Source organism: Panicum hallii, chromosome 1, assembly GCF_002211085.1.
Source record: "Panicum hallii strain FIL2 chromosome 1, PHallii_v3.1, whole genome shotgun sequence".
Classification (NCBI taxonomy): Eukaryota; Viridiplantae; Streptophyta; class Magnoliopsida; order Poales; family Poaceae; genus Panicum; species Panicum hallii.
In genome coordinates, this window is record NC_038042.1 from 7,790,819 (window position 1) to 7,894,915 (window position 104,097).

Sequence of the window (104,097 nt, forward strand, 5' to 3'; positions counted from 1 at the left end):
TCAAAATACACACCGCTACAAATAGAAAAATATTAATAAAAATATCAAAATACTTCTTCGTAAATTACCCACAACTTCCATTAGAAAAGAGTAACTCCAAATACTCTTATCTGGATATTCGTGTCTGATGTTAGATTCAAAATCCGGATACATAAAGTCAGATATCCATACACTTAAGGTCAGATATCTGATATGAATATAGGATACTCATGATTACTTCATCACATATAATCCAGATAATTGGTCTCTAGATAAGATGTGGATAGCTGGGTTTTTCCACCCAAATTCTATTTTTTTACAAAATTAACCAAAAAGTTAAGATACGATGTATCACTACAATAAATTTTTATTCTATAAGTACTAATACAAAAAAATTGCAAAAGAGCCTCTAGCTAGTGGTTAGAGCACCCGAGTAGCATCTACCAGGTTTAGATTCAACTCCCTATGCGAGTGAATTAAAGGAGTTTGGAATAAAAAAATATAAAGAAATAGGTTGGGGCTTCCCCTATTGACTTTGGTCAAAAACAATACAAAAAGAATCAAAGTTAAATTTAACTTCACTGAAGTATTCTAAATTTTCTAGTAAATTAAAGAAGCAATGGTAAATTGTAACTTCAAAAAAAATACTCTAATAATGCCTAAATAAATGTAAACATTTAGGTTAAAATTTATTTAGAAGACTTTTTTTCTAAAACCAAAATAAATATAAAATTAAAATATAAAAATTTATCATATCTTAAATATACTAAATAAATCCTAAAATTTAAAAATAATTTAAACTTCACTAAAACTATTCAAAAAGGTAAATCTAGAAACAAAATTTTTGAATATTAAGTTTACTAAAATATTCTAATAATTCCAATTAAATCTAACATATTAGATATAACATTTAGTTTCACTTAAGTATATAGAAGTTTCTAAATTTAAAAATAAAATATGCTTGATTAGTCTAACTTTTCTTTTTAAAATTGAGAAGGATTTGGAAAACTTTGATTTTATTTTTTTATGACTTTGACTTAATATATAATGCAAAGTGTGACGCAATGGATAAATTCTATGTGTTTGTTGCTTTTGCCTAAAATATATCCATGTAGTTAGCTGCATATTCAATTAGTGTCTGTTGATAAAAAAATATCATTTTATCAAACATATTTGGCACTATACGTGCCCGAATCCAAACCCGAGAAAAAACAATTATATGTGTAGTATCCATTTATATGTTCATATCCAATTTCGTCTCTAGTATTGTTACTTGCAATAGTGAAAGTGCATTTAGGCCCTTGTGGGTTTTGATGATTGAATGACATAAACAATTAAAGGACTAATGAGCTTGTTGAGTTTTGGATAGACTTTTATTGTAAATGATAAAGGAAAAGCTCATGCCGTATGAAGTATAAATAAAGTAAAGTTATGACAAGCAAAGATTTGAGTAAGCAATAGAAACAAAGTTGCAATGCAATTGTATGATCTTATTGGTGGTTTGCTTGCCTAATCAACAAAAAGTGAAAATTGCATGAAGATTGATCAAGCTTATGGCTTTGGGAGCAATGTTGATCAAGGTATTAAGAAGAAGTTCATATGGAGAGTTGTTTGGTCACAATATTAATATGGAGAAAGATAGTGAAATGCAGAAATGATAAAGCGATAGAATATATATGTGCATATTGTTGTGAAGAGATTATTGATCAAGAGCAATGGTGAACCCAATGGATTTGGAATGATATTTCGCTTGGTCACATGGATTGTATTCTTAATCAAGAAAGAAAAATGTTGACAAAGTACAATCAAGAGAGAAGTTTATTTGGTCATAATATTGGTATGGAAGCATATAGTCAAAAGCATAGATCATAGATCTTTGGCAGCTGACTCCAACACGAAAAACACACTCTTAGAGACCATTTGAGCTCTTCACGTTCCCTCTTTGTGAGTTTCCTTGAGATATCTTGTGAGTTGGGTTGAGAGGGAAAAGATTGGGTGATTGAAATCAAGAGTGAGCCATTTCCATCCTTGAGCACTTGTGGACTTCATCAAGCAATCCGTGAAGCATTTGTTACTCTTGGAGGTGAAGCCTCCTAGATAGCTAGGCGTTGCCTGGTGAGCTCCCAAGCTTGTAGTGAGCCGCGGGAAGTTTGTGATGGCATTGATCTCGCCTCCGCAAGGGAAGAGATCAAGATAGTGAAACGAGGAGGGGTTGAAATAGGCCGAGCTCAAGGGACCGAGTTGACGTAGGTGCTCAACAAAGACGTAGGTGCTTCCTTGGAAGTAGCCGAACTTCGGTAAACAAATCGACGCATGTCCACTCTCGGTTTGCTTGTTCTTGTGTTCTTCATGTTCATATACTTATTCTAGTTGACTTTTAGGGTTCATAGCCCGATCTTCTTGTTGAGTGTGGTTTGAGTTTAGGTGATGTCGGTGTTTTACCGCCACACCCACCGAGAGATACCTCTGAGGTGGTGAGTTTGTAGGTAGGGTGTCGCCGAGATCAGGAACTCGAAGGTGCAAAGGAACGCAAGGTTTTGGACAGGTTCGGGCAGCTGAGAGCGCAATACCCTACATCGTGTGTGGTTTGTATTGCCTTTGATGATAATTGTTCCCGAGGGGGTCCCTGTCCGCCCTTATATAGTCTGGGGGGACAGGTTTACATGGAAGTCCTAGTCGTGTACAAGCCTAAGAGTCCTACCCGAGTACTTCTCGAGTAGTTTCCTACCGTGTCCGACTAGTCTAACTACTGTACGAGTAATCCTACTACATTATGAGTAGTTACAACAGATGTAGGCGTAGGCTATATCCCATCCCGTATCTTAGGAGAAGTGTGCCATGTGGACAGTCTCGTGTGCCCGGATCTGACAAGCCCTCGAGCTCTTCGTAGCCGAGTGCTGCAGGTGTCCGAGTACTTCTGAAGCCATCTTCGAGTTCTCCCGAACTTCGTCTTGAAGGTGTCCTCTGAGTACTTCCTTAGCTGCGTCGAGGCTGTGAGGTACTCATGCCCCGAGTAGTTGTCCAGTCTTCTTTATATGGGGTGCGATTAAATTCGTACTCCATATGGAGTAGCCCCCGAGTCTTAGGTTGACTCGTAGAATTAGGCCGAGGGTCAATTTAATCTTGAGTATTTTATTTTTATCTTTCAGCAGATTTGAAAAATAAGTCATTAATGACACGTGTCCTGCAGCCCCCGAGCCTTGAATCCAAATCCCCAAGTTTTAGAATAAAGGATCCAAAGAATCGTGGCATGCAATATATGACAGCAAGAATTTGATGGTGACCATGGGCAAATTGGTGTAGTAAATTTGAAAATCTCTTTTTCAAGATGAGTCCCCTGGAAAAATGGTTAAACAAATAACATCCCAAAGAATACCCAATATTACCTCTCAAATCAACTTATGTGCCCTGAGCCAATGACTAAATAACTCCTCTGGGTAATAAATTGAACAAACCCCTTATTTTGGAATAAAATCCCTAAAATAATGGTTGACAAACATCTACCCAAAATAAATCTTAAGAAGCCTATTGGATCGGGTATTGTCGAGTAATTGTATAGCATCTAGCATGTAAGCATGAGAGCTGTCCCTTGAGTCACAATGAGTGCCTTATCGCATCAAACCCCCGAGCCAGGAGCCAGATGATAAGCAGTAAGTAGTCATAACAGAACGGTGGCGCTAAACCCTGAGTCCAGGCATTGAGCAAGTAGCCGTTGGTGGTTGAACAGTTGATAAAGGCATCTAGTCGGAGTCGATCCTGACTAGGATTGTAGTTAAGACAAGTAGTTGAAGTAGTCGAACATGTGCAGAGCTAGTCATAAACTGGTAAATTTCTTGTCATGGGAGCGAGGCCCCTTCAATAACATAGTGTACAAGTTAAAAACAAGTAATATGTTACTGAAAATAAGGGAGTGAGGGCCCTTCAGCAAACTTGCGCGTAATTCCAGTCATAAACCGGTAAAACAGGGTTGTACTGGAAGTATGAGCACAAAGGCCCTTCAGAAACCCAAAAGACTAGTCGAAAACTAGTAATTAGGTACTCGAAGTATGGGAGCGAGGCCCCTTCAGTAAACTTGCACGTAGTACCAGTCATAAATCGGTAAAAATAAAGTTGCACTGGTAGTATCAATCTCCAGGCACCAGTAGAAGATGTCCCTAGTTGATTAAGGACGAAACCGGCGTAGATGTTCAATATTCCAAGAATTTAGTACCTCCTGGCCATCCAGGTAATGTAAGCGATAAGATCCAGGGCCTGTCACCTTGTGCACAATGAAAGGTCCTTCCTATCGTGAGTTAAGCTTGTGTAGACCGGTATCATTCTGGATTCGTCAAAGAACCATATCTCCAATATTGAAAGAGCGTTGTTGAATGTTCCTATCGTGGTAACGACGAACTCCTTGTAAGTAGCAAGCCAACTACAACAATGCATTGCATCGGATTTCCTCTGCTGAGTCAAGCTCGAGATGTCTTGCAGTGTTAGCCTCACCTTCTTCAAACATCTCCAGTCGTGGAGACTTCCACATCACGTCAATTGGTAATATGGCTTCAGACCCGTGTACGAGAAAAAAAGGTGACTGGCATGTGGCTTTGCTTGGTTGTGTGCGAAGCCCCCAGACTACTGATGAGATCTTATTGATCCACTTGCCGCTCTTTTTGCTGTTCTCGTTATAAAGTCTTTTGTTTAGTCCATCAGGGATCAAGCTGGCCATTGGCCCGTGGATGAGCCACCGATACATATTTGACCTCAATGGAGCTGCGTTCACAGAAATCCCAGAACTGATGCAAGTAGAAATTGGATCCCAAATCTATGATGATGGCGTTGGGGAAGCCAAAGCGGTGTAAGATTTCGCACATGAAAATAATTACTCGATCTGCAGTAAGCGTTGCGATTGGCTTGTACTCTATCCACTTGATAAACTTGTCGATGGCCACCAACACATGTGTGAAACCTCCTGGTATAGTTGTTAAGGGCCCTATCATGTCTAGGCCCTAGCATGCAAATGACCGTGAAGGTGGTATAGTGATGAAGTTATGAGCCGGAACATGGGGCTGTTTGCCAAAGAATTGGCAGTTGGTGCACCGGCGAACGAGTGCTTCAGCATCTGCCAAAACAATCGGCCAGTATAACCAGATCGAAACGCCTTGCCGACTAGTGTGCGAGAAGCAGCGTGGTTTCCGCACACGCCTTCGTGAATCTCTTGGAGTATCTCTTTGCCCTCCTCCATGCTGACACACTTCATGAGTATGCCTGATGCCGATCCACGCTTGTACAGATTGCCCCCGACTAGAACGTACCCTTTGCTACTCCGTAGGATGCGAGTAGCTTCAGCACTTTTTGGGTTGACACCGGAGGGTAGTTTGTGCTCTTGGATGTAGTCGATGAAGGCCACCCTCCAGTCGACCTCGATCATCAAGACCTCTCAGTCGGTTCCTTGGGACCCTGATCGATGGAACTTGAGTCTGGTGTCCTGATGGAAGGGTGATGCAGCTCGTGAATGAAAACTCCCAGTGGGACGTTAGCTCAATCAGAACCCAGTTTGGAGAGCACATCTGCGCCCACATTGTTGTTGCGAACCACATGGTGAATTTCCAGCCCTGAGAACTTTTTCTCGAGCTTGCATATTTCCATAACGTAGGCGTTCATGGTGTCCTTGTTGATGTCCCACTCCTTGTTGACTTTTTGAACCACCAGTAAGGAATTACTGTATACGAGTAGTCGCTTGATGCGTAGAAAGATTGCCAGGCATAGCCCATGCAGTAATGCCTCTTACTCGGCCTCATTGTTAAAGACCTCGAATGGTATTTGCAATACGTACTTGAGCTATTCTTCTCTCGGATTGATGAAAAGTACTCCCACACCACCGCCACTGAGCTGGAGTGAGCCGTCAAATACAAGACCCAATGCTCTAACTGGTTGGTTGGGGCTTCCACTTGGTTTTCTCGCCACTCCGCCATGAAATTGACTAGTGCCTGCGATTTGATGGCTGTCTTGGGCTTGAAGTCGAGTATGAGGGCTCCCAGCTCCACTGCCCACTTGGAGATGTGCCCGGTAGCGTCCCGATTGTGGAGGATATCTGCCAATGGGAAGTCGGAGATCACCAGGTTATTGTATGCATCAAAGTAGTGGCGAAGCTTCCTGAAAGTGATGAGGATACCGTAAAGTACTTTATGAATCGTTGGGTAACGAACCTTAGATTCAGAGAGGAATTCGCTAATGAAGTAAACTGGTCGTTGCACCCCAAAGGCTGGCCTTCCTCCTGGCGTTCCACTACGATTGTCATGCTGACGATGTGAGTAGTCGTAGCGATGTAGAGTACCAGGTTCTCGCCTAGTTGGGAGCTGTCAGGATGGGTGGCGACTGCAGATGATGCTTGAGATCTTACAGTGCCTGGTTTTCCTCCTCAGTCCACTTGAACTTGTCGTGGAGCTTGAGCAATTTGAAGAAGGGAATCCCCTTTCTCCGAGTCGGGAGATGAATCGGTTCAAAGCTACCATGCAGCCGGTGAGCTTCTTGACATCCTTGATCGTCTTTGGAGGATCCATGGCTATGATGACATTGATCTTCTCCGAATTTTCTTCGATCGCACAGTGACTTACAATGAAACCGAATAGTTTTCCTTGAGGAACGCCAAAGACATACTTTGTCGGGTTAAGCTTCCATCAAAACCGTCGCAAGCTGTTGAAAGTCTCCTCGAGATCAGCGATGAACTCGTCATGGGATCTGGTCTTGATGACCACGTCATCCACGTAAGCTTCAACGTTGCGGTTTAGCTGGTCCGCAAGGCATAGTTGGATAGCCTGTTGGTAAGTGACTCTTGCGTTCTTCAATCTGAATGATATCATGGTGTATGCGTAGGCTCCAAAGGGGGTGATGAATGCTGTTTTAATCTGATCTTCCTCTTTGAGAGCTATCTGATGGTAGCCTGAGTAGCAGTCAAGGAAGGAGAGTAAGACACAGCCAACCATGGAGTTGATGACTTGGTCCATGCGTGGGAGAGCGAAGGGGTCCTTTGGGCAGTGTTTATTAAGATCAGTATAATCTACACACACCCTCCATTCATTGTTATTCTTTTTCAATACAAGTACAAGGTTAGCTAGCCACTTGGGGTGGTACACTTCTTTAATAAAACCAACCGCGAGTAGTTTTGCTAGCTCTTTCTTGATGGCGTCCCTCTTGTCGGGGGCGAAGCATCGTAGTCGTTGCTTCTTCGGAGTGGCTTTAGGGCCGATTTTTAGGCGCTCAATCAACTCCTTGGGCACCCCTGGCATATCCGCTGGTTTCCATGCAAATATATTCCGGTTAGCCCTAAGGAAGCTGATGAGCGCGCTTTCCTATTTGTCGCCTAAGCTGCCCCCGATCAAAGCAGCCTTGGACGATTTGCCTTCTTGCAGCTGGATGGTCTTGATGCCGACGTCGCCAGGGTTGGGTTTAACCCGCGACTGGCTGGGCCGCTGGTTGGAGATCTCCATCTTTGTGTTGGTCGGCTTCAGCGCAGCCGCAAGTACTTCTGCAGACGGCTCTGGCATGAGTGAAGTCATGGCATACTCGATCGCCTCCTAGTCACAGTCGTACGACTTTTTAGGTCGCCACGGAGTGTAAGTACGCCTATCTTGTCTGGCGTATTGAGTAGTAGGTGGACGTAGTGGGGCACGGCCATGAATTTGGCTAATGCTGGTTTGCCAAGGATGGCATGGTACGACGAGTTAAAATCCGGCACCTCAAACTTGATGTACTCGGTGCGGTAGTTGTCTTTCATTCCAAAGGTGACTGGCAGGGCCACTGACCCGAGTGGTGTAGCCGCGTTACCCGGGACAATGCTGTAGAAAGGAGTTTTGTTGGGAGTGAGCATCTTGGAGATGTACAATCCCATCTTCTTCAGAGTACTCGCGAAGAGCAGGTTGAGGCCGCTGCCGCCGTCGATGAGTACTCTAGTGAGCTGTGAGCCCGCCACGATAGGGTCTAGGACGAGCGAAAATTTTCCCAGCTTGGAGAAGCTGGTCCATTGATCGTCCCTGGAAAAGGATATCAGGACCTCGCTGTACCTTAGAGGCTTTGTCGTGGCTGGCTCCACGGAGAGTATTTCGCGCAGGGTTAGCTTCTGCGCGCTTGGAGGGGAATCCGCCGTCTCCGCCAAAGATGATGTCGATGACGTTCTTCGGATCCTGAAAGTCTTGAGCCCCTGACTTTTCACCTCCTTCGTTATCCTCCTTGTCTTTTCACTTTCCAGCTTGAGGGAGGGGTTGTGCATTGATTGATTTGCGAATGGTGACGCACTTGAAGAGCGTGTGCCGCGACTTCGAGTGTATGGGGCATTGTTTATGAATGATTTGCTCGTATTCCAAGTGGTTGTTCCCCGACTTCTTGCCACATGGATTACGCTCGACAGCCGCAACTTCATGATCTGGCTTGTGTTTTCGGGTATTCCCCAAGTGGTTCCGCTGGCTTTTGTCGAAGTGGCCGTTTCCATTGCCTTGCTTGGCCTGGTTGCGCTTGGGGAAGCGGTCATTCTCCTTGTCCTCCTAGTCAGCCCACCGTGCCATCATATCCCGCAGCTCCATGGCAGTAGTCGGGCGGTTGCGCCCGAAGTTGTGGTACATTTTCTTTGAGAAGAGGCCATTTTGGAAGCAACGAATGACATCCTCATCGGTGATGTTGGCGATGGCGGCGCGCGTCTCGAAGAAACACCGTGTGTAGGATCTTAGGGTTTCGTTTATCTCTTGCTTCACCTGGGACAGGTCGTGGCGAGTGCCCGCCCTAATCATGGATCCCTGAAAGTTGTCGATGAAGGCCCGGTTGAGGTCTTCCCACGAGTCGATGGAGTTTGTCTTGAGTCTTTCAAGCCATGTGAGGGGCACGGACTCCAGAGCCACTGGGAAGTAGCGAGCTTTTGTAGAGTTGGATCCCCATGAAACTTCAATGGTGACGGAGTAGCAATGAATCCACTGGCGTGGGTCCTGCTTACGGTCATACTTGAGGATTCCGGCTGGTTTGAAGTCCTTTGGGTAGGACTTGTCGGTGATGCTGGTGGTGAAGGCGAGGAAGTGATCGCTGTCGTCGTCGTCATGGTGCCTACCGGTACGGTCCCTCCTCCTCGCTTTAATAACAAGCCGCGCGTTGCGGCCTTTGTTGATTTTCTGCCTGAGGTCGACCGTGGGAGTGTCGTGGAGGTTGGCCTCGACTGGATCTTGGCCATGGTGCCTTGCCCCACGCTGGTTGAGAGTGGGTCGTTGTAAGTCTTGTTCATTGTTGCCACGCACGGATGGGTGGCCCTCGTTGTGCTGGCAGTTGTCGTTCCTCTGGCTCCCGGGCCTTCCTCCAGAGGTGCAACTGACCAGCGCGGTATCACCATGTTGCTCAGACCTCGAGGGCTGATTTTGAGTGGAAGGCACTAGGTGTTGCCCATCGAGTTGCACAAGCGCGCGCTGGGTCAAGTACTGCAATCTTTGTATCTGAGGATTGGTTGGGAATTGTTGAGCTAGGAGTGCTACTTCTGCGATGCGCCAATCAGCGTATGGTACTCACAATCCGCGACTGCTGCAAAAGCATTGTTAAGATCCCTTGGCACGCGGGTGCGATTTTGCGCATTGCGTCTGCGCTGAGCGCGTTTGGCGTTCTTTACCCGCCGGATCCTACGGTGCTCGTCATCTTCATCTTGGGGATCGTCAGCTGTGCGCTCTTCGGCTGAGACGTCCGCGAGTTGTTCGTTGTCGTACTGGGGGTCCAGCTCGTCGTCGTCCGCGTTGCGAAGGGAGACCATGCAGACTTGACGATCCATCGAGTGGTTAGTCGTATGGCTGTGGTCGATTAGCTCTGTGCTACTTTCTCCTTCTTCCACGATTGGAGAAAGAGGTCTACCCTCCTGGAAAGGTAGTTCCTACATGAAGGCCACAAGGCGAGACTCGTAATCGAGTAGTTCGGAGGGCTCAAAGCCCTTCTAGTACACGAAATGTCCTTGCGCCGTTGAAGTGATGGTTAAACCCAGAAGGCTACCCGAAAATGATTTGGAGTAGCCATCGAGTTGCGATTGGTTTTCAAGGGTGGGGGCCGCCCCGACAAGCGGTGAACCCCTCATCTCCGAGTCCTTCACCTGACAAGCTTTGAAGGTGTAGTACTACACGGGGAGTACTCTTCGTCGGGGTCCGAGTGGAAGTCAAAAATGGGGGCCACCCGGCAAGCGGTGGCTCCCACGTCCTTGATCTTGAGCAGTGGATTCAAATCCTCCTCCAAGTTGGAGAGGGATTTAGATCGTGAGGTCTTTTCAGATTGGTTTGAATCCGACCTGAATAGATCTGGTGCAACACGAGTGGAAGTCGCTTGGATAACGGATATCTTTTCGATCTGCTGGGCTAGATCGGGAAGCAGCATATCATCGAGGTTGTCGATGAAGTAATCGAGATCGCTGCTTGGAGTCGATGAAAAGGTCTCCGGCTCCTTGGAGTTGGCTAGGTGGCTGTTGAATCCACCCAAACCGTTGGCGATGCAGATCCAGGAGCCGAAGATGAAGGTTGTGCCCTCATCGAGCACAGCGCTACTGAAGTTGAAGGATGCCATTGAATTCTCTGGTGGATACTCGATGAACACCCCTGAGGTGGTGAGTTTGTAGGTAGGGTGTCGCCAAGATCAGAAACTCAAAGGTGAAAAGGAACGCAAGGTTTTGGACAGGTTCAGGCCGCTGAGAGCGTAATACCCTACGTCCTGTGTGGTTTGCATTGCCTTTGATGATAATTGTCCCCGAGGGTGTCCCTTTCCACCCTTATATAGTCTGGGGGGACAGGTTTACATGGAAGTCCTAGTCGGGTACAAGCTCAGGAGTCCTACCCGAGTACTTCTCGAGTAGTTTCCTACCGTGTCCGACTAGTCTAACTATTGTACGAGTAATCCTACTGCATTACGAGTAGTTACAACAGATGTAGGGCGTGAGCCATATCCCATCCCGTATCCTAGGAGAAGTGTGCCACGTGGACAGTCCCGTGTGCCCGGGTCTGATAGGTGATCCACGTATCTACAAGTATACATCTCTACAAGGCTGTGGTAACTCGTAGATTCAAATTTCGTTGGTTACTTTTCGCGTTTAATTCAAATCATTGTCCCAAGTCCGGCCGAGCTTGTATAAACCGGCTGAGCTGGTATAAAGACAAGCTGAGCCGGGATTGGACCAACTGAGCCGGTCCTGTGTGTTTATCCGCTGCTTGTTTTGGATTAAATTTCAGGATCGCCTATTCACCCCTTCCCCTCTAGGCGACATGTAGGGACCTTTCAAATAGACGATCTCCATGTGGGACAACTACGAAATTTGTTTAGAAAGAAATATATACAAGTAATTGATTCACTATAATGGAACTAGCTAGGCTACTTGTCTTACGGTATTCTTTGGATCTACTCTTGCAAGGTTCACATATAATATTGAAGCAAAATTGTTATAAGTTATACTAGAATGTGATGTGAAATGACATGTTTGTCTAGGTAGCACTACTTTTTTTTCTCAGCAGTCTTTGTATTCTTTGCATATTTTATTATATCCTCTACCTATTTATTAGAACTAGAGAGACACCAAAGCAATTGGGGGTAAGTGTGACACCTGGTCCAATTTGGATGTGGTCCAGTAGTGGCCCATAAGTGCTGCGTACACATATTTAGTACCACCTTGCTAGTTGAGCAAGGGTGGAGCTAACTTATAAGCCTTTATCCTCCTACCATAGCACCTTCAGATTGATCCTTTTACATGAAGCGAGGGTGAAAGTGTAAGCAGGGTGCTATGTGTATTCGGGCTCACCCCTCGGAATGGCTGGGCTGTGCAGCTTTGGAAGATGGGGTGTGACAAATGGTATCAGAGCCAACCCTCGCGGTTGCGGGTATGGATAAGTGTGCGGGCATATGGCGCATAGCGTGTGTGGTCTTGGGTGGGACACACGGCATGGCATATGGTGCCGGCATTGGACGTGCGGTCATGCGCTAAGAGGGGGGACGTTCCTGGATACGGGTCAGTGTGGATTCAGATGGGACGCACGACATGGCATATGGTGCCGGCACTGGACGTATGGCTATAGAGTTGGACCGACGAGGACGTCGGGTCCTTTGAGGGGGTGTATGTGATACCCGGACCAATTTGGATGTGACCCAGTAGTGTCCCATAAGTGCTACATGCATATGTTTAGTACCACCTTGCTAGTTGAGCAAGGGTGGAGCCAAGTTATAAGTCTTTATCCTTAAGCCATAGCACCATCGGGTTGACCCTTTTACATGAAGCGAAAACGAAAGTGTAAGCGGGGTGTTATGTGTATGTGGGCTCGCCCCTCGGCTGAGCTGTGCGGCTTTGGAGAATAGGGTGTGACAGTAAGTCTTTGGCTTAGTGCACAATCTTCTTCTAGGTCAAACTTATTTATAGTTTTCTCCAAATCATCAGGAAGTTCTTTAGAATCTAAACATTTGAACACAACATTTTTTTCGAGAGATGCATATGACATGTTTTTTCAAGGTTTGACTTCATTGTCATTTTGTTTGGGAATGGGGGCCCATATCATGGCTATCCCATGTGTAAGACACAACACAAGGGCCTTGTCGTTTTTGTTCCTAAAAAATAGCCCCTTCCCCCATCTATATAAAGGAGATAAACTTCTCTAATTTTTGCTATATCTGTTGCTCCCTCTCTTTTGTGCTCTTGTGTCTGTATTTAGGGCCTGATCCCCAACACACTTCTTTATTTTTGGAATTAAATTTGTACTTTTGCGTACTTTATATATCTATTTAGTATACATGCTGATTTATAAAAATGTCATTCGTATTAAGAGTTGGAGAGCATACCTGACAATAGACTTATAAGACAGGTAAAATAAGTTTAGAACAAATATGTAATGCAAAATAGTGTAATTTCATAAAAAAGATAAATATAGAGTAACAGACTCATATATTCTACAAGAAGATGCTACGGACAAATTCTTAGAGTTAAAGATAGTTGCTGCTTCATGTTAAAATTTTATTGGCATAACCGTGATTTCTAACAAGAAAATTAAAATTCTTTTCAAAATCTGAATAAGGCTCTTTGTATATGAAAGTTTCTGGATATAGGTGATTGATAAAATTATCATAACTTAAAGCTTACATCTAACTAATTTTTATGGAGACTTATGATGCACTTATCACATTCTTCAATTGCTTTGAAAAATAAGCTTTCCATGAACTTTCTTAAAGACACTATTCATGTTTTAGACATTGTTAGTCATAAAGAGCAAAATGTTACATTGAAGGTTATATAGTTTAAATGTTTATATTTCTACCCATTTGGTTGAGTTTAATTCAAAAATGTTAGTTAAGCTGTAAGCACCCCTCCAGAATAAGTATCCATGGCCCCCTCATTTATGAGGTTTTGTTGTGTCATGATATTTAAGGTGTAAATAGGAGTCCTCTTATTTTAAGATTTGTTCTATTAAAATAAGGCTACACCAACCCTTTAAAGAGGTGAACTCTTCCAATGTGAAAATTTCATATGGGTTGTTTTATAGATTATTTTCCGTGATTTTTTCCACTTTTGTCTATTGGATTGTTTCCTTTCTCTCTTTACAATCTTTTCTAACATGTTCCCCTTTTGGCCGATTGTTCCCTTGCTCTGTCTACAAGCTTTTCAGACATGTTCCTAGGACCACACACTCACACATTAAATGTAGAGAGAGAGAGAGAGCGCCACATTGAATCATTTTTTTAGTAAATGGAGAGTTCACCAGCCTTTGTGACCGCACACACGCTGAACACAAATATTGAAGAGAACACAAATGAAATGAATATCCAAGAGCAAAGTTTATTACTGCGTATCCATCTATTCTTGATAAAGATATCAAGAGCAACAACCTCTAACGTCTTACTTATCAATCGGATAGTTTTCCTTGTGTCATAGCTGCAACAGGAACCAAAAACCACAACTAATATGCTCCCCTGCATAAAATATTTGAGATATTTTAAGACATATATGCGGATTTTAGGAACTGAGTGTCGGTGTTTCGCACACTGGCTAGTATAAATACGCCGCGATTCTCCGTATTTGATGGCTAATAATCAAAACATGGAGATTTATACTCGTTCAGGCGAATGCCCTACGTCCAGTGGGGAATGTCGTTCTTGTTTCCTGTGTTCGAGTGCTGGATGCTTACAACAGGATGTTTGCAAGCGTGCGAGTACGTGGTATGTGCATGAGAGAGTCAAAAGAAAGTCTAGCTCCCCACTTATAAGGTTGGGGGCTGGGCTACAATGAAAGAAAGGGGTACCTCACCCACTAGGGTTGACTCCCTGTGGGTGTGCTCGGGAGGGTTACACGTGTCCTAGTGTTGATTCCGGAAATGGCCGGCAGCTAAACCTACTTGAAGTGTATATCGCGGGTCGTGATCGGATGTGGCCTAGCACATAATGGTTCAGGCAATCGTGCCCTACATCCAGCCGGGGTCAGTCGGTTGTATTGCTTGAGCCCAAGTGCTCGTGAGAGTTTGGGGAGTTACAAGCTTGCAAGTGGATGATGTGGTTTGATCAAGATCTGTCGAGGTCTTATGTTTTCTCGTGATGATGATTTTTCCTAGGCGGATGACCCTTCTTTTTATAGTCCAAGAGGGTCTCCGTTACAGGGGAACTAAAGGTAGAAAGAGTGAGGTAGAAAGAGAGGGTGTTCTTTGCTTCGCCGGTCGGAGTCGCCAGCTCCGCCAGTCAGGACCACCAACTCTGTCAGTCGGAGCCTTCTGATGACCACTATCCAAGTTCTGCGTCATAGGGTGGCCGTCTTATCTTGTCCCTATGTGTCATGCTCTGTCCCTGGCACTATGCCCCGTCACTCCGTTGTGACGGAGGCGTGTCAGCCACATCGTGATGATGTCGCATCCCGTCCCTTCATGAGGACGGGCAGGTGAAACACTATCCTCCTACAGCGGCAATAAGAGGGATTGTAACCCTCGTGGAGGGAATGGTTGGCCTGTACGGCAAGTTGACTTTGGCGCGTCCGTCCTTATCCTCAGCACCTGGCCTCGAGGACGGCCAGTGTGCGAGGCCCGGCCAGCCTCCGACCTTGTCGGTCGGGGAAAGTGACACGTGCAAGGCGGAGTTCGGTCGGCATATTAGGTCGGAACCATAGCACGGACCTAGGCCTTGGTCGTCCCCTCGATCAGGGATGCGGGAAGAGGCTCCAGCCGACCGGTCCCGACTGGTCAGGACCGTGGGTCTGAACGGCCTGGAGAAAGTCACAGCTCAGGAGGGCGCCCGTTTGATCCACACGTCATCTTAGGCCATCTAGAGTTCTGGCAGGAAGTGGGCCCGTTGGGAACCCTAGGTTCCTGGACTCGTCACCTAGCTAGGTTCGCGTAGGGGCGTTGGATTCCATCGCAGTGTGACGTCAGGTACTGCACAATAGGCCAGCCATATTGTTCGACGTGGCTTCGGTCCTATCCACTAACTCTGTCGCAAGACATGGCGTGGGCGTGGTCCTTGTACGTGGAGTTTTTATCAGCGGGGGCATGCTTGGCGGCCATCACGATGGTGTCTACAGTCCGACCACTGAGTGGGTGGTCGGATCATCCTTCCCCTTGGTAGCAGGCGCGCCTCGCTACCCTAGGCTTGACGGTGGAGCGCAACACGGTACGACCCGTCCCATCGATCCGACGGGGCACGGGCGGACGGTGTAGGCGTCGGTTCAAAGGAGGCTACGATGTCCCAACTAACCAGGGGCATGAGTGCTAGATCCTCGGTCCGTAGCCCACACCCCTATCCCTGATTTGTCAGATCGGGCGTGTGGGCTGTTGTGCACATCACATCGCACTTGACGTATTTAGGGTCCGTCTGGTTGGACCGTGAGTTATGAGAAAAGCTGTTATGAGTTATGAGTTGTGGAAAAGCTGCTATGAGCTGTGAGAAAGCTGAAAGACGTTTAGTTGGTTGTAGATTTGGTATGAAATGTTTGTAATGCCCTGAAGGTGTGAAAGACCTTTTATATGCAAATTGATTGTAAAACTCTGTGATATTCACTATGAATCATGTAAATGATCATATTCGAAAAGAAAATCTAATTATTTTTAAACGTGTGGCATCATCTCCCTAAAATCACATCCGCTGCTCGGCAGCTCACGCTTTCCACGCTCAAAAAATCAAGCGGAGGAACCGGAGCAAGTATATTCCCTAATCTCTATTCACTACCACGTGCTTGCTACTCTGATTCGCGCCTTTCACCACGACCACGTGAGCGGGCTTGGCTGGTAGCTCGCGGCCGGGGAGCTGCAGCTGCTGCGGCGCCATGCCGTGCTGCTGCGGCCACCACTGCGGAGGGGCGCGGGGCAGCCGGAGAGGAGGCGGGACCTGGCCGGAAAGGAGGTGGGGCGCGGGGCTCGCGGAGAGGAGACCGAGCAAGGGCGGGAGTTGCCGTGCGGTGCAGCTGGCAGATGGGCGCGGGGTGCGCTCGCCGGCGGAGAGGAGACCGAGGGAATAGAAGGGGATCGATTGAAAAAAAAATCCGAAGGGTAGATAATATAATCAGTGGTAGGAGGATAATTCCGTGGAAAAACTACTCTCCACAGCTAAAAAACAGAGGGAGAGTTGCTGTGAAAATTGAACTATAAAAAACTTTTTTCTAATAGAACCTACGGGAAAATTATCCTTTAGTTTGGCTTTTGAGTTTTTTTAAAAAAGCAAATACACCCTGCTCCTCAGATGTGTTCTTGTCTTCGACCTCCCGAGGACAGGACGTTAGGTCAGCCTTCGGCGGAAGTGGCACGCGCTCCCCTACGACCCCAGCGAGGGAGTCGGGAGATCGCCTAGTGCCCCTGCCCGGGAGCGGGTCGGGGCGTCGGACTGCGTCATGCCCAAAGGGTCCTGGTTGCCGCCGTCGCGCGCTGTCGGGCTAGCTTTGCTGGCCGCTCGGCCTGGGAAGAACCTTCCTTGGGGCACCCGTGGTACGCATATCCGCCGTCACCGAGGCACATGCAGTTGGTCATAACATTTTCTTAACACATTGAAGTAATTCAAAGCACTTTTCCTATGTTATATAGTAACGGTCAAAACTTTCACGTTCCATTTAGGTAGTATTTGATAACGCGGAGAGAGGGAACACAGCAATACAACTGACAAGAAGGAAAGGAATTTACTTAAAGGAAAAAAATGCCAACCTATCCTGTGGCAAGGGAGGGAGATGCTATCTTTTTCTCAAAGGAAAAGAAAAGCGAAACGCAGCTCTGGCCCTGATTGCTATGCTCTACAGTCTACTCCAACGTTAATGCGAGAGTGGAATTGGTTAGCTGTCCCTCTCTGCCCTGATTATAAGCAATACTGTAGGTATGGACGTTACGAGTCGTGTGACACGACAATTTATTTTCTATGGACATTATTATTCGTTTCATTAATTGGACTTGGTGCGCAGCTAAAATGGACTGGAGACTCATAAGCAAATAGGTATGGCCACACCTACTGACCTACAACAGATGTTTTTTTCTTTCTATTGGAACGTCGTTGTTCGTTTAGCTACACTTGGTGCCATTGCAAAAACAGATGCACTATGCAGACCACTAGACATGCATGCGGCACAGTCAAATCGTTGGCCACCTGACTCACGACAAAGTAAGGGCTGGGACATAGAGCCTGATGATTGATGAATTAGTCTCTTGTAAGAACCGTTCAATTTGAAACCGTTTTAAGCAAATCGCCGATCATTATCTTTAAGATGAGAGCTACCATGTGTTCGCTTAAGAGCGTGCCACATACTAAGCCACATTTAAAGACTTCAACAACCGACACGTCATTTACTTAAAACGATATCAAATCCGGTAGTTCGGTACGTGCTTGCCACATGCTAGGAAGAAACACATGTACCATCATACAATTTGCACGTTACCATAAGATCCATGGAGTGCATAGTTTACATAACACAAGGTTCAACATTAAGGTTTACAAGTTCATGATAAGGATAGATCAAATCTGAAATTAAAGATTCAAACTCCTTATTACAAGCCTTGTACGCACGAATAACATTAGAAGACGCACGAATAACATTAGAAGAGATATAAATTTATATTTGATGTTTCCATTATGCTCTCACACAAGTCTAGCTATGCAGTAGATAAAACAACTAGAGCGTGGTAAGACAACGATATCTTTGCTCAAGGACGACATTGTGATCCAACAACTCACTTCTCTCCCGCACCGAAAACGGCGGGATAGAAATGACCAAACACAAGCTCCGGCTCACCTGCAACTTAAAAGGTTATAGCAACGTGAGTACAAAGGTATTTACAGGACTTACACGATTATATAAACAAGGATCGTGCAAAGAACGCTCAACAAAGGTGAGACTTTAAGGTTAAGTAATTATTGCACAAGCATGAGCATTCTAATGCAACAACTAGTTCTATAGTCAAAATTAAGTAATCTTGCCCAACCTAATATAAATTTTAGTTGATTAATGAAGGAACAAGTGTTTGATCAAAAGATAGATAACATGAAGCCATAACCATCATACACGAAACCCACCCTTGAGTTGACTTGGACAATAAGCATGCAGATCGTTCCAAAATCCAAACAGGACGTGTCGCGTTGTGCACTGTCCTATTTGTTTCACGGGACTCAGTAGCAGTTCAAACACAAGTCCCGATAGTTAGGCAGAGTATGGCCAATCCTTGACCTTTTGGAAGGTACGAGACTTTTGCACTCCGTTTATATATAGTACGAAACTTGTAGACCTGCTCATATGCCTTTGCTAATACGGTGTCTTAGGTGGTGTCGAGGGACTTGGAGACGTCCATAATAATGCAGCAAATTGACCAAGTGAGTTAGATGTGCTTCGTCTGCATGGGCAACATGTTTACCACAAACAAATACTGCATTCTTTACGCAATGCTAACTCTAGATCGCAGGGAAAAAAAATCTGGTCAACCTCACTGCAGTTTAATCTTTTGGATTTGCGGGCTTTTAACCAAAATGAAATTATGGTTGACCATCAGTCATCTCGTTTGGACTGTTTGGCCGGTGTGATTTCTAAAATATCAACTGGAGCGGAAAAACTAAAGGAACCGGACATGTAAAAAGTTGTTCGAGAATAAATATAATATGTTCTAATACAAATGGGAGGCACTGGTCAATATCAGTTATAGTCTTAACTCGACGGATGCAAGCTAGACGCTAGTACATGTAGGAGAGACAGACCCTTTAGCTCATACTGTTCTTTGAGATGACCATTCGGTTGTTTCCTGCTCACAAACTTTCAAATGGCGTAAAACATTAAGGTGGATTCTGGCTGCAAAACTATCTGCTTTCATGCAAATCACTTCGAAACCAAAACCTGAGTTTACATTCTCGGATCCCAATAAGCAAGAATCCGACGGTGGCATTTGGGGGTGCATGTGTCGCCGTGTGCAGGAAATCCACTCTGATGTATGTATTGTTTAGAGAAAAATTAAAGTTTTTACAAGATCATCGAGCCTATATATATCTAAAGCTTTGTTTATTTTAGCTAGAGATATTGTGAAAAGCATCTTGTGTGATACGGGACCGCGGAGAGATGGATTGTGGAAAGCTTAGGGTCCAAAAGCTTATGTGTCTGTCTAGCAACATCGATTCTTGCTTATAGCCTCTCTTTCTCTGTTTCTCTCACTCCCATATATGGGCACAATAGCATCTTGGCCTCTTGGGTAAATATGTGTGTTACAGTCTAGCAAAAGCTAGTGCAGAGTGGATTATAAAATTAATGTAGACAAGAAGGATTGGGGAATCCGAGCTCAAAAGCTGATTTAGCTAGGAACTATAAAAGCCGACATGCAGAATCTCTAGTTAAAACAAACAGAGCCTAGACTAATAGCGCACGACTAATCACATCCTAACACAACACTAGAGCCACAAGAAGCGAAGCCAATTCACTCTTCCACCGCCATCAAATCCAAAAATTCACCCACTTTTCAATAATCACTCCAACGGCCGACTCCAAAAGATCACCTTTCAGGCTCAAATCCACTCTAGCTAGGTGCCACTGCCTCATTCCCCCCCAAACCTACATGAGTTGGATCGGATATAAAATTGAAAATCAAAGCGTGGAATCGGATTCCAGTACACATTTCCCATACCTGCAGCATTAACTACCCTCACCGACTTGTGCGGACAGCCTTCTCCCTGCAGCACAAACCTTTTGCCATCCGCCATGACGATCGCCAAGAAAACCCATCCTATCTCCATAGCCTCGAATGTTCTATGCCACTGCCATAGTGCTATGTGCTAAGTGCTATGTGCCAAGGTTATATATATATATATATATACACACGTACATATACTTATATTCTCCATAATGTTCCCATGCTAAACGAGTGTGTATTATATATAATTATGAGAAGCATGTCTCTTGTTAAGTGTTTAACTTCGATGGCAACGATTTTCTAGCTGCGAGAAACGGAAAACTCTAAATCCGCACCGTTAGACTAGAATACTGATCGAGAGTGGAGCTGAGCTAGCGGTCATGGCCATGGAGCAGCCACTGCCCACGCTCCTGGAGCTCATCGTAGTGGTCACCCTGCTTGTTCTTGCCATGAGCCACTTGGTCTCGTCACGGCGATCTCCTTCTCCTTCTCCTCCTCGTCTTCCCCCGAGCCCGCCGGGGCTCCCGGTGATCGGGCACCTCCACCTGCTGCGGCCGCCGGTGCACCGCACCTTCCACGAGCTCGCGGCACGGCTCGGGCCCCTCGTGCACATCCGCCTCGGCTCCACGCACTGCGTCGTGGCCAGCTCGGCCGACGTCGCCAGGGAGCTCATCCACGGCCACGACGCCACCATCTCCGGGCGGCCGATCACGGCGCTGGCCCGGCTCTTCTCCTACGGCTCCGCCGGCTTCGCCTTCACGCCCTACGGCCCGCAGTGGCGGTTCCTGCGGCGGCTGTGCGTGTCCGAGGTGCTCGGCCCGCGCACCGTCGAGCAGCTGCGCCCCGTCCGCCGCGCCAGCCTGGCGCCGCTGCTCCGGGCCGTGCTGGCGGCGGCGGCGCGGGGCGAGGCGGTGAACCTCACCCGCGAGCTCATCCGGTTCTCCATCGCGTCCATCATCCGGATGGTGGCCAGCGACGTGCCGGGGAGCGTCGCCGACGAGGCGCAGGACCTCGTGAAGGCGGTGACGGGGCTGCTCGGCGCCTTCAACGTGGAGGACTACGTCCCCTTGTGCCGCGGCTGGGACCTCCAGGGCCTCCGCAGGGAGGCCGCCGGTGTCCACCGGCGGTTCGACGCCTTGCTGGAGAAGATGATCAGGCACAAGGAGGAGGCCAGGGACCATGGCCGCCCCGGCAATGCTGAGCACCAGCAGGAGGACAAGAAGCAGGCCCCGGCGACACGCCAGCGCAACATGGACCTGCTGGACATCCTGCTGGAGAAGGCGGGGGACGAGGCGGCGGAGGTGATGCTCACCAGGGAGAACATGAAAGCCTTCATCACTGTAAGCTTGCCATCTTACCTTCACCGATCGTGTTCATCAGCATGTTTCTTTCGGTAACAAACGGCGCGGCGCAGGACGTGGTCACCGCTGGGTCCGACTCCTCGGCGGCCACGGTGGAGTGGATGCTGGCAGAGCTGATGAATCACCCGGAGGCCATGCGCAAGGTGCGGGAGGAGATTGACGCAGTGGTCGGCGGGGACAGGATCGTCGGCGAGGCCGACCTGCCGAGGTTGCCCTACCTGCAGGCGGCGTTCAAGGAGACGCTGCGGCTGCACCCGGGGGCGCCGATCGCGCACCGGGTGTCGACGGCCGAGATGGCCGTCCGCAGGTGCACGGTGCCGCCGCGGACGGCGGTGTTCATCAACGTGTGGGCCATCGGCCGCGACCCGGTGTTCTGGGAGGACCCGCTGGCGTTCAGGCCGGAGCGCTTCATGCCCGGCGGCGCCGCGGCGGCGCTGGAGCCCCGCGGCCAGCACTTCCAGTTTATGCCGTTCGGCGGCGGCCGCAGGGGCTGCCCCGGCGTGGGGCTCGCGCAGCAGTCCGTGCCGGCGGCCCTCGCGGCGCTCGTGCAGTGCTTCGACTGGGCCGTTGCTGATGGCGAGACAGGATTTGTAGACATGGATGAGTCCGACGTCGGGCTGGTGTGCGCTCGCAAGCACCCGCTTCTGCTCCGCCCCACCGCTCGCCTGAACCCGTTCCCGGCAGTCGCGTAGCTTGTGCTGCCTCCGTGCCGGCCAGCTTGCCAAGTTGCCTTGTTACACAGAGCCATCGTATGAGTATTTATTGCCACGCAATATAAAAACACCAAAAAAAAGCAGCATTCGCTTATGAAAAGCAAATGGAGAGAAAGCTTTAATGTGACTTCGGTATTTGAGGTCTAAAATATCAGAAATTTGGTGACTCAAAATATTTTGCTAAGATTTATTACACTTCAGTAGTAGATAGCTTGTGTTAGAAAATATGCCCGTGCATTAGATATTTTTAATGGCAATGACTTCTTTATAGCATATCGTATTATTATAGATTTGAGCGGCCAGCTGCATCCACCCAACCACGTCTCCCTCATTCCCCTCCCCCTTCCTCGGTAGATCTACTGCCGCCGCCCCATGGGCCAGTGCCCCTCCGCGCCCGCGCTGCCGCAAGCCCCCGCCCCCGCCGCCGTCCCCCTCGCCACGACGCCGCCGCAGCTCCTCGCCTCCATCGCCGAGGCCGCTGGTGGGGAGGACCACATCGCCGACCTCCCCGAGGAGCTCCTCGCCCTCGTCTTCGGCCTCCTCGGCTCCGGCGATTGCAAGCGCTGCTTCCTCGTCTGCTGCCGCTGGCCCGCCATCGAGGCCGCCTCCCGCCTCCACCTCGCGCTCGACGCCCGGACGCTGCTCCCTTGACAACGAAGGGCTACCCGTCTCCTCGCGCGCCCCCGCTGTCTCCAAGCTCGCGCTCAAGTGCGACCTCCGCGCCGAGAGCGTCAGCAACCCGGCCCTCGCGCTCGTCGCTTACCACCTCGGCCCGGGTCTATGCCGCCTTAAACTCCGCTCCCTGCACGCGGTAACCGACGACGGGGTCGCCGCGCTCGCCGCCGCCGCCGCCAACCTTCGCAAGCTCGCTGTCGGCTCCTGCTACTTCGGGTCCAAAGGAATCGAGGTTGTGTCTGGTTATTTAGGCAATTTATAGGTAGGAATTAGGCAACAATATTATTATAGATATGCAATAATATGGTTCCCAATAAGCATTTTTCCCATATGTAACAACAAAAATATCAGTACTAGGTAAGCATTTTAGGCAATAGGAATTAGGCAATAATATTATTATAGACGGGCAATAATATGGTTCCAATAAGCATTTTTTTTCCCCAATTCATTGTTTGTGTCTGGTTTTGCTGGTGAGTTGTACAAATAGGCATGAACAGGAAAACCGGGGTGGAATTTTCTCATGATACTAGCCTCTTTGATATACTGACTATCTTTGATGTGCTGACTAGAGTGACTTTCCAAATACAGAAAATTCCAAATACGGAAAATAACTTTTCTATTCCATTGTCTTTCCTAATCAGGGGCGGCCGTACGGCCTGCCTAAATTACGGCCGGCCGTACGTTAGCCGGATCCATTTCCAGTCTCTATCTTTGTTTCTACTTCTATATCTATTCCTAATTCTAAAGCGTGGAACGAATCCTTGGTACGTTTCGTCCGTGGTTCCTCCGTTGCGGAAGCAAAGAAAACTCGCGAAATCGTCTTCGTATCGGCGTCCTCTTATCCCATAGTTTAGGTACTCGAACTTTTCACGACCCCGGCTATGAATCACATTCTGGTATCCGTTGTTCGGGGACAGTTCCGCACCGTTCCGTTGTCTGCCCAAGTGCACGTGGGGAACAAAAATTTCTATATTATGGAATCGAACGGCTCGCTGTACTGCAGGTGAAGGCGGCGAGGGCACGCAAGGCGCAGGATGCAAGCTGTGCACGAGGAGGAAGGAGGCTGACTGGCCGAGTGCCTGAGTCCCTAGCTAGCAAGTAAAGGCGGATCGGGGGAGGTGCAGTGGCGCTGTCCTGGAGCGGAAGGTGGCCGAGAACGCAAGCTGTACACGAGGCAGAAGAAGGCTCAGTCCCTAGCGGCCGTGGGCAGCGGGAAGCGGGGCGCGGCGCGGCGCGGCGATTACCGCGCCCTCGGGGTGTACCACCAGCAGATGGCAGCGCTCGTCAACTGCGGGTCTGCGACGAGGTGTGCAAGGCGCTATTAGCAGTTCAGATCTTCAGGACAAGGCCGGCACGGTGCCGTCGCCGTGGATGGGCGGGCGGCCACCAAGCTAGGGCGACACCAAGTCATAATCTGATGATGGACGCTGTCGTGTTTCCCTTGCTGATTGTGGTATTTTAACTAGCCATAAGCGCAAGTAAGAAACTAGAGAATATGCGTAGAGCAATCAGTTTAATGGGCAAAGTTTAATTTGTTGCCGTAGAATCCCAATCCGCCGCCGTGAGGACCATGCATGTGGTGCATGTTCTTGTAGCACAGCAACACTTGATGCAAGCTCAAAATTCATTAATTAATTAATTAATCCGTTACTGATATGGGATGCTGGATATTTTTCCTTATAATTTCTATTTTGTCCCTAGGTCATAAGATGCTTCCAGTATTCATCATGCAGTGCTTGGCGATTTAACATTTTCCACATTAAAACTTTGTTTAAGTAAAATTTTATTTATTAAGTACCTCGCAGGCAATAACAGGTTATCTGAAAATTACTTATCAACTTTGCCAATCACCAATTAAGAATGCTAGGCGAAGCGGTTGAGTGCCGCACCCCAGATGGCCACCCCAACTTATGATGCCACCGTTCACCACCACATGGACGTGGACGGCCTTCAGAGTTCAGTCTACATATGCCAATAGATGGTTAGGGAGGTGAAGAAAATTAAAGACTGGGAAGCAAAGTGACTGAATTGAAAGCAACTAGATAACAATTTAGGAGCAGATAATAACACGTAGCAACGCACGAGCATTTATGTTATATTTCTAAAGAGTAGATTATTGGAAAAAAAATTACGTGCGGGACGGCCGCACAATGCCTTCGTGCGGACGTAGTCCCGATGCTCGACGCGTGGACCTGGAGACCATCGGACGCACAACGCCTCCACGCGCTTTCTGATCGGTCCAGGCTCGGCTCAAACCAATTATCGGCGCGGCTCCGCACGGGCTCGTCTTCGGCACGGGAAAAAAAGGAAATCCTTCCCCAACGGTGGCGGATGCGGTGGCGGCAGCCTCCTTCCCAACGGCTGCGGCGGTGGCCTCCTTCCGAATGGCGCCGGCCTCGTTCCCTAACGGCGACGGCTTCTTTCCCCAACTGCGACGGCGCGCGGCGACCTCCTTCCCCATCGGCGGCGGCGGCGGTGGTGGCGGCCTCCTTCCCCAACAGCGGGGGCGGTGGTGGCGATGGCCTCCTTCCGAATGGCGCCGGCCTCGTTCCCCAACGGCGACGGCCTCTTTCCCCAACTGCAATGGCGCGCGGCGACTTCCTTCCCCAACGGCGGCTGCGACCTCCTTCCCCAACGGCGATGGCAGCGACGCATCTCCTTGTACATCGGATCCTTCCGCAACAACAGCTTTGTATGGGAGCAGTATGACTGAAGATGCGTCGCTATATGGGAGTATTTGTTTAGTAGATTGCAGTAGCAATGTAATAGCATATAATAGACTATGTGAGTTACCGTTGATTTTGATAATTGATTGTTTGCATGATAGAAAAAGAAAAGAAACAACACTTGATTGAAAGAAATGGGAAACAGCTTCAATGTTTATGTCTATATAAGGGAAGCAAGGAGTAGCAATGAAGCATAATTTCAGTTGTCAAAATGAACAGGCTGCAATGTTTCATTCTCATTTCAGCTCTTCCGTTACAAAATGATGTAACATCAAAACATCTAATCCAGGCTTCCACCGCAACAAAGCAGTTTTTGTCAAAATGAACAGGCTGCAATGTTTCATTCTCCTTTCAGCTCTTCCGTTACATCAAAACATCTAATCCAGGCTTCCACCTTACAATCAAACCCTGACAGAATTCTCTAGTGTACAATACAGCATCACTGAGTAATTGAACCGGACTGCAAACCATTTACCATCATATGTTTTTATTATTTGGCACTCCATCAAATCGCAATTTCCTAACAGCTGACAGAGCATCTTTATCAACTCCTAGTAAGAGACTTGTATATCCTCCTTGCACAGCACCTACCTCCATAACAGAAGAACTCATGTACATATCTAAGGTTGGCATTGTGGCATGAGCTTCCCCTCCTTGAACTGATGGCATTGCCATGGTTGCAAATTTGCTACTACCATCAATTGTACTGGTATTAACATCTTCTCCTGAAATCAGTAGTAAAAATTAAAATAAATAATATAGAAAATACAGGAGCACATTATGCTTAAGTGGCTAAAATTGGTAATTATCAAAACCTTTGTTGCTCACACTTTTCTTTTTCTTTCCTTTTCTCTTTTCTAGGGATATGGTTCCACGTTTATTCTTTGGGCCTTTTACCACATTAGGAACTCTAAATGTTATTTTTTTCTGATAATGTATCAGTTGGACAAACAGTTGAAACCTCATTGGCTTTTTCTTGCACCTTGCTTATCCCATCATCTTCTTCCAAGTCCAACTTATCAATGGCTTTCTCTAGAGCATCAAGAAGCTCTTTTGACACTGAACACTTCGGTGCAATAGATGTTGCCTTCCATGATATACGTGCAGCTTGGGTTGTCAAATTTTCCTTCTCGACTCCTTTTTTCCTACAAGAAATTCTCTTTTTGCATATTTTGTCCATCTCTTCAGTATATATTGTGGTCGCAAAACAAAAACATCATTTATGTTGAAGACTTTGAGGGCATGCTTGCATAATATGCCTACACATTCATACTTTCTGCAAGAACATGAGATGGTCAAATCTGTAATGTTAAATACAACTGTTGCTCCATGATCAGATTGCATATGCATAACCTTATATGTCAGTTTTGAGCCCTCAGGTTTTAACAATTGTGTAGTTAACACAAATTGCTCTTTAAATTCTGCCTCAAACTCCGAATACATTCTACTTGTATATGATTCAGCTGCAGTCTTTAGCATAGGTAAATATGGACTGTATGTAATTTGGCTCTTTCGACGTGACTGAAAATCTGCATCCACCTCATTTGCACGAAGACTAGCACATACCTTATCACACTCTACAAGGAGCTTTGAAACACCAAGTTTCCGGCGAAATCTTTTCTTGAAGACGTTATTCATTCCTTCACTCCTTTGAGTAGATGTCATATCAGCTGTAAATGAGTCACGATAGACAATAGCCCATTTCTTCCTCAAACCATATAGGCTTGACATCCATTGATTCTCCTCAAGGTTGTAGTCCTGCAACAACTCATGCCATTTCTTATTGAAGTAAAACTCTGATCTGTCTTCGTGGACACAACTCTTAAAAGCAGGTAGAAACTTCTGAGGATGCTTCTGAATTACATGCCCGAGATGTTTAGCAGCATTAAGATAAATATGCCATAAACAAAGACGATGACTTATCTTTGGAAGTACATAAGCAATTGCACCTGCCATGGCTGCGTCCTGATCGGTGAAAATTGTACTTGGATGCTTGCCTAACATTGCTGTTAAAAAGGTCTTGAAGAGCCAACAAAACGATGGAATAGTTTCGTGAAATAACAATGCCGCTCCAAAAATTATTGTTTGCTTGTGATGGTTCGTGCCAAGTATTGGAGCAAAAGGCATTTCAAATTTATTAGTCAGAAATGTGGTGTCAAATGACACAACATCACCAAAGCAGGAATAATCCATAATAGACTGACCATCTGCCCAAAAAAAATTTGCTATACGACCACTTTTCTCACCAATATCAACTGCATAAAAAAATGTAGGATCCTCAAGCTGCTTATTCTTCAAATAGGTGCATAGTGTTTGAGCATCATTAGATTCTAAGTACTTCTTGCGCTCACGACTAATCTTATTATTACAATCCAACTTTGAATATGGCACATGTTCAGCCCCTCCATAAAACTGCTTCATGAACTCATACACCTAGGCAGATTTCATCCCAGCTTCCCGTATCTGGCCAATTAGCTTCCGATCGGCTTCTTTGATACATCGTTGGGATCTTAGATTTTTTACCTTATTTGGACTAGCAAGATAAGATAATGGTTGTGCTCAAATACAACTTTTTGCACCACCCAAATTCCTTCTTTACTGACCTTAAACTGAACATGAGCACCACATCCAATCCTTGTCGTACCATTTGATGACTCATTTCTTCCGTATCCTTCGTTACTACAAACAATATACTTTTGATATACAGTACCATCCGGTCAGTGCTTTGTCGAGCTTCTTCTAATGCTAAACCCATTCTTTCCTGCATACGTGTTCTACATCTCATAAGCATCGTCCTCCGACTCAAAAGCCAGTCCAACTTCAGGAACTATCAAAAATTGCCCAATTTTATCCGGTACCTGTTGTAAACAGTTTAAGAAAATACAATCACATTCTAGCATTATCAAACAACACGGACAAAATCGACAATCAAACAACCTTTACCTGTGTTGCCCGAACCTCATCTACATGTTCTGCGTCAACTGCTACCATGCTGACATCAACATCCGCATGTCCAGCGGCCTCACGTTCTCCAGCGGCATCACGAACTCTAGCGGCATCACGTTCTCCAGCGCCATCACGATCTCCAGCAGCATCACGTTCTCCAACGTCATCACGAACTCCAGCGACATAACGATCTCCAGCGGCATGAACTTCCATGAGGGTTGCTAGCTAGGGCTGATCAGATGGAACGATCAGATCGATGGACTCAGCGGCGGCGCATAGCCGGTGCAGGCACCAGATCCGTAAGAGAAACGCGGAGCCGTGACGAGCCGTGCGGGAGAGGAAGGCCGAGCTTGGCTCCGATCAGAAAGCGCGTGGAGGCGTTGTGCGTCAAGATGCTCTCCAGGTCCACGCGTCGAGCATCGGGGCTGCGTCCGCACGAAGGCGTTGTGCGGTGGTCCCGCACGTAATTTTTTTTCAGATTATTTCCTTTCGCTTTTGCCCATCGTGGTGGGCTGCACGGTTCAAATCTAAATAGGAAACTGTATCATTTGCGAGGAGAAAATTTTGCTTGTCCCTGGAGAAATCGAAATGGGACAATAGAGTTCATGTACTACAGGTCGAGGATAAATCAAATGGTAACAGAGTCTAGGGCCTTGTTTGGCACAGCTGAAACTTGTTCAGAAGCCAGCTGGTGGCTAGCTGGCCAGAGAAGCAGCTGGTTAAAGAAGCAGCTGGTCACAGGCCCTATTTGGCACAGTTAAAACTTGTTCATAAATTATTAACAATTAATATATCATACAATTAATCATAAATTACTCTTAAATAAGATAATGATAACTTAATTATAAATTAGATAACATAATAGAGTATCATTACACAAATAAATTAGGCCGGCGCGGGGGGCAGAGGCAGAGGCCGATGCGGGGGGGGGGAGGCAGAGGCGCGGGGGGCCGGCAAGCCGGCGCGGGGGCAGAGGCCGAGGCGCGGGGGGCCGGAGGCCAGCGCGGGGGCGGAGGCCGCCGGCGCTGGGCGGCGCCCCGGGGGCCGGCGCGGGGGCCAGCGCGGGGGCGTCGCGGGGGCCGGCGGGGGGCGGCGCTGGGCGGCGCCGCGGGGGCCGGCGCGGGGGCATCGCGCGGGGGCCGGCGCGGGGGGCGGCGCAGGGGTCACGGGCAGGGAGGATTGGATCGGGGAAGAGACGGGTGGAGAGGATAAGCTGCGCTAAGCTGGTCCGGTCCGGCTGCTGCGTTCAGCTCGTTTTCTTGCGCTATCCAGAAGCGCTGCTGTGGGAAGCTGGCCAAGAAGCGGAGCGTTTGGCCAGCCCGCAACTTAAACTTGCTCAGAAGCTGGCCCATAAGCTGTGCCAAATAGGCCGTAGGACTCCAAGTACAACCTGTAAGGCGTAAGGAAAAAAGAAAATAGGAACGAAAAGGAGAAACTGGACAAATAAAATGAACCGCGAATCTCAATGCAGAGGAAGATGTATAATAGCCCAATGTCGCAAGGGGATAGAAACACGTCCAGAATGATGTCAGCGGGATGGCGAAGGGCACCGAGATGGGCGCAATAGTGCCGATGATGAATGTATAGATGAAGGCCCTGGAGGAGATGATGGCTGCAAGCGCCCCGGGGCAGGCATATGTCGACGGTTTATATATTTAACGAGGACGGGCTACCAAGTACTTGTAAGCTGAAAGTGCAGCATATATCATATAATTTTTCCCCTAGCATGTGATATATTTAGTAGTCTATTATAAAACAAACACCGTTTCTGCTCCGGCGTCCGCCCTGTGCACCTCCTTAGCAACCCTCTCAGCTAGTCGCTCCACGGCCATCAGCCTCCTCCGCTTGTTGTTCACGTTGATGCTCTCCTCCTGGCCTGCTACTATAAAATCAAAAGTTGTTTAAGGGATTTTTTTTCAATCGTTTCTTACTTCATCCATAGAATTGATGGATGGACGAAGTGGTGAATTGGCAGTATTCCGCCACGGTGAACTATATGATGTCAACTTAAGCCTAGAGATGGGCTAAATGAGATATTATTTGGAGTTTCAGATATATATGTTTGCAACAATCTAAGGTATTATGTTCTGCTCTTGCGTGTTCTGTGCCTTTTTTAAGGGGTTATTAAGTATGTAGTATATGATCTTACCGTGTCATTCTAACATATAACGAATCCTTTCAATTAAGTGTTATTTATTAAGTTGGTGAGTGGATTAATATATAATATATCAACTTTTATCGGCAACGTCCGTACGGCTACATTTCCTAGTATATTATAACACAGAGACCGTTTCTGTTGCAAAGATTGTTTTTGGAAATATGCGTGTACTATTTTATGCATAACAAACGGTGCTTTCTTTAACCTAATTTTAGTGGCCCATAATTGAATTAATTCTGTAGTTCTTGGGCCAATGTGATACGCTGATTTATGGATTAGTACATGTCATCGAGGAACATTGAATATGTTATTGACTAATGTTTAATTTAACTTCACATGAGATTTGGTTTGAATTATTATATACATAGATAGATGGAGAAACAGTAAATTGAATGATGGCCCTTTTTTTCTAATGTTTACAGATTTTTTTAATGAGTTTGTAAAATTATTGAACTTTCATTAGCTTATGTCTTTTTTTCTATAGGAATTTTATCCCTTAGCTTTAAAAAAGATTAGCAGGGAATATATCCTCAACGTTTTGTAAACAGCAGATTGGCCTGCGTTTTTAAACCTCGGTGACGCCGTCCGATCGTTGCCCCTGCCGCTCGATGCCCGCCACGCGCACAGCCAGAGACCGTCATCCACTAGATCAAAAAAATAAAAATAAACCGTCCTCCTCACCTCCCCATCCCCATTGGCGCCTCCTCGAGCTGCTCCGGCCGCCGCCCCGCCCCGAGCTGCTCACCTGTGCTCCCGGTTCGACCGCCCCCGATTCCCCATACCTTTTCCTTACATCCCTCGGATAACCCTAGTAGTCAGTTGAACGGCGCGGGACGCGGCGGGCGGCGGCTGCGAGACGGCGACGGCGAGGAGCTGCCCGGCGGGGCTGTGTTCGAGGCAAGCCACGCGCGGGACGCCGCGGCGGCGTTGGTGGCGAGCACGTGCGAGGCTTCGCCCTCCTACCCCCTGGTGGAGCAGGCGAAAGGGATTGATTGCTCTCTCATTGCCGTCGCGGCAGCCATGGCGGCGGCCGTCCCCTCCGGCTACGCGCCTCCGCTCCCTACTACCATCTTGAACCTTACCGCCGGCACCCACTTCGGCCCGTTCACTCTGCGCCTCCGCCTCCGCCCACATCGCGCCGCCGCTGTTACCGCCGCCGCCGCCACCCTCCGCGAGGTCTGCGCCGGCCGCGTCCCGGACCACGTCCTACAGAGGTGAACCCCACAACCGCGCAGCCATTCCTTTATCGTGCCATTAATTTGGTCCTTTCCTCTTCTCGTGGAGGCAGCAACGGGAATTTCTTCGTTTTCAGGGCTGAGGAGGTTGGCTATGTCGTGCCCACCGAGGTGCAGGAGCAATCCCTGCCGCTTCTGCTGTCTGGCCAGGATTGCATTCTCCATGCGCAGGTGGTCCTCTCCTCGATCTCCTTACGCTTCTTGCCCAAGTGTTTCCGATACCAAGAGTTCATGTTCTGAGATATTGCTTGTTATCTCATTTCACGATTACAAGCTATAATTGTAGACAGGCTCCGGGAAGACGCTGGCGTATCTCTTGTCTGTCTTCTCTGCCATCGACTTCGGCAGGTCCTCCGTGCAAGCACTGGTTGTCGTCCCCACAAGGGAGCTTGGCATACAGGTGATTGCAGAGTGCTGCTCCTTGCCATGGAATTTGCTTGTCCACTTCATTCTATCTGACGGTTGCTTCCATAATTGCACTGCTCCAGGTCACCAAGGTTGCTAGAATACTCGCAGCCAAGGGTTGCACCGTCATGGCTTTGCTTGATGGTGGTATGCTCAAGAGGCAAAAGAGCTGGGTCAAGGTAATACTCTCCACATTTTGGTGGGTTTATGTCTATGCCGATGCTTGATTAGTTAGGACCATTTGTTTTGGATAAAAAGGGATATTCAATGGTTAGGTCCAAATGTATCTTTGATATTTGATGTATGCTTATGTGGTTCTAGTGTTGGTAGTAATAACATAACATGAAAATGAACTCTCTAGTACTGGCATGTAAAGGGTAGTGTTATTTAAGTTTTCCTTTTCTCTGTTGTCATGTACTGATTTGTTAATGCTGGCTATATTGGTAAATTTCCAGGCAGAGCCCCCAGCAATAATTGTAGCTACGGTGCCAAGCTTGTGTCAAATGGTTGAGAGGCGCGCTTTCACCCTTCAATCTGTTAGAGTGTTAGTTATCGATGAGGTGAGTTCATCACTCCATTTTTTTCAGTCTTGAACTAAATTACATACAGAGTTTGCTCAATTTGCTGATTAAGTGTCAGCATATTTGCCAAGGGGCTAACCTTGTTGTCTTTATAGGTTGATTTCATTTTTGGGTCTTCAAAGCAAGTAAGCTCCCTTCGCAAAATATTAACCTCTTATTCAGCAGCCTCCAGTCGCCAAACCATATTAGCGAGCGCATCGATCCCTCAGCACAATCGCTTTCTGCATGATTGCGTACAGCATAAGTGGACCAAGGTTGTATTAACTTCTACTGAACAGAATTTCTGGAAGTTTTTTGTACTTCAAAGTAGGCTAATGTTTATTTTCGCATATTCTATCTTGTTATGGTGCAGAGTGATGTGGTTCATGTTCATGTCAACCCTGTACAGCCCATGCCTGCGCACCTATGTCACAAATATGTGGTGAGCATGTCAAATTCTCTGTACAGTGATTAGTAATTGTGCCTCCAATTCCTCTTTTAGCTCATGCAAGAAACCTTTCAATTTTCTCCCCCGTACCCCAAACGTAGGCACTTACCTTAGGCATGTCCACCCACAGGCTCTCTGTTGTAAAAATACAGTAACATTCTTATCAACAACTACTTCTGGGGGTGCATGGCACTTTCCCGTAGGCACCTACCCACAGCCATGACACATTTCTTCTAATTTTCAACTAATCCCATATTTCCATGGATAGAGAAGCAGCCTCTCTGTCCCTGGGTTTTTTTTCTTCGTTCCCACAATTTAGTGCCCACTGGCCATCTAGGCCCGCAACCAACATCCCTGCTCCTTAGATTTCTTTTCGATCTGCCTAAATCGTGGTGACTATGACAATGCAATCAATACGCAGATCTGCACTAAGAAGGAAAGGTTGCATGTCTTACTATCCTTGCTTGAGAGCGATGCACCAAAGTCCGCAATCATATTTGTTGCTGAACAGGTACGGGTGTACATGAAGTTCTTTGGGTACCATGCCATGTTGTTTATAAAATTTCTCTAGTATATACATCCATAATTTCAGTTTCCACAATTGTTGTGCTCGAACCAATGCCTGATTCATAGACGTTTAGATCCCTTAAAAACTAAATATATGTACCAATACAGTTTAGTTTATTTTTTTAACATAAAACCTTTGGTATACTTTAACGGTCTGGTCTGTTCAGTAACAAAGAAGTATCTGTTTGTCACCCGGTCCTGAGCAATTATGTTGATGATGAATGAAGTATCTTATTAGCCTGAGAGATGTAGAACATGCCTACTACTTTACATTCTGTTTGTAACTGCTGAACTTATTTTTTCTTAGTCTGAGAGATCAAAAAAGGCAGGAAATCCTCCTTCAACCGCCGTCGTTGTTGAGTTCCTGAGAAGTTCATACAAGGGAAGCCTAGATGTGCTTCTCCTGGAAGAAGATATGAATTTCAATGCTCGAGCCGCCTCATTCTCTGTAAGCGTCCTCTGAGTTCATTGTCTGAAGTGCCCAGCATCATCATTCTCCATAGTGACTGAGATTTGTGTCCTCTGCAGGAAGTGAAGGGAAGAGGTTTCATTCTGGTTTCAACGGACATAGCAAGCAGAGGGTTTGACCTTCCTCAAACCAGCCACATATACAACTTTGACCTTCCCAGGACGGTGACAGACTATCTGCACCGTGCTGGAAGAACAGGGAGAGAGCCATTCTCCAGGCTGGAATGCAGCGTGACAACCCTGATAACAGAGGACGAGCACTTCGTGCTACAGAGATTTCAGAATGAGCTCAAATTCCACTGTGTAGAGCTGCCCCTGGAGTCCATGTTCACGTTCAACTCGTGATAGTTTGCCATAGCAAAGTTGGTCTTATTTGTCGTTAACATCTCTTGCAGCTTAGTTCACTTGATTTTAAAATATAAATTATTAAACGACAGCTCGATTATATTAGACCTGAAGCATTCATGCCAAATTATCAACAGAAAGCATGATTATATTGGACTTGAAACATCCGTGCCAAATTATCAACAAAAACAAGCGAAACCATATTTATATGCAGTAAGGATAACAAGTTGGCAGCCATGGTACTCTAGTCTAGTGCCACGGCGATTGTTTAGATTCACAGAAACAACTTTCAGAAAGGGCAAATTCACATGAACTAGGAAAGTTTGGGTGGCACCAGGATGCTGAGCTAAACTGGACGATGCCAGCAGTTGTATGAATTCAGCTAAACTGGATGGTGATCAATCGACATGCCTACTGTCAATTTATGGTTGATGAGGCTGCAGCAACTTAGAATCGCAGGCCACGATCTTCACCTTGCTCAGTGTTTCTGAAATCTCCTCGCTCTTGAAGGTTGCATCTGTTAGAATGAAGGTCCAGACATTGTCGCAGAACCTGTAGGTGTGCAGATGGCCCTGTACAGCAACATGGAAAGCCATTACAGATCTATCCTCATAAGGTTCCAAATGCCAAAATGAAAAGAAATATCAAACCGGGGAAGCTGCCAGTCTGAAACCGCTGATGAATAACAGTACAAGACAATTTGGAAAGTCGTTTTAATGGATTTTGTAACATCTAAGCCCCAGCTTACAGATTGTAGAGTATTAGAAAAATCAAACACCAGCAGGAAGCAAGTACACTGGACTCATATGGCAAGCATGTGCAGAGGCATCCAGCCCCTACCTGAAATAGTGAAATAGTAAGGCCAGAGGTGTCTTTGCACGGTAATATTTTGAAGTTGAGGGAATAATATAAACTTATAAAGAGCTCGGTATGTGAACCTATTGGTATGTACATCGCCTTCAACAAAGAAGGATATCACCTAGATCATACAAAAAGGCCCTTTTGCCTCGAAAAATTGTTTCATGGTTTAAAACAGGGAAGCGAATATCAGTTTTCATGTCAATGACAACTATGTCTACAATTGCAAGAAAAATGCGTTCTACAAAATTTGCAATGGCAGGGGGGCATGGCTAAGAGGTTGCTATTTTAACAAACTGGACGAGAAACCTTCAATATGGCAGGTAGCTACCTAGAATTTTCTATGTACACAGCATTACTAAAACTAAAAAAACACTGAAATTCCGCGTGGGGAATTGGAAAGTTTAGTTTTGCAGTTATTTACAGCCCCAGTTTTATACAGAAGATTCAACCAAATGCCAAATTTGGAATTAATCAAGTTGAGGTTTGTTTCCGACAAGGAAAAAGATGAACAGTAAAAGAATGTGAAGCTGACAGTGCATATGATGCTACAAAATTAAACACCAAGGCACATGCTTCCATGTTTTGCCAGCATACTAAACTGTAATCTGCATATGGAGAGTGAACAGTTTTTGAGACCCATTATTTTCCTTTATCAGCTCTGAATGGATGAATCTAACAAATTTGCAGTGCAGAACATGATTACTTGCAAAAATAAAGCACTAGTGAAGACACAATGTAGTAGAAAGATAATTAGTTAAACAGATACTTTCACAGTTGTCTACCTGATCTTTCCAAGTGTTTATCATAAGTACGAGACATCAAAAGTCTGACATTTTACCTCATACATTCTGCTAGTTTGTAAAAACATAGAAGAAGAAAAGCAGTTGTTTGTTTGGCAAGAACATTCTTATTTGAAGCAGCTAACTATCAGATTTGTATGATTACAGCTATATTGGCAGGTAACCAATAGGAATCTCAACATACCCTTCAAAACTCTAGATCTATGGTTTCTTTAGCAGTAACAACACCATACATAGCATTCAAAGGGGGAAGGCTGCATCGTTGTATCAATCAATAGGAAGGGCATATTGTATCTACTACCTTGATGTTAACCTTGCTCTTGACCTGACTCTCCAGCGCGTCAGTCATGGACTAAAGACATAGAAGAGAAGGATCAAGACAACTGAGCACCAACTGACAAAACGACCTAGTAATTTCAAGGTTTCTGATTGCCAAACCTTGTCAAACTGCACAAGGACTTGAATGGCGAGCTCGGGGCTGACGGCCCCGCTGGATACGAGCTCGTCAAGCGTCTCGGTGAGGCAGGTGCCGATGGTGGACCTCCGGTACAGCTCGAAGGTGGCCATCCCCTGCAACGCCTCAACAGCGTCAGAACACGCCGCGGAGAATTGTATATATTGTTTCAGATTCAGGCTATCAGATTGATGAATGGTCGTGATGGTCTGATTAGGATGATTATGGGTGGCACATCCGGGAAGAGACATATCAGCTCCTGATCGAACTCTAGCACGCATTTCACGGCACAGGTCAAACAAATAACCGAAATCCCTGCAGGAACCGCGTGACGCCAGAAGCAAACCCTAACTAAAACTCGATGGCGCTCACTGGCGGCGCGCGGATCGGAGGCTGGAGCCGGGTCGGGCCGTCGCGCCCAGAGAAGGCCGCATAGAAACTCTGGAATAGAACCGTGAGAGGCTCTTACCAGGGAGGATCGGGACGGGGACGGATCGGACGAAAAGGAAGTGCCCCCTTGGGATCTGCTGGAACAGCGGCGTCGACGAGGAGCGTGGAACCTCGGGGAGGGATCGCGCCGGCGAGAGGAGGGGACGGGGGAGAGGGAGCACAGGAGGAGGAATTCGAAATCTGGGTTCTTATATACGGAGAGACGGAGAAGGGCAGAGGGGAATTTAGGATGCTTATATAGGCTTCCGAGTCGCGTCGGGGACTCGGTTCAGGGAGAAGAATCACGGTATGTTTGTGTTTAGGGTTGGTGGAACTCGCCGTGTATCATCATCCATATTCGCTGAAGATAATAATATTTTAAAATAAAATTAAATATTTTAGAATAAAATAAAAGGTGGGAGATAGCAATGTTCCAAAATATTTTTATCTTATTTTTAGAATATTTTATTTTAAAATATTATTATCTCCAGCGGGTATATATGCGATGATACAACGGCTGGTCGCACTTACGATGAATAGAGATTCCCGAAGAATCCCCTCTATGGTTCTCCTCCATCCTGCCGCGGTGGTGGAGCCAATTCGTGGTTTTACCTCTCCGTCCTCTCTACTGCTCTGCGGCTATCATCTAACGAGGAGGACAGCAGACATCTTCTTAACATTTTTCTTAGAAGCATCTGAACTTTTTTGTAATATTGTGCATAGGTCTTTACCTTGCTACGAATGAAACAAATTTTGTCTCTGATTGTCAGTTCTCATCATATAAATTTTTTATAAAGATATGTAATGATAAAGGTATACATTTTCCTTAAATAAAAGTGCAAAACATTAACAATTGAAAAGGAGTGAAACAAATTCCTCTATGAACATCAATAATCACTGTACAAAATATTTGTAATGATATGTAGCCATGGAGGTATATATTTTTTCTTAAACAGAAGTACAAATTATATTAACACACAAAGGATCTTCATACCCGACAATTCAGGTGCTAGGGTGGCTAGCACCCAATTGTTCGCGGTCGGATCGAAGAAATGGATCGAAGGAATGCAGAGAAAATTTTCGTTAATGGTGCTACGACACGCTCAACCCAATGGCGCCTCCCTAGATCCGCCAATGGCGCTACGACACGCTCAACCCAGACGCCCCCGGCGGCATTATCTTTTCTTGTAATTCATTAAACAGGGTGAAGGTTCCACCTGTGATTCACTGATCATCATGGTCCTGTTAGTTAATATGAATCAATTGTGGCATGCATTGCAAGACCATAGGGCAGGTTACAACATACAAGATCAACTTTAGTTTGTTTCATATAATTTCTTTTGCTAGTGTCTATCCTCCTCTGTTGCAGTCTCGGTCTTTCACTGTTTATTTGCCATCTACATTAATATGACACTTGGGTAATATAGTGTGGGTATCATTTTCGCTCCGCATTCTGTGATTTATTGTCTAGCTCCATGTGCTACTTGATAGCTAATGTGTTCTTGTTAGGAGCTAATTAGGGAATTCACGGTAGAATAGGTGTTGGACACAGGAACTAGCATAGTACTGACCTGACATGTAATAAGAAAGGGGTTTCTATAGTAAGTTTCTCACATTTGTTCAGGTGGGGTTAATACCCCTCCTTGCCCACCCTCGTTATTATATAATCAGTGGTGTTGGTTATGTAGGTTTTAGTAATGCTTTTAGGTTGATGATCAGCTCCAAATGCGAAGTGCTTCAGTTGAATTACTGTCATCCTAGTAGGAAGCCGTGCTGCCAATTGAACTCATGCCAATAAGCCACATGTTCTTGGAATCGTCCGTGATGTGCTGATTTGTGGATTATTGCTATAAAGATGAGTTTGGCATATATGGATAGCGAAAAATGTAATCTGAAAGATGATATCATTGTCTTTCTAATGTTTACGAATCTTGTAAGGAGTTTTAACGATCACAGAATTTTCTTTTTTTTTCGTTTTCTAACTTTTTCATTAGGAATTTCACTCCTTTTAGCTTCCAAAAACATCAGCAGGGAATATATCTCTTTGCTTTTTCATATCTTGGCCCAAAAACATCAGTGGGCCTGGAATCTTGGACTAAACCCCCAGCCCACCCACGTTTAAAGGGGCCGTAATTGGGCCTGGACATCCTCTTAATTATTCCCAAATATAAACACGAAGATAAGATAATTTCACTGACACGTGCAGACACGTGCAATCTGCTTTTACATGTAGGCCAAAAAATATAATTGCAGTAAGCAGAGTTTACTCTCGAACCTTCTTTTATTCTTTTATTATCTTTTTTTAAAACGAACCAGACAAGAGAGCTACCGATTATATTAAAACGAAGAGACAACGTCTAGATTGAGCACAACAGCAAACAACAACAACAAACACTGGCCGGCTGGATTGGGATATCAATACGGCCGCACTACTCCACTCAATTCGACTCAACAACAACCGGTTGGATTAAGACATCAACACGGATACAAACTCAACACGACTCCCCACCAAACCACCACAAACCGGGATAAAGCCGACAAGTAGCCCTCCGCAAGCACCGTCGACCTCGACAATGTCCTACGCCAACCAGCCGCTACCATGCAGGATTGGCCGCCGCAGTCCGCTGCCAACCAAGTAGCCACCACAACTCCACCATACCACCGTCGTCTTAAGGTCACGCACCCACGATTGTTGATCTCTTAGACCCCGACCAAGCATTGGCAGAAGTCAGAAGAGAAGCCCACCGCACCACACCGAACGCCACCGCCATGCCGTGCCCCTCGCTGAAGTACCGCTGCAACATCATGCATACTAAACAAACAAATCGTTGCGCCAGATCCTGGATCTCTAAGACAACTCAAACGTGTGGGGGCCTCGCCACATCCACCGCCGCAGACCACTCCTCGGACTCACTACCTTGAAGCGCATGGGTGCCTCGCCACTCCCGCCGCTGGACTCGCCAAGGATCCGCGTTTGCTTCACCATCGGTGGTGTCATAGTGCCACCGAGCCAATAACTTCACCTTCATCTTGCCACCGCTGGAATCACAGCTACACCATAAGTACGGACTCAAAGCCTCCATAGACACGGCCCACCACCTCTGCCCAGGTCGGATTGGGACATCGAACCTAGCCACAACTTCCTCTATCCGGTCTAATTGGATCGTTGACCCGAGCCTCTCCACTCTCTGCCTGTCGGATTGGGCCCTCAACGCGAGCCGCACCAGAGCCACGGCAACACAACTTGCCACGCACGGACAACCACCATCACTACCACCACCACTACCATCGAGCCACCACCTCTCTTGGCTGCCATCCCCCACCATCGGCAACACCAACACCGCCACAAGCCCAGCCGGGTATCGAGAATCAACGCCTCCAAGGAGGGAGCGCCGCCAATGGTGCCATCATTGCTCGTCCAAGACTGGACAAGGCTTTCACCTAGAGACCCCGTGCATCATGCATGGAGGCTCCACAATGACGCCTCCAGCAGGGAAAAATGACGCCCGTGGGCACCGCCGCCATCACCACCGACAAGAGTGCAGGCTAAAGGCTTTCGGCCAGAGCGTTCCACCAATCCTGTTGCACGCGCACGACCCATAGTGTCGTCAGGCGCCACTTGCGGCAGCTCCTCTCTCCCCGCCTCCTCACGAAGCCTACGTTGGAAGGATGGCCTGTCTCAGCCCGCGGCACCACCTTGATGCCACGAGCGTGCCGTGCGTTGACATGCAACACAGACCACCCCGGCCCCACCACCACGGCGCCGCCGCAACACTGTGCAGATCCGCGTCGCTAATGGGGAGAAGAGGAGGTGGAGCGCCGAGGTGGTGTAAGCCACCACTCCGGCCACATCGCAACCGCTCCCACCACTAGCTGTCGTGCCACCGACCCTCCTCATGTCCGCACGCAGCCAGCAGGCTGTCACCACCAAGCCGCACTCCGCAGCTGCCCGCCCGCTGTCACCCCCGGCCACGCCACGGGCATACCCATTGCGAGTGCCGATAAGGCCCCTATGAGGGCAGCACCTCCTGTAATGCACGCACTGCCACAACAAGCCGACCGAGGAAGATGAGCCGCATGCCAAGCCCGGAAGAGTTCCGCGCACACGCATGTCTCCATGCGTGGCCCACCTCCAATGCGTGCACTGCCATAGCAAGCCGAGGAAGATGAGCTGCCGCATGCCAAGCCCGGAAGAGCTCAGCACACACGCTTGTCTCCATGAGTGGCTGCTGCCGCTGCCTCCATGGCCCTGGAATCGCCATCGGCTCAATGTCATTGGTGCCGCATCATGGCACTGCTTCTGGCGCAGATCCGGTCCTGGAGGGAATAGATCAGGCCGAGAGGCCGGATGATCAAGCCCCTGGGAGCTGGAATCGACCGCCGGGCAACCGAGGTCGCTGCCACCACCGACGGGGAAAGAGGACCTCGCCTGCACCTGCGCGAGGAGGAAGAGGGCCTCGCCGCCGCCTTCCTGGCAGCCAGACGGACTTCTGCTGGCCTGCTCAAGCGACGGCAAGGGAGGGAGGCGGAGGGAGAGTGCGGCGGCGCTTGGGACTCGTGGTCCGCCTGAGTTGACCCGAGGAGGAGCGGCGCATTATCCCATGTGTCGGAAGAAAAAATGAAGACATTATTTAAACTTTAGAAATAGACTCAATACTTAAACTTTGGATACGACAGACAAGGGTATCATATGAGAGGGGCAAAATGTGTTTAAATTTTCCTCCCATCCATAACCACAATTTTTATTTTTTTAAGACATCGACAAACCACGTTGGGGGGGTGCTACAAATGCTCATGGTAAGCGCGCCGTGTCACACCGACACAAACAGTACTGTAGCCAAAATAACCGTTCCAATATCTGCATACAAAGGCGATAGTGTGTCGGTACGTGCGGGCCTGAGTCAAACATTGCATACAGAAAAAGGAAAAACACCCACGTGGGTGGGATCTGATGTGTGATATCTAGCAAAATTCCTTTGGGTTGGATTCAACAGGAATTCTATGAAATTTTGATGTACATAATCCTCTGTTCCAAACGTTTCATTCATAAATATACTAGTATGAAAAATTACATCTACAATAATTTCTGGCCAAGAGACTTCACCAAGGGGCCATTTAGATTCTCTTATTTTTGAGGAATTAAATCTACTCAATAAACTAGGCTCAATAAACTAGGTTATTTGATTTAGAATTTGACATCCCACCACTTTCCAACCATTTTTCAAAGTTTAGATATAAAACTATCATAAATTTATAGGATGAGAGATGGAAATTAATTCTATACACCACCAAGCTATGTTTCTATTCCATGCTCTTTCGCTCACTTCTCTATATCATATAAGTATCTCCCTCGTATGACCAAATGTACAAATATATTCCATATATAATTATATTATATCTAAATTATAATTATTAGAATATAATTCAATTTTAGGATTCGAAACGGGAGACTTCCTCCTCGGTACTGCAGGCATACCTATCAGCGTGCGCGTCCCATTCAGAACATGGTATTTATTTTGGCGCACTCCCTCTTGTGTCCCCTCTGCCGGTGCCGCGTGAGACACCGGCCCATCTATCAAGGGGCATGGCAGCTTGGCAGGGATCATTGCAGCCGATGCATCTGGGACCCAAAGTTTTAAAGCCGCTATAATTGAAACGCACCATCCTCCTGTGGCCTACCGCCGCGCCAAAGCCAGAACATACAGCCTACATAGGCTAGCAGCATCTCATTTGCGCATTGTTGCCTCAGGAGCGAACAATGACCGGTACCCCTTACGGTGATTGGTAATTTCGAGATTACGCGAGTAAGTTTTTTCTATACCAATCCTTAATACAAAGCTGTACAAATCTCACGGCATCTTCCACAAAGAGAAAGAGAAACGTTTGCACGACATGATGTAAGCGCATCCGAGCCGAAGGATCGAAACGAAGATCAGACACTCCACAACCCATTCAAATGGGTCCTACGAAAGGAGGAGGCAAACCAAAAGGGCACAGGCAAGCCTCATCATGGCAAAGGTCTAGTAGTAGTTTAAACCCATCTGGAGGCGTGCTTAATGATGGTAACCCGTGGCGGCAAATAATCTAATCCCCTCCGGCGATCATCATTGCCGCCCCCTCGTGCCTGCCGGAGCGCCGGTCCCCAGCAAGTAGAACTGTTCGGTGCCCTTGGTACGGAGCAAAGCGCCGCGGAGTCCAGAGGAGACGGATCCGCCACTCGCAGCAGACGCCACCGGATATTCAAATACAATGCGAGTAAACATATATGCCAATAAGAAATAGTTTTCCCATGCAGTTACCAACTTTTTTTTTTCGGATTTTGTTTACTCCACTAGTAGTAGGATAGAATGCATCCGTTTCTTCAGACAAAGGCACCAGAAGAACTGAAGAAATGGCAACTTGTTACTGTTAGTTTACTTTACTGCATGCTCAGGTGCAGCAGCAGGTGCCTGGATGCCGACACAAAATTTTGTCTGGACCTGACGCCGAAACTTGTTGACAGCACATACACACATTCAGGAAAACTCAAGGTATCAGAAGCAAATCGAGGCAAACTCCTGGAAATTTGAGGTGTAACAAAGGCACATCCGGAAATTATGATTCGTGCGCCGGTTTGTTCATCCGGACAAACGAGCTTCGCGGAGAAATCGAAACTTGTTTCGAGGATTAGCAATACAACTCCTCTTCCTCATCGTTTTCCTCAGTCGACCGTGATCGTGCACGCCGTAGGTAGCGCGTCAGACAGCAGTTCGTCGATTGCATTGAAAGAAATCCCCGTGGCATGAAAGCAGACTTTTTTCTGAAATGTAAAGCCAGATTCAGTTCATTTGACCTGATCAGGCAGCAAAGGTTGCACACAATGAAATCCTGGTTAAACCATGTCGTAGCGCATATCGAACCATCTTTCATTTTGCTCACAAGTTCATATGGGAACACCTTACTCTAGTTCAGATGTTCAATGGCTCATAAGCTAGTATACAGCCATAAAATGGGAACAGCTTTTAACCTTTTTTTTCCCCTTTTTTGCCACAACTGAAGATTGCCTCAGTAGAAGCATGCCTTTTGTCGAAAGCAAACTGTATTTCCTTATAAAACGGCAAGAGGTATGTTGCAAAAATATTGAGTAAAATGCACCGCCGGCCCTTAAACTTGGCTCGGGGTGCCAACCCGGTCCCCAAACATTCAAAATGCATATTTAGGTCCGCAAACTTGCTAATCGTATCACGTGAAGTCCAAATTATTATTTTTAAGTTATAAAGTGAAAGTGACGGTCCAGGGATCCAGGATCCCTAGCGGGCTCACTTCTCGTTAACCAGTCCAAGGTTGCGTCTGGAATAAATAACCGTCTGCATGAGGCGACAACTTCATGTAGGCCGTCTCGGCCCACAATTCCGACAGGCATCTCGGTCGGCATGATCAAGGCCCATGTCCCCGACTGTGGGAATGATCGGAGGCTGAATCCGTACCAAGGCTCCACCTTGCACGTGCCCACCTCCCCGACCGGGCTCCGCCTTACATGTGCCCACCTCCCAGACCCTTAGGCTGGTCGGGAGGCCTGGCCCAGCGTACCAGCGGGCCTTAGAAGTAGATGCGAAAGATAAGGATGAGCCTTAGAGTCAACTTGTCGTACACGGCCAACCATTCCCTCCATGGGGTCACAGTCCTATCTGCTGTGGTAGCAGCCGCCACTATTCTACCTACCCATCCTCGCGAAGGGACGGGGCGTAACGTCATCTTGATACGGCCGGCATGCCCCGTCACGACGGAGTGATCGGGTTGGTGCCAGGGACGGGGCGTGACAGCCGTACCGTACCTATCGACGTCCTCACGACCTCCGACCGGCGGAGCATGACGCACAGGGACGAGACAAGACACTCGCCCCACGACGCAGGACTTAGATGGTGGTCACCGGAAGACTCCGACTGACGGGATGGGCAGACCCGACTGACGAAGCTGATGATCCAGACTGGTGGGATCGGGAGTTCTCTCTTTCTATCCTTACACCCTTAGTTCCCCTGTAAAGAAGATTCCCCTGGACTATAAAAGGGAGAGCCCTCCGTGTGAGACACAGGGACCATAGACTCTCAAATCTCACAACTTCTACTCGAAAGTTTGTAACTCCCAAACTCTCACGAGCAACTAGAATCAAGCAATACATCCGAGTGACCCCCGACTGAACGTAGGGTATGATTGCGTGAACCAGTATATATAAATCTTGAGTCACTGTATTATAGACCACATCCGATAACGACATGCGATACACATTTCGAGTAGGTTTAGCTGCCGGTCATCTCCGGAACCGACAGAAAGTGTCAACTTATGGAGCTTGAATATGGGTCCAAATTTTCTGCTCAACTCTTATGTTTTCAAAAAAAAAATTAAAATTTCGTTTCAAAACTTTATGCCAAATATTTTCTTTGCCAATATTTCCTCCAAAATTTATCTTTTTTCTATCTTTTACAAACTTTTTATACAAATCTTTTGTATTTGAATATATTTGTACAAGTAAATACACCTCCAATACTTTTTTAAAGAAAAAGTTAAAAATGGCATAGAAAATACTACAACTAGAAATATTTGCACCTGTAGGGGCAGGTGAGGGCAGTGAAACAGAGCACACATTTTTCATACCCCTCTGAGCAAACTTTTCAGTTGTCGTAAGTTCATCAGAGCTGTCAGTGTGTCGCCAACAGAATTGATCAGGTTTCTTCTGAAAAGACAAGATTGGCATGAACCATAATCTAAATGCTCAAATGAGTTGAAGAAATTGTAACTACACAACAGCTTCATCTGCAATTCTGTATTGGTATATATCCTCACACAGAGCAATTGCAGCTGGCCATTTACCAAACAATAGAATTGCAACTTGGTGTTGCAAAATTAAATGCACGGAAGATGCAAGTTCATGAGATCAAGAAATGAACACGTACACCAGTAGAAGGTCTTCGGTTCAGTGAGCACCACACAACCAAACAAAAGGACCATTATTGTAGAACTTCCATGACCATTATATAGTTAGAATGGAAACCACAACATATGCACACTGAGTTACTGAGAGATTAACAGCATTTATCTCTTCCCTTATGACAACTACCATAATTACTATACCTACCTTCGCATTCAAGGAAGTTCCTTTTCTTGAAAGAAAAGCGGAAAATAAGATAAGAAGAAAAGCGAAAGAGAAAAGGGAAAGGAGGGTAGGTTCCAGCTGGGACACATTTCTCATGTATACTGATTCACCCAGGGAGCTTCAACCATGGTGAATTGGTGAATGGTGATGCTGATCGATGATCGCCTTCAGTAACTTCACTTGATTCAGTTTGAATAGAGCAGCAAGATGAAGAGACGGGCCTGCCGCCTGCATCTCTTCCCCCTCACATCACCGAGCAGCTGTTGGGGTTCTCATCACTGAAGATGTTGTATTGCTCGGCGTGCGAGTGCGGCGGCATTGGGTAGGCCATGGGATAATGCATCGGTGGGCGGCCGCCGTAGCCGTGGTTGTGGTGGTGACCATGGCCGTGCGGCTCGTGCCCATGGCCATTCATCATCATCTGCCGCTGCTGCATCAACATGTACTGCTGCTGAGCCATGGGGTTCCCGGCCGCCGCCGCGGCCTGCAGCATCTCTGCACCGGACGGCATGCCACCGCCACCGGCGCCCGCACCTCCCTGGTAGAACCCCGGCGCTGGCATGCCCTGTACGGCACCGCCACTGCCACCCTGCTGCATGATACCCATGTGTGGGTGGCCCATCGGCACGCTCATGGGACCGCCGCCCATCTGGCCCGTGCCGGGGAAGCCGGCGCCACCCATCATGTTAGGCCTCATCATGGCCTGTTGAGGCAGCATGCCGCCCATCGGGCCACCGACACCGACGGCGCCGCTGCCGCCCTTCTTCCCCTGGCCTGCCTGACCACCGCCCCCGTTTTTACCACCGCCGTGGTTGGCCTGGGCGTTTCCCTTTATCTGCACCGGGATCTCGTTCCCGCCGCCACCCTTCTTACCGCCGCCGCCGTTACCGCCCTTCCTGTCGCCCCCGCCGGCGCCCGGCGGCATAGCCATGGGCTTCATCATCATCTTGGGGTCGTCGTAGAAGTCGTCGTCGAGGCCGTCGTCGTCATAGTCCTCGTCGTCGTAGTAGTCGTCGAAGTCATCGTCGAACTCGCTGCCGTCGTCGTCGAAGTTGTCCTTGGGGAGGGCGAACTTAACGGTCTTGGGGTCCTTGAGCGGCGCCGCCCCGGCGAACGCCGGCATCTTGCCGCCCAAAAGCTCCGGCGGAAGCTTCAGGCCCTTCATCTGCATCTGCATCTGCAGCTGCTGGAGCTGCTGCGGCGTCGGCTGTGGCAGCACCATCTTCGCATCCTTTCCCCCGCCGCCGCCGCCACCCTTGTTGTGGCTACCGCCACCACCCCCTCCACCCTTCTGGCCCTTGCCGCCGCCGGCGTCCTTGGAATGGCCCTTGACCCCGCCACCGCCATGGTGGCCGTTCTGAGGCACGCCGCCGGCCTTGGCGCCCCAGAGCTGGGCGGGCTTGCCGGCCTTGCTGAGCTTCCGGATGATGGTGTCCGGATCCAGCAAGCCGGACACCGTCACCTTCCCCTGCTCCGCGTCGACGCTGCTCTGGTACACGCCTACGACAGAGCAATTTTTGGTCACATTCCTGTCAGAAAACGCGGAGCGAAACGTTGACACAGAAAATACCCATTATGAACAGGAAAAACGCAATAAATCGGTTTCCTTTTCCCTCACCGTCGATCTTGTGGAGGGTCTTCTTGACCTTCCTCTCGCACCCATCGCAGTGGATGTTCACTCGCAGCACCAGAGTCTGCGAACTCAGGAACAAAAACCGTCACCGGAACCGCAGAACGAAACCCCGGCAGGGCTGCAAACACAAGCAAAGCTGCCCTGGAGAGGAAATGGCAGCAAGAACAAGAAGAATGGTCGGTTGAGTTGAGTCGGGACGAAGCGAGCTCACGCACCTGCACCTTGAGGACATCCTCCTTGCTCATCCTGGAAGCACCGCGCGCCTCTCGGACGCTACGCCGGAAGGCACGTGGAGGCGCTCGCTCTCTCTGATCTGGTGTGCCCGGAGTGCTAGCTCAAGACCAGGGCCGGGAGGACGACGAACAAGGAGGGAGCAGCCGTGGAGCACAACCACTCACGGAGGAAACAGCGGGGAGGGTGGTGGAGGAGAGGTAAAAATCCCACGCGCTCGCGCAGCCTGCAGGCCTGCACCAGTAAAAAGGCCGTACAGCGCTGCCTCCCTCCGTTCGAGCCGCGTGCATCGGAGTGCGCTCTCTCTCTCTCTCTCTCTACTCCACTCTTTTCCCAGGACAAGGCTGCCTCTGCCTGACCCTGACCGCGAGACTATTTATAATCCATGGACAGGCGCAGCATCAACTATGCAGCAGCCTGCCACGGCGTCCGGGCATGGCATGTGACCCGCCGGCCGGGGAGTCGCCAGCGCCCGTGCGTCCCCGGCCCCGGGCCGGGCGCGCCCGCACCGCGTCACCACTTTTTCCTTCCGAGTTCCGGCCGGGGAGGCCTGTTCCGCGCAGACCTGTGACGCGAGACTAGAGGCCCGCCCGGGCGCACGGCCCTGGACGCAGACGTTCCCGGGCCCTGGTCGGTGTCGGTCATGGCCCGCTCCCCGCCACCCTCCCGTCCCCGCTACTTTGACAAGACGCTTGAGCACAGCAGAGCGGGGCCGCGGCAGGCGCACAGTGTTGCGAAGCAGTAGCTAGCGCCGGCGCTCGGAGATGCGCAGGAACAGCAGCGTGCGTCGGGCGCGAACCACTCCAGAACACGGGCTGATGCAGAGAAGGTGCATGCGCTACGGAAAGCCCCCGTTTTACCGGCTGTGTGGGCAGCACTGCAGCAGTCTCGTACTATCGTTGGCCGCCACGAGCCCACCTCGCGTCCTCGACACAATTTAGTACACACGAGGAAAGTCTAGAAAAAATAGTACACGGGAGGAAACAAGTATGTATCTAACTGCGGCTAGCAGAGCAGTAGTAGTGAGCTCTAGTACTCCTCCGTGCACAAAAATGCAAGTCTCGCGCTTTCTAACGAGTTAAATAATTTAAAATTTGATCAAATTTATACAAAATATTATTAATATTTATGTTATAAAATATGTATCACTAGATTTTGAGCACTCAGAAAATAAGAAGTCAAACAAGTACGTATCGTATCATTAGTCAGTACTAGCCTATCACGGGCTGCACGAACTAATTTAAATTAATATAAAAATAAATCTTATAGCTAACAATTATAATTATCTATCTCACACTCTTTTTCATCTATTAAATATTTTAACACATACTCTAAAATACATATTTATCATTATCTAGTTGCAATAGATTTTATTTTGCATCACACCTCCATATATATTTAATATATATTTAATTGAATCATTTGTCTGTGAATTTGTATTCTTATCTCTTCCATCATTCATGGTGACACGTATCGTAGAAAGTATTTCTATATAAATAATAACATAAATAATATATTAATAATAATAGAAATAATAATTTAAAATTTTATATTGGTGCATTTTAATATTTTATTATAATTATATAATTTAGATTCAGATTTAGAGGTTAGTATAATTTTTAATAATGATACAATTGGATAATTTATATGCAAATTTAGGGATTATTTGTATTATTTTTATAATAGCATAGGTGGATAATTTATACGAAGATTAGGGGGATATTTTTTATAATAACAGAGGTGGGTAATTTAGATACATGTTTAGGGGTTACTTTAGTCTATTTTTATAATGGTAGAGGTAGATAATTAATTAGAAAATATAACAGATTTAATGACTATTATGATTAGGGTTGTCAGATTGATGGTGGGATGTTTCTAATTTTATTGAGAACTTTTAGAATTTTTTTATATATTTTTTTAGAGTGTGTATCATACTTGACTTCTGAGGTTTTAAAAGAAATCTCTAGTGTCTCTCCAACCGACCAGCTTTTGAGCACGTATGACCGTATTCCATTCCATCCATCCTTGCAATTTTGGAAACGGATCCTACTACTGTTTGCTCTGTCATCCTGCCAGGCCTCTTTAACGGGCCGTACGCAGGACCCTGTTGCGTTTTGATCCGTCATGTCAAAAAGCGCCCTGCAATCTGCCACTTCTGCAGAGCATGAGGTAGGGGTAGCACCGTAGCATGTCGTCCATGCCTTTGAAAAAGATTTTGAAAGAACATGCCTTTGAAAAAGTGGAGGGAACGGAGCAGACAAGCCGAGAGAGCCGCTACTGCAAAGCTATGGGCCGGGGGCCGATGGCCGGCAGGCACAGGCCGAAGAATACGGAGGAGGATGACGGGCGGGTTGGCGACCGGCGACTTCCGCTCGATCGCGGCGGCCGGGCTGGCGGCCCTTTTTTGACGTCTGGACCCTCCTCAACCTCGATCTTCGCTCGGTTGGCCATTCCGCCTACATCCTTGTCATCCAAAGTGCCGCATGCTCAACTGCTGCCTCTGCTGCTGCCTTGTCGTCCTAGCTCCGAATAAAGAAGCACAAATGTTGTTTGGATTCTATAAACCCGTGCTCCTCTACAGATTAATTAGAACTAATATAAAAATAAAATTTGTAGCTAATAATTATAATTATCTATCTCAAACCCTCTTTCATCCATTAAATATTATAACATATACTCTAAAATATATATTTATTATTATCTAATTGCAATAGATTTTATTTTATGTCACACCACCATGTATGTTTGATATATAGTTAATTGAACCATTTGTTTGTGAATTAGTATTTTTATCTCTTCCATCATACATGAATATATGGTGACACATATCATAGGTAATATGTTTAAATAAATAATAATATAAAAAATATATTAATAATGATAGGAATAGTAATTTAGAATTTATACTAGTGCACTTTAATATTTTACTATAATTATATAATTTAGATTCAGATTAAGAGGTTATTCTAATTTTTAATAATAACATAATTGATAATTTATAAGCAAATTTAGAGAGTTATTTGCATTATTTTTATAATGGTATAGGGGTAATTTACACGAAGATTAGGGGGTTACTTTTTTATAATGGTGGAGGTGGGTAATTTAGATACATGTTTAGGGGTAATTTATTAGGAAAGATAATAGATTTAATAACTATTATGATTAGAGTTGTCAGATTGATGGCCGAATGTTTCTGATTTTTGTGAGAATTTCTAGAATTTCTCTATTTTTGTAAGTGTCCACCTAAGATTCTATGTGGCTTCACGTGGAGACTTCAAAAAACCTTAATTAGTAATAGTATGATTAAATATAGAGTAATTACAAAATCAATTGCATAAATGAAGACTAATTTATGAGACGACTCCATTAAACCTAATTAGTCAATGATTTGATCATGTTGTGTTACATTAAATATGTGCTAATGATGAATTAATTAGGCTTAACATATTCGTCTCGTGAATTAGCTTCCATTTATGCAATTAGTTTTGTAGTTAGTCTATATTTAATACTCCTAATTGGTATCTAAACATCCGATATGACGGGACTAAAATTTAGTCATCCGAATCCAAACAAACCCATAGTAGACATGCGACAACAATTTCTTTAGCCGCCCCTGAATGGAATGTCTCGCGGTCACGCACTTGTAAACGTCGCTGCAGTCATGCCCTAACCTGAGCTGTAACGCCGGTCTCAGTGGGGAGTGCCATCGTATAGTTATCAAGATTGTAAACTTGATAACTATGCTGGAGAAGTATCATCACCATTATACTCCTCTCTCATCCATGAAACTTCCCTTCTCTCTCCTTATAAATGACTTTGTTATATTAGCAAATTTGCTGTTATAGTATAATATTTAATACTTATGATACTTGTGTGGTACTTCCATTAAAATTTGCCTAATATGCTACTACTGTTTCTCCCGGTAGAGAGGACAGACAACGTTTCTCGTGAACAGTCGGCCGGTCCTTGGACACAGGGATCTACCATCTACGACAAAGTAGGGGTCACATGCATGGCGGATCGAATGGAGACATCATGTTTGTGCACCTTTTATAATTTTTGACTCTCTTTTTTTTTAGACTTAGCTAGATGATCGAGCCTTATGATGTTTGGCACATCAACAATTCTATATGTAATAACTTTCACCACAAGTTATTATAGGTAGAATGATAATAAAACTTTGAAAGTATCACTAACTAGCAAGATCACCCACGCAAATAGCACGGGTAGCTAGTTTTTTCTATACTAACGCCTGGATCTTTTTTACTTGAAAATGAATTTATTTAAATGGTGTTATTTCATATCATTTTTATCAAAGTAGTTTGGAACAGATCAAGATATTCTCTCTCTCTCTCTCTTATTCCATGTGAAGCCTAAGATACAATATCCATATATTACTCTGTCGGTACATACGGACAGGGGTACCTCCTGCTAGGGTGTCCAGACCCTTAGCGTCTCGCTGTCGCCTCACAGGAGAGTGCGATAACCCGTCAGTGAGTCTTCTGACAGGGTGGCCATCAGGACAGGTGATAGGTTATCCGTAACCTCCTCTTCATCTTCTAGGTGACGTGGTATACGGCCCGGACCTGATAGCTGGGATCATGGTTTCCGGACCTCCCCCGTGCTCTTATAGGTCCGGGGCCTCCACGTGCCTATGAGGGTAGGGGTGCTCTCGGGTGGCCCCCACGGACCCGGACTCCCCAGGGAGGTCCGGGGCCGCCACGCGAGGGGGCCAGACCTCTACAGGCCTGACCGCTCCGACCGGCCTTGGGGCCCCGGGCCCCCCTTTCCCCCGAGAAGGGGTTCGGTGCCGCCACGTGCTGCCTCCGTGGTAGGTGCGGGGCTGGCCCTGCCATGTGCCCATGGCAGAAGGACTTCCACGGGACTCCAGCCAAACTATCGCATTAAATGCGGGTAGGTGGGCTGGGTGCGCCCAAGTCAAAAGTATGGCCTGCCACTGACACACGGGGCAGGTAAGCTGACACCACGGAAAGCCCGCCTGATCTGAAGGCACCGCGTCACTGTGCTCCGCGCGCGGGCAGGCGGCGTGTAGTCCCATCATGGCGCCATGCGCGTGGATGATGATGGCCTGCAACAGGTGTGCCGAGGCGTATGCTGCAACAGTACGCGCGGAGGCAACGGCGCGGCAGGTCAGCGATGTTTCTTCACCCGACAGAAGGTTCTGACCCAACAGTGGCAGCACGGCAACACTGTTGGGTAATACTGATAGCAGTCACTATGCAGACAAGGCTACACACGACCATATCCTGGCTGTAGATACGCACATCAATTTCTCGATCGAGAGGACTACGGAGAGGAGCTGAAGATGAAGATCTCCATATCTCTCATAGAACAGGCTCCTGTTGGCCGGGCCCACCTGTCGGGGCCCCGCACAGTGTAAGCACCTCCCTTGGACTATAAAAGGGAGCGTGCACTCGTTAGAAGACAGGCTTCCAAGGTCCAACCTTACATCACGAGCTCAGGCTCAATCCAAGCTTCCACAATCAATACAGCAACCAAGTGGACGTAGGGTATTACGCTCCGGCGGCCCGAACCACTCTAAAATCCTTGTGTCATTCATACATTCATCCGCCCATCGATCAAGCACTCCTAAGTCTCCTCCAAACCCATCCTTAACTAGGATTAGGCGGGGGCATTCCGCTACCCAGCTGGAGATTTCCTCCGACATTTGGCGCACCAGGTAGGGGGCTTAGGTTTGGTTTGCGCTTGGTCGAAACTCAAGACCGCAATGGCGTAGGAAAATGGTCATCACGACCTCCTGTTGGTGAGGAAGTGGCGTCCTCGACGCCACACGCCTCACGCCATCCCCCACCTAGGGGGGCCGCGCGTGCTGCTCCACAGTGTCCTGTGGAGCGGGCTTCCGTGGCCCAATCGGTGTCTGCACCGAATGGGCCGCTCATGGCAGCCAGGGAGTTGCTTCGCAACCCCCCTGGTGAGGCAGCCTCGCCCGACGCCCAGAGGCAATGGCGTGACAACGTCGACCGCCTCCTCAACTTGTCGCAGGCTTCCCCATGCTCAGCGGGAGGGTCTATCTCCAGGCAACGCCGTCGTCAGGGCGGCGCATCCGGTTCTGTGCACTCACCATCAGTGAGGAGTGCGCGGACAGAGGACCTCCGGGCAGAGCTCAACCGCAGACGTGCGGGAGAGGACGCCCGTGTCTCCATTGAGCGGCGTGTGGGCGCCGGCTCAACATCGAGGGTCGTGACCTCGATGCCGAACTTGTTGCGGCAGCACCGACGATGCAGGGACCTGTCCAGGCACCGGTGTCCGGGGTGGGCTGCGCAGCGCTCGCAGACCACCTTCGCGCGGTCGCCTAGCCGTCCAAGTTTCGGCCGCACCTGCCGGAAAAGTATGATGGGTCCACCAACCCGTCAGAGTTCCTCCAGGTCTACATCACCGCTATTACAGCGGCTGGAGGTAACGACGCAGTCATGGCAAGTTACTTTCATGTAGCCTTGACCGGGCCAGCCCGGACCTATCTCATGAACCTTACTCCGGGATCCATCCAATTCTGGGGTGAGCTCTGCGCACAGTTTACGGCAAATTTTGCCAGTGCGTACCAGCAGCATGGTGTGGAGGCCCACCTTCACGCCGTGAGGCAACAACCTGGAGCAACCCTCCAGACCTTCATCTCCCGTTTCACCAAGGTACGAGGAACTATTCCGTGTATCTCCGATGTGTCTATCATCACGGCCTTCCGCTAGGGGGTCCGTGATGAGAAGATGCTGGAGAAGCTGGCGACTCATCAGGTGGAAACCGTCACCACCTTGTTCGCCTTGGCGGACAAATGCCAGGGCTGCAGAAGGCTGTGCATGGCACTCTGCAACCCAGGCAGGACCCGCTCAGACGAGCGGGCCTAGTATCGCAGCCCCTGGCAGCGGCAAGAAAAAGAACAAGAAGAACCGTGGCTTCGACAAGTCACGGATAGGGGGTCCGGCCGTTGCCGCTGCAACGACCGGGGGCCAGAACGCCCGAGGCAAGCGCCCACGTCAACAGCGCACCGACCCCGGGTCGTGCCCTGTTCATCCGGGGGCTCGCCATAGCGCCACCGAGTGCCGCGAGATCCAGAAGCTTGCGGAGCGCCTTAGCAAGAGGCGCGACCAAGCCTCTAGGGAAGGCTCCTCCCCTCCACGGCGTTCCGGCAAGGAGAAAGCCTCCGATTCCGACGCAGCCGCGACGGAGAGGGAGTTGGGGTATCAAACCCCCAACAAAGACCTCAAGGGTCTCTTCCACCAGTCCGACTCCGAATCCGGCGGGGACGAGCACCGCAAGAAGCCGTACGTCATGTACGGCGACAGTTCGGAGCTCGTCTCCCGGCGGGACGTCAAGACCCTTTGCCGAGAGGTCCTTTCGGTGAAGCCGAGGACGCCGAAGGCAGCGCCCCACCAGTGGTGGAAGAACACCACCATCTCCTTCGGGCCATCTGACTGCCCGGAGAACATGGCGGGCGCTGGAGTGCTGCCGCTCGTCACGGCACCCACCATTGCCAATGTCCGCCTCCACCACATGCTGATCGACGGAGGCGCAGGCCTCAGCGTCATCAGCTATGCAGCGTTCAAGCACCTGCAGATCCCGGAGTCCAAGCTGGTTCCGTCGCGCCCATTCTCCGAAGTGGGCCCAAATACCGTGTACCCGGTTGGGACCATCTCCCTGCCGGTCACTTTCGGGACGGAGGACAACTTCCACTCTGAGAACGTGCAGTTCGAAGTTGCGGAAGTCAACCTTCCCTTCAACGCCATCATCGGTAGGCTGGCCCTGTACCGGTTCATGGCCGTTGCCCATTACGGGTACCTGGTCCTGAAGATGCCTTTCCCGGCAGGCGACCTCACCGTCCAGAGTGACGGGGCCGCTGCCGTCGTGGCGGTTGAAAAACTCCACGCGCTGGCAACAGGACTTACCCCCGCAGCCGGCGCCGAGGGGTCCGACCCCTCATCCTCGCGTGCCAAGGCTCTGGCCAAGGCACCCAAGGTCCGTCCGTCTGATACGGACGATGTTCCCGTGAAGACCATCCAGGTCGGAGCGGAGGCCTCCCAGACCACCCGCATCGGTGGGAATCTGGGAGAGAAATAGGAAAGCGCGCTCATCGCCTTCCTCCGGGCAAATGTCGACGTGTTCGTCTGGGAACCGTCACAGATGCCCGGAATCCCTAGGGAGGTGATTGAGCATCATCTGAAAATCCACCTGATGCCAGACCGGTCCGGTAGAAGCCACGCAAGCAGTCCATCGAGCAGCAAAACTTCATCCGTGAAGAGGTCCGCAAGCTGCTGCAGGCAAGTTTCATTGAAGAGGTTTACCATCCAGTGTGGTTGGCCAATCCAGTCGTGGTTCCGAAGGCTAACGGGAAGCTTCGGATGTGCATCGACTACACCAATCTCAATAAGGCATGTCCAAAAGACCCTTATCCACTTCCACGAATAGATCAAATTGTAGACTCCACCTCCGGGTGTGATTTGCTATCCTTCATAGATGCCTATTCTGGGTTCCACCAAATTAAAATGGCTAGGGAGGATAGGAAGCATACTGCTTTTGTAACAGTGGATGATCTTTATCGTTATATAGTGATACCTTATGGATTGCTTAACGGTCTACCTACCTTTGCTCGTGCAATGAACATCACTTTAGGTGATTTGGTTAGAGATATAGTTGAGGCGTATGTTGATGATATCGTTGTCAAGACTAGAGAATCAAATTCCCTCCTACAAAATTTAGCTCAAGTCCTCGACAAGCTACGCGTAACCTCCACCAAGCTTAACCCCGAGAAATGCGTCTTTAGCGTGTCGGCGGGAAAGCTCTTTGGTTTCCTGGTCTCCCATCGGGGGATCGAGGCGAAGCCGGACAAGGTCCGGGCAATCGAGGCAATGAGGCCCCCTGCGCGTCTCAAGGACGTGCAGAGGTTAACGGGGTCCCTTGCGGCCCTCAGCCGCTTCATTTCGAGGCTGGCGGAGAGGGCCCTTCCCTTCTTCAAGCTGATGAGGGGGTCTGGTCCATTCATATGGACTGAAGAGGCAGAATGAGCCTTCAAAGAGATGAAGCAGTACCTCACCTCCTTACCGGTCCCGGTCGTCTCGGACCAAGGTGAGGCACTGTTTCTTTTCCTTGCAGCGACGGCCGAAGTGATCAGCATGGTGCTGGTCACAGAGAGGTTCGAGCATCTCCCGCAGGGGGCCCCTGTGGATCCCCCTGTAGGAGAAGGAGGTTTGGCCTCCGCCAGTCTAACAACCGGCCCTGCTTCGGAGGGTCCGGCCGGGTCCGGACCCGGGGAAACACCTAGCGACCTGGGGACCGGCGAGTCCCCAGCTCAAACAGAAGGATCCAGTGCTGCTGGCAGAGTCAGGACCGTCCAGAAGCCGGTCTACTACATCAGTGAGGTCCTACATGAGGTAAAGGCCAGGTATCCCGAGACGCATAAGCTCCTTTATGCTATACTCGTTGCGTCCAGGAAACTCCGTCACTATTTCCAGGCCCACAAGATTGTGGTGGTGACCTCCTACCCATTGAGGGCCATCCTCCACAATTCCAACACCACGGGCAACATCGCCAAGTGGGCAGCTGAGCTCGCTGGATTCCAACTCGACTTCCAGCCACGCCACGCCATCAAGAGCCTGGTCCTTGCTGACTTCGTTGCAGAATGGACACCAGCACCAAGCGTCCCAGGGGGTCCGGACCATGGGTCGGACCCCCCACGTCTGGAAGCCAGGGCTCCGGTGTTCACCGGACCCCACTAGACGCTCTTCTTCGACGGGTCCGCCCGCAACAAGAAGGCAGGGGCAGGCGTGATCCTCATCGACCCACATGGTGAGCATGTGAAGTACATGGTGCACCTCGACTTTGAGGCCACCAACAACATGGCGGAGTATGAGGCCTTAATTTTTGGACTCACGGTGGCTCTGTCCCTGGGGGTCTGGGAGCTCCTGGTCAAAGGAGATTCCCAACTCATCATCAGACAGGTCCGGGGGGAGTGTTGCTGCAACAATCCCCAGCTCGCAGCCTACCTCATCCGTGTGAGGAAGCTGGAGAAGGACTTCGATGTGCTGGAACTGCAACATGTTCCACGCGAGGGCAACTCAGCAGCTGATGCACTCTCCACGAGGGCATCGACTCAGGCATCCGTGCCGGAGGGCGTCTTCCAAAGGCGTCTGCTGAAGCCTTCCGCCCAGCCTGTCGACCTGGGCGAAGGGGGTCGGACTGGCACCTCGAAGCTAGCGGTTCCGGCTGCGCTCCATCCGTGGTGCCCGCCAAGGGTTGTGTGCTCCCTCGAGAGTCCCGAAGACCTCATGGGGTCACGTCCAGTTTCTCAGGAAGGTCCCGATGCATGGATCTCTAAGGTCCGAGACTACTTGAAAGATAATTTCCTTCCTGAAAACCAACCATCTGCTGAGCGCATAGTCCGGATGGCTAAGTGTTACACGGTGGTAGAAGGGGATCTCTACCGCCGTGGCGCCAATGGCATCCTCATGCGGTGCATCACCCAGGAAGAGGGCCGCGACTTGCTCGCGAAGATCCATGGAGGTGAGTGCGGATGCGATTTTTCATCCCGCACGCTGGTCGGTAAGGCCTTCCGGCATGGTTTTTACTAGCCGACAACGCTCCAGGATGCAGCTGAGTTGGTAAGGTCCTGCAAGGCATGCCAGTTCCATGCAAAGCAGATACACACTCCAGCTCAGTCACTGCAGATGATTCCTCCCTCTTGGTCCTTTGCTGTATGGGGGTTGGATATCTTGGGACCTTTCCCTAGGGCCGTCGGCAGGTACCGGTACCTCTACATCGCCATTGACAAATTCACCAAGTGACCGGAAGCAACCCCAGTGGTCAACATCACCAAGGCGTCAGCAACTGCCTTCCTTAAGTCAATTGTGTGCCGGTTCGGGGTCCCGAACCGGGTCATCACCGACAATGGGACTCAGTTCACGAGCCAGTACTTTCAAGAGTACTGCGAGGACATTGGCATCCAGCTCTGTTTCGCCTCAGTGGCGCATCCCAGGAGCAATAGCCAAGTCGAGCGGGCTAATGCTGAGATCCTTAGAGGGCTCAAGATCCGGACCTACTGCGATCTTGAAAAACATGGCGCAAAATGGGTTGATCAGCTTCCGAGCATGCTATGGGGGAACCGGACCACACCCAGCCAGGCGACTGGGGTAACCCCTTTCTTCTTGGTCTATGAGGCCGAAGCGTTCCTTCCCCCAGAGATCACCATGGGCTCTCTACGAGTCCAAGCTTTTGATGAAGACTTGCAGGAACAGCAGCGTCGCCAAGACGTGGACCTCGTCGACGAGCAAAGATGTCGAGCCGCAGTCCGAAACGCACGTACAACCAAGCGCTCCGGTGCTATCATCAACGGTTCGTGCATAGTAGGGAGCTCCGGGTCGGGGACCTGGTCCTAAGGAGAATCCTGAACCGAGAGGGGCTACACAAACTCTCCCCCAGCTGGGAAGGGCCCTTCAAGGTGACAAAGGTGTGCCGACCCGGATCTGTTCATTTGGCTACGTAAGAAGGCATGCAACTACCCAATCCATGGAACATTGAGCATCTTCGTAAGTTCTATCCTTAGGACTTAGTTGAGAGGAAATTTTTCCTTTGTAATTGGTAGCATCACTGTGCGGACCAGGGCGGTGGAGGTCCGCCCTCGTAAACCCGGCCCCTGGCGTACGTCGCACAATTCTTCTGTACCAATTCATTAAGGAAAGATTTGTTCTCAGTGTGTCCTTGAGGTTTATGCGATTCTATTTTTTCTTTGCTTCTCGCTACACTAACCCCCCACATGGTCTTTCACGTCTGTGACGTGCCCGAGGCCTTTCTCGAGTTGCTACACTACGTCTCTGCCCCAGGACCTCTGTTTCGCAGGAGAAAAGGAACCGGACATCTGGGAACTGGCTTCAGGGAGACGTGCTCGTTCTTTGCTCGGGTCTAGGGTTGTGTAGCCGCTTAGTCTGGTTTCGTATCCTAAGCCTACACGCGCTGCCCCCTTAGGGCGAGTACCGTTGTACCTCGAACCATGGACCCGGGGCCTGGGGCCCCTTTAATCCCTGAACCTAGGCCCTGGTGCTCTGACTCGCTACGCAACTCAGAAGGTCCTCGCTAGTAAATCCGGGACCTCGTGGGGACGTCTACTAAGCGTCGATCCTAAGTCGTATGCAGGACCTCGGTTCTATGGCAGCTAGTTCCGACCCATCGCGACTACTTCCCAGGGGGCCAAGGGACCTCCGTATGCTCGAAAACGCAGGATCGACAATCAGAGAATAGCTAAGTTTTTTCGCAATAAGTAGACGCATGAAACACTTAAATACATTACTCATAATGTGCACTATACATTACACCACAAAGTTATATTACAAAAAATAGCAGAAAAGATACTACTTCTATTGAGCTGGTGGTCCGGAGGAGGCTTCTCCATTTGTAGGTCCGGGACGGCGCCGAACACGGGTCGCCACCATGCCCGCTGCTTCCTGCATGCTCTCCTGTGCAGCGGCCACCGTCGCCCGGACCGGACCAACCAAAATTGGAGTCAGCGGGCAGGAGAGGTCGTGGCTCCGAAGGTAGGTAAGGATGTACTCCGCCATCCCTCGGGCGATCGCCCGTCCCTCTGTCTCCAGGAGGTCGAAGATGGTGGCCTCCGTGTCTCGAAGGCGCTCGGCGGTGGAGTCCAGCAACGGGAGGATAGTTCCGAGTGAGGGTGGGGTCTCCGTGACCTGGATGGGACTTAGCCCGAGGGCATCCAGGGTGGGGTTCACTTCACCGACCCACCTCACGATTCGGTCGATGCTGGCGCTCCGCTCCGCCAAGAACTCCTCCACCTTGGCCTCCTTCTCCTGGAGGGCCACCACGAGCTCCTGGAGCCTCCGGGTCCCGGCCGCCAATTCCTCCTCCACGGCCGCCTCCCGCTCCTGGAGCTCCTGGATCCGGGTCGTCTCCTCTTCTTCGAGGGTGGCAAGCTTGGCCTCTCCCTCCGCCACGGCTGCCTCTCGATCCGCAAGGGTAGTTTGCTGCTCCTTGATCAGCTCCAGTGATGTCCGTGCATGCTCGGTCAGCTCAAGTGCAAGCTTCGTCCTAGCCTCCGCCGCGCCCACCTTCTTCTCCGCCGTGAGCTCCCACTCGATGGCCTGCGCCTCCCACCAAGTGGCCACCCTCTCCCGCCGAGCAGCTGCCGCCTCTCGATCAAGAGCCTTCTGCAGCTGCTCCTGCAGGTCCTCGCGCTCCTGTGCAAGCTGAATTCGCTCCCCGGTGTAGCGGGCGGAGACGGTCTTGATGCAGTCCCTAAGGCGGTGCTCCCAGTCGGAGAGCCGAAGGCGTTCCGCCTCCAGCCTCTCCCACTCCCGGCGGATGCCTGCCTCCAGCTCCTCCTGTGCTTGTTGGCTCTTGGCAAAAAGGCGGGGGAGGGGGATCTCCGCTGGGCTCGGAGAAGGCGCCTCCCCAGCACCACCTCCGGCTCCTCCTCCTGTGCGGGTGGAGTGGTGGTGCTGGCGACCTCGGCGATCTCCGGCGCCACTGCCTCCGGCACCTCAGCAGCCTCCGGCGTTGCCACCTCTGCCGCTGCTGCTGGATCAACTGGAGGGGGCTTCGCCATGGTGCCCGGCGCTGCTGCTGCCGTTGGCGTCTCGATCGTCGCAGCAGGTCCGGCGGTCTCCTCCTGGGGGGCGGCTTCGGGCCTTGGGGGTGTCGCGGCGTCCGGCTCCGGACCTCTGGGCCCAGCAGCTACAGGTGCTGGCGCGGGCAGAGCCCCTGCTGGAGTTATCGCCGTCCTTCCAGCAGGGGAAGGTGAAGATACTGGCTGGGGACCGGACCCCCCAGCTGGAGCGACGCCGGCGGACGTGCTCGATGCGTCCGAAGTATGGGGCCTGTCATATCACCGACACAGTTAGGGCCCCAGAAGACAAATGGAGAAATGAAAAGCTCTGAAAAGACTACTTACACAAAGTCATACCACTCCCAACCGCCCCGGGCGATTGGGGGGACCTTCGTTCCCACCGAGGACCCCCCGGACCTTTGGTGGAGGTCCCTGGCCGCTGGCGCATCTGGCGGCGGGGGCGGGGTTTGTGGCCTTGGCTCTGTCGGCGGTGATGGCGTCACTGGGCGCTGCGTCGTCGGTGACGGTGGAGGAATCTCCTATTCCGGGGAAGGCCGCCGTGCTTCCTCCAGTCTCCCCTTTGGCTGCTGGCACTGCGGCCGAGGTGGTGGAGCTCTGCTCTGTCTCTCCGCCTCCGCCGTTTTCTGGCGCTTGGGGGCCGGCTCCCCCATGAAGGAGCCGTCACCACGCTGGAGCCTCCGAGACTTGGTCCCCTCCGCTTGGCTGCTCCGCGCGGGTGCCGCCCTCTGCGTCTCGTCGTCCCTCCGGGTTGAAGCGGCACCCGCGTTGTCCTTGTGGCGGTGCTCCGGCACCGGCACCTTGTCTTTTCCCTTCCCAGCGGGGGCCGGACCTCCGGGACTTGGCCCCCCGGGACCTTGGCTGGCGTGCTGCTGGCGGTCGGGAGAAGCGCCGGGGATGTGGATCCCACGATTGGGGTCGCCTCCCAGTTGTCGGACCGCCAGGCCACCCTCGTCGAGGGTCGGCATCGACGCCAGGACCGTCGACTGCAACGCCTGTTCCTCGCACAGGGCTTTGATCCCGCTCAGGAGGACCAGGGACTCCAGGCTGAACGCCTCGCCGGTCATCGCCCGGAACGCCGCCTCCAGCTCTGCCCTGGAAAAATCGGTGTCGGGCCCGCGCGCGATCCTGCAACAGTCGTTTGTCCCTGTGTACATGCCGGCCATCCTGGTCCGCTGCTGCAGGGTAGCAATCCGCCGCTTCCGGAAATCACCCAGCACCATCAGGGACGTCAGGCCGCTCCTTGAGAGATTCTTGACCCGATCAAGGACCGGGCCGAGCTCCTCCGGCAGCGACGGCTTGGCCTTCCAGGTGCTCCGGTCGCTCTGGGGACTCTCTGTTGGCAGCTCCAGGCGATCGTTGGGGTCGGCCTCAGCGATGACCCAGCCTTCACACCAATCCTCCCACTTGGAGCTGGAGAAGGCACTGATGTAGGAGTTCGCCATCCCGTGCCAGAGCTGGAAGTAGTAGGCGCCGACCTCGCGCTTGCTCCTCCCTGTCCTGACCAAGGCATAAAAATGCCTGAAGATGGCGGTGCAGTGACGCACCCCACAAACATCTCCATAAAGTGGGCAAAGACCGCCACGAGTAGGACAGAGTGGGGGGTGAGGTGATGAAGCTGGAGGCCGAACTCCTCCAGGAGCAGGAGGAAGAAGGAGGAGATCGGAGGCACCAACCCGCACATGGCATACGAGTTGAAGAGAACGAACTCCCCCGCGGCAAGGTCGCGGAGGGGGATTTTGCCGGCCCTAATCCTCCCGACGAGCTCCGGCGTGGTCCACCCCAAAGAGCGGCGCACCGAGTCTAGCTGGGTCTGGCTCTGGAAGCGGCACGGAAAAGGGAGCGAAGACATGGTGATGGGCGCTGCGATTGCAGGAGATGGATCGCAAGGGAATAGGAAAGAAAAGGAATGCCGAGCGTAAGGAAGCTGATTGCAAGGTGTGTGTGAAGACGAAGGGGCGCTGCGGCGTCTGTTGATAGTAAGAGCGAAAAGGTAGCCGTTTCCTTCGGCGCCTATCTTTTATGTAAAAGCTGCTCGCCCTGTCGAGCTCCGCGGCGACCAAGGAGAAGCCGAAGGGTCGCCTGTACCAGGCCCCCTCCTCTCACACCCAATGACTGGTGGGCCCGGCCCCACTAGTCAAAGGCGCGGCCGCTGGAGGTGGGGGGGGGGGGAAGGCGGAATCCGAACCGCCCGAGCCGCGGGACGGGCTCGAATAAGACAAGAATCTGAACCGCCTGACGCGCACGACGCGGGCGGAGGATGGGCCCCTCGGGGATCCTGCTAAAGGGGAAAAGACATCCATGCCCTTTCCCGGCGGGAACGAGCTGTCCACCCGGCGCAACGCTGGGATATGGCCCCACCTGCGGGTTCGTTCCTCACCTGAGGTGGGCCTGGGGGCCTCTGTCGGTACATATGGACAGGGGTACTTCCTGCTAGGGTGTCCAGACCCTTAGCGTCTCGCTGTCGCCTCACAGGAGAGTGCGATAACCCGTCAGTGAGTCTTCTGACAGGGTGGCCATCAGGACGGGTGATAGGTTATCCGTAACCTCCTCCTCGTCCTCTGAGTGACATGGCATACGGCCCAGGCCTGACAGCTGGGATCATGGTCTCCGGACCTCCCCCGTGCTCTTATAGGTCCGAGCCTCCACGTGCCCATGAGGGCAGGGGTGCTCTCGGGTGGCCCCCACGGACCCGGACTCCCCAGGGAGGTCCGGGGCCGCCACGCGAGGGGGCCAGACCTCTACAGGCCTGACCGCTCCGACCGGCCACGGGGCCCCGGACCCCCCTTTCCCCCGGGAAGGGGTACGGTGCCGCCACATGCTGCCTCCATGGTAGGTGCGGGGCTGGCCCTGCCACGTGCCCGTGGCAGAAGTACTTCCACAGGACTCCAGCCCAACTACCGTATTAAATGCGGGTAGGTGGGCTGGGTGCGCCCAAGTCAAAAGTATGGCCTGCCACTGACACACGGGGCAGGTAAACTGACACCACAGTAAGCCCGCCTGATCTGAAGGCGGCGCGTCACTGTGCTCCGCGCGCGGGCAGGCGGCGTATAGTTCCATCACGGCGCCGCACGCGTGGGTGATGATGGCCTGCAACAGGTGTGCCGAGGCGTACGCTGCAACAGTACGCGCGGAGGCAACGGCGCGGCAGGTCAGCGATGTTTCTTCACCCGACAGAAGGTTCTGACCCAACAGTGGCAGCACGGCAACACTGTTGGGTAATACTGATAGCTGTCACTGTGCAGACAAGGCTACACACGGCCATATCCTGAATGTAGATACGCACATCAACTTCTCGATCGAGAGGACTATGGAGAGGAGCTGGAGATGAAGATCTCCATATCTCTCATAGAACAGGCTCCTGTTGGCCGGGCCCACCTGTTGGGGCCCCGCACAGTGTAAACACCTGCCTTGAACTATAAAAGGGAGCGTGCACTCGTTAGAAGACAGGCTTCCAAGGTCCAACCTTACATCACAAGCTCAGGCTCAATCCAAGCTTCCACAATCAATACAGCAACCAAGTGGACGTAGGGTATTACGCTCCGGCAGCCCGAACCACTCTAAAATCCTTGTGTCATTCATACATTCATCCACCCATCGATCAAGCGCTCCTAAGTCTCCTCCAAACCCATCCTTAAGTAGGATTAGGCGGGGGCATTCCGCCACCCGGCTGGAGATTTCCTCCGGCATACTCCAATCTAATATTTTCTAAATTTCTATAATTTATCTATTCTTTTAAAACTCTAAATGTTTCTCCCCACATGTACCAACTAATTTTGTAGATTTCTCTCAACATCCACCAACTAACTTGGTAATTGCTAGTCCCTCAGAATTATTGTGATGGCTTATAAGTTTTCATTTAAATTTATCAACTAAGTATATGGATATACTCATGTGCTGTTCTATACTGTAAGTGTAGCTAAACCTATCTAACTACCGAATAAATTTTCAGTAACAATTATTGTGCATGATTACCGATACCCATTTTAGTAAACGTTATTCAGTAATAGCATACTTTGATTCAACAATTTCTGGATAGTTTGTTAGTAATTTGACTGTTGGATGCAGAATAATACTACACCTAAGGTGTAGAATAGCATTGTCATAAATGTACTGAAAATATACTTTTATACAAAATTTATCTATTTTCTAATTATATTCTACACATGCCTTTATTGAAGTAATTCCCTTCCCAATATCAATAAAAATTGAAATAATGTTTTTCATTATTTCCTTTTTCAAATTTACTTATTCATTGTATTTGACACAAACACCTTATTTTGCTCTTTAAATAAGGCTGTATTCTACATGGGATATTTACATAAATAGTAATTTGCTTTCCAATCTCAAATGAAATCAAATACCTTTTTTTTATTTTTTTCCAACATGGTTAGCTATTTCACTTCCTAGTTAATATACAAATCATCCTTTTCTAACTATTTAAGTTGTTATGGTAATAAATGTTGTAAAAGGCAAAACAATAAGTAATCACGGTAGCAACAATATGCATCTTCAGTTAATGACGTATGCCTTTGACTTCTATGGACTTCTATGTATGTACCTACCTGCTACTGCTTATGATTGTTCCGGTTTTGTGCGACGTGCTTGCTATTCGATTGGTGTTAACGCCTGTATGCTACATCTGTTGTTTTCCGTATGGCGGCCTTGGCGTGACATCATTGCTCGTTGCTAGGCATGGTCCATTGCAGCCCTGCTCCCTGGTGCAGATTATGTTAGCAAGCATCAATTAGTGCCATCTGGGCTTTGATTTCTACGGATGCCACACTTCAATCTTCATCTATGGGTGTTGATTACATGGCCACGCTTTGATTTGCGTCGCGGCCTCGCGAGGCTTTGTGCCTTTTATTTTTTACAACGGGTATCAATTTGATGGCCATACCTCTATTGACATGGCCCGTGCTTCAATTTGGGGCCAGCAATAAGGCACCAACCGCCAAGAGCTTTTATTTCACTATACTATTTCTATATGAGGGTGGATCGATTCTTTCTGCCAAAGATTGTTTTGCACCCCTAGATCTTTCAATTCCTATCGTGTTTCAAAACTTTCAATTTCTTATATCTTGTCACTGTGAAGCAAAAAATATACATGCTGACATAGAAATAAATTAGATTATAGAGTTGTATCTCTTGTTACATGGGGATACCTATAGAAAATTAAAATATGATCTTGCTACTAAATTTGATGTGGACTCTTTATTTAACTATTTTGCTTCCCAATTCATATAAAATTTAGTTGTTAATTTCCTTGTTTATTTAAATTTTGAATATATAAGTATATTTATTAGTCATATTCGATATGTATTTTTAGGTTAGTCTAAATCGTTAGATCTTCATAAAATCCAACGGTGTATCTATTTATTGTCGTATTTGATATGGACTCTTTTTTACTATAGACCGTTGGATCTTCATAAAATCCGACGATGTATATTCTTCTCTTTTACTTATTAACGTGGAAATTTCTAGATCCTTTCGGCGAACATGGTGGCTTATTTTAGCACTATTGTATTAAGATAATAGATAGATAGATGAGAAATATTTTTCCACAAAAATCTAGTGATACTACTTTCGATCGAGAAATAAATCTCAGTAGCATTTTTAACGCGAGGGACTCTAGAGGTTGGTGAGTTTTGACGGCATGCTTTCCTTTTTTAGAACAACTCAAATACTCACAACGCACGCAGACTCACCCCCTATAAACGCACGTACATAAATCCTACCCTATGAGCATCTTCGAAGACTGAGCCGAAAAATCTTCAAAATTGACGAAATCACTACAGGCGTCTCGCTGTCGACATGAACGTCGCCTACCACTGAAAGCACAATATCGTTAAATTCTAAAATACTCGCTCGCACGAGGAGTCGAATCTAGAACCATAGGTGCTACTGAGGCTCTCGTAACCGCTGGACTGCACGTCCTTTCACAACGGCATGCTTTCTAGGTGGCGATGATTATTACTTGCTGCAAAAGTCAATTAGCTGGAAGGTGATCATCTTTTGGCATTGTTGCGCTAGCAATTAGGGGAGGTTAGTTGTCTAGTGGAGGAAGTTTCCAAAGCCAGGGGAACGTTTCTCTTTAGGAAGAAGCTAAAGAAAAGCCGGGCCAGCTTGTAGTGGCCTATAAAGAAAAGGCACTCATCAGGGACTTTATTAGTACAAGAGGTCACAGAAGAGAAGTTGTTCAGGCCAAAACCTAGACATAGGACAAGCACATAGCTGTACTGTAGTTAACTACTAGTTAGTAGCTTCTTAAATCACGAGGAACGGTGAAGCACGCGAGTTACTTATTACAGCGAGCAGTTTAGATGCTTCACTTAGAGCATATTTTTTAAGATAAAGGACAAGCCGGCCTCTATATTCACATGGTTGATATATACAACCAATTTAGAGCACATTAGAGAGAAGATCTTGTCTCTGATTTGTCTCTGCATGTAAATCCAAATATGACTTGCATGCTCATCGGCTGGAGAGAGAAGGCGAGGGAAGATACTGCAGAAACCTCAAACGAACTGAAAAACACGAGCGAGCCAGATTTGGGTTTAGCTAGACTCCCATATGCTCCGAAGTTAGAATGAGGGAATTCTACTCTTCCGGAGGTCACGCTACGGATGGATCTTCATGTTCCCCTTCTGATCTAAATAGCCCTGGCACGCAGATGCAGGAGCCCAATGCAAGCACCCAACCCGCAGACCACTGACAGGCGATTTCTTCCATGCGCCCTGAGGTGATCGTTCGTGTGCGGCCGCCACGAGAAGCCAGTTGAAGCCCCAACGAGGGCACCCATCTTATCTTACTGCTCCATCCGTACTAAATTATTAGGTATTTTAACCTTTTTACGTTATGCATCTAAATATATTATATCTACATGCATAGAAAAATCTATATATCTAAAAAATCGAAACGATTAACAATTTAGAATCGAGAGAGTATTACTAATTGAAGGCTTCTTTTTAAGCTTTCAGATGAAGTCACGTAGAATCCTAGGTGGACACTCTAAAAAATAGAGAAATTCTAAAAATTCTCATAAAAATTCAGAAACATCCGGTCATCAATCCAACAACTCTAATCATAATAATTATTTGATATGTTATCTTTTCTAATAAATTATCCACCTATGCCATTATGAAAATAGACTAAAATAACCCCCTAAATATTTATCTAAATTACCCACCTCTGCCATTATAAAAAAAATCTAAAGTAACCCTCTCATCTTCATGTAAATTACCCACCTATGCCATTATAAAAATAATGCAAATAACTCCCTAAATTTGTATATAAATTATCCAATTATGTCATTATTAAAAGTTAAAGTAACCCTAAAACTGAATCTAAATTATTTAATTATAACAAAACTAGCACAGTGTCCGTGCGTTAGTACGAGTAATATAAATTTTAACCGAACCTATATGAGACCACCAAGTTTTTGCTTTTTCAGTCCTTACAAACTGTGTTGTGACCGCGTGAGGCATTGATGTCCAGATTCAGATTGTGATTCTGATTGATTTGTCTAGGTTCCGATTAGATTTGCAAATGATTTGTCCAGGTTCCAACTAGGATTCATGGTTGAAAGTCCAAAGAATCATTGCTTACTTAAATTACTATTTCTATCATTATTAATACATTATTTATGTTATTGTTTTTATAAAAATACTACCCATGATATGTGTTACCATGTATTCATGCATGATGGAAGATATAAAAATATCAATCCACAAATAAATAGTTCAATTAGATATATATCAAACACACATGAAGGTGTGATGCAAAATAAAATCTACTGCAACTAGATAATGATAAATATGTATTTTAGAGTATATGTTAGAATATTTAATAGATAAAAGAGAACGTGAGATAGATAATTATAAATATTAACTATAAATCTTATTTTATATTAATTCTAATTAGCTCGTGCGGGAGCGCGGGTTGATAGGATAGTCTTACTATTACTAATTGGAAACTCCTTTTGAAGCCTACAGTTGAACCCACCTAGATCCTAGGTGGACACTTAAAAAAATAGAAAAATCCTAGAAATTCTTACAAAAATCAGAAATATCCAGTCATCAATCCGACAACTCTAATCATGTTAGTCATTAGATCTGTTATCTTTTCTAATAAATTGCACCTTTACCATTATAAAAATAGACTAAAGTAACCCCTAAACATGTATCTACATTATCCACCTGTGTTATTATAAAAAAATCTAAAGTAAATCCTAATATTTATATAAATTACCCACCTATGCCATTATAAAAGTAATACAAATAACCTTCTAAATTTATATATAAATTATCCAATTATATTATTATTAAAATTTAAAATAACTTTTAAAACTAAATCTAAATTACATAATTATAACAAAACTAGCGCAATATCCGACCACCAACTTTGTGTGTGTATTGGAGATTCTATTCTTCGGCGACGCGATGCGGAAGTCTAGGCACGCAGCTGGTCAGGAGCATGACCTGCCATAATCGTGCATGCTGTCGTTGGCCACGACTGAAACCTAGCTCATCGCCCAATAAGATGCTCCAGTACAGCACGTCAGCACCCCAGTAGTCAACTCCACTGCCAAGGTAGAGAGGTTTGTCCTGTCGATCCTCCCTGCTTGTGACTACGTACGATCTGCACACAAGGATCGTTTCCTCTCTCTGTCTCTGGGAAGAGGGCACTTTGACCGCGCTGTAGTTCCTCTCGTCGTCTGTACGATAGTATAACAGTTCGTTCGTCGCCACGGACGCCAAGGCATGAATCTCCCAGCGCTCCTAGCATGGCATGTTCGTGGTCCAACCTGCAACATTGTGACCTTGGGAAGCGAGGCACCCAAGAATACGGGTTCGAGACTGGAAATTGCAATTGCAACGAAGTCCTAACTCCCAACATCCGGAATGCTGGGGGCGTTGCTGCCAAAATGATGGCACGCATCGAGTATCAATCAAGTACTGCCGAGTGCCGAGTGCCGAGTGAGTATTACTCACATCAGCACGTTCCAGCTTTTTCTAGGGAGGGGGGAGGGGACATATCCCCACCAAGGGCCTGTTTAGTTCCTACCGCAAAAACGCAAAAAAGCTGTAAACGCAAAGATGCTAAAGAAATCTTGCTAATTTGAAGTACTAAATGAAGTCTATTTGCAAAACCTTTTGCATGGATGGGTTGTAAATCGCGAGACGAATCTAATGAGCCTACTTAATCCATGTTTTGCAACAGTGATGCTACAGTAATCATCCGGTAATTATTGCTTAATCATGGATTAATTAGCATCATTAGATTCGTCTCGTGATTTACAACCCATCCATGCAAAAAGTTTTGCAAATAGACTTCATTTAGTACTTCAAATTAGCAAGATTCCTTTGCTACAGTGAAATTTTGCGTTTTTGCATTTTGATCTAAACAGGCCCCAAATTTTAGGACGGAAATAATTTTCTTATTTTTTAAAGAAACAAGTCAACAGTAGTAAAAGAACAATAGGCTATTTCTATAAATCCCTATACTGCATGCAGTCTCATCATAGGCAGCAATTCTACTTCAATCTTTTTTTTAGCTCACATATTACTCAACCTAACACATTCAGCAATCTCACAACTACAGGGGTGACATGCTGGGTGGAATGTGCATGCATTTTTTTAAAAGAAATTATCCCGTCAATGAGAAGGTGTACATTGTGACTGCGACCCATATGGAATGAAATCCGCAGGTACCCGCGAGTAAAATCGCCGTCCCTACCAATCAGTCCACCTGCGTTTCATTTGTGCATTTGTGACGACAACAAGATGTTTGTATTTATGACTCTTGTTGCCCGAAATTTTATAGGATTATTTAGTCATATAAATGCATTCAACATAAATAATTCAAGATGTTTGTCTAATGCATAAATACGATGGACTTCTACCAAAATTTCAGAGAGGAAGAGATTCATGCATTTGAAGTAGCCCAGTGTTTTGTTGTATAGGGTTATAGTACTAATAACCAATACAAGGCTGAACAATTGATGGTCCATAGGTTATTTAATGCAACAAACATTGTGATAGTAGCTACTTTGCATTGTTCATTAAAAACAAAACAAAGTGAGTGAGAGAAAGGGTATACAATTCCAAAACGATGATACATGTCATGAAATGAAACATTCTAAACACAGACAAGAGGGAGAACAAGAACTAACACGCAGAAGGTCATCGTTTCCATCTCCACAAAAACCCCAACTATGCACGCGTCGTGCTCCCATCTTTACAAGGACGGAAACTTAGATGCGCTACATCCAAGCCGCCCAATTGTTTACCGCGAGCGCCATTGATACGGGGTATCTATATCCGTCGTCCGTCCGTCCGTACGAGCTGCGTTTTCGTCGTCCGTACCAGCAAAGCTGCCGCCGCGCCCCGAGCTCGATCGGCTGCGGCGCGCGGGCATGTCGGCCGACGACGAGCCGTATACCTGCTACCGGTGGAGCCGCGACTTCCTCGTCGCGCACGCCGTCTTCGCGAGCGGCCTCGTCACGGCGCCGGTGGCCGTCCTCCTCCTCGTCCACCGCCCGCGCTCGGGCCGCGCCATCTTCTTCGCGGCGTTCGCCGCCTTCTGCACCACCAGCAGCCTCGTCCTGTGCCTCCACTTCTACGCCGAGCTGAGGCGCCCGCCCTGGCCGCGCTGGCGCTCCCCGGCGGCGGCGTCCGGACGCTGGCGGCAGCAGCAACAGCAGCAACAGGACGGTGAGTCCGTCGTCGTCGGGCGCGAAACGACGGCGCGGGAGACGTCGCATGCCCTCCGCCACCCGGAACAGCCGGTGACGCGCCACGCGGAGGTGCAGACCGCCCTAGCCTCCGGCCGCATCCCGAGCTACGAGCACCAGCTGGCCGACGACGGCGGCGACGTGGCCGAGGACTGCGCGGTGTGCCTCGGCGGGGTGGAGGAGGGGGAGACGGTGCGGCGGCTGCCGGCGTGCCAGCACGTGTTCCACAAGGGGTGCATCGACCCGTGGCTGCGCGCGCACGCCACGTGCCCGGTCTGCCGTTCCGGCGTGCTCCCGAGGCCCGAACGGCCGGTGGAGGTCGTGGTGGTGGAACACTTGGAGCTGTTCGTGAGATGACGTCGGTCTTTGCCCCGCCGCGCATTATCTTCTCGGGCCGGCCTGGTCATCACGGCTTGTGGGTCGGGCCGGTTCCAAGGCCGAGCTAGCAGCCCCGTGTGAATTTAGGGGCTGTTTGCAGTGCCGCCTAACCCGCCACGGCGTGCCTAACTTGTGGCGCTCAAAACGGCCGCCACACCTGCGGCGGAAAAAGTGTGGCGTGCCGTGGCGGGTTAGGCGGCACTCCAAACAGCCCCTTAGCGTGTCTGTGGGCTGTGGCAGTTGGGCACAGTGGCCGTGGCTTAATTTTTACTGCACGGGAATTGTAAGTAGCCATGAGGAGTGCAAGGTAGTTTAGAATTGCATACTGCCACATGTGCAACCGAGCCAAATGTTTAGTGAGGAAGTTTTGTTAAGCGGCCAACTAAATTTATTTAGTGACACTACTACAGATACCTCTATCCCCAACAGCCTATCCCGCCGGTTTGTACGTTACTGGCGGTGATGTAAGCATGACCGCCGGGTTGTATTACGAACAAATGGTGATAAGATTGATAGCCATTACCATCGGATCGTATTACAACCTGGCGGTGATGTGCATCGACACTCTATTATTTCTCTCTCTCTCCCACTTCTCTCCTCATTATTCCTTCCTGGCCCTTCTCTCCCCCCATCTCTCCTCCTTTCCCATCGCCATCTCCCACACACGCCGCTCCCTTTCCCTACCCCTCCCCTCCTTTCCCCAGCCAGCTCCCACGCCGCCTCCCCTCCCTCCCCCTGCCCCCTCCACTCCTTTCCCGCTGCCACCTCCCACGCCACCCCTCCCTTCCCGATGCCTCCCTTCTCTACGGCGACGGCGCGGAGTGAGATCTGCGGCGTGTGGCGGCTCGAACTTGCAGTGGAGGCATGGAGCGGAGCATGACGCGGTGGGCAGCGGTTCCTACAACGGGCAGCGGTTCCTGCGGCGGCACGGCTTTGCGGCGGGCAGCGGCGGCGTGGGGCCTGTAGTGGGCGGGGGTGCGGAGCAGGGCCCGGGGCTGCGGCACGCTGTAGCAACGTGGGGCAGGCGCTGCGGCTGCCTATTTTTTCTTTTTTTTTGTTTTGAAAAAGGGTATCACCGCTGGCTGCAGACCCAGTAGTTGCAGACCCGGTGGTGATAGCCTGACCCATCACCATCGATTTAAATCCAACAGGATCCAAATCGGGGGTGATGGATCTTAGGAACCGGCGGTGATGTAGGTATGTGTAGTAGTATGAGGAAGTGATGTAGCCCAATGTTTTGATGTATGATGTATGCAATTGCAATAACCAATACAAGGCTGAACGATATGTAACTGTAGATGGTTGAGAGAATATTTTAATACAATGAACACTGTCATAGCTTCTTCATATATTGTTAACTAGAAACAATCGAGAGAGCAAAGGTATACAATAGAGAACTTTATCCCGCGACAAGGGCACGATAGAGCGAGTGTGCATCCCTTCCATTTGCTGACAGTAGAGAAGGCCGTTGCCGCCAAGTAAGAGCACGGGAGTATTTGGCGCTGCTCTCCTCGCCCGGACCTAAATCTTGGGAGGGAGGTTGGACCGGCGGTGGAGTGGAAAGGCCACAGGTTTTAGGTTGTAGGTTGACCATGGACGGAGTCAAGACGAGGTATCTTGTTGCCAATAGGTTAGGGTAGTACGGGGTTGAGACAGTGGCAGCAGGTGGCGGGCGGGTAGCACAGTGAGGTGGCACCCTCGCCGCTGGCCGCGAGCGGAGGCAGACATGGTGGAGTTACGAAACTATAAGGTTGGTGCGACCAAAGGTCCAATGCATGATCAGGCCCGGTGAACAGAGGTCAGACGTGGGTTTCACGCGCCGGTCAATAGGTGAAAGTTGCCTGCCTTAGTGCATGGACCTAGGACAGACATCTTTTTCATGAACATGCCTGAGCACATATTTCATTAAGTAATACGACCAGTACAGACCTTAATAGACAGATGCTATTAAGGTGGATACAATTAAGGTGGATACAAATCACCACCAAGCAAGTAGCAGACAACCCCAACAACAAACAAGAAAAGCAAGAACAACAGGGGGGAGAAAACTGCCACAAACCCTCAAAGCTAGACACTAACCCACAACTGAACCTGCAGAAGGAACTACAACGTCAAGGGTGCAAAAAACCACAACACAGCAAGGGTGGCAAAGCATCCACCCAACCGGCCATGGCGGCAAAGCATCCGTCCGAAGCGATCACCAACAAACACGACGATGGTGGCAATACATCCACCAGGGTAGAACGACGGCAAAGCATCCGCCAGCGAAGAGGGGTGGCAAAGCATCCACCAGATGATGACCAACGCAACCCAGACGATGCAGACGAGACAGAGCGAAGGCAGGCGTAGAAGCGGGAGCACTTTGAGGAGATCGGACGACCACCACCAGCAGAGCTTCCAAGACGATGCCTCAAGGGAGGGATCGACGCCACAGGCGCCATCATCGTCCGACCAACTTGGTCAGGGCTTTCGTCTGGAGCGCTCATCGAAGATGAGGGAAGAGGTGGAAATGATGACGCCTTCAAGAAGGTGAACGGCGCCCGAGGGCGTCGCCGTCATCGGCCCGCAAGCAGACCCATGGCTTTCACCTTGAAAGTGCATCTAGACCCCTAGTGGGTTTTAGCGAATAGAATGACATCGCGATTAAATAATGATCTTGTTGAGTATATGAGCAGGAATTGATTGTTATATCAATGGAATATTTATGATGAAAGATATTGAAAATAAAGATAAAAGACTCAATGACAAGACGTGTGACTAAGCTGTGATTAAAGTGACAATATTGACAAGCAATGAATACTATATGGATTGGGTTACGTGTTTGATGATAACTATTTATTATTATATCTAAATGAAGTTTGTTGACAAAGTCATAGCACTAGAAGAGAATTTCTTATGAAGAAATGGACAATCTATTAATAGAAGATATAAGTTGTAAAGAATTATGAAGAATGGATTTTATTGATGATTAAATTATGATACAAACCTATATGGAACTCTATATGATGCAAGGATGAAGAGATAGAATTCAGAATAGTGTTTCAAGAGATTAAGCTTGGCGAAAGGCAATTGTTTTGTGCCGAGGTACCAACTCTAGGCTGAAGAAACTTTCTTTGGATTCAACTTGAAGGATCTTGATCATATGTGGTGTTCATATTAGCAAGTATCAATCTTTTTAGAATCTTATTGTGAAGATGGTGGTTTGAACTAGAAGTGGATTTTATTTAAAAATAATGGTTCAAGTCACTAGCTCAAAGAAGTTGTGCTCAAGTTATAGAAATCAAGTTGGATGCACTTCTCAGATTGAGAATGATCAAGGCACGACATGGTACACTTTTGAGAAATTTAAATGGTTGAAATATAATCTATCTTTGATCTTGAGTATAAGTGTGCCGTACTATCAAGAGGGATGCATCATATTGTGTTTTGGTTTAGTCTCAGTGCTCAAATAACCCAAGTAATTTGAGAGAGATACAAAAGCCTCAAGTACACATTGGGTGGAATTAACAGGGGTAGCCCGAAAGTTCCGGGTTTTGCATACGTGGCACTAACGGCTAGTAGGTTTGAAAACCCGGAAGTTCCGGGTACAAGAATCCGAAAGTTCTGGGTTCTAACTGTCACATAACGGCTAGTTTTTTGGATCCAGCTATTTATACCTTTAAGCCCCCTCCTTGGTGGGCTGCTGTTCTAGGCATTCTTATGCTGCTTGCTGGTCGTCATAAGAAAGCTTGGTAGCCTTGTTGAGCTCTCCCCAACCTCTCTTTGTTAGATTGTGTGATTCTTGCAATATGTTTGAGTTGGGTTTGAGAGAGTGAAAGCTTGAGAGCACTAGAGATCACTGGAGAGCACAGGAAACCTTAAGCACTTGAGCTTGGCTAAAATTGTGTGTTTCGCATTTGTTATTCTTGGAGCTTTAGCTCCTAAATGGCTAGGTGTTGCTTGGAGAGCACCCAATTGTATGGGCTGTCATGGGAAGTTTGTAAGGGTTGGTTTCCATCTCCACAAGGGAAGGGATGCTCTAAAAACAAAACAACGTGAAAGTATTTTAGAGAAACTAGAAAGTGGTGAAATTTTTACTGGAAAAGGTATTCATCAAGAAACTAACCTTGCTAGACCTGGTGACACAAGATGGGGTTCTCATTATTTAACCTTGATTCGTTTAGAAACTATGTGGGAATCAATATTACATGTTCTTGCCATTGTGCATGAAGATGGTCGTATAACGACACAAGCAGCAGGATTGATAGAAAAAATGGAGACTTTCAAATTTGCTTTCATTCTAAAATTGATGTTGAAGGTGCTTGCAGTCACAAATGAGCTTTCATAAATATTGCAAAGAAAGAATGTCGATATTGTTATTGCTATGGAGTTACTTGATGTTGTTAAAGCTAGAATGGCTATGACGAGGACAGACAGTGGATGGGAGTCATTCTTTGAAGATTTGAAGCTTTTTTTGCTGAAAAGCATATTCCTGTGGTAGATATGTATGCAGAAGTACCCATTAGAGGTCGATCAAGGCGAGATGGATTCAGAGTGACAAACCTTCATTACTACCGTACCGAGATATTTTTTGTTGTTCTTGACAAAATCAATACAGAGTTATGCCATCGATTTAGTGAGGTTTCAAGTGAGTTGCTAGTTAATTTTTCTTGCCTGGATCCAAAGAACTCCTTTTGCATGTTCAATTTAGATAAGCTTGTTAAGCTTGGTGAGTTATATGATCAAGATTTCACAATTGTTGATCGTGCAATATTAAGAGAGCAACTCGAGACATATATTGTCCATGTCAGATTGCATTTTGCTTTTAGTACTTGTGAAGATATTGCATCTCTTGCTATTAAGATGGTTCAAACCGGGAAGCATGTTGTCTTTCCTTTAGTCTACAAGCTAATTGAGTTGGCCTTGTTATTACCGGTGTCAACAGCAAGTGTTGAGAGATCATTTTCAGCTATGAATATCATTAAGAGAGAATTGCGCAACAAAATTGAAGATGATTGGATGAATGATCTAATGGTTTGCTATACTGAGAAAGAGATCTTCAAATCTCTTGATGATGAGATAATTATTCGACGATTTCAGCGTCTCAAAACTAGAAGGATGCAATTGCCTCGGTCATCGAGAACTTAGCGGTATGTTTTTTTTTTATTCATATAGTTTTCTTCTTTGAACTTATGTATTGATATGTAGCTTAAATTCTATATGGCATTGCTTTATGATCTTGTTTAATTTTATGGTACCGTCTTCTTCGCCCCACCTGGATTCTCGTCGTTCGCCACTGCCGACGACCGTGTCTCGATATACACGCCATGGAACCGAGCACGGAATTCGACGACCCCGTGTTCCCATGTGTCGGTGAAGGTAAGGAGCCCGCTCACGTTGAAGGCGCCTCGCCGCTGAGCTTGAACCTCCGTGACCCTGAACGACGCGAGGGGAGCAATTCAGGCCGGCGTAGCCTCCACGGAACGGGAACATGGGAGCCTGGCCGGCGTCCTGGCTCCAGTCGCCATCCGTGAAGGACAGGTGGCGGATCAGGGCGCCGGCACGGTCGGCCTCGACGCTGAGCTCCTCGGCTGACGAGGAAAGCAGGGACTGGCAGTGCCGCGTGACTTCGGCGAAGCGGCGGCTGTAGTCAGGAGCGACGGGCGAGCCTGACGACGGCGTCCTCGGATGCCGCGACGGGAGCGCCGACGTGGCGACAGGGAGGCATGTCTGCAGGACCAACGCGAGAATCTGCAAGAAGCTGATGACGATCTTGGCGGCGCCCATCGCCATGGCCTGCAGGAAACTTCAGCATTATTCAGTAGGGAAATTGCCAGAGGTGATCAAGAACACGCACGCAGATCAACAGCAATTTTGAAGTTGTCACGGAGGTGAAGATGGGATACGCTCGACTCACCTTCAGGCTTCAGTGTTCTGATACGGGCCGGCTCCCAGTTCTGGTAATGACCGCGCGCATGACTCTTCAGGGGATCGCTTGTCTTCAAACCTGACGGTAGCTGCGGTGGTGGTTGTGGTGGGGGAGGGACGGAGGGCGGCGGCGCGCCGGAATTCTTCAGAAATGCGTAACGGCCGACAGTTGGGGGATGGATTTAGTACACTTGCACATCTCAGAGGATGTACGGAGTCGATAGTTGATTCTTGATCGAGGAACCTGCCCCGCCCACATGTGTTGATGTGGCTCTGCATCTCCAGGATCAAATAGAACTCCGATAAAAAGAGACCTGGCCAATGGATCATGTGCCAACTTGATCGATAGATCATGGACGCAAAAGGACAGCTAGTTTCTAAATGTATATGATCGATCGCCAGATAGCAGGCGGTTGGCTATTCACTAGAGACAAATGCTAGAGTATTCTTTTGAGTAAAATGCACCGTCGGCCCTCGAGCTTGGTTCAAGGTGTCATCCTGATCCCCAAAATTTCAATATGCGTAAGATCATCAAACTTGCTAATCGTATTATGTAAAGTCTAAATCATTATTTTCAAGTTATAAAGTGAAAGTGATCAACTTATATGAAGCTTACACGTTGGTCCAAATTTTATTTTTGAAATTTTCTTCTCAACTCTTATATTTTCAAAATAAATTCAAATTTTGTTTCAGAACTTTATGCTGAATATTTTCTTTGCCAATATTTCCTCCAAAATTTATCTTTTTTATTTTCTATCTTTTACAAATTTCATCATATAAGTTTCTTATTTTATAATTTTTCTATACAGATCTTTTGTATTTGAATAGATTTGTACAAGTAAATTGGTATGAATTATTTTATGCATATGTAATTTTTTATATAAGAATTTGAATGTGCATTTTAAATGTTTAGGGACCGGAACGACACCTCGTGGCAAGTTTAAGGGCCGGCGATGCATTTTACTCTTTTTGGGGGACACAGAGTGTGAGAGTGTTGCACATCTCAAAAGCAATCACATCGTTCAGGAAAAAATAGTAGTGTGTCGATCGGGGCCATCTACAGGTAATGCATGCAGCAAGTATGGTTTAGAATGTTGTTGCAGAGTTCAGAAGATCGTCGACGCGCACCATCGGCCCGGAGACGCCGCGACGACGCCGCACCGGCAGACCGGGCACGTCGAGTGGCCGTGCAGCCACACGTCGATGCACTGCTGGTGGAACAGATGCCGGCACGCCGGCAGCCGCTTCACCGTCTCCCCGTCCCCCACCTCGCCGAGGCACACCACGCACTGCACGGCGGCGGCGGCGCCGTGCTCGTGTGGCCGAGCGTCCCGATTGTTACCAGCGGCGGCGGGGTCCGTTGCCCGTGCGCTGCTCGCCCCGCGGTAGGCGGCGAGGCGAGGACGGCAACGGCCGGCCGCGGCGCCACCAGTGTCCACGGGCAGGGAAGGCCGGCACATCACCAGCAGCAGCCGGCTGGCGGCGGCGGCCAGCACCACGAGGACGTTGAACGCGACGTTGGCCGGTGCCTCCGGCGACGCGGCGAGGAGGCTGTGGACGGCCCAGGCGGCGAGGGTGATCCAGACGGCGCTGATGTAGGCGACGGCCGCTGGGTTGCAGTCCATTTTCAGTTTTCCACCACGGCTTGCTTCCGAACAATTTCGGCACAAAAATTGCACCTATCATCACATTTATATATATAGCATGTCCGTCCTAGTGCAATACACCTTTTTAATATTTTCCTCCGTTCCAAATTGTAGATCATTTCGATAAATCTAGATACGTTGCTACGTATCTAGATATACGTTTATATCTGGATACTTCATAGCGAAGCAAAAATTATATATCTAGATTTGTAAAAATAATCTGCAATTTGAAGAACCGGAGAGAGTCGTTCTTAATTGGCGCTGCAAACAAAGGACGAGCATTATTTTGAGGATATTTAGACACTTGTTGATTGGGTATATCCGGTGTGTAGTACCTTTAGATGTCCTTCTTCCCCGGAGACAAGCAAGCAGCCTTGTTTCTCCGGTTCTCCCGGTGTAGACTGTGTGCTGATTGACCCTTCGGCACTCCCGGTGGCCATGGGACGTGCCTGTCACTGGCTGTCCCACTCGTTCAGGGCTCCCAATGTTTGCGCTCGTTTGTAGCATGGATCATGTTCTTGCTTAATATATTTATGACATCATTGCTTTGAGAAATTCACGTTCCATTTTTCCCTTCCTCTTTATTGACATGAAGTTTTGTGATTTTCGCAGTTATTTCCTTGTCATTTTTGTTCACAAGATGATGATACTTGGACACTTGGGAGTTGGGACTCTGGCATTTCGGCGAGGCTGATGAAACGTGAAAGCACATACTTGACAGATGGTCTGGTAAAAAAAAAGTGATTAAAACAATACTTCAAATCGATATTTTCCAAAGTAATGATCATTAATACTACTGGCAGATCGATTTCATATATACTTATACAGGAGCTAAGACAATATTGACGGACTGTCAGGAGGAGTTTATTTAATCTCTTGGAGCATATGGAAATAGTTGTAAGAATTCTGAATGTTTTTTCTAGAAAACTAGTATGTTGTTTGAACTACTAAAGATACTTGTACGATCTTTCCGGTTCTTTGGAATAAGCTCTCCCATAATAAAATTTATTTGACTGCGGGAGATTTTTTTTCCTTAGGCGTAAACATTGCAAAATACGTCAGATAAATGCCATTTCTCATATTTGTTACATATCGTTCATTGTTCACAGGTCATTTTGCATTGCCAGGTTGGTTATACTGCGCGTCAGTATTTTTTCAGGAATCAGCATTTGTGCATGCATTTGTACCACTTCCTCTGAATATGTGATCAATACAAACTGCACAGTTCATGACTCAAGTGTATATTACATCATGTGCCCAGTGCTTCTGAAAAAACAAGCTTGGGCGTGTGGCGGTTCGCGGCTCCAGCTTTGTGTCGAGCAGCTTATTGCTCAGAATGTAACGCACTTCCTCTGAGTAATAAAACCTCTCTTCTCCTCACAAAAAAAGAGAAAAAACAAGTTTACATACCAGTTTATAACAAATTTGCTTGTTACAGATTTACCACCATGAAGAAACGAGTATTAGTAGGAGGAGAACAAGAATAACCTCACATGCCCGGTCACACCATCTGCGCCAGCAGCGGCGCGTGGACGTTGTGCCGGCAGACCGGGCAGGTCGAGTGGTCCTGCAGCCAGGAGTCGATGCAGTGCTTGTGGAGGCGTGCAGGCACGCCGGCGGCCGCCCCACCACCTGCGCCGGGCGCACCACTTCCTTGCACACCGCGCACTCCACCGATGGCGGCGCACCTGCGGCTTCCGGCTGTTCGCAGTATGCGACGACGTCGTCGGCGGGGGCTACCCGCGCCCTGCCGCGCGCCGGCGGCTCCCGGGCTAGCAGGTCCATGCCGACGCTCGTGGAGAGCAGATCTTTCGGGCGCCGTCCCGGCACTGCGGCCGGCCGGTGGAGCGTGCGGCGGCAGAAGGCGAGGTAGGCCGCCGTTGCTCCGAAGCGCAGCGTGTTGGCGACGGCCTGCCCGGACACGCGGATGCAGCAACCCATCGTAGCCTGTTCTTCGAATTTCGTTGCAACATACACAATTGTATGGAGAATACAACGGGGGCATCGAGGTATTTATGGTACTCAGAATGTATCATGTATTCATTTTGTATTCTTGTTGATAAAAGGAAGCCGGCATCCATTTCTCCCGGAAAGTTTTAATTTCAAAACTGTACTGTTGTGCAGTATAGAATCTTTAAAAAGTTATGGGGTGACAGCATCAAAAAAATCCAGAGAAAAGTTCAGGCTATGTATTACTAGATTATAATCTACTAATCATACAGGGTCTTCTCGATCGGTCAGGACATTTTCGGAACCAACATGACAATCGAAGCTGCATGTTCTTCTGTAATAGTCGTTGCCTTGCCCAGTTATAGCCTTTGTTTTTTCAAAATACTTTAGCTGAGAGTCCTACATGATTGTAAGATTGGTTGCTACAACAATTGTTTAGAAAAAAGGTGCATATCATTTGTGGAGCAAGGAAGGAAGTCTGGCAGTGCCAATGCATAGCCGGTCAAGGGGGAAGGTGACCAGCTGAGGACCTGACGTAGCTGCACCTGTCGGAGGAACCGGTTCGCCACTCAAGGGTGGATTTTTCCTACAAACTGTACGGCTAAAAACAGAATGCTCCATTGTACAGCTAGAGAGTGTGTGTGTGTGTGTGTGTGTTCATTTATCCATTTATCCAGACAGTTGACTAATAGGAATGGTTTGGCTGAGCTGTGAGCTCGTTCTTGTATCTTAATGTGGTCAGCGGCATTTCTTAGACGGCTATATTTTAGAAACCTGCTAGAACTGCAAGGCCAGATTTCTTATACAAGTTCCCTGCATTCTATAACAAGATGGCTTATCTGAACTGAAAACCTTTCCCAATTCATGTTTCAGATAGAAATGTTTACTATTTTGATGGATTCATCTGAATTGGTAATCTATTCTTCGAATATCTGTTGTCCTAATTGATGGAGAATACAACGGAACATGGAGGTATTTATGGTACCGACTCCACTGTGTTTGAAGAGCCATTTGATTCTTAGTCAGAATGCATCATGTATGCATATCATATTGTTGTAAACTCGTAATTTTGTGACAAACGGAAGCTGGCATCCCATTTCATTCCGAAAGTTTTATTGTTAAAATTAAACTGAATAGTATAGAACTGTTGAAAAAATTAAAGTTGTGACATCATCATCAAACAAATTCAGAGAAAGTTCGGGCTAAGTAGCAGCTTATAATCTATTAGTAATCATACAGAGTCTTGCATTGTTAGTCTGGCAATTCGGAACGAAAACATGACAGAAGCTACCTGTTCTTAAGTTATGTAATAGTCATCGCCTTGGCCAGTTATAGGCTTTTTTTTCCTAGATTAAAGAAAATTCCGATCTTAAACATTCACAAGCGAATGTCTACAGCCAAGACCAGTTAGCCTTTGTCTTTCCAAAATACTATTAGGTATTAGCTGAGATGACTATATGACTCTAAGATTATACATGTAATTTGTGGAGCAAAGAGCGTTGGCAGTGCAGTCCATAGCGACTAGCGAGTCAAGTGGGTAGGAGATCATATGATGTAACTGCACGTCTGCACTGTCACCGACCGCCCGTTGGCATCGGGCCCACCTATCAGTGACCACGCATGACGTTACGTCAGATAAATGGGTTCCAGTAGCGTGGATTTAGATCTCTTTTTAAGCACGTCCCCAAGACGTTAGCCCAAAATCCAAATGCTTGTGAAGATCTCTTTTAAGCAATGTTTCTATGTAACTTTATTCTTAAGCATAAATAAATTGATTTGTGTGGCAATTAAGGTGGCGCAAAAAACAACATCTATATATGGATATTAAAATTGTGAATTATGATCTTTTTTATAGGTATCTAAAGCAAATATATGGAGAATTAAGAACATTGTATGCTATCACCAATGGATGCATGCTACTCCCTACGTTGCAAATTATTATCGTTTTGATCTTTCTAGATTCTTTGGTTCTGCTATTCATCTAGATATGATATATACGTAGATGCATAGCAAAAATTATAAATCTAGAAAAAATTAAAATGATTAACGGTTTGGGATGGAGGAAGTAACTGCTATGACCAAATCAAGAGGATATCTCGTTCAATTTTTTTATAAGTCAGAAACAGAGCTGCCTTTTTGTACTAGCTCCAAAGCTCCATAGTCAATTAAGTTGTTGGCACATAATCCACTGGTTTCTTGCATCGTATCTCGATCTGGCTCCTTTTATTCGAGTTATGTTTGATCCTGGAGATAGTGAAGCACATGAGCCCACGTGGCAGGTTCCATGGTCAACTATCAACTTCCGTTCGGTTGAGTTGTATACTGATCTCCACCCCACAACACACTAGCACTGCAGAGCATTTTTTGACTCCTGGTGCCTCCTTGAACACTCAAGGAGGCAGACAAAGGTAATCAATCCCCTCTGCAGCTCGTTTCATCTTAATTGAGCCACGAAATATGCAGTTACTCCTGGGAATTTCCTTGCTTGATTCTACATTCCTCCTACAGGCCACATCAATGGAAGCCGCCAGCAAGATCGTCACCAGCTTGCTGCTGAATCTTGCATTGTTCTTGCCATGTCTCTCTGCCGCCGTCTCCTCCAATCCGTCGTCGTTCCATCCAAGCATGTCGAAAGGACCCATCCATCATGACTACACCCGCTTCGCCGACGTCGAGCGGCACTGCCAATCCGTGCTCGCCTCAGCCGCGGACCTCAAGGCTGACGCCGACCGTGCCGGCGACCTGATGCACGTGCACCAGCTATCCTTCATGAATGGCGACTGGAGCCAGGACGCCGGCCAAGCCCCTCTGCTTCCGTTCCATGGGAGCTACGCTGATGCTGCTGCGGTGCCCGGTCCTGAACTGCTTGAGGCTGTTCCCCTCGCGTCCTTCATGCTGACGCACACGGACATGGCGCCGCGGCGAGGGGCTCGAACCGCCTTCAACGTCAGCGGGCTCCTCAGCTTCACCATCACCCGCAACTGCTGCTGCTCGTACACGGAACCACGCGCGTCACCGGAATTCGAGCTCCGGCCAGGGGTCGCCAGGCTCCACGTGCTGCTCCAAGGTGTGTATACGGAGACGAAGTCGTCGTCGGGGAGCGGCGATGGCGGCGGCGGCGAGAGGGTGCTGTGTATGGTCGGGGACGCGGTCCTCCCCGTGCGCGGCAGCAACATCACGGACCCGTGGGCCTGGGCCAAGCAGAACAATGGCGGCGACAGCAACTTCAAGCCGCCGGTCGTGACCGCCGACAACATCCTGCTCGTGCTGCGGTACCCGATGACGGCCACGCTGACAACTCGCGCCGTGCGCGGCGAGATGACGAGCACGAGCGCCAAGTCCGACGGCGCCTACTTCGACACCGTGCGCCTGGTGTCGCAGCTCGCCGGCGGGTACGACTCCGGCTACCAATTCCAGCCAGAGGATGCGGCGCTCGATGCTGTCGCTGGGTGCAGCGACGACCCGCTCTTCCGTGACGGCGACGCCATGGGCATGGAGCACCTGAACAGAGGCGGCTCCCTCTGCGACATCGTCTACCAATCCGCTCCCAGTCACCAAGTGATGGAAGTGATCCCAAACTGGAACTGCAAGGGCACCGACGCGTTCTGCAGCCAGGTCGGCCCGTTCGAGAGGGGCCGCCCCGTCACGAGGGCTATGCAGGACGTGGCGTTCACCCGTTCCGGCATAACGGTGCAGGGCCTCCAGTGCAAGCCGGCGTCCAGCACCGACGGCGCGGCGGGGGCGCGGCTGGCGGCCGTGTTCCGCTACGTGCCCCCGTGGGAGGACCAGCCCACGGCGGCGAGGCGGACCGGCCTGAGCGCCATGACCCTGTCGGCCGAGGGCGTGTGGATGGCGTCCGCGGGGCGGGTGTGCATGGTGGCCTGCCTCGGCGGCGACGAGAGAGCATGCCACTACCGCGTGACCCTGTCCGTCCGGAAGACGTTCTCCATGACTCGCCGCGGCAGCAGCGTCGGGCAGATCACCGCCATGGATGGCAGCCACCCTCCGCTCTTGTTTCGACACCGCGTGAACCCCAGAGAGCAGCGCTCGCCGGAGATGCGCATGTCGTACATCTACACCAAGGTCGAGCAGGCTCGGGAGCTCCTTCGGTTCAAGCCAACCGGATTTCGCGACAACATCGTTGCCAGGTCACTGCTCAGCTACCCAAGCATCGCCGGACCTGCCGAGGACATGGTAAGCCTCTCGAACCTCGCCGACGACCTCAATCTCCGCTTCAAATGCGCGGTGAAGCCGCCTTTTGTGCCGGATTGGATCGAGGAGCCGTTCTTCGAACTCCAGATACTCTCCGTTGGCACCCTCGTTGGAAGCTACCCCCAATTTCAGCCGCAATTTCAGGGCGAGTTTAGCATGCGGATCGAACTGCTTGGTAGAGCTAGAGTCCATGCCGTGGAGAAGCAGCAGATCCTGAATGTGTCTGCAGAGTTCACGGTGTCCAGGAAGAATTTCGTCAGTCCAAGTCCGGTGATGTCGTTGGAGGGCGTGTATGACCCCGAGGATGGGCGGATGTATCTGATCGGCTGCCGGAACGTCCATGCCCCATGGCGAGTCCTGTCGAAACGAAGAGACCTCGAAGACGGGATGGACTGCTCCGTAGAGATGACAGTGGAGTACCCGCCGACGACGACACGGTGGTTGATCAGCCGGGCGGCGAAGGTCTCCGTCGCCAGCACGAGGGCCGATGACGACCCTCTGCACTTCAACAGGACGGAGCTCCGCACGCTGCCCGTCGCATACCGCGACCAGCGTCGGGACGAACTGACCGAGCCGGTGGTGGAGGGGCTCCTCTGTGTCACCATGCTGTCGGCCACCATCGCTGCCACCGTCGGCCAGCTCCGCTACGTCAAGTCGCACGCCGACGTCGCCCCGTACGTCTCGCTCGTGACGCTCGGCGTCCAGGCCCTCGGCTACAGCTTGACGCTGGTCACGGACGCCAGGATGCTGCCGGCGTGGCCCACGCGGAGGTACATGCCCTACTACGCCGGCCACCTGGGCTGGATCATGGACCGCTCCGTGAAGGCGCTCACCCTCGCGGCGCTCCTCCTCACGGCGCGGCTCGCCCAGGTGGTGTCGCGGTCGAGGGCCCGGGCCCGGGCGCGGTCGCCGCTCGAGCCGAGGCGCGTCCCGGGCGACGGCGCGGTGCTGCTGTGCAGCGCCGGCGTGCATCTGGGCGGCCTCGTCTTCGTCCTCGCCGTGCACTGGCTGAGCACCTACGGCGCGTCGACGGCTGATGAGCCACCCAGCGGGGTGATCTACGGCGAGGAGCAGGGGATGCCGTGGCCCGCGCGCGCGCGGGCCGCCATCGTCGAGCGGTACGCCGGCGTGGCAAAGGAGTGGTTCTTGCTCCCGCAGGTCGTCGGCAACGCCCTCTGGCGCGTAAACTGCAAGCCTCTCGCGGCGAGGTACTACGCGGGGGTCACAGCGGTGTGGCTGCTGCCACATGTCTACGGCTACCTCCGGCCGCCGGTGGTCAACGCTTACTCCGAGGCTCACGGCGATGTCGTTGGCTTCTACTCAAAGGCCAGCGCCGTGGTGGTTCCCGTCGTCGGCTTCGTGCTCGCGCTCGTGGTCTACGTGCAGCAGCGCTGGAACTACAAGATCGTCGGCTGGGCGATGAGGACGGAGAAGAACAAGCTGCAGCACGTCTACTGAATTGAGGATGGATCGTGCCATCATTGTGTTTCACCGATACGCGATACGGGTACGGCGATATGGGTACGCCGATACGGCGATACGGCAAATCTCCAAAAACCACGATACGCCGATACGTCAAATATATAAATATAAGTTAATTTTTCTATTTTTCTCAATAAACATAATAGAATATTCAATAAATATATAGCAAATAGTCCTGACGACGCAAGATAAATAATAGAGATACAAGGCACAAGGCCAAATCAAAAGATCATGCAGGCTATCTCTTCATGCTAAAGTTCAATCATCTTCTGCAATCATAACCTCAAACTCCGGCTCATCCAAAGTGAGATTAGCAGCTTGAAGAATACCGACACCATCAAATGTCTCAAAGCCATCTCCCCCAACATCCCACATTTGTGTTGGCCCTGTGAGAGATTCATCACTGCACCTTGAAAGAAGACGTAAGTTGTTATGCACAAACACTAAATCCTGAGCACGTTCAGGTGTGAGCCTGTTTCTTCTCATGTTATGGATAAAACTGTATGTGCTCCAGTTTCTCTCGCAGCAAGAAGAAGAAGCTGGCTGCCCAAGCAGCTTAAAAGCTAATTCTTTCAACTCTGGGGTCCTAGACCCATAGATGCCCCACCATTGCAGTGGATCAAAATGAGCTCTGTCATCAATTGAATCAGGTAAACTAAAGATGCCTCTTTTCAGTGAGTAATCAGCGAACTGTTGTTTAACTCTCCTAAGCTCTGGAAAAAGCTTCCTAAGGCAATTGTTTCTCTCTTCTGAAATTTCCGGATCCATATGTGGGGCTACACGGTTTGGGTCTTCTGAAAGCCATTGTTCACTATAGTACCTAGGGTTAAGAGAGTGTGCCAAACAATGGAGTGGGGTGTTGCTTTTGAGCCAACGATCTTGTAAAATGTCATTGACAATATTGAAAAACTCAGATTCATCCAGCGGCCCCTTCCCTTCTTTCCGGTAAATAACAGTTTTTACTCTCTCTATCATGCTGTCCCACATTTCATAAATTAAGTGCAGACAAGGCTTCTCAGTATCTGCTGCCCTTAGTATTGAGTAAATGGGATCAGTGAAATCAATGATGTATTTTACTTGATCCCACCAATAGTCATCAAGCACCTTCTGTCTCACAAAATTGGCCTTTTCCTGATCATCTTCTCTATATGTTCTCCACTTATCACTGATTACCATCTGTATAAGCGAGTCCTTGAGAAGAAGAAACCTCTTCAACATAACAATGACAGATGCAAATCTTGTGTCTGCAATAGCTAGGAACTTGAGCTTACTAAATGAATTGAATATTGACAGCCTCATGCCATGATTCATGATAAAATTCTTAATTTGGAGAGCATCCCCGACAATATCACTTATCCATTTAAGTTCTGGATTTTCATCTTCATCATTCTTTGCAGCACAAATATTTTTCAATGCCAAATTCAAAGTGTGGACAACACAGGGAGTCCAAAAGATGTTGCTGTACTTTGCTTCAATAATCAAACCAGCAGCTTTGCAATTTGCTGCATTGTCAGTGACCACCTGAACTACATTATTTGATCCAACCTTTTCAATAACCTGAATCAAGAGGGCAGAAATGTACTCCTTGGTCTTTGCCTTTCCTTCAGTGTTTTCACATTTCCTATTGGCGGCAACAATCCAGAGGATGATGCTGAGGCAGAGAGCTGCACTGGCATGGGAACACTCCTCCTTGAGCTTCCATCAGCACTAACTCGTGCTGCTGCTTCTTCCTTACGGAACTGGTCCACCATCTCTGGTGTGGCAGCACCACAAATTGATGTGCCTTTACCAGGTTCCCTCATGAGATGTGCTCTTACTCTAAAGTAACTCCCAGGAATAATGTGATCACAATACAGGCACTGAGATTTTGCATTTCCTCCAGAAGAAGCATTCTTTTCAAGTAATTTAACATGCCTCCACAGAGGAGTTTTACGCAATCTCTCGTCAGAAGGATTGGGATCAACTTGTGCACTGCCAGCAGCAGCAGGGGCATTGGGATTAGGTGATGGAGAAGGAGAATTTGAACTTCCACTTGCACTTGAACTAGCCATGCTTTGTAACGTATTATCTACAACGAAATGCAAGACATGAACAGCCGGAGGAGCTTACTCATGCAGGTACAACCCAAAAGGAAAAAACGAGAGTAATTTCAGGGTCTAAATGGGCAAGAGGACAAGGTATTACCACACAGCACGCGGCGTACGGCGAGTCACAGGTACACAGGCCACCGGGCTTCAGCAAATGCAGGTGGCTTCGCAGCAGCCGGGAGGCTTTCAGGGAGGCAGATGCAAGTGCAGTGTGCACCTCGCAGCCGCGGAGGAGGATTGGAGCCGCTGCGCGGGGAGCTCGTCGTCGGGGCAGGAGCCGTTGACGGGGTTCGGAATGAAGGACGCGAGCAGCCGAGCAGGCCCAGGAACGCCAGGCACGGGTGGCCCGCCGGCGGCCGCACGCAGCTCCGCCGTGCCCCAGTTCGGGTTGCGCCCGTACTGCCTTGCTCCCAGCCGCTGGCGGCTGGCGCAAGGGGCGGCGGCGCAAGGGATCCACGAGATGGGAGGCAGGGAGGGAGACTGGGAGAGAGAGAACACGTGCTGCGTGAGTTGAGGATTTACAGCCAGGGTTTAGGATGGGCCGGTTTTGTTGGACCTCAGTTTCAAGTGGGCTTCCAAATGAGAGGTTATCCTCAAACGTATCGGATGGACGTATCGCCGAGTATCGGATGCGTATCGCGAATTAAATTATTTATTTTTAAATCGAATTAATCCGATACGCGTATCGGGACGTATCGGCGTATCGGGGCGTATCGGATACGGGTACGGCGACCATCCTGGCGTATCGGTGATTCGTAGTCATTGCTACCACGCTGATTGCACTTGTCAACTAGCACGATGATCATTTTAAATGTTTCTTACACTTGTTTACACTTTTCTTTCACGGTTTACGCTATCAGTTCACTCATCGTCAACTGTCGAAAAACCAGGAAAAAAAGATGAGCAAGATCTCACACCATTTCCGCCGGCAGTGGCGCAAACACGTCGCACCGGCAGACCGGGCACGTCGACTTGCCGCTCAACAGCCACGGGTCGATGCAGTACTGGTGGAACATGTGCAAGCACACCGGCAGCCGCTTCACCATCTCCCCCTCCTCCACCTCGCCCAGGCACACCGCGCACGCGGCCGCGTCGCCGGCGCCCCTCTGCGCGTACGCCGGGATGTCGGCAGCCCCGGCCACCCGCGCCCCGCCGCGCGCCGGCGGCTCCCGCGGAAGCGCGTCGATTGCGGATCGCGGCAAGGCACTGCCGCCGCCGCCGCCCCTGCCCGGGCGCCAGAGCCGGGCACGCGCGGCTCGCGCGCACTGGCACGGCAGGCCTAGCAGCCAGCCCACGCCGCGCATGCACGGCAACAGCGCGTGGAATATAGAGGCCATGCAGCCCCCGAACTCGGAGCACGAGAAGAAGGTGCCGCACAAGGAGGGGTACATCCTGGCGCTGTAGTAGACCCAGATGAGGAGGAAGATGGAGACGCCGGCGATGCCGCCGGCGCTGCTGCGCGGCGTCCGCGCGAGCCGGACGAGCGTGTAGATGAGGAAGCCCGTGCCGCCGACGCACACCGCGTTGACGCCGGCCAGCACGGTCGCGGCGAACAGGCAGTCGGAGCACCACTCCATGATTGTCGCGCACGGTGGCATCCCTGTGCTGTGCTCTTCAGAATTCAGAATACAGACGCTGAGTTGCTCGCCTGGCTGCCTTCTACTTTATTTTGCTGGGGGCTGCGCGCGTTCATGATGTAAGAGGTAAAAGCGCAGAAATTCCTCGGGAATTTCGAGACCAAAGCCCCGAAATGGCGATCTAGAGATCCGGTTGGAACCGTGCCATTCTTTGGTGGTTTTTTGTTCCCAGGCTCGGCTAGCTGCTGTGCTGACAGGACGGCGTGTCAGCGTTGCTCTTTCGTGTACGCAGAAGCAACGATCAGAACTGGCACAAATGAATTTGAAGATGCATATCCTTGCTGAGTTGACTCGTTAATCATTGCTACGTCTACGTGCGCGGAAATTCTCAACGGCCGGAGGAAATTATGTGTCTGTGGCGACCTTTTGTGCTCAATGGTCATTAATATCAGTTAATCAGTTAATCCAAAGAGATGGATCGGGGTAAACTAGCAACCCTAATGAAAATCCATGGGTTACTGTGGGGGGCGAGGAGGAACGGCCGCTGAAATGGCATGGCAGGAGGAGCTGCTGAACTGAAGACGGCTATGCATTCTGGATGAGTCGATTGATTATTTATTACTTGCTGATTATATCTTTATATGGGTTCTGACGGAACAAGTCGGTACCTTCGCTGACTGATCCGAAAATTCCTGACAACGCCTTCGGTTTTCAGTTGACGGTCACCACCAAGAACCAAAAACAAAGCAGGGTAAGAGCAAGAACTGAGAAGGTCACGCGGCAGCTGCGCAAAGACGTCGCACCGGCACACCGGGCATGTCGAGTGGTCTCGGAGCCACGGGTCGATGCACTCCTGGTGGAACATGTGCAGGCACACCGGCAACCGCTTCACCGTCCCCCTCCTCCACCTCGCGCAGGCACACCGAACACTCCGTCGACGACGCGAACGCACCGTCGGGCTGCGCGCCGTCATCACGCTCCTCGTGCGCCGAGATGTCACCGACGGCAACCACCTGCGCGCCGCCACGCAGCACCGGTGGCTCCCGAAGTTGCTTGAGAATTTCCAAGGCCGTTCTCACAATCGGTGCACTGAAAATTTGAAATGTCAATGGATGTGATTGGTTGGTTGAAACCGTGTGGGTTTTCAACGCACCAGAAGTCAGCCTGCCTCACGTGTGGCAAGTCATCGTATTGGAGAAATATTTTTATTTTCTAGGAAAAGTTAAGTTACACCATCGAATCATTAAAAAAACCTAAATTTCAAGTTTGAAGTACAAAATCAGATAGCGAGGGTCATCCAATTGTTAAAAGTAGACAAATTTAGACCTTACGTGGTTTCAAAGGTCAGTTTTCATGATGTGGAAATAAAACATATTCAAATTTAAACTGAAAAAATTATAAATAATTTATTTTAAATTAGAACGAAACTGGTGCCAACATTTTTCTAAAAATGTAACATATGTATTGGTACTCTATTTGTAAGTGATTTGGGTCCAATGTTTACCATTTCCTAGTATTTTTTCTTGTAGTTATGCCTAGCATTGTTGAATAAATAAGATTTAAATAGAGTAACAATAGATAGGTTACATTTAATAAAAAGTTTGGTACCAATTTAATTTTTTAAAAATGAATTAGTTTTCATTTTTTAGATCTAAGTAGGATTTTTAAAAACATACAAAATCATCTTTAAAACTATCCAAATGGTCAAATTTTCCTAATTTCGATAGTTGGATGGTCTCCGTTTTCTAGTTTTTTAGTTGAATGTTGAAAATCGGACTACCGTGCTAGTTTGAAAATTGAAATTTTTCCTATTTACTATATTAAACTGTCCTCATCCAGCTTCTAGCACCCCCAGAAAAAAAAGCCATATAAAAAAATCATATGTGACAGTGTAATTAATATTAGAGAAACCATCATACGTACAACATTGGGGTTGCTCTTATTACCATCACCAAACAAATGTCTCAGTAATATAATTTTGTATGTTTAATGTCACACGATTTCTTTAATATGGGATAATGGGATAGAAAAAATGCTCGTGGTTTGACCTATAATTCTGATGTTCACCTAGTTAGAGCATATTCGGATAACAAACTGCTCACATGGCTCCAACATAATTTTATGGTCGAGCTTCCCACGTATAGAAGCATATGCTAGCCATTGTTTGCGTTTTGTTCTGTTAAAAAATCTGGAAGATGAACAACTAAATGTAAGTTTAGTATATAAAATCACAATTCTTTAGGCTGCATTTGATTTCATGTACCATTTGGTTCACGTATGAAATTGTTCGAGATAAACTGTGACCCTAGTGTTTGGTTACATGAACCCTAACAATCTACTCTCTACATTCCAAAATATAGTTTATTTTGGCTTTTCTAGATTTATAGATTTCAATATACAGTTAGATATGCATTAATATCTTAATATTAAATACTATAAATCTAAAAAAGTCAAAATGAACTACATTTTTGAACACAGAGATCAAGCCAAACCCACTTAAAATAAATTGCTACTAGTGAAACATATAATTCAAGAAAATTGGTTGAACCATACCATACAGAATCATCCATACATGCATTATTTGGTACTACATGTGCAACCAAACACAAACCCAGAACCGGACCGTGCCGCGACCCACGCTATACAGCACCAGACATGCACTGCACCTAGGCGTGAACCCGGCACGAACCCCAACCCGGCCTGGCGACTGGCGTGGCCCGCGAAGACGATCATGCCGGGCCGAGCCGGCATCATGTCGGTCCGGGCTGTGCCTGAACGGCTCCGATGTCCACGACCACCTCCGGCGGCCGTTCGAGCGCCAGCACCACGCCGCGCCGGCAAACCGGGCAAGTCGCGTGCGTGCGCAGCCACATGCCGATGCACTCCGTGTGGAACACGTGCTTGCACGCCGGCAGCCGCCGCACGGCCTCCCCCTTCTCCACCTCGCCCAGGCACACCGCGCAGTCCGCGGCGCCGTCACAGTGCTCGTAGCTCGGGATGCGGTCACCGGCGAGGGCGGCCTGCGTCTCAACGCGGACCATCATCACCGGTTCTCGGAGGTGGTCGTGTGACAGCACCGCCCCCGTCGCCGCTTCATAATCGCCGCTGCCGCGGGACGACGACTCTGGTGCCGCGGAGAGCCAGCGCGGGCAGGGCGGGCGCTTGAGCTCCGCGTAGAACCGGCAGCAGAGAACGAGGCTGATGGTGGCGAAGAAGACGGCGAACGCCGCGAAGAAGGTGGCGGCGCCCGAGTGCGGGCGCCTGAGGAGGTGGAGGACGGCCACCGGCGCGGTGATGAACCCGGTGCCGAAGATGGCGTGCGCGACGGCGAAGTCGCAGCTCCACCGGGAGCAGGAGGTGCCGTCGTCCTCGGCGGGCTCGCCGGCCATACCTACGGCCGCGCGCTCCTGGTAGACGCCGTCCGTACAGGCGCCGCCGCCTCAGGTGAAAATGGAAACTAAATCAGCTCTCACACTCGCACCGTACCTTACGCTCGCCGTATTTAGCCTTGCACGGAACGGAGCGTCTGCGAATAAATTAACAGTCGACGAGCTGTTTAAACATCTACGCGTCCGTCGACCAAGTGAGACGCGGCGTGCTTAGTGGACAGTGGTACTTGGCGAGATCCAAACGTTGAGGCCGGTGAGTGTTTTGTTTCGTTGTTTAGTTGGATTGCACTTCTTAATGTTGGAGGACGTCAGTTTCGTTTTCTTTTTTTTTTCTAACCAGGGAGCCCTCTCTGACTAGCAGTAACTGGAGAGCCCGACCAGATTCAGTGTACCAGCAGCGATGCCAATCGGCAATAGACCAGTGATGACAATGTAACAGATAACATTAGCGCTTGCAAATAATCAGTTTCAAATTTAAATGACCAGTGTTGGGCTATTTGGCTAATACGAAAATGATGCTGTTTTGAGTCGAACTCTGCCTAACTCGTACCTGCAGGTCATCTTAAAGGAACATTCTGGGCAAGGTATTAGTCGCTGTTATCTGAATAGGAAGCGAGAGAATTTTTGACGAAGAACTGCCAATTACTAGGAGTGATGCTGCACTTAAGTGCAAAGAGTGGTTGGAATTTTAGAAGAAGAATTCAGGGGTAGCTATTGGGTTTGGCAGATGGTGTTTCTATTTTGAGTTTTATTTTGGAATAGCTGTTTGCTGAGCGGTCTATGTACTGCATGTCGTGTTTTTTTGGCGGTAGACACTCACCTATGATTGCTCCAGGCCGGGATATTCTTTTATTAAAAAAGTTTCAACTTTAAAAAGATAATAGTTTCACAACCAAACATCCAAATCAAAATGTCATTATACAATTCTATTTGTTTCAATAAAAACTTCAAAACAAAATCTTACTTGAGTATATTTTGATCAAAACAATGAAGTTACTTTTTTAAAGTAAATATTATTTTCTCTATATAGTATAAGTTAGAGAAAAAGTTACTTGCTGCCAAGTATGATATTTCCTGTCATGAACTGAAAGATATTCTTTCTGTTCATAAGTTATGTTCCACAACTACAAAGATAATTTTTTCTAACATTCATTCACTAAATATAATGTTACCTTTTGTATTTTCGGAGTACAAAGTTTTTTTTATTAATACAAAATTGCAAAATTACCTTCTCAACTCATAAGTTACATTCACATACTATAAAAGTTACTTCTCTAACCTTCACATACTACAAAGTTCAATTCTTTTTTGTTACGTGGGCTACAAAGTTACTTTTTATATTCATTACTTATATTCTAGAACTACAAAATTATATTTTTAACATTTATAGACTATGAAGTTACTCTTTCTAATATTGGAATATTTCTATTTTAGAAAAGTCTTGGTATAAGCCAATTTATTTTTTTTGAAAATATGGCGAGATCAAATTTTTTATTTTAGAAAATTCGAGGGTTCTCTTTTTTAAGACTAAATGGAGAGGCCCCTCCATTTAGAAAAAATTTGACCAGAAGGTATGACGGCCTCACCATTTTTCATTAAGAGGAAGTAACCGGCTTCCCGGTCGAGAAAATTTAATTTAGATAATTAGTTTGTGAAATAGAGTTTTTTGTGTTTGAAGGTATGTATACATCGATGCACATGAGGCAAGCTGGCAAGCCTTCGTGCGATGCGTCGGGCGCCGGGTCACGTGCGATGAATAGAAATCCCCTTACTACTAGAGCCATCTAAATTCAGCTAGAGGCCCGTTCGGTACCCTCCATTTAGATTCTCTATTTTTCTAAATAGGGATACTGACACTATGGAAACATCATCCCGAGCTCAGCCTCTGCATCAGCAGAGAAGAGCATTGCGCAATGAAAGAAACACAAAGTTCAACCCGTTTCAAATGTAGAACATGTGCATTAATTTTGGCACTGCAGCCCCGCTTGAATTATACAACCTGGATTTTGGCAATGCAACAGGATTAGGTGCTCGTAACTCGTACCAGTACCAATGCATTTAATTTTCTGTGGAGATCAATCTTTGCATACTAGAAGAAAGGATGCTAAGATTGAAATTTTGTCTCGGTAACCAATATACATGGATTCGTCTCATTATAAAATTCATATACCAAATGGATTTTATAGAGTTCCTAAAGGAGTAAGAAAATTACGAAGACAATACAGTCAAGTGCCCTTCTTCACCTCTGGAAATAACCTATGATGTTTTTCACCTCGTCTCATGACAACTAAGCTAAACATATAAACTAAACAGAAGTTAGAACAAACCTTGCTGACTATGATGAGTACATGCAAGTCTCACTTATTATTTTGGGTGGGTCGACCCAAAAAATAACTAAAATGGCACGCCACCTAATTCATTTAGAGGGAAAAATAAACTACTAGTAAGTAGCACGCGAGGTATTTAATTAGCTGACCCAGAAAGAAATACCATTGGGTTTTCGTCAAAAAAAGAAATACCATTGGATACCATCGTCTGTTGCTAGGAGTTCAACTTGTCATGCAGAGTTACGAAACTGCTTACGTTTGTGATTGTGCAAGCAGTTGTCCGCTTCGGCTGATCTTTGACCTCGTCGATCTAGTTTCGAGCTACAGATAAATCTATCACGCGCGATCATGTCGACATGTAGCGCCTTCCTAAGCGGGCCCTGTTTTTTAATCGATTCTGTCTGTAGATGCCCTATCGCTTTCTTTTATCTGTAACTTATAAGCAAAAATGCATATGTGGATATATAAGTGAGAGATCCTATACCCTGCGGTTGTCCAAGCCTCCAAGATAAGTTTTGCTTTTCAAAAACATACTAGTAGATCATATGGTTGCTGGGTACGCGCAATGGCGAAGCTAAGAGCTGCTTTGCCCAGTCCAACCACCATTTTGCGGCATGGAAGAGGTAGGAAAGTTTCCTTGGCACCGCGGAGAGCAGAAGGGAAAGGTCGAGCATGTCGGACTTTTGTTAGGGCCCATCTGATGTTGGATTTTTGCATGAGACAAGAGAGATGACTCTGCACGACGATTTATAAGAGCAGAGGATTTCGCTGTGGGCTTCTTGAAGGTCAGTGTTCTCTGAGAAAACCGCAAGGGAAAAGGTGGTAAGCGTGTGCTTCTCCGGGGAAGGTTCGAAGGGAGAGGTCCTTGTGTAGCAGCGCACTAGGAAATTCTTTCCAGTGCACCATGCAGTTGTTCTGCTGCCTCCTGTGAGACTACACGGAAAGGCACTTTCAACAAAATCAGCTCATATTTCCCAGCACTTTACAATTGCTGAATTTTCCTTGAAAACTAATAGTAGGACGAGCGAGGTAACGAGGAGCCCCGTGCCGCCGATGCACAGGGTGTTGGCGATGGCCAGCCCGAGCAAGCGGACGAAGCAGTCCATGCACCGCCGCCGCGGCCAGGCGAGCGCACGGTGCTCCGATCACCTTAGCCGGGATGGTGAAGCTGAGCCGCTGAGGTGAGCTGCTTGGGATGATGATACGAGTCGTGAGCACGAAATTCTATGGGAATTTCCGAGGTTGAGATTGGTTGAAACTTGAAACCGTGTTCTTTTTCCGAGTCAGGCCTTGTTCGGTTATCCCAGAATGAGGTCCGGAGTGGCCCGTTCCACCTGTATCCTTTCAGGCTGTTAGGAAACCGGCTCGCAACAAAAAGTCTGTTCGGTTTGGGCTGGCCCAGATATAAAACAGGCCCGGAACGGCCATTTCCCCACCTCCAACGGCCCGGAAGACTTCCCCACGTCCGACCCACGGATTTTTTTTAAAAAGGATAAAAAAATATTCGAAAAAGGGGAGCCGGTGGGAGAAATTAGGAAAATGGGTACTTCCCGCCCTTTGAACGGGCGGAAAGGAACATCCCGCCCACTTCGGAAAAAATTTCCAGGGGTCTCTTCGCGAATAAGAAAAATTTTTTATTCGCGAAGAGGTCCCTGAAGCAGGCCACCCGCCCGGCCAGCGGGCGGGAGGTCCCCTGGTTGTGATTTTTGTTATATTTTCTTAGAATTTATGTTTCACAAACTATTTGAAATTCAGACTTTTTTCAAATACAAGATTTATTCGCCATACTCTTATGTATGCATATAAAATTTTAATTTAATTTTACGAAGAAGATTATGGTATCTAAAACTCGTACGAAGATAGTTAAACGATAACGTTTTGCAACGTAGAATTCAAATATTCTGTCTTCAGTCAATGCGGCAAATATTAACAAATACACATCCAGGTGTGATACAATCTCAACGCGACAAATATTACACATGAGCAAACAACGTTCAAATAAAATTGCAACTAAATGATGCTTGATGACGTACTAACACTCGATCGGCGACGTCTCCCACTCCTTGATGCAACCGGAGGTCTTCCATCTGTAGCATCACCTGTAGGGCCAGCTTCAGCAGAACTGGGGCCAGCATCATTGTTTGGACAATGTTTATACGTGTGTCCAATCTGATTACATGCACTGCAGCGCTGTATCCTCGGACGGAGCTCTGACTCATCCATATCATTACGAATACGCTGTGTCTGACAGCGCCCTCTCTGAACCCGTGATGATCTTGGGTCTGAAATATATATAACAAGATTCGCTGTCTCAGTGAATGATCCAACCAAACGGAACCCATAGATCTCATATTGCCAGGTGCTGAAAATTATCTCCTTTCTGAAGTAATGGGAAATATATATATCGACAGGATGTCGAATATCCGCACAAGCAGCCATTACATGAGAACAAGGTAAGTGCAGCAACTTGGGCCTCATGCATGAGCAACAACAAATTCCATCAAACTTGAGAATGCACTCCTTTATAGGAGTTTGACGTCTCATGCCACGTCGCGCCTGTCTTTAGGAGATACCTCAAACTTGAGCTCCTGTGTACCACATTGCCGTACATAGTGTAGCCGGGCGCTTTCTGCCTTCTTAGTCATATATTCTATTACCATGAATCCAAAATTTCTGTCCGGATCTCGCATGAATACCTGATTTTTAGTGAACCGTTCACTAAAGTAATCGGTACATCCGCGGACGATAAATTCCACAATTGCAACCAATGGAAGCTCACGAACACCTCGCAGCAACCAATTGTAAACCTCGGCGAAGTTGGTGGTCATTATGCCATACCTTGCACCATCGGTATCATAAAGTAACGCCCACTTCTCCTTGGGTTCATTCTCAATCCATTCAGAAAAGGTTTTCATCGCTGACCAGACCTTCTGCGAGTACGTGCAGTATCTGTTGGCAAAGGGCACGAAGCCTCTGCTTCATCCTGTGCAGTTATGTTTTTTGATGCGTCCTCGGCTTTTCTCTTCCCGGTCAGTTCATCAAGTTTCTGCCACTGCTTGTTAAATTTTTGCTGATTCGTTTCCTTGCATAGCCTCTTGAACATATCCATAAGGTGCTTGTTCTTGAACTGCCTGAAAAAGTTTGCACCGATATGTCTCATGCACCACCTACTGCGAACATCACGCCACTTGGGCGGCTCTACGGTCTCCACACACCCCTGCTGCAAATCTAGTATTGCCCTTAGTATGCCGGCGTGACGATCATGAATCAGGCAGACATCTTCCCTATCATGAACGACTGCAAACTTAACCCGTTCCAGGAACCAGTACCAACTGTCTGTGTTCTCACTCTCAACAAAAGCAAAAGCAACATGTAGCAATTGATTGTTTCCATCCACTCCAATAGCTGTCAGCATTTGCAATCTATACTTTCCTGTGAGAAAGGTCCCGTCGATGCACAGGAGAGGCCGGCAGTGATGGAATGCGTTAATGCATGGACCCAAGCAGAAAAAGACCCGTTGCAATGTGTAGGGCGGACCTTCTCCTCTGTCTAGAGTTTTCAGGTCATAATAGCTTTCAGGATTTCTCTGACTTAGGACGGCCAGCAATCGAGGAACATTATCATGTGCAGCCTCGAACGTACCAAACCTCATCTCCAACACTTTTTGTTTTGCACTCCATGTCTTGCTGTACGAGATGGTATACTTGTACTTTTCCTGAATATACCTGATAATAGACTTTGGTTTATATGACAAGTTGTCTACTATCGTCCCGTACATCTCATTTGCGATGTATTGCGACGTGAGATTGCGATGGGTCTTCTGCACCCCAGGCAAATGACAAGTGTGCTGAGTGACAACGGAGCGTTCCCAATAATCTTTCCATTTACCCTTATAGGCATGCACCCGCCACGGACAGCCATCCTTCACACATACCACATCGTACTTACGAGATTTGCACTCGACTGTTTTAAACTCACGCATAAGAGAGAGAGACCAACACTTAACAGCTTCCTTCACCTCTTCAATTGAGTGGTACCTTGCACCCTGCATAATTTCATTCTCCTTGCAATCTGAAGGCCAGCTAGATCTGTCATCTATGACAAGATGACTGAAGTCGCTGCTTACCCAATCTTGAGGCACATCATCATCATCATCAGACGAATCGGCATTCATTGCTTTATCCAATTCACGTTCTTCGTCTTGCAGCTGTTCAACAATGAAGGGTATGTTCTCCCCCTCATCAGCCACGTATTGAGGTGCTGCGGTCCCACCTGCCTCAATGTTTGCCTCCTCAACTTATTCATCAATATTTTCATCCTCTGGAGCAGCTTCAATGTTTATCAAAGGGTTCTGGTGCACACTGATAAGGAGTACCAGTGGCCATTGCCAATGACTTGCATTTTGCAGATAAGTTAACCAGTCCTCGTTGCTTGCAAGTGGCATCAGCTCCCAGATCAAAGCGTGAGTGGTACAATTTATGACGCATTGAACACGCACAGTGTGTGTCTCCTGATTAATCCTTAATCCCCTCATTAACCAGTTGCATAGGGATTCAAATATCCCCTCGTGCGGTCTGGTAATTCCTCTGACCGCATAGTTAAATTCACTTAAATCTACCTCATTTGTCCCATAAATCACATTTCCTTCTCCGTAATATATACAGAAAATACCCTTCTCGGAAGACATATCTGAAAATACCGCACAGTTGAATAAACTAGTTATACTATATATTAATACACAACGACGACCCTAAGTTTCAGTGATTATCAGATTATATTTTACAAATTCTAAACTATTCAGAATATTGTTATCGCCATAATCTGACCGGGCCAGAAGTGGGCCATGGAGCAAGATGGGCCTAGAAGACAGTCACGATAAGCTTGCGAATCGGACCCTGTGCAGGTGATTGAGGCCGGAAAGGCCGTGTACTTTAGGTATAAGCAGTTAAGATTCGTGTCGTGTTTGGTTAGGGTTAGTTAAAGAGGATAAGTCTATGGACTATAAATATGTACTATGAATAAACGAGAAAGACAGAATCATTCATCAACAACTCTCGGCGCATCGCCTACACTGTTTTAGGGTTTTCATTGGGTAAGTACCATGCGGCCCCGATCGCGCTCTGCGCGATCGGGGTAGCATTACCCTTGCTCGTTTGTTCATATGCTGCTCATTCTGAAGCCTTGTAGATGGCGAGTAGCATTAGTTATCCTAGCACGCATAGAGTGATGTTATTCTTCTTACATCTTGATCATGCTCTATTCGTTGTTCTCGCGTGCTTAATCGTCGTGTTCGATCATGGATGCGATGATTGTATCTTGTTTCGCCTTTATCAGTAGATCTGATCTGTTATGGCTAGTTTCTGTCTATTTAGAGTCTCGGTTCGATATGTGCATGATTAGGCCTTGCAAACGAGTTGAATGTTCCGGCAGTACGCTTTAGTATCGGCTTGTAGCTTGAATAGAGGTTGCTCTTGGAATCGGCTTTTCGGTTGTTTCTTTGATCTCTGTTTAGATTATTTGTTCCGACGCTTTCGTGTATCTGTTAGGCTCAATCACGCGTAGGATGTTCCGATCGTGTAGTGAGGGCTTAGTTATCGTAGGTTGGATTAGATTGATATTTATGAAGCAAGATTTATTTAAATATATATATATATATATACGTTTGTATGTTGCCTGTTCCAAAGCTCCGATCCGGTATTGATGCAATCGGCTCTCTATAGCCGATACCGGGGAGGAGGTGATGAGCCGATCACAGCTCAGACTAATCTTTACATATGTCTATGCACGCAGGAGTTTGACACGTTACACCTCCTGATCAGGTGCAGGATTAGGTGGCACGCCTAGCGACTTCAAGCCAGGGTGCGCGCCGGATCGCTGGACCGTTGACCGAGGGACCGGGGCCCACCAGCCGTCTCGGAAGCCTCCCGGCTCCTCGTGTTGCCAGTCACTGCCCGCCGGCGGGTTTTGGCCAACAACACATTCTGGCACGCCCAGTGGGACCATCTTCATCGACTTCGTCATCACCATCTTCATCGACTTCATCATCACCGTTGACTTCGTCAACCGCGGATGGCAGAATGGCAAGAGACGATCCAATCACTTATGAAGAGCTCTCTGCCGAGCATAAGCAAAGATACGACGAAATCAAGGCTCAGTTTGAAGCCGACCTCATCGGCTCTTTTGAAAGGACTCGCAACCACGGTGTTAGGTGGAGAGGGTTTTCACCTGAAGGTGCTCTTGATGAAGTAGATCTGTCTACCCCTTCTGAAGATCGTACCAGAGCTTTGCGGCAGGAGGTAAATTATGCGGTGGCTCATTCATTGCACCGGCATTCTGAAAGTTTGGTCAACGCTTTTGAACGTGTAGCTTTGCGAGTGGTACAAGAAATTATGAAGCATCAGCATTCTCCAACTGGGCCTACTTTGGGAAGTCATAGGGGAGAATTGCCGTTCCAGACCAGACCTCCATTGCCTTATGCACTTGCAGCTGCAGAATCACATGGCGCTCCAGCTTATGTGGTTTATAAAGTGGGAGGTGATCCCATGGATCACCAGTTCTTCAGCGAGCCACCCAAGGAAATCCCACATGGCTACATGTGTGCATACATA

At 48.4% G+C, this 104,097-nt stretch overlaps 11 protein-coding genes across 11 annotated transcripts; 4 read left to right on the forward strand and 7 right to left on the reverse strand.

Moving 5' to 3' along the window:
* Positions 1–20,300: 20,300 nt before the first annotated feature.
* LOC112874185 (cytochrome P450 93G1-like) lies at positions 20,301–22,206 on the forward strand. The gene is made up of 2 exons (XM_025937383.1): positions 20,301–21,394; positions 21,469–22,206. The coding sequence occupies exons 1-2, from the start codon at positions 20,435–20,437 to the stop codon at positions 22,105–22,107; spliced, it is 1,599 nt and encodes a 532-aa protein (XP_025793168.1). The 5' UTR covers positions 20,301–20,434; the 3' UTR covers positions 22,108–22,206.
* Positions 22,207–31,297: 9,091 nt separating this feature from the next.
* LOC112879087 (DEAD-box ATP-dependent RNA helicase 58, chloroplastic) lies at positions 31,298–34,761 on the forward strand. Its single transcript, XM_025943425.1, has 10 exons — positions 31,298–31,847; positions 31,946–32,039; positions 32,155–32,268; positions 32,357–32,452; positions 32,729–32,833; positions 32,950–33,108; positions 33,207–33,275; positions 33,703–33,792; positions 34,156–34,296; positions 34,377–34,761. The coding sequence occupies exons 1-10, from the start codon at positions 31,654–31,656 to the stop codon at positions 34,659–34,661; spliced, it is 1,347 nt and encodes a 448-aa protein (XP_025799210.1). The 5' UTR covers positions 31,298–31,653; the 3' UTR covers positions 34,662–34,761.
* A 76-nt stretch (positions 34,762–34,837) lies between these two features.
* LOC112879089 (transcription initiation factor IIA subunit 2-like) lies at positions 34,838–37,417 on the reverse strand. Its single transcript, XM_025943426.1, has 4 exons — positions 37,246–37,417; positions 36,761–36,892; positions 36,624–36,674; positions 34,838–35,233 (listed from the first exon to the last, which is right to left on the reverse strand). The coding sequence occupies exons 2-4, from the start codon at positions 36,887–36,889 to the stop codon at positions 35,084–35,086; spliced, it is 330 nt and encodes a 109-aa protein (XP_025799211.1). The 5' UTR covers positions 36,890–36,892; positions 37,246–37,417; the 3' UTR covers positions 34,838–35,083.
* Positions 37,418–46,189: 8,772 nt separating this feature from the next.
* LOC112894030 (heavy metal-associated isoprenylated plant protein 33-like) lies at positions 46,190–48,533 on the reverse strand. Its single transcript, XM_025961600.1, has 3 exons — positions 48,184–48,533; positions 47,954–48,029; positions 46,190–47,835 (listed from the first exon to the last, which is right to left on the reverse strand). The coding sequence occupies exons 1-3, from the start codon at positions 48,211–48,213 to the stop codon at positions 46,580–46,582; spliced, it is 1,362 nt and encodes a 453-aa protein (XP_025817385.1). The 5' UTR covers positions 48,214–48,533; the 3' UTR covers positions 46,190–46,579.
* Positions 48,534–72,216: 23,683 nt separating this feature from the next.
* On the forward strand, positions 72,217–72,891 carry LOC112895406 (RING-H2 finger protein ATL3-like). The gene has a single exon (XM_025963358.1). The coding sequence runs from the start codon at positions 72,217–72,219 to the stop codon at positions 72,889–72,891; it is 675 nt and encodes a 224-aa protein (XP_025819143.1).
* Positions 72,892–79,925: 7,034 nt separating this feature from the next.
* LOC112895417 (RING-H2 finger protein ATL74-like) lies at positions 79,926–80,444 on the reverse strand. The gene has a single exon (XM_025963369.1). It carries the CDS (start codon positions 80,442–80,444, stop codon positions 79,926–79,928), a length of 519 nt encoding a protein of 172 aa, XP_025819154.1.
* A 1,522-nt stretch (positions 80,445–81,966) lies between these two features.
* LOC112895426 lies at positions 81,967–82,406 on the reverse strand. Its single transcript, XM_025963381.1, has 2 exons — positions 82,154–82,406; positions 81,967–82,097 (listed from the first exon to the last, which is right to left on the reverse strand). Exons 1-2 carry the CDS (start codon positions 82,404–82,406, stop codon positions 81,967–81,969), a joined length of 384 nt encoding a protein of 127 aa, XP_025819166.1.
* A 2,526-nt stretch (positions 82,407–84,932) lies between these two features.
* LOC112895436 lies at positions 84,933–88,085 on the forward strand. The gene has a single exon (XM_025963388.1). The coding sequence runs from the start codon at positions 84,933–84,935 to the stop codon at positions 88,083–88,085; it is 3,153 nt and encodes a 1,050-aa protein (XP_025819173.1).
* A 258-nt stretch (positions 88,086–88,343) lies between these two features.
* On the reverse strand, positions 88,344–90,160 carry LOC112895447. Its single transcript, XM_025963399.1, has 2 exons — positions 89,927–90,160; positions 88,344–89,804 (listed from the first exon to the last, which is right to left on the reverse strand). The coding sequence occupies exons 1-2, from the start codon at positions 90,158–90,160 to the stop codon at positions 88,368–88,370; spliced, it is 1,671 nt and encodes a 556-aa protein (XP_025819184.1). The 3' UTR covers positions 88,344–88,367.
* Positions 90,161–90,982: 822 nt separating this feature from the next.
* On the reverse strand, positions 90,983–91,773 carry LOC112895457 (probable E3 ubiquitin-protein ligase ATL45). The gene has a single exon (XM_025963410.1). The coding sequence runs from the start codon at positions 91,771–91,773 to the stop codon at positions 91,108–91,110; it is 666 nt and encodes a 221-aa protein (XP_025819195.1). The 3' UTR covers positions 90,983–91,107.
* Positions 91,774–94,523: 2,750 nt separating this feature from the next.
* On the reverse strand, positions 94,524–95,162 carry LOC112895466 (E3 ubiquitin-protein ligase EL5-like). Its single transcript, XM_025963422.1, has one exon. It carries the CDS (start codon positions 95,160–95,162, stop codon positions 94,524–94,526), a length of 639 nt encoding a protein of 212 aa, XP_025819207.1.
* Between the last annotated feature and the right edge of the window lie 8,935 nt (positions 95,163–104,097).

Coding starts and splice junctions, on each gene's coding strand:
- LOC112895447 (XM_025963399.1), bottom strand. CDS start 90,160: ATGGCTAGTTCAAGTGCAAGTGGAAGTTCAAATTCTCCTTCTCCATCA. Junction 89,805..89,926: donor TTCCTGGGAGTTACTTTAGA/GTAAGAGCACAT, acceptor TGCTGATGGAAG/CTCAAGGAGGAGTGTTCCCA.
- LOC112895417 (XM_025963369.1), bottom strand. CDS start 80,444: ATGGACTGCAACCCAGCGGCCGTCGCCTACATCAGCGCCGTCTGGATC.
- LOC112894030 (XM_025961600.1), bottom strand. CDS start 48,213: ATGAGCAAGGAGGATGTCCTCAAGGTGCAG. Junction 48,030..48,183: donor AGGATGTCCTCAAGGTGCAG/GTGCGTGAGCTC, acceptor CTGAGTTCGCAG/ACTCTGGTGCTGCGAGTGAA. Junction 47,836..47,953: donor GACCCTCCACAAGATCGACG/GTGAGGGAAAAG, acceptor GCTCTGTCGTAG/GCGTGTACCAGAGCAGCGTC.
- LOC112874185 (XM_025937383.1), top strand. CDS start 20,435: ATGGCCATGGAGCAGCCACTGCCCACGCTCCTGGAGCTCATCGTAGTG. Junction 21,395..21,468: donor ACATGAAAGCCTTCATCACT/GTAAGCTTGCCA, acceptor GGCGCGGCGCAG/GACGTGGTCACCGCTGGGTC.
- LOC112895457 (XM_025963410.1), bottom strand. CDS start 91,773: ATGGAGTGGTGCTCCGACTGCCTGTTCGCCGCGACCGTGCTGGCCGGC.
- LOC112879089 (XM_025943426.1), bottom strand. CDS start 36,889: ATGGCCACCTTCGAGCTGTACCGGAGGTCCACCATCGGCACCTGCCTC. Junction 36,675..36,760: donor TCCTTGTGCAGTTTGACAAG/GTTTGGCAATCA, acceptor CTATGTCTTTAG/TCCATGACTGACGCGCTGGA. Junction 35,234..36,623: donor AGAGCAAGGTTAACATCAAG/GTAGTAGATACA, acceptor GTTGCTGTACAG/GGCCATCTGCACACCTACAG.
- LOC112895406 (XM_025963358.1), top strand. CDS start 72,217: ATGTCGGCCGACGACGAGCCGTATACCTGCTACCGGTGGAGCCGCGAC.
- LOC112879087 (XM_025943425.1), top strand. CDS start 31,654: ATGGCGGCGGCCGTCCCCTCCGGCTACGCGCCTCCGCTCCCTACTACC. Junction 32,269..32,356: donor CAAGGGAGCTTGGCATACAG/GTGATTGCAGAG, acceptor GCACTGCTCCAG/GTCACCAAGGTTGCTAGAAT. Junction 33,276..33,702: donor ACCTATGTCACAAATATGTG/GTGAGCATGTCA, acceptor ATCAATACGCAG/ATCTGCACTAAGAAGGAAAG.
- LOC112895426 (XM_025963381.1), bottom strand. CDS start 82,406: ATGGGTTGCTGCATCCGCGTGTCCGGGCAGGCCGTCGCCAACACGCTG. Junction 82,098..82,153: donor CGAACAGCCGGAAGCCGCAG/GTGCGCCGCCAT, acceptor CGCCCGGCGCAG/GTGGTGGGGCGGCCGCCGGC.
- LOC112895466 (XM_025963422.1), bottom strand. CDS start 95,162: ATGGCCGGCGAGCCCGCCGAGGACGACGGCACCTCCTGCTCCCGGTGG.
- LOC112895436 (XM_025963388.1), top strand. CDS start 84,933: ATGGAAGCCGCCAGCAAGATCGTCACCAGCTTGCTGCTGAATCTTGCA.